This window comes from Eschscholzia californica, unplaced genomic scaffold, assembly GCF_041429995.1.
Source record: "Eschscholzia californica isolate CP2 unplaced genomic scaffold, dmEscCali1.0.p SCAF_1, whole genome shotgun sequence".
In the NCBI taxonomy this organism is placed as follows: Eukaryota; Viridiplantae; Streptophyta; class Magnoliopsida; order Ranunculales; family Papaveraceae; genus Eschscholzia; species Eschscholzia californica.
The window spans coordinates 56,255,742-56,399,920 of record NW_028238198.1 but is presented as its reverse complement, the minus strand read 5'-3'; the positions used below and the strand labels follow the sequence as shown (position 1 = coordinate 56,399,920).

Here is a 144,179-nt window from a genome sequence, read left to right as displayed (position 1 = left end):
TCAACTTACAAAGCATATTTGCTCCTATCTGAGCACCATTATAGCACCTGCCAATAAATTAAAAAGATTTTAGATAATTTTAGTTCCGAATATGAAATTTTCTTTGATAGTTACGAACTCATTAAACAAAACTTTTTTCGCACTTTAGAGTATACACTTCTACTTCGACTCATACCAAATTGGTGCAGGCTTTCTGCCTTTGTATGATAGATAACTGCGCAGTGAGCATGGCATGTTCTAAGGCCGCCATCACATGTACAAATGTTAAAATGAGAACCAAAATCAATCCCTCACAATTAACCTCAACCAATGCTTAAGTGATTGTAATAAGGTAGGTTTCAGAAGACATTTTTGTAGAGTTTAGATTTCAAAACATTTGGTAAAATCAACCTTAAATCAAAATTGACCGTATAAGAATGAATTTGCGATGACCTCAACATATGCTCCACTAAAGTTAGGTTCTACCTATTAGATATTAGAAGAGGGATATTAGGAGAGGGAACCAATTAGGTTTCAGAATATAGTAGATAAATCATACATTGTTGATATTAATACAATATTAGATAAGGATGGGAAATCAAAATTATAACATGTTAGCAACTGGACAACTAAAACCTCTTAAATTTTGAGTTACCTTTGGATGAATGAAGACTCAGATAATCAACCAAACATGTTGGATTTGAATAGGAGCAACATGACGATTTCTTATGAAGCAATGAAAGAGATTGAATGAAGAATAGAGAAAGAAGATGAGGGGATGAGAGAACTAAGGAATTCTCTGATAGAATCAGAAATGAAGGGTTTTGGGTGGATTAATTCTCATTAAAGGTGATAGAGTTTGACGGTCCAGATGATGTCATTAAAGCTGCTAGATTAATTCTTGGGAGGATTAAAATCTCATTTATTTTGTCCCAGTCAGCCTCATTTATTTTGTCCTAGTCAGCTTTAGACCACTCTGTTTTGTTATATAGATATTTACCTATATGTTTTTTTATCGGGTAGTGTTTTTTGTGCAACATTTCCATAAGAATCATCTAATCCAAGGGATGGTTTCAATCGACCATGTAAAGTTTCCAAACACAATTTTCATACACGCCTACATATTGAGAGGTCGTCAAGTGATTTACATGGATGCTACTAAGTACTTTCATGAAATAATAAGAGTCCATTTAAGGGTGAAACAAGAAGAAGATAGAGGGTGAAACAAGAACAAACGAGATAAATAAAAGAAAAGCCTTGTTTAAGGTGAGAAAAAACTAAACGCCCGTGAGGATATCACTAGGTTGTTCGGCGGATATGAGAGAAAAGAAATAGAAGTTTCTTATTAGGTGGATGATATATATATAAAAGCCTAGAGTATGGATTGAAAAAAGATCAGAGCATCCCCAATGGTTAGCACCAAATTATTCTCGAAAAAGGAATCTTCACCAAATTATTTGGTGTTTTCAAAATTTTGAACCCAAAGACAAAACACCAAAACTCCCACTAAATCACTACTCATCGCACCAAATCTCATTTTTATCGTTTTTAATACTCACTTTTTAAATAAAATGAGGTAACAACTAATCTATTAAAATAACAATTGAAAATATAACTTAAGTTATAAATTAAGATCACTACTACATTTTATAGTTTTACGGGGACCAAATAAAAATGTTTTATGAGGACTTAACACAAACACTAAAATGATTCAAGGGATGAAAACAGAAAAATAACTAAAAAGAGGATGAATAATGAATTAAGAAGTGAGGGACCCACCATCTCACCATTTTGGTGAGGAGGAACAGTAGCCGGTCGGCTACTGTTCACATCCCTGGGGATTAACGGTGATCTCCGGGGCTGTTGGGTTCCCCAACCCCACCATAACGCCAGATAATGACGTTAAGGAGGGCAGTTGGGGATGCTCTCAGGGGCTAGAGTAGTTTTAGGACCTTATCCCATTAGGGTTCTAACTTATAGATCTAGAACTGATTAGTAATGTACCTTTTAGACTTGAGTAGAATGTTAGTTTTGTGTGGATCTAGGCTAATTAGAGTTTCAATTTTTGGACTTAAACCCCAAATTTTCTACAAATAAAAATGAGGGCATGCTAATTATAGTTTTGGTCAAATATGTGACTAACTTACTAATTTGACTCCCATATTTTGATTAAAAAAAGTTTGGCGCTCCCATATAACCATTCTACCAGTTAACATTAACTCATTGTTTTTCTTTATATTTTACCCTTGCTTATTTTACAATTTCGCCTCTTCTTTTATCTCATCTTTAGCTTCTATTTCTGAAAACACTAACTGATAGAAAGAGGTTAACTTCTGCCAGCATACGTATTTTATCATGTCACTCTCTCACCCTCTTTATATATACATAATATCTCCATTCCTTCCTCCCCCTCATTGTCTCTTTCTCACTCTATCTCTTTTCAAATCTTGATCGATGGTTTTGTGGGGGTAAGAAATCGCGGGTCAAGAAGTTAGCTAGACCGGACCGTTGACCGGAAGTCGAACCTCCACCTGTTAATATTTTTGCGGGCACCGACGACGTCTTTGGGCTTAACCTGTGACAAAAGAGACAAGAACACACGTGACCGTAGGTCCCTTGGGACACCGAGATGGTGCTAGCCTAAGGGGGCTCTAACGGTCAAGTCTGTAAGCTTGCAAGAGAAATAAAGGGTAAGTGAACGATGTCCTTGGAATATTACCGTTGGTTGGATAATGGTCGGAGCTTAGGCACGGCTCGTAGAGTGGCCGGAGCTCGTTCTCTACGGATGACTGAATTGATTGGAGAATGATTATGACAGCCTATGAGGTCCGTCCTTGAGTAAGGCAACCCTGGTGAGGTATGTCTTGGTCGAGGGTATGAACCGTAAATAAAATGGTAGGTTTTAAGGTCTGCCCTTGTAAATATTCACGTGGGTGAAATGTGAAAGGCCTGGCCCCAAGGAGTAGCTTGCCTACGTTGATCGTTTGAAGAGATAATGGTAGGTCACCTTTCCCTGATAGTACGGTTGTCTGGTCGTCCAGGAGAGAGAAAGTAATGGTCGCCCTTCCTTGGTTGTCACGTCGCCCAGGAGAGAGAAAGTAATGATCACCTCCCTTGGTTGTTTGGTCGCCCAAGAGAGAGAAAGTAATTAAGCGATCACTGAGTATGCTCGTTGATGATTGGATGGTCGCTCTGTATGAGAGAGAAAAGTAGTGGGGTGTGTTTCGCGATAACCAGATGATATTAGAGTATTTGATAGTGATATCAGTGGAATATGGATAAGTTCGGCGATCACCAGATGATCGAGTGTTTAAGTTGGGAATTGGATGATGGTGTTCAGTCTGTACTCGGTGTGTTGTTAACCGTGATTGGATGCCCCTGTATCGTTTTCCTCTCGATCCTTTTATAGTGTTTGTGGTCGACCATCACCTGGTGTGAGCTGTCGTCTTCAATGGGGTAATGCTTGGAGCTTTCACCATTAATACGAATATTGTAATCCCCTAACGGGTATATTCGGGATCTTCAGTGATCGTAACGTCTCCCAACGGATATGCGAAGGGAGGTCTGCTGGTGAGAACGGATCCCTTCTTCTAGGGCTGGAAGCGGTCACATATTTCAGCCTGGTGAGGAGGCGAGGCCGGACCTCTTCCTTCAGGGTTGGAAGTGTTTTTTTGCTTTGGCTTTCCTCCGGGGTGCCTGAAGATAAATGGGTCGGCCCATTAGCCCTTAGTTCATGGGTTTGGTCACCGAGTAAGTCCATTAATCATGAATTTCTTGGGCACTCTTGGTGACGTATTTTGCCCCATACAGGTTTCATTTACTAATATTATTCTTTCTTGAGACTCTTGATCGAGTTGTTTTGTCCTCTAGGAGCTTTGGATCAAGGGTTTCATTGTTATTCAGAGACCGTTAGATTTTGAGTAATGGAGAATGAAACTATGTCTTAAAATACTTTATCGAGGGCTTAGTAGATAAAGAGAGTGACAAAAAAAAGGAGATAAATTAAGGGCCTGTTTGATACATGTGAAATCGATTTTCGTAAGAAAATCATTAGTTGGGTTAAAAGATGAGAAAATCGATTTCCGATGAGAAAAAAAAGTGTGAAAATAGGGTTAATTATTTTACCACTCTCCACATGGGAAAACCACTTTCTAACTTTCCCTCACAAATTTGCGCTCTCTCTCCTACTGGCATTGGCGCTCTCTATTCACTTTATTCCCAAATTTCACAACTCTCTATATCTTCATTGCTGAACCAATCTTCCTCTTCTCTCTGTTGCTTTCTCCCCCTCTTTCATGAGATTGAAGATGAGAATTATCTCATAGCTTGTTCCATTAAGAAGATGAAGTTGGAGATGAGTCAAATCATCTGAACTCAATTTTGATATCTACCCACTTGAATCCACCGGGAAATAAAGTTCTCGGTTGCTGTTGTTGGTTCCATAAACTTGAGTCAACTACATGTTTTCCTGCTAGGTTTATATAAATTCGTTTTCTAAGGCTAAAAAAGTTGAGTGATCGATCATATCTGAGTTGAATTTCCATGAACCTTTTTGATTCGTTATAGATCAACAAGAATCATAGACTATTCTTCTGATAACACAAATCAGATCAAACAATAAGAAGATGAATTTACATCTATTATATTAAAACAGATCAGTCGGTTATCCAGGGGATAAGTCTGGCCGTCCATTTTATTTTAGAGATTTAGTTGGGTACACATCCGACTGTTAATATAAAATCTTTTTATGTAAATACACTAAAAAAAGTAGGGTATCTATGTAAATCAGACAAAATTGGTTAGAATAACTACCGACATATTTCTCTCCCTATTTTATTCTCCCACGGATTACATCTAAATAACTAACCCACTCTCCCATATTTTCCTAATTTCTCTCCTAACTATTTCACTTAAAATTGAAATTAAATCTCCCAATTTTTTTTTTTATCAAATCTTTTCTGTTAGTGATATTTCTTCCATAAATACAGTTTTTCCTCTCTCCTCTTTAAACACACGGTTATCTCTCCTCTATTGATTTTGGAATATGATTTACAAATTAAAGGAAGTTAATGTAATATATTGTAATTTAAATGTATTTTTCTCTTCCTCAAAGGCGTTAGCCAAAAGGGATCTTCCCCGTCCGTAGGACGGGGAGGAAACCTAGTTTATAACAAAGGAAACTCTAGTTTCTATGAACACTAATTTAAGAAGAAGAAGAATTTAGGAAGAAATTGAAAAAGGAAACCCTCGCTTCTATGAACCCTAATTGATTGAAGAAGAAGAACATACATTTTACAATAGAATAAACGACTTGAGTGAGTATGAAGATCCACAAAATATCGATCCAAAACCCTAGTCCTGTTCATGCTTCGATTTTGTTCTTCACTTAAGAGACCGATCTAGAGAGAAGATGAGATTTGAAGAACAAGGCAGCAATACGAATTCTGGAGGCACCCCTTGAATCCCATTATATAGCAGTAAAACACTCCTTAAAAGAGCAACTTATAGATTAGTTTCTAAAGGCACCTCCGATTTTCCCACTCCTCATCAAACACCTTAAAACATCTTTTTACATGTTAAAATATCTTTTTCTTTCCCATCAGAAAAGCTCATTTTCACATCCACATATTTTCACACGAATCAAGCGGACCCTAAGAGAGAAAAAGGGAATGAATAACATTGACCGAGAAATAGATAACAACGAATGATAGGAGGACTCGTTGGTAGGAGGTGACTCCTCTATATTCATAACTGCTTTTAAGTTGAGAAATTCAAAATGAGAGGAAGAGAAGGCAAAGTATGAAGTAAAAAGGGGTAAAAGTTAACGATGGAATAGTAGGTTAGGGGGTCAAATTTACTCTTGGTCATGATATAGAGGCCAAATTGACAAGTAGGTTACAAATTAGGGCCAATTTAGAATTAACCCAAAATTAATTATACTTCCCGGTGACGGAGGTCAATTCAAGTACCAAACCGCAACCATGAGGATGAGCACGTGGTTTGCGTTTGCGTATCTAGTGAACGCGAACTCAACCCTTGTCCCAAAACCAGTGAAGAAAACCCTCTCAGCTTTTTTCCCTTTTCCTGATGGGAAGAAAGAGAGAGAAACCCTATTTCCCTCACAACGATTCTTCTTCTCTCTCTAAAAGACTTCGGTCAATGCCTTCAGTTTCAGAAGACCCAGATTTATCAGAATTAAACGAGCATTCCAACAAATCGACCCGTAATAGGAACTCAACTATGGTGGTCGTTACTGGTCTCTCTCATGGCTGCTCTGTTCTAAACCTCAAAACTCGTTTCGAAATGTACGGTTCAATTTCTCGCATTCGTATTGATCATGGCGTTGGTTACATCACTTACCGTTCCAACGATTCCGCTGAGGCTGCCATTGCTGCTGCCCTAGATCCTTTCCTGGAAGTTACTGTTGATTCCCAAAAGGTATCATTTTGTTTCTCTTTCTTTTAACTTTTGTCTTTTTTAAGCATCAATTTTAGGGTTTGATTTCGATTGGATATATTTTTCAGAAACATAGGCCACTATTCTATTACCTATGCCGAATTCATGTTGTTCCTATGAATATCTTTGGGGTTATTGTTCTTAAACCCTTTTTTGCTAAATTTAACTTCATTGAACAAGTTGGAAACTTCAAAATTAGGGTTTGTTGGATGGTCATGCATTTACTCTACTTGGAAGCACTTTATAGAGAAGAAACTATCTCTAGTGGGTTAGCTAGAAAGTGTTGAGTGTTCCGTGCAGGACGAAGTGATTAACGACATGCAGAGAGTGTGATGTCTTTGTTTGTGGGAGGCGATGCTGGTTACTTCCCATGTCTTTCAAGACCTTATGTGGTCGACTAAGATAATCTTCGAGGTTCCAATTTGTGAGCTAAGATTATTTAGCGTAATCTCACATTGGTCATGTCCTGTGGGAGGACCGAGGGGGTATAAGTGTGAGCGAAAGAACCTTAGCTCTTAAGCTAGCTCTTGAGGTGAAAGAGGCCTAAGACCACTGGGGCGCAAGGACGGCCCACTCCGACAAACACAACTAGGGGTGGGAAACGGGCCGAGCTCGGGCGCTCATGGGCACCAATGCTCCGGGCTCGGGCGTTTCGGGCTACTCAAGTCAATGACCAATTAGCTAATCGGGTGGACTCGGGCCGGGTAAAATCTTTACTCTCTTGCACAAAGCCTGCCATGTGCACAAGCCCATGGCAGGTACTTCGGGCGCCGGGTAAATCAGGCCGTGGGCTGATCTTAATAGATATAATGAAAAAGGACAAATTTTGAAGCAAAATAAATCCATTAAAAACCAACATCCAAACTTCCGAAGTACTTGTTAGAGTCAGACTGTTACACATTAAACAAAAGAAACCTTAAAATTTCAAACTCAAACAATATTCAGCTGTAACTTAACGAAAAGTTAAAAGCAAACTTCAATCTAGTTTGCACATTGCAGCCATGTCATCAATTGATCAACTTCTTCACATCTTGATTATCCTGAACTTCACAAAAGATTTTCACAAAAAATGGTGTATTTGCACATGAGTGCAAATTTGTATCTATGAACACCATAAGTCCCACCAAGATTGCAACAATGAGCATACCTAGGGATAGAAAGAGTTACAGAGAGAGTTAAGAGTAAGAAACATACACTATAATTTTTTTTTCAAATCAAGTAAAAGAGAGTGAAATTCGTTTTGAAAATATATTTAAACATACTCCAATAGTCCACTGCTCCACCATAAAAACATGGTATTGACCATTGAAGAAATAAAACTCCATATATTACTTGGTGCTGAAGACATAGCTTTGAAGATAATGGAGGAAGAAGATGAAGGATGGGCTAGAAGGGTTAGGACCGAGGGTTATTCTAGGGTGGTTATGGAGAGGTGAGGAAGTGGTAGAAGGTGGAGGAGATGAATACCAGACAAGAGTTGTCTTCTAAGGGCGGTGGGTTAGGGTAAGAGTGATGAAAGAAGGAATCCTTTTAATTTATAAGGATACCACCCTAGATCTAACGGTCAAAATGAGAATATTTCAATTTTGACCTTGAGATCTAGGGTATATTACCATTAGATTAAAAATGTGCTCTCCACGCAGGTGACACACATGGGCATCCCACACGGGTCTCATGTGCGGGCCTCTATAAAATCTTATGTAGTCAGGCCTACCAACCAGGCTTCAAATCTGGTCCTTGTATCCGGGCATATTGAACGGGTAGTGTTTTTTTGGACAGTGCCCAAGCCCGCCCATTATCTAAAGGTGGGCCGGGCATTTACTACCCATGTCGGGCTTCGGGCCGCTCGTTTTGGATCGGGTTTCGGGCTTACGGACAGAATTCCACCTTTAAACAACTTGGTTATCTGTCAAAGTCCGTTTGAGTTATTTCTTGTACTGCAACTATGTTCTCCAAAGAAAAATGAAGAATGTGTCTTATTTCTCTGACATTCAAAACAAAGCCTTACTCCAAACAGCAAATGGAATAACATTGGAACTGAAGAACATCTAGGGACATACTGTACCTAAATGTAACAAGTAATAACAAATAAAAGGAATTCCGAATTTACATATGAGAACTAGGTAGACAGACATTAAAGGAAAACGTACAAGTAGCATAATCATATTTTTTTCGCCATTCATGTTCGTAATATCATTACCATTTGTTTGGTTTTCTTTTGCCATGGGCAATGCAGGTAGAAGTATCTTGGCCTAGTGACCGTCTTCCTGGATGGAGGGAAGGAGTTGGAATTTCCGGCAAGATCTCACCCACATCAAAGCTTCTTCGTCCAGAAGTGCCTCTAAGAAAACATGGCAGAGATAATAAGCTTGATAGGTCTACGAAGAATCTTAGAAACTTAGCTTTCCTAGGTCGGGAAATCATCGCTTATGACGATCTTCTATGACTTAACAGAGTTGTTTGGCTGTTTCCTGCCATAATGGATCTTCTTCCATGTGGTATAACTAGTCCAAATTATGTCGGAAAACAGATGCTGCTTGAAGGGTCAAGAGGTCAAGACTGGAGCAGAAGTAGGAAACAAATTTCAGTCATGGCTAGATTGGGTTACCAGATGTTTTAAGGGGACGCCTTTTCCGAAAGCTTGAGTTTATTATGTAATATTATTTGAAGTACATGTTGTCTTATTTATCTATTATTAGATGTCATTTTTGTTGAGATATATTAAAGAACAATATTGTTACTTCTCTTTCAAGAGCTACTTTTTAAAATTGAGAACAAGATGAAGAAGAAAAAAAACTAAAAGATTTTGACCATCCAACATGTGGAGTCCAAACGAAGATGAAGAGAGAACTGAACAGAAAAATGAGAAAGCGAAGAGAAACAAAAGAGTGAGGGTTAAATTAGGACAGAGAGAGAAGTAGCAACCTTCCTGAATCGTAAAAAGTGGTGGCCCAAATTCGAGATTTGTGAAAGAAAAAAAGAAGCAGACACCGTTCAGAAATAGTATATGAGAAAAAGTGGTTTTCAAACATTCTCATATACCATCGTTGCTAGTGAGGAGATGGAGGGGAAATTCGCAAAGGCACTTAGACGCTCAAGTCACTTCAGTATTGCAAGTTGAAAGTCAAAGTAATTGAAAAGTCCAAGTAATTGAAGGGTCCTTCATAAAAAAAAAGAAAAAGTAATTGAAGGGCAAGAGTCATGAGAATTTTCGGGATCTCTATTTGAGGCAAAAAAAAAAAAAGTGTAGCGTTTCTAATTTGCTACTTAGGAAAGAGAATGTTAATTGACACTTAACCACTAGGTTTTTGAGTGTTTGATTTTTTAGCACGTATAAGTGCTACCACTTACTAAGTGATAAGTGATATCACTTGTAAGTGATGTGACATTTGTTTTCCATCACTTCTAAGTGTTTGATTTTTATTTTTATATAATTCTAAATGTCATAAAAATAAGAAATTGACTATTTTGACCTTGAAGTATTTATATTTTAGTATTTCATACTAATTCATTATGCTCGCGTGTTTGGATACAAGAAAATTACGGTTTATAAATACTTTGTGTTGAAAATATTAACCTCAAATAATTAAAAATTATGAAGGAGAAAGAACTTACGTTGCATCATGGAGCTTGAGTGGTTCTGTGATTAATGAAGGAAGATATATGGAAAAATTTAAGAGAAAAACTTAGATGAAGGATGAGTGAAGAAGGAAAAGAGTCATCGCTAAAATCATAAAAAGGATTTTTTACGTATCATATGTTTAAGATTTTCTTTTTCGTTATAATCATATTGGTAAAATTATCATATTCGGAGAAGGATAAATATGTCTTTTTAGCACTTAGAAAGTAAGTGCAAAAAAATAAGCTCCAAGTTGGAGCTTACTTTTTTGCACTTACTTTGACCCCACTTACAAGTGATATTCACTTATTAAGTGAAAATACAAACGGCCTAAAATTGCCGGCCCACACTTATTAAGTGAAAATCACTTAATAAGTGCAAAAATCAAACACCCTCTTAGTTTCCCATTGGAGATACTCTGAGGCAAATACGTTTAAAGATTCTCTGAAGTTGGGATTTTCTCCGATTTCAGCCTCACTCCCAGCTTTGTTATTTCTACTTCGTCTCGACTCCATTTGTGGATGGTCAAAATCTGTTCAGGTTTCGCATTTTTAGTAGTTTTTTTTCGCAAAACGCGACCACCATTTTCAACGATCCTGTAAAGTTAGGGCTATTCTTTCTCTTTTAATTTTACCCTCATTCTCCGCTTTGTCATTTCTCTATTCATCTTCGTCTCAACCCATCTGTGGATGGTCAAACTCTGCTTAGTTTCTCGCGCACCTATCATTTTTCTTTCACAAAACAAGAGTTTAAACCACCATTTTTAAAGATCCTATTACGTTAGGACTATTGTTTCTCTTCTAATTTGACCCTCACTCTCAGCTTTGTTATTTTTCCCTTCACCTTTGTCTCGACTCTACTGAGCAAATATTGGTTAGCCTTACGTGTTAAAAATGTCTGCCGATCGGCCTGAAATTGTGCATATGAGACCCGCTTTGGGGTTAATAGTTTCCAAAATGTTCTAGCCAAAAAGGAAAATAATCTGGTTTGACAAATATTGTCTAAAAGCAAACAACACAACAAACAAAACGACAAACAAAAATTCAAAAGCTAGATAAAAAAATCAAAGAAATTTCAGTTGAGAAGGAAATTCCAAACCATAAAAATCAAAGTGACGGTGCGTTAGAGATATATGTTCTTTTGTGTCTTTTAGGTTGATGATGATTAATGGTGATTTAGGGCTTTGATTTATTTTCAACCTGTTAAAATTTGCTACTTCATTTAGTTTCAATTGACCTTTGACTTTTAACTGATCATTGAATTGATGTTATATTTTTCATATGTCTGTATTAAGTTAAAGATTTTAAGTTAAGCCACTATTATCTTTAAGCCAACCTTACGTGACGTAGTTGATAGAACTGTCCGAATCCGAGGGACATGGGTTACACCCTCGTCTATATAATAAGGGAGGAGGGTATCTTTTCCCTCCTCCCAATGGATAGGATTTTGTCTCACAATTTTATCTCCTACGTCTAATTTTTCGAAGTTACATGGCTCAAATTTGAAATGCAAATCATTAAGGGTTGAGATGCTAGCAAATAACATCTTTGAACAATGCCCCTTTTCTTCTCATCTCATCTCCTTCCCGCCCAACCCTTCTTCTCGCTCAATCACCTTCTCGAGACCCTTCATCTCCCAAATTTCCCCCTTATCTTGTCTCAAAACTCTCTCAGAGTCTCATCTTACCACATCATCTCATCGCAGATATCCCTTTCTCTCTCTCTCTCTGTTTATTTCTCGGTCTCTCACTCACAGCCTCTCGATCTCTTTCCGCACGAGTCAACTCAAGGGTTTTCATCACTCTCGATTTAGGGGTTGTCTATGTTTGTCAGCTCAATGGTAGCATTCCAGGTACTTTCTTCTTAATAAATAAGATTCTAAAGCTGAAGTTATTTTTTTTTTTTTGCAAGGACTAATAACTTAATAAATAAAAGTATTATTATAATATAAGTGCAACAAAAAATGATGAATAACAGTAAATGTCCTATCACTCTTGTGATTTCTTGCCCATTTTGCAAATTGGTCTGCGGGAGCATTGCACTTTCATGGAATGTGGGTGAATTTGATGTTGTTTTCTAGCTCTTCTCAAGCTGACATCGTTGTTTCTAATATTTCCTCTAAAGTTCAATTTATTTGTAAAAGCTTGTAGATATTTCATGGAAAGATGGTGAAGGGTTGTTGTAATTTCGGTGATTTGAAAAGGGATTTGAGATTTTATTTCAATTGAAGAAATCGGGTTTTCTCTGAATGTTGTTTTGTATATATACTTCTTTTCTTGACGGGTGTTATAAAAATGACGATATTGAAGAAGCTAAAAGGCCATTCTTCAATATGGGGAAGTGGAGTTTAGTGGCTAATGAGTCCACTTATACAACTCTAATTAATGGGTATTTCAGAAAGAGACTTAAAAAATGATGGATTCAAGCTTTATCGAGAAATGAAAAAGTCATTGTTGGAAACATTTATACTTAATCGGTATTGTAAAGATGGTGATATGAGTAAATCCTTCATCTTGTTTGATGAAATGCTTGACAAAGAAGTTTCTTACAATGTTGTAACATATAATTCACTTATTAGCAAATTTTGTCGAGTGTTGGCAAAAAACCAACATAAATACCTTCTCACGTCACCTGGCTAAAAAAAGACAATATTAACTCTGAGACATGAAACTAAATTTGCTTTTTTTTATCGGTTTTGAAGCATCAACAACAATAATGGCCGATTCTATTTGAAGTTTTGAGTTATCCGACGATGATCGTGCATGTAGTAAAGTTTCTGATTCTGGGATTTAAGTTAAAGCCATGAAAAAAACAAGTAGAAACTGAATTAGGTGGTTGTGAAATAGAAGAACATGAAATTGTATAAGGTCCACAAGAACATAATAGTGATATGAACCCCCTGAAATTGCTAAAGAGACTCCTTTACAGAAAAATCTTATTGGGGTTGGTTGTATGAGAATGTGTGATGGGTCATGAAAATGTCCCACCTGGGTCGTTTAACTTAGGCAAATTAGTTCGTTTAGAGCCTTTATTATAATAAAATGATTGATTTGCTTGATTAGGTGTCTTTTGTGAAGTTAAGAGCGAAAAGCAACTAAAACTAAAAAAAGTTACTCGAAGGGCATTTCGATCATTTGAGCCAAGGGTATTCTGGTAAAATGGGTTAAGGTCATTATATGGGAGAAGATTAGAGTCCAAGGCAAACCCATGGCTTAAGGTCAGTATATGGGAGAAGATTAGAGTCCAAGGCAAACCCATAGGCGAAAATGGAAGTCAATTCGGAGTCTGTACGAGGGAATTATGTGAAGTCAAAGATGAATCAACTGCATTTGACTGAGTGGAACACATTTAAGTTCTCTTTGGGCACGCGGGATTCGTGTAAGCAAAGTTTCAAGGATCTATAACATGCCACACCATAGTTCAGTGATCCGCGAAACAGAGAATCGCGTCTAATGGGTGCTTTATCCAGTGTAACACGCAACAATCTTGTTGAGTAGTCGCGAAAGACGAAATACAGTTGTTAGGAAGATTTGTGTACCACTGCAGGGCTGGGCCAACGAGGCTTGAGTCGAATCTCTTATACATGCAGGCCTCTCTTAGATCTCTTGGTATAGCAGCTGTAAACATACGTTGCTTGTAAGAAGCAATATGGTCAGCCGGGTCAGATGTACCATCGTCCATCTTCATATTTGGGAAGCTAAACTTTTTGGGCATTTCAACGAGAGTTATGACATCTACAAATGGTGAGTTGGCATAACTTTGGGACAGACTAATGCACCCGAAAAGGTTGCACACCTAAGCGGAGGTATCAAGTACTAATCCGGCAAAGCCGGAGTCGATCCAAGGATAGGAAGGTAGTTTGGATATCGGAGGGTCTTATCCCTCGGTTTAGATATCAAATGCTAACTTAGACTAAAAAGGAAATGAACAAAGATAAACGGGGGTTTTGGATGGATTTAAGCGACAAAAGAAGAAAGCAAATAAAACAAACTAAGTTATCAATGCAAACGGGCGAGAGAGATTCGAGAGAAGTGTCGGAGGAACAAGAGTCGGGAAACAAGAGTCAGGAGACAAATAAGGGAGAGAGGTGTCGAAGTCCGGGAATTCATATTGATAAATCTACAACTATGTATGGTCCGATTTAATGTTCCAAAGTATAATCGATGCTCGACTCCTAAAGTAGATGTCTCTAAGTACTATTTATATCCGGAGATCATACTTACTCAAACAAACGTCTAAATCGGTTTATCCCGAGTCAACGAAAGTGTTGTCTAGTCGCCTAACTATGTGAAGTGCCTGACAAGACACATGAAATTATGGCTTAGACTACGATTGATATCGAATACTTCGTTTCGTCTATTAACTATGCGAAGTGCTTGACAAGATACATGAAAATACGATCAAAACGATAATCGAATTAAATGAACATCAATTTATAATCAAAACATCAAATCATATTAAACATAATCACGAATTCATCTCATATAATCGACACACTAAAGTTAGCTAAATATGGTGATTGAATAAGAAATGGAGAGAAAATGATGAGAGAATCCCCCTTTTTCGATGTGGTTCGAGGCTAAGATCGTCAGAAAATATGAGTCTTTAAGGTGCAGCCGATCTCCCCTTAGCAAATTCTGGGTTCCCCATAGCGACCATAATCATCTTCTTCATTTAGAACTCAACCTCCATTAAAGCTAAACCCTAGCTTTCTCTCTCTAAGATTTAAGCCCAAAAACGAAATCAAACACAAGGAGTAGCTAGACAATGGGATGGGGGAACGAAAGCCCTAAGGTTTCCGACCAAATAAGTGGTCGGAAAACCCTAGAAAAGTCCGCCCAAGTTGAAGAAGGTTGTTGTCCAAGGAATCCAGCCAACCCAAGAGCTAATTCCGGTCGGACCAGATGCTGTCCCGAGCTGTAAAGCTCCGTCTGGTGCGCGTCCCGTGAGACTTCCGAGCTGCTGCTAAGAATCCCAAGCTGGTGCGTGCTGTTCGTGCTTGCAGCTACTGTCAGAGTGCCTCCTTGTGCTGTCCCGTGCTGGATGCATAGGCTCCTGTTTCGACCGGAGCTTGCTGCTCCATGTCGCGGACGCTGCTGCTAGACCCGAGCTGCAGCTGTTCGTGTTGTTCCGGCATGGGAGCAGTAACTCGAACTCTTATGTGCCGGCCTTGCTTGGCCGGCCAAGCTAAGGCCGGCTACTCCTCCTTCTTCTCTTTCTTTCCCTCTCTTTCAAACTTCCAAACTCAAGAACTTTAAACCCTAGATGTTTTATCTAGAAACTCTAACCTTTTTTTTCTCTCTCTTGCTTGGTGAAGAAGAAGATGAATAGTAGCCTACTTCTTTTACTACTCAAACCTTAGGTCCATCTTGACTTTGACTCAGATTTGACTATTTTTACTTGGACCATAAAGAAGGGTGCCAATATATTTTCAACTCTTTTCTTCTTCTTTGGTTTTTGTGGGCTTTGGGCTTGGTTTTGGGCTTGATTTAGAAATCAAGAGGTGCTTCCATCTTGTCTCTACATTTAGAACCAAGGGGAGTGCCTTCAAGAAAAGACCTTGGCTTTTTTCTTTCCTAACTTCCCCGTCCGAACTCTGATTCGACTTCCGTTTTCATCAACTCCACTTTTAATTTGATTTGCTTGAAGTCATTTTTTCTCGTTTTGGGCACATGAAATGATAGTGATAATTCTCTCCTTTTATTCCGAATTTCATGTTTAACTCCAAACATCGTACCTAATAAGAAAAACACATAAAATATTATTGATAACACTCGAAAAGGACTAATTAGTCCAAGTTAGACGCTCCAAATGTGACATTTTCATGTCACATTAAAATCCAAAAACTTAAACTTTGTTAATGCTTGAGCAAACAAAACAAACTAAAAGCCTGACTCACTTCCGGAGGCATCCCGGTTGCATTTAGCTTATGCAACAAGCCTTTAAACCTCTAGATTACCACTAGAGGACAAGTGTTGTCTCGTGAGGGTTTCCATAGATGATACCCACAAACATCGGGTCTCATGAGATACAAGGGTCCAACATCCAAATCATAGATAAGCATGATTCATATAATAAAGGGTTTAAGCATGTCAACACTTAATGAATCAAGTAAATAAGCTCATGTAAAAGCTAAAGACCTCTTCACTAATGATCTTACCCTAAAATGCAAGTGTCATGCCATAATGAGCAACATCTTTGTTTCGAAGGCACACAACTTTGATCCCTAGTTTAGTACATTTCGCCTCGATTTCGGCCTCACGGACATACACTTCAAATATGAAATCGCTCAGGAATGGTTCGCTCGTATGTGTGAGTGTGATCACTAACATGGACTCAACACATAAAAAGGGGTGAGGACAACATTTTGGAACGAATGATCTTCGAAAAGGAATTAGCCACTAAATAGAGTGGGGAAGCTCACTCACCCTTCTCACCCATTCTACCCTCTAAGAATGCCTCCTAAAGGTTAGCGAATACAAGAGATGGATGAAATGGTGGATTCCCGAGAATGTCGACTTCTTCATGATAGAACCTCTTAAGCACTTCCACATTTGTTTCTTGCTTCGAATACTTATTCACTCATACATATGTACAAACACATTACTCACACAAAGGAGCTAACACATGCTTACTCATAAACTACTTTTATTTCATTCTTGCTTTCCTTTTTCTTTCTTTTCTTTCTTTTCTTTTTTTTCATTCATTTTTCTTTTTTTTTTCTTTTCATAACACAAATATAATCAACCAAAACAAAATACTACACACAACTCTATTCTTGCAATCAACTTTTCATTTCATACTTGCTTTTGACATTCTTCATTCTTTTGTCTCATGTCTTGATTCTCGGGATATAAGATGATGGATGGTGATGTAGTATCCGCCTCCCTCTAGTTAACATTCTCATCGGGTTTCATAAACTACAAGGGTAAGGTTAATTCGCTATCCTAATGTCACTCTTAGTGGCTAAGGAAGTTGAGCACACGAGAACAAATGAGCTCTTTTAATAGATTATGAGGTTGAGTAGCTCTTCATTCTACTCGGAGTTAGCGCAGAAGAGTACAATCGAAGGACAATTTAGGCTTTGAGCTCTCACATGGGTTAAGTCTCCACTAGTGACTACTCTAGGTCTCTTAGAGATGTTTCTTCTTCACTAAGATGTTACTCCCATAGTATAACACAAACACTCAAAGACTCGACTTTCATGCAAAGACCATTAGCAATCACAAAACTCATCAACTCGACACATATGCATCAACATCCTTAAAACTATCACTATAATCACATGCAAATCTACTCAAAATGTTCAAAAATTTTCAAATTTTGGCTAATTTGAACCCTTTTGTCTTCGAAACCCATGGTCATGCATTGGTTATGGTCAAATCCCCGCATCCCCAAACTTAAAACTAACATTTTTCTCAATGTTCAAAGCATACACTCACCAAAGGATTAAGAGGCATATCAATTTAAAGAGAAGAGTGGAGAGATATTACCATAACCGAAGGAGATAAAAGATGAACTACCAAGGATCATGTATAAAGAGTTCCAAGTTGACGCCAAGCTCACGCCATCCCCAAACTTGGAACAAACCACGCCTTAGAAGTAAAACACGTAAGAAATGCTCATAAAGTATCAACAAATATCATAAGAATGAAGCACATAGAAACATGACCATATAGAACTTTACCACTAACGCGGGTATACACGATTGCATCGAGCTATGCAATTAGCCTTTGATTCTCTTGTTTTCACACAAGAGCACGAGTTATGTCTCGCGGAGGGTTTTCAGAGATGATACCCACAAACATCAAGGCCCAACTTAGTCAGCCTAACGATCATAAAGCAAAAGGCGGAAGATTTAGGGGTTAATCCAAAGAAAGCTATATACAAAAGCTAAAAGTCTCACAATAATATCAAATCAAATAAGTGCACGTGAGACAAAAAGTGAAAAGAGGCCATCCCCAAACTTAGTGGATGCACAGTCCACTAAGTCAACATGAATGCTAGGGGCGACGATTAAGAAGTCGTCAAAAGGATCGACCTATAAGTGAAGTGAGAGAAGGTCAGTCGAAGGCAAAAAGTCATACGCGAGCTTAGTGGATAGAACATCCACTAAGTCCGTAGACATACTAGTGAAAACGTCTGAAGTGTCCCAAAAGGGGTCAACAACCGAGTCTGATAATGCAAATTGTTAGGGAGAGGAATCAAGGCAGAACTGATCATCTAAATCACAAAATTGAAGAGAGAGAAACACTCGGGCGGCGCGAAATTTTAGGTCTCTTTTTCACGTACATTTGGCGGCGGCTCAACTTTTCGGCGTGTGTTTTGCGTCGATTGGCCATTGATTTCTTGTTCGGTTTTTCTGTTTATCCATTGTTCTTCCTTTTCTTCTTACTGATTGTTTCCCTGATTGCTGGATCTTCTCATTTGGAGTAGATCTGGCGAAAAGGGAGGCAAATGTTCCTCTTCTTCCCCCTGGCGATGGGTCTACTAAACCTAGTTCTGGGGATCAATTAAAACAGGGGGTGAGTGAGGGGAAGTCAGTTCTTAGTGGATTTCCGCCTTTGGTAGCTTCGTTTGATGGAGCTGGTGGTCTTAGTAAGTTGCGAGGGCCTTTGAGAGTGGTGTCTACTACTGGTATGACCATGAATTCAGGCCAGGAAGGTTCTTCGTATCCCCCTCCTGGTAGTTCTAATTTAAGCTCTATGTTTCACTTTGGTGCTCGTAAGGTGGTTGACGAAAGTCCTCAGCCAGGTATCCCAGTTAATCAGAATAATATTGGAGCTGGAGGATCTTCTAATACTAATTGGGCAAGTTTGTTTGCGAGACATCATGTACCAGGTAGGAAACTGCTATCTTATGTTCCCCCTGTTGAGATTAATGGTGTGAGAGGTGTAAATTTTGCTACTCCTAATCTTCAGACTCGCATTAGTGAGTGTGAGAGGTGGATTTTGGGTAGTTTCATTGGTGGTCGTTTATCTTTTGAGGTTGTTAGAAGGAATTTGATGCAAGTTTGGAGGCCTAAGGGTGCTGTTTCTATTACCCTTCATAGGGACAGTGTATTTCTTATCAAACCAGCTCTTGAGGAAGATAGAATTCATATTTTGGAGCATGAGCCAATTACCATTGCCAATAGAATTTTCATTGTCAGGCCTTGGAGTCTTAACATTGAGAGGGAGATGACTAGTTTTAAAACTATTCCTATTTGGGTTAATATGAATAATGTGCCTATTGTGTGGTGGGATGAGGAGGGGTTGCAATCCTTGGCTAGTTGGATTGGGAAACCTTTATTTATTTATGGACCTACTGCTACCTAAGCTAGGATGGCCCATGCTAGGGTATGTGTTGAAGTAAGTCTTGATAAGGAACTACCTAAGGTTATTCCTGTTTTTCTTAATGGAGTAAAGGATGTGGATGTTGTAGTGGAGTACACCTGGAAACCTCTTTTTTGCTCTAAATGTGCTGTGTTAGGGCATTCTACAACCAAATGTCCTACTGCTCCTAAGCCAGTACAGCAGGTGTGGAGGCCCAAAGAGAATAAGGTTGGTCCTGTTGAGAAGATGGATGAGGGACCTGGTGAGTCTTCTAGCAGTAAGGTGAATGATGATGCTGTTATGGGGGATAAGGAGTGGACTGAGGTAAAAGGGAGGCATGCTGGCAAGAGAAAGACTATGACCAAGGGAGCTAGTCCACATAACTCGCCCCCCAAAAGGATCAATCAATATTCATTCTTTTACTGCAAAGAGCACCATGACTGTCTTGAGCGTCGGAGCGGGTTTCGAACCCTTTGCAGGTTTTCCCCCCTCGGGCACAGACGAACAGGAGCAAGGAATCAGGAGCTAGAGCAAGGAGTCAGGAGCTGAGCAAGGGGCAAGGAGCAGAGAAGCACAACTAAGGAGCGGAGCAGAGTAGAGAAGTAGAGATGAACAGAAGAATCTCACCTCTTTAAACAAAATATTCTATCATAATGGAGGCTGTCATGCATCAACTCCCTTTTTTATGCTGATTTAACCGGGAGCCAATTTTTGACATCAGCATTTGGCGCTAGAAGGAGTGGATCTCTCCAGCAAATCCTCACATTCGGTAACTCGAATCCTATTTAATACTTTTTTAGAACTAATTATTCCTCTGAGCTCTTCAGGCAAACATGTCTTCAGAAGAGCACACTCCACGTGGGACACCCGCAGATCTCGGAGCGCAGGCGAACTCGCGGCTGAACTTGAACAAGTAAAGACTGATTACCTCCGAAGGGACGAGGATGCAAGATGATTGGAGGAAAGCCTCCGCATAGCTGAAATAGCCAGGAGGGCTGTAACACCCAATGAAAGGAAAGAAGTGCTCAAGACGTTCGCGAGAAGACTCTTCTCGCCTGGCGACACTTACGCACCTGAGACCCCAACTCTGCAACCAGGAGACCAGATGCGTCTGGAGAGCATCTCAAGGGAACAAGGAGTGCAAAACCTAGACGAACTTTATACCCCCAAGAACGCTGGGATAGGCGAAGGATGAGTGGACGACCCCACCCTCTGTGAGTTGCTCATACATCAAATAGCGGAACTAACGAGAGAAAAAGAGAAGGACAAACTCCAGGGAAGAACGGTAATTCGGCAGCCAACTTCAAGTGCCGGGAAATACTGGAATCTGAGAAACCAGCGAACTTCAAGTGCCCCACGCTGGAACACTATCACGGCGTGGAAGACCCGGGAGGATTCATCAACAACTATGTTGCGAGGATGAATTTATGTACGACCAACCGAAATATATGGTGTGTGGTATTCGCCACCATCTTAAAAGGGCCAACTCAGGCATGGTACCAAGCGCTAGCCCCGGGATCAATAAAGTCTTTTGACCAACTCACCCAAGCTTTCTGCGATGCTTTCCGAGGAAGCACCAGCATCAAAAGAGGGACCGACGAGTTGTTCAATGTGGTACAAGGAAAGAGCGAAACTCTAGCAAGCTATTGGCAGAGATTTCGCAACCTTATGGTACAGGTTTCCGACCTGGAATCAAACGTCGCTTTTGTCGCCCTACAGAGAGGTCTCAGAAAGAATGGCGTAATCAAAGATATCTCGGAAAGAAAGCCAGGCAGCCTCGCAGATCTGATAAAAAGGTTGCAACAGTTTATCAGGACAGAGGAGAATTATTTACGGATGAAGGAGGTGGCCAATATTCCTTATGAAAGTGAACGCCACCGAAAAAGAGAGCGGGGGGAAGTCAGGTTACCCAGGGAACGAGAGCGAGGCAGGATGTCCAGGGCTGACTTCGCAACATACACCCCCTAATGAAAGGAAGGGAGGAAATCTTGCAGGTACTAATAGCGAAAGGAAAAGCTGAACTGCCCAAACCAAATGACGACTGAGGAGAGTTCGGATCCAAAGATATGACTGCGTGGTGTGCCTTTCACAGAGGCTACGGTCACAAGACCGACGACTGTCGGCACCTCAAGAATCTGATTGAGGAGATGGTAAGAAAAGGAGAACTGGATAAATACATCCATAAAGAACAGCGACCCTATGAATACCGAAACAAAAAGCCAGTAAATAGGACAGGAATCGGATCGGGATCTGACATCAACAGACATGGCCCTATTTCTAGAAAGGCAAACAAAGGTTCAAAGGGGTCCACCGGAGTAATGGGGAATATCAATACCATAGCAGGAGGACCTACACTCGGAGGAGCAACCAAAGGCGAGCAACGCAGATATGCGAACGAAGCAAAGAACCAGCCGGTCTTCCTAATCAAGCCTGCCGTGGAAACTCCACCCATTGTATTTACAGACGACGTTCTGGTCATGGTAATAACTCCACACGCAGATCCTCTGGTAATAACAGCTGTAGTTGTCAATTGGAGGATAGGACGCATTCTAGTCGATACGGGGAGCTCCACGGAGGTCATGAGTCGAACGTGCTTCCAGAAGCTCGGGGTAAGCGAACGCCATCTCAAATCTTATAAATCTTGCTTGACAGGATTCAGAGACAATCAGGTCGAAACAGACGGAATAGCGAACCTGCCAGTACTGATCGGCGAAGGAGAATCAGCAAAGACGATAATGCTAAACTTCGCAATCGTCGATAAGATGTACGCTTATAACATCATATTGGGCAGAAACTTCCTGAGGGAGTCGGGAGCAACAGTTTTCATGGACCACCTTATGATGAAGTTCCCAATTCCGGGAACGAATTTCATTGGAACGGTTAGGGGATACCAGAAAATAGCCCGGGAATGTTATCTCGTCTCTGCCCAGGGCTGCGACCAAGAAGAAGTGAATCCAGTCACCGTTGGAGGAGACAAAGTGTTCTACGATGACCCGACGGCAGATAGGCAGAGCTGAAAAACTAAGGTCATCACTACCCCTACTATCTTTCCTTTTTTGAATAATGCCATTAGTCAAAAGAAGTAGCATTACTAGCTACCTATTTTATCTAGCAAAATAAAATATTTTTAAACAAAAACACTATAAAAGGAGGAGTCCTAATTAAACTCATCTCGCTCTGAATCGAGCAGTTAGCCCTGACAGCGAAAGCCACGACCAGGGGACCTAAAGGCAGTCTTGGTAGGTGAAAGCCGCGACCAAGGGCCCTAATTTAAACAACCCTGCTAAGCGAAAGCCACGATCAGGGACAGGATAGCCTCCGTAGCTACAACGACAACCGAGGGCCCTAAGGAGCAGTCCTAGTTAAATTGAACTTTGCTCGAGTAAAAACCGACCCCTCACCAAGGTCCCAAGGAGAAGTCCTAGTTACACGGATCGGCTCAAGCCGGCAAAGGAGGTAGCTCCGGTAGCTACGGTTGCGCCCGAAGCCTCACAAGGAAGAGTCCTAGATAAACTTAACCCTTTACTCGAGTGAAACGTGGTCCCTGTGGATCCCCAAGGAGAAGTCCTAGATAAAACTACTGCCCCGATGAAGGTGACCAGGAGGTATAAGGAGAAGTCCTTGCGAAACTATTCATGCTTAAATGAGGAAGACAGCCCTGGTAGCTAAGGCCACGACCGGGGGCACGGGAGGAGTCCCGACAAAAACTAGTCGAGCTCAAGCCGACGAAAACAACCCTGCTAGCAAAAGCCACGACCAGGGACAGGACAGCTTCGATAGCTATGGCAACGACCGAGGGCCCTAAGGAGAAGTCCTAGTTAAACTAGCCAAGCTCAAGCTGGCGAAACCAGCTCTGGTAGCGAAAGCCACGATCAGAGGTTTAAGGAGAAGTCCTAGTTAAACTAGCCAAGCTCAAGCTGGCGAAACCAGCTCTGGTAGCGAAAGCCACGACCAGAGGTCTAAGGAGAAGTCCTAGCGAAACTAGTCAAGCTCAAGCTGGCGAAACCAGCTCTGGTAGCGAAAGCCACGACCAGAGGTATAAGGAGAAGTCTTAGTTAAACTAGCCGAGCTCAAGCGGGCAATACCGGCTCTGGTAGCGAAAGCCACAACCAGAGGTCTAAGGAGGAATCCTGGTGAAACTAGTTATGCGAAGACAGCTCTGGAATAGACAACCAGGGGCAGAGCTAAAAATTCTAACACTATTCAAAACTTTTTATACAGGGCTAACTCGGGTTCTATTTTGCAGAGGGAAATAGTAAGCTTAGGGAATGCTAGACTAGGTCTGTAATTGTTTCTTTTACAGGTGCAATCATTCGGAGCATATCAGAAACTCTGGCGGAGATATTCGCAAAGGCAAAAACGGAGTCTGAATCCGAGAGCGAAGAAAGTGTCAACGTCATAGCTGGGGGACCGACTCGGGTAGAGGACAAGAGCAATAAACGACAACGAAAGAACCACGAAGTGATGACGATACACGATGAGGTTTCACCTCTTGTGATTTTTACTGATGATGACCTGAGAGGGGTGATCACGCCCCATGCGGACCCCCTGGTGATAACAGCGTTGGTCGCTAACTGGAAAATAGGGCGTATTCTAGTCGACACCGGGAGTTCCACAGAGATCATAAGCCGGACATGCCTCCAGAAACTCCAGGTGAGATCGCATCACACCGAAACTTATGATCATTGTTTAACAGGTTTTCGCGAAGACCGAGTACGAGCTGGGGGAAAGGTTGCCTTACCCATACTCATCGGGGAAGGGGCGACCAGTAGAGCACTGATGTTAGAATTCGTGATCGTCGACGAGCTGCATGCATACAATATCATCCTAGGAAGGAATTTCTTGAGAGAATCACGCGCGGTGATCTCAATGAACCACCTAGCTATAAAATTCCCGATCCCGGGATCGAACCTTGTGCTAACAATCAAGGGAGACCAGGCGGCCGCAAGAGAGTGCTACGCTGTCTCGGCTCGGCACTGTTGACGACAAGCAGTGGTTCCCACCCTTGCGAGCACCAGAAAAGTCACCGACTCTAATCGCACCATGAACATGCAGGAGTAGCGTCGCTAAGGTCAGTATCGCTCCCAATCTCACGCAGATTATCTACATATATTATCTTAGCTGTTAGGCAAAAAAGGTAGCACTACTAGCTACGTATTTTATCTAAATATATACATAAATACTATCTTAACTGTTAGGCAAAAAACGTGGCACTACTAGCCACACATTTTATCTATATATATAGACTGTCTTAGCCGTTAGGCAACAAAAGTAGCGCTACCCGCTACATATTTTATCTAGTAAATTTTTTTTTTTAAACTATAAAAGTAGGAGTTCTGGTTAAACTCATCTCGCTCTGAATCGAGCAGGTAGCTCTGTTAGCGAAAGCCACGACAGGTCGGGGGACCTAAAGGTAGCCTTGGTAGCGAAAGCAACGACCAAGGGCCCTAATTTAAAAAACAACCCTCCTAGCGAGAGCCACGACCAGGGACAGGATAGCCTCTTTAGCTACGGCCACGACCAAGGGCCCTAAGGAGCAGTCCTAGCTAAACTGAACTTTGCTCGAGTAAAACTGACCCTTCACCTGAAGGAGTTGAAGGAGATGTCCTTCGTCCAAGGTGACAATGCGAACAATTTTGTCGGATAGGAAAATTGATGTGGAAGATCATCAAGTCCGATTGATTTAGGGATCGTAGAGTTGTAGCTAGCTCACCAACTACGATCGTCGAATTACGAAGTAATTCGCGGCTAACTTCGATCGGATCCTACAACGGGTTACACATAAGAGTTTCAAATTGATCTAGGATATGACTAGTGGGAGTGAGATATAACAATGGGAATGTCCCATAAACATATCTCATAGGCCTAAAAAGGAATCAGGCAAAGATAGTACAAAAAGGTCAAAAACAGGGTTATTGGGCCTTAGCCGATTCGAGCACTTCTAGAGCCCGGATTGGGCTGAAGTTTTGAGGGAAGATTTCTGACATACCCAGTAGTATGCATGCAAAATTTCGTGGTCTTTGGACACCTCCTCATTAGGGAATTGAGAAAATATCATTAGATGCTATTTTCGACTATTTCCTTAAATCTTATTCCAAAGGGTGTTTGTGGTGTACTCTCATTAGGGTTCTATATAAACACTTTTATGGCAGAGAATAAGGTGTGTAATTTCTCTCTAAGCTTTCTTACTCTACCATATCAAGTAGAGAGGAGAAAGTGAGCTAATTCCCATTAACTATCTATCTAGTCAAGAAGAAAGGAGTTCTTCTTCCAACCACCATTGGTGTGCTAGCCATTAGATGTCTTATTTCCGCTATAAACACTAGTAGAAGGGTGTAAAACCCAACAGTGGCGTCAGAGCCTCTTGCAATTAGCCTATCTTATCTAAGTTTTGGACCAATTCCATGCTTTTCTAGATAGATTATTGTGTTTAAAAGTGTTTTAAACACAAAATTTTGATTAATTTTGAATCAGATTCAAGTATTTGTCAAAAGGTTTCAAAATTTGTTCTTGAAAAGAGTTTCAAAACCTTAAATTTTGAGCCAAATTGGTTTGATTAAAAGAGTTGTTTTAAGTGTTTGGAAACTTGTGAAAAACAAAATTTGGAAATTTTAGAATTGTTTTAAAAAGAATTTGAGATATTTTAGAAGTTTTTCAAATTTTGGAAATAGCAATTTAGAATTGCAACACAAAAAAAAAAATATTGGAAACTATTGAGTTTTAGAAACTCAATAGCTCCGGCCAGGAAGCTTCCTGGTCGGACCAGCAGCTTGGAAGACGCGTCCAGCTACTGGGTGGACGTGTTTTCCAGACGCGTCCAGCTGCTCTAGGTCGCGTCTTCCAGACGCGACCAGTAGCTTATCCAGGACGCGTCTGGGACGCTTCCATCAGACACGACTAGACGCGTCCAAAAGACGCGTCCGGTAGCTCTCGACCAGACGCGTCTTGGAGACGCGTCTGGGAGGTCCTAGGTGTCTCGGACTGGGTCCGAGACACCTAGTGCTGGTCTGGTGTATGGACTAGCGTCTTGGCTCCGGCCCTTGTCCGAGCCCTTTTTGGGCTTGGGCTGGGACTTGTCTAGGACTTGTCCCGGGTTTTTCCAGGCTTTTTGGACCACGAAAAGGGACCATCATTCGAGTGGGAGTTTTATCCAAATTTTCTCCCGATTCAAATCCATATATTTCTGAAGTTAACCTGGGCCATTCAAGGCCCAAACGGATTTTCTCTTTAAAATCAGATTTTCAAATCAAACCAAGACGCACCATTAGTCTAATCCTTTGATGTAGACTTAAGGTCCGTACATGACATATGATGTCGACAAGAGTATCTCCCAGATATACATGCATATATAATTGTTAGCCTTGAAATATATTATATGATTGCATGTGATGTGAATGCGGAAACTAGTACGGCCATAGAATTTATTTCTTATTCTTGTTTTAAGCACAGATGGGTGCATAATTTGTAATAATTTTAATTTCAAGTTTACACAATCTGCGAATCGTTTGAGTCTTGTAATTAGAGTTTAGGGTTTATGGGTCCATTGAAGAAACTCAAGGAGGAAATCCAAAGGCGAGTGGGAGAAATAAATGGAGGTTCAAAGATGGAGATCTAGACGAACTAAAAGGCGAAACAAGAAGCAAACTGAAGGAGATTAGATCTTCCAGGTTAGGGGCCATACTAGGATCCATATATGCTTGATTTACTTTCTCGGCGCATTTACTTACTTTTTACGCTTTATGTCGTGGACGTTAGTTAGGCTAATTAGTTCACTAAAACAAACGCCAGGCTAGCGTAAAAGTCCCTAAAAGTAATTTTGAGTATAGTGCCTATCCAAATTAAGACACTCCTTGCGCCCTTGTTCGAGGAAGGTAGGTCGGCCTTCGTAGAGTACCTCCTCTACCCTGGGACATTGCGAGTAGGCCTATAGAAGAGGCCTACATGTCTAAATGGTTCTACTCAACGAGATCAGCAAGAGAGTCTTGGGTACTCGAGGCAAAAGGATGGATTTTACACTAAACATGTAATCCATCAACCAAGAATCATATGGTATGGGTATGATTAGTGAAAATTTTCACTCACCTAAATCAATGGGAATTAAGGGCAGGGCCCTATTCCGCTTAATCCTTGAGAGATGGGATCTCGGAATCGCATTATTCATCTAGGAACACGTTTTATCTTTAATAATGTGGCAAAAACTTAGGACTTTTTGCAAAAATTATCAAATGTAATACTTAGCAAAATCATTTTTCTGTTTCATGTAGTTTTACTATAGCGAAAATCAATCTTTTCAACCTATGTTCAATCCTCGATGAGGGCAAATTGAACATGGATAACTTCCTTGATTGGGAAAGGAGATTGAAAAGTGTTCTCAAGTCTAAAAACAAAGAAAGCGTACTGGATACCTCTATTCCAAGGATAACTGCGAACTCAAAGGTTGAGGAACAAAAGCAAGCCAAAAGTATCCGGATGAAATCAGTTTCAGTAACTTGCCTTATGTTGGCCACCATGGAGCCTAATCTTCAAAAGAGATTCAGGAAAATGGATGCGCACACAATCATCCGTCGATTAAGGGACATGTCCCGAAACAAATCACGGTTGAGGAAGTCCGGGACTTCCAAGGCAATCCGGAGTGGCATTGGAATGTCTGAATCAAAGAAAGAACTTCAACTGATTCAGAAGAACAAAGGGAAGAAGGAAGGAACTCACGGTTCCGACCAAGGTATCTATGTTATCGAAGTTAACTTAGCAAATACATTTGATTCTCAATCCTGGGTACTCGATACCGGATGTGGTGCTCATATCATTTCTAATGTGCCGGGCCTTAAGGGAATCAAGTATTTATCTGCAAGGGAGCTTGTCCTACGAGTAGCAAATAGAGCAACGGTTGCTGCGAAAGCTGTAGGAACATTCAGTCTACCTTTAGAAACTGGTCTAGTTTTAGAACTTCATAATTGCTATTATGTACCCTCTATTTCTAGAAACATTATCTCTGTCTCAGAGTTAGACAAAGAGGGATATTAATAAAAAACCAGCGTTGTTCTTTATATAAAAGTGAAATGTTTTATACCAGTGCTAAGTTATACAACGGTCTCTATATTACCAATATTGAGAACGAAGTCTTTAACATAGAAACCAAAAGGCTACAGTCAGATGATTCGAATCCAAGTTACTGCTGATAAATCTTTCTACATTTTATGAAGTCGGCGAATAGTTACTTTTTTGGTGGTTGATTTGTAAATTTACAAAATGTTTTGGAATTTCCCTTATTTTTTTTTGTTTAGGATGATGGTTGGGCATAGGAGAGGTGAGGTTGAGCGGTAGAGGGGATGATGGTGGTGGAGATGGGAACAGTAGATGAAGATGATGATGAAGAAGAGAGATAATGAAATTATTAATGTTCTGTAGAGGAGATAGAAAGACAAATAAAATAAAAAGAAAAATTCAGAAAAAATATTTACAAAAATGCCACAAGGACAAAATGGATAGTTTTGTTAAAAAATTGGGGCCAAAACGAACTGCCGGACACAATTGGGGGCCAAAACGAACTGCCGGACACAATTGGGGGCCAAAACGATGAGTTGGTCAGAAATTAGGAGCCAAAACGAAATTAACCCATATATTATGTTTATAAAATTCATCTAAACCTGACTCACTAACAGAAAGTGAGAAACTCACCGTCTGTTGGCGAGTCATTTTTTCTCTTATTGCTCTCTCTTCCATACTTCCTGTACTCCCTTCCTTGTGTCGTTCTCCTCTTCCCGTTTCTTTTCGTATAATAGAAAGGAAGAAGAGTACTTACAAAGAGAAAACACAAGTAGTTTTTTAATGTCATGTGCTGGCCCAAGACACCTGCACGACTCCCATAATATACTCAACAGATTGTCAAATGCAAAGCAATTATTATAAAAATTACATGGGGTAATTTCTAGAAAGGTCATAATAATATTGAAAATGAGTAGAAAAGCACAAAACATTTGAAAATTATTATTCAGGTCAAAAAGTGTGCAAATACTAAAATACCCCTTTTTGTCATTTTTGTATAACTAAATTCTTTTATTTTTATTTAAATTTTAAATTGAAATAACTTTTGTTTGAAATATTAGATTTCTATAAAATTTATATATTTAGAAATGATTTTCCATTAGCTTTCTAACAAGATCCACTTTCAATATTTTTTTTTCGAAAAAAAAAACCAGAAAAAAACGGCGTTTTTTCCTTTACGTTTTTCTGCAAACGTGTTTGCAAAAACCTGTTATGCAAACGTGTTTGCAAAAACCTGTTATGCAAACGTGTTTGCAAAAACCTGTTATGCAAACGTGTTTGCAAAAACCTGTTATGCAAACGTGTTTGTAACAACCTGTTATGCAAACGTGTTTGCAACAATTTGTTCTTCATCGACCGACTACTGATACCTTCGGCGATCCCATCGATTCACAGCCTCCCTGGTTCAAGAACACTAAGAGCTTCATGATAACTATTTTTCATCATTTTGAAGCCACGTATTGTTTTTTTTTTTTTTGCAATACAAAGCAAGATTATCAATACAAAGTTGAGTTATAACAAATGCTGATTCTTGGTAACAACAACTCTATCACTATATGAACAATGAAACAGGAAATTAAAAGTAGTCACATTTAAGCATCTGGCATTCAATTGATCTTTGAACCTTTATCACCTTCTGTCCAGCTTTCTCTATACCAGCTTACTCTTTCGCCTTGGGGAAGATTTTTGTTGTACAAAGGAAGCTCAAAGAGGAATACTGCCTTAAACCATGATGGTAGGTTCCCATAGACGATTGTGGGCAGTAGTTCTCTTATATTGTTTATATTCACCACATTTTACATACCCATTAATCATACAACTCCAAGAAATTTTGTTCAGGCACTTCATCAAACAGTTTCCTTGCCATTTCAAATAAACCTATTTTCACATCATAGATATGACTGAATTCCACAAAGGCAAATCCGGTTGAGGAATTTCATCAAACACCTGATGGGCAGAATCAAAACATACACAGGATGAATACATATTGATTCATCCAAAACTGTAGAACTTGAAGCCTTCTATTTCAAAGAAATCAAAACAAAAAAAATCATAATTCATTCACGAATAAGCTAAATTCGAAGCTTAATTGAATGAAAAAGGAAAAGTGAGGATTACCAAAATGTTTGAGTTTGATAGGATGAGAAGACTAGGAATACCACAAAAGTCGGATTGATTTGTTTATTAAAGAGATGGAGAGAGATAACTGCGATCCTGAAAAATTTCGCCATAGAATCACCATGATTCAGCAACAAAGAAGAAGAACAATGAGAAAATCCCTAAAAAAGATTCGAGATTTTTTGGGAGAGAAAATTAGTTTTAGTAGGAGGGTATTCTGGGAACAAAAAGAATAAGAAATGACCTGATTAGCAATTTCTCATATTATTTCAAACTTAACGTACCATGAACCATAATATTTTGGTAACTTCTACTTAATAGGAAAAGTTCTAAGTGTTTTTAGTTATTATGATAATATTGTAAACCTAAATAGTCATTTTCCCAAATTACATTGTATTTGGATTGTCATTTTTTATTATTAACTTAGATGAGATAAACTAACCAAACATTATGGCGCCATCTACATGTTTTAAGATGCTGACGACTCACCAGGAACAAATTCTAAATATTCGACCATAAATTTTTAGAAGACATCTTATAGAGAAACGCATCAAAGATGACATACTTAAATAGTTAAATGTATGACATATACATTTATCCGTATGTATATGGGGTGCCTTTAAATCTCAATTATTTTACAATAAGTTCTGGATTTCGCATCTACTCTCATTTGTTTAAAGAAGTAATCTCAAAATTTCCACAGAGATAAATGTTCGAAAGATAAATTTTTACAAGTTTAAAACATAATCTCAAGCAACAAAAATATAATATGTGGAAAGATCCCAATGAAGGTATATTTTAAACGTTATTTTTCTCGTTATAACTGTAACATATCAGGGAACGCTTTCAAATTTTTTTTATACGGTATGGAGTCAGGGCCGGTCTAGGCCTAAAGCCACCAAAGTGGTGGCTTTGGCCCCATCTTTTGATAGTTAGGATGAGGTCCCAAGTCTATGTATTTTAACTGAATATATATATATTAAGACTATAAGACCATGTTTGGCGTGCGGAAATGGACTCGGATGAGGTCCCGTAACGCGATTCCTGGGAATCAGATTATTTTAGTTTGATTTGACCAGCAATAGGAATTTCATTCTTGATAAATTCCTAACTTGGTGTTTGGTTCGTATATGAATAGGAATATAAATTTTATAAAAGTCCTTTTATATCCTTTTAATTAAACTACTACATAAGTTATAGGTCCACTTTGTAATGTATATTTTTATCAGTATTGTTTATTCAAATTTGTATATATGAAATAGTAATATGATACACCAATTTTAGTTGTATTTAAAGATTTATTTAAAATATATAAAGGACTCGGCTAAAAAAAATCTTTTTAAACGTTATAAAATCAATTTGAAAGAAAAAAAGAACGTGAGAGAAAGAAAAAAAACTAAATATAGGGATAGAGAGAGAGTTAAGTTCGAGCGAGAGAGAGTTGTTATTGTGGTGACTGAAACCTTAGGTTTTGTAATTTTTTTATTTAGTTCAAATATTATGTGAAAGACGATTCTAATATTAGTCATTCTCATATTTTATTAAGGATAATTTTGTCTATAAATATTAAACCAAATCATTCCTGGAATGAGAATCACCCCCCCCCCCCCCCCCCCCTCGCCCCACCACCTTGGGTTTGTTATTACTCCATTTAAAGGAAATCCTGGATTCCCACGAGCCAAATAGTAATTGGGATTGTCATTCCCAAGAATCACATTCTATTCCCAAGTGATTCCCGCACGCCAAAAATGACCTAAGTGAAATTAGCTCAATTGGTAACTTATTTTTGCTGATCTCGAGAACCAATTTTTTGTGTTTTATATTCATATCTTTTTAGTCTTTTTTTTTACTATTAGTTCATTCAAAAATCACCGACCAATTTATAGTGCTTTATATTCTTATCTTTTTAGTCTTGTTTTACTATTAGTTCATTCAAAAATCTCGGAATCTGGTAGCATAAAAACAATTGTTTTTCACTAAATAAATTTTGTTGTTCGATTTTTTTTTCATATGAAGTTAGTGTCCAAATTGATATGAGTTTCTTCTTGCTATGTGATGTTTTAAATGATCACGATGACATCGAAAATCTGTGATACGTAATATTACCTTGCACATATGGCTATCTTATAAAGTTTCATTGTGAAAGCTATATGGTTTTGTTCACTTATACCACTTAACCAAATTGATATCTTTCTATGTGATATTTTAAATGATCATGACATCAAAAATCTATGATACGTAATATTACTTTGCACATATAGCCATCTCATAAAGTTTCAGTTTGAAAGTGATATGGTTTCTTTCAACAAAAAAAACTAAAAGAATACTTTGCTTGCACATAGTTTCTCTAATATAACAGTATTTCTAATAAAATTTGTTGTTGCCTAAGCTAGCATAATCAAATAACATTATTTTTTAAATTAATGACAAGGCCTTCATTTTCAAATACGCTTGAGGCACATCCCAATCTTGGGCCGGCCCTGTATGGAGTTGAAGTTTTTTTTTTGCTATATACCTGAAGAATATTCCATGTATCAATGGGATAGTTGATTGTAGTGGGGGTTGTTACTAAGCCCCGAGTCTTCTTAACCAAGTGAGGGAGAAAATTGCGCTTCATTTGTGGTTGAAGTACATTTTAGAGATAAATAGAGAGTGTTAGAGAGAGTTTTGGAGAGAGAGAGAGAGAGTGGTTAGTGAGTCTAATCTTCTAACATTTGTGACTGCAATGGAGAATGTAATTACAGAGATATCACCTTCTTCATTGTTAGATCATCAACCTAATAACAACAAAATGGAGATCAACAATCAGAAGGATCAAAATTCTTCATCTATTAGTATTCCTCTTGGTAAAGATCAGGAGGGGACTTCAAAAGAAGAGGAGAATGAGGTAGATGAGGAAGAACCTAATACCACATCAAAAATGGTGAACAAAAGAGATGGTGATTCTCTTACTATTAGGAAAGGTGGTGGATGGAAAACTATGCCTTATATCATTGGTAAGTTTTTTTCTTCATACCCTCTTTTGTGAACAACACCAATATAATGTCAGGCCAAATCTCAATTGGCATATGTGGCGGGCTAAGATACATAGAGAGAAAGCACCACATACCGAGGCTGGGATTCAGTCGGGATAGTGGCCTGAAGTTCTCACATTTTCCTTTTGCTAAGGCCTATTGTCGTCACACATGAGTGACTAAACATCAACAACCCAATGCTAATGGGACTTGAATCTAGAGTCTAGTGACTAAACTATGTAACACGTGCTAAAAATAAACGTTCTTAATGTGTAAAAAGCCGGTTTTCAACTTCTAGAGGGGTGGTGTCATTAGAATTTGGATTTATAAAATATAATTTGTTGTACAGAAACTAAATTTCCTTTTCTTTTCTTTGGTTGGTTGCAGGAAACGAAACGTTTGAGAAATTAGCATCGATGAGTTTGATAGCAAATATGACAGTTTATTTACGTTCACAATATAATATGGATGGATTATCATCAGTCAGCTTGGTCAACATTTGGTCAGGGACTTGTAATATTGCACCATTATTAGGTGCATTCGTATCTGATGCCTATTTAGGAAGATTTTGGACCTTGATCTCTGCTTCTATAACTTATTTCCTAGTAAGTTCACATTTTCTTATCCATGAATCAATGAGCTTGATCTCCCGAACTAATCTCACGTAAATTTTCACGAAACATGGTATAATAATTACATACCTGCGACTATTAGTTCAGTTTCAGTTCGAGTTTATTTAATCTTTTAGCTATAAAAAGACATCGGAAATTTTGAATATTAATACTTGTTATTCTTCAACAGGGAATGGGTATTATAACCCTAACTGCAGCTATTCCACATCTAAGACCACCAAGTTGCAACGACAAGATAAGTCCATGTCAAGAACCAAAGAAATGGCAGTATGGGGTTCTATTTACAGGTCTTGGATTACTAGCAATTGGTGCAGGTGGAATTAGACCGTGTAATATCGCCTTTGGTGTTGATCAATTCGATACTACAACAGAGAAAGGTCGAAAAAATGTAGAAAGTTTCTACAATTGGTATTATTGGAGCTTCACTTTGGCTCTTTTAATAGCTCTAACTCTTGTTGTTTATATTCAGAGCAACATTAGTTGGGCTTGGGGGCTTGCTATTCCAACTGCCTTCATTTTTCTCTCAATTGTTGTGTTCATACTTGGGTGCAGAGTTTACATCTATATGAAACCAAAAGGAAGTGTCTTTAGTGGTATAACTAAGGTAATTATAGCTTCATTTCGGAAACGGAAACTCAAGATCAATCCGGGTTCCGGATACACACTTTATAACACGGAAGATTCTTCGACGGGACTTCAACTCACGGATCGGTTCACATTCTTAACCAAAGCTGCGGTTATTACCGAACGAGATCAATTTGACGACCGAGGTTTACCAATGAATGAATGGAGACTTTGTAGTGTACAACAAGTTGAACAATTGAAGTGTATTTTGAGTGTCTTACCAGTTTGGGCCTCAGGGATTACTTGTTTCATAGCCATGGATCAACAAACTACCCAAGGAATTCTTCAAGCTATTCAAATGGATAGAAGATTAACAAATAATTTTCGTGTACCACCCGGTTCAATGGGTGTTGTTTCGATGTTTGCTCTATCAGTATGGATACCTATATACGAGCATATTGTCCTTCCTTTGTCACGAAAATGGAGTAAAGATGGAGAAGGAATAACATTAAGGCATCGGTTAGGGTTAGGTATTTTAATGTCAATTCTTTGTATGTTAACAGGCGGAATCGTTGAAAGAGAGAGACGCGCACTCGCTTTAAAGAATGGAATGTTTATAGCACCAATGTCTTTCGCGTGGCTACTACCTCAGTATATCTTATCGGGTATGACAGAAGCTTTTATGGGTATCGGTGTTTTGGAGTTTTTAGGTAAACAATTCCCACCTAGTATGAGAACTCTAGCTACTTCTCTATTCTTTTTTAGTTTAGCAACTGCAAACTATCTAAGTTCAATCCTTATCAATTTGATTCACAAAATAACAGAACCATCTAGCAAGGATGGAAATCCTGGATGGTTAGGAGGTCATGATCTAAACAAGAACAAGTTAGATTACTATTATTTTTTTCTTGCAGGAATTTGTGTAGTTAATTTGTTTTATTTTCTTATATTCGCTTGCCGTTATGTACATAGTAACAAGGTGGCTGAAAGAAGAGCCACAGACATGGAAATGAATTAAATGGCAATTTAGTTTAATCTTTTTTTTGTTTGTGTATTTGTTTATATGATCTTTTGGATGCCATTAATTATTTGATTGTGCTATAAATCTCTATTATCTATCACATTTTTATTTTACGACAAGACAAGAACACTGGTACCTCAGGGGAACTTTGGGTAAGAATCAAATGCTAGAACTCAAGTTCTCTAAAATAACGGTGCAAGAGAAGGTCGAACTTAAGCACACCAAACAAACTTCGGAGTGGTAAGATCGAACAACAGAAACTCAACTCCTCAACATAACCGGTGCAAGACACCATAGACAAACTTTTGAGAGTCAAAATCGAAAGATTGAACTCAACTTCGTGAACATAACTAGTGTAGTGACATTAAGTTAGACACCGTAGACAAACTTCAGAGAGGTAAGAATCAAACCACAAAACTCAACTACCTTAACAAGTTAACATGAACCAGTGCTGAACACCAACTTAGGCACTCTAGATGGAGTCCAGGGCAGCACGTAAAAGTCGAAATACAAAGCTCAATTATCTTCACATACAAGCCAACAACGTCCTAGTTGGGACATAAGTCAGTTTCTCAATAAAAAAAAACTTATAATTAACCAAAACAAAAAGTTCCGACCATTCGAACCAGCGACCTAAGGATGATCTGTTAATAAAACAACTACAGTCCTCCGCTCTACCAACTGAGCTAAGGTCGGTTTTGTTCTTTTGTTCGAAATATTAGGTTATATTCTTTTTCTTTTTCAACTCTACATTTGGCCTTATATCAATCAACACGTGAATTTGGGTCATCCCATTTCTGTCTTACTCCTCATTTCCTCCTTTTCATTTCCAAGCAAATTTAATGAAACCCCCAATAATAACTCCAAATTTTGGACTATCTCAAAACCTCAACCTGAACTGTGGTGGATTACTTGGACAGTAAGAAAATGTGTTCCGTAATAATATCTTTCCTCTTAGTACATGTTTTTTTTTTTGAAACTGTTGATTCCATTAATCACAAAGTTCATTACAAAAGTAACGAGAAATTAACAACAAAATAATATTAAGGACCCGGGACCAAGAGTCCATATGCCAATTCATGAGGGGCATTATTGGCATTCCGCGGGCAATAAGTGAAGCTTATCCTGTACTCTCTTGCTTTAGCCCTAATTAGCTCGACCTCATACTTCAATCTCCATGGGATAGCTGGTGAAGCTTCAGTTAGTAGGGAAATCATAACCCTAGAATCGCCTTCAATCTCTGCCTCATATATCGACAACTCCTCCACCATTTGTAACCCCAAGCCAAAAGCTTTCATCTCGCTATGTAACGCCGAAATGGGGGGAAATGTCACTGCTCTTGTTCTCCATGTTACTCCATTCGAATCCCTAACTACAGCTGCCGCCGAGGCTCCTTGAGATCTGAAAGCTCCATCTACATTCACTTTATATCTCCCATGCAATGGTGGAATCCAAGTTTGATCCTGTTGTGAAGGTTCGGGTTGCATCTGAATCAAAGTATTAGGGTTTCGATTTAACTCTAATTTTGTCAAAAGCCAAACCCTATTCAACTCGATTGGTTTGTTCCTGAAATGCAACTCGTTACGATGCTTCCACCATATTTAATAATCCTAGATTTTAAATGAGTGAAAATTTTTACTCAAAGCGAAATTTTTTAGAGAAATGTTGTTTACAAATAAGTTTCTAGTTGAAACACAAATTTTCTAATCTGATTTTTCAACAGTAATTTATTTCTATTTCAACTACAGACTTTTAAATCTCAACAAAAAAAAAGACGGACCGAGGTTTTTTTAGGAGAGAGAAAGAGTCGTGACGTCAGCAGGCGATTCTCTTCTCCTTTCTACCTTCGAATCCCAATTTACAAACCCTAAGAACTACATCTTCAATCTCTCTTCATCACTCTCTCTTAATCTAACAATACAACAACAATTAATGGTCTTACCTACATCCTCCAATTTCCTCCACTAAGGACAAATTAAATCATCACGTTGAGCCGCGCGAAGATCAATTTCCCAGGATCACAAACCCTAGCAATTGGGTGAAACCTGGTTACGTTATTCAAGGGCAGAATAATCACATCTAACTCAGATAACCAAAGACAATAATCAACACGTTTCAGCCAATCCCGAGAATAAGTGCTGCGCAAACCAACACGTAAAGGTAAACCCTAACTCTTCCTCTTCCATTCGCTTGGTTTTCTTTACTTCCGCCGGTTTCTAGTTCTTCTCTCTGGTTTTGGGTCTGTTGTCTTTCTCTCTCTTTATTATGTCGTCAGCCACTACTACTCTATCTGAGTGACGGATTTGAGGTGTAGCAAATTCCCGAGGCTTCTGCATGCGAAGCAATGATTCTAATTTGGTTGGATGTGTTCGTCCTCACCCTCCTTCTTCTCTACTATTTATACTCGCCTCTCATTGAAGGAGTTATCAACCATTTCTCCCTCTTATTCACTTCTCTTCTTTCCTCTATGGCTTCACAGTACTCTCTGGCCACCCATGGCAAACTTACTCTGAAATTCTCTAAGCCTTCTTCCAAGCAAGAGCTTCAGCCAATCAATCAAGGATTTATAGGTAGGTGGGTGTGTCCGTATGATGTGGGTCTGTCTTTTATCAAGAAGATGCTCTTTCCTCAGTCCAGATTCTTCAGGGACTGTGATTATTATCCTTCTGATGGTCCTGTCAACACATTCATCATCAAGCCTAAAAGCCAATTTGTAATGGATGCTTTGAACTTTGGTCGACCCTGGATTCTTAGAGGGATGCTACTGGTTCTCAAAGTAGTAGAATTTCCTCTCACTGAGCCCACTGATGATCTCGTCTTCGAACCCATGCACTGTACTCTCTACAAAGTTCCGCAAGCCCTGCAAAATCGTGAGGATTTCGACTTTATTTTCAGTTGCATGGGTAAGATTATTAGCATTAAGCCTCGTAACTTTGGTCGAGTTAATAACAATACTGTTCGTGTTCACTTTCTCTATGATATTAGAACTCCTCTTCTAGCAGTTATTAATCCCATCTTCTCTGATGGAGAGAAGGAAATCAAAATTAGTTATCAAAAATTCCCAGGGGCGATTTGCCAGCTTTGTCGTATCATTGAACATCACATTAGCAACTGTCCCTTATTTGATAACTCCTCTGCTGATGAGACTAGTTCCAACAATGATCATATGGAAGATATCTTAGTGGACCTTAATGTAGAGCTCCTGAACCTCCTCTGTTGTTAGCCCCTCCTCCATCTCCAGTACAGGGAGTGATTCCACCTCACCTTCTCTTTCCTTCTTCTGGAAAGAGAATTCGTGATCATCCCAGACCCTCTTCAGATGGAAATTCTATATTGTCAGATGATAACTCCTTTGAAGACACTCCAATGATAGAGAATTTGGAAGTGAGGAGGTTGCTACAAGAATCATTGCTTCTGGATCAAAGCTTGAATATCATTACTAATGCAGGAGATAGGGATGATGCTGCACTCTCAATCTCGTCCTCTCACTGATTTGGTCTCTCTGGTGCTTGGGGTGGAGTGGTAGTTGTTAGTTTGATTGTTTGTTTTAGTAGTTCTGTCTCTGTGTTTGTAGTTGATGGTTAGAGTCTCAGTCTGTTTTCATTCTTCATAGACTTGTGGTCCTTACTGGATCTTTTTTTTGGTATTTCAGTTGTAGTAGTCTGAGCTGGAGTGGTACTAGACACTCCAGTCTTAGTCACTTTCTTTTGCGTAGTCTGGTTTTAGAATGATAGCAGACTTTGTGGTATTACTATGTTAATCTTAATCTATTTCTATTTTCTTTTATCTTCTTAATTCCTTTTCACTTGTTGTATTTCCTTCATTCCGTTTTATAGTCTTTACTGTATTTTGTTTTGTGCCTCTTGTTTTGCTTGGAGTGACTCACGGGAGACCTTTTAGTTGAAGTGATTAGTTCATGCTTGTACTTTGCTCGAACCCTAGCTTATGTGGCTTACAATTAGGAGCACCTTTAGATCTTGGCCTATTTTGACTTGTCTTTAGCTGTTTAGCACTTTTATTATCTGTGTGTAGTTGCTTTTATTTTCTTAGGTTTTTTAGTCTTTGGTGTGTGCTTTGTTGGGTTTCATTTCTTTTCCTTTCTTTAGTGAGTGCCTTCATTTTCAGAGTGTTGGTTTAGTCGTTGGGGGTGCTAGGTTTGGTAACAGGTTGCCTGTATTTTTCAGATTTGTCGTGAGTGGTTTAGTATTAGGCTGAGGGCAGGACTGGTATAGGGACCATCCGAGGGTGCCTTTAGAGTGGTGTTTAGTTTTCCTCTTAGGGAGGATTAGAATTAGGTTGAGTGCAGGTCAGGTTTAGGGACCATCCGAGGGTGCCGTTAGAGTGGTGTTTTATTCCTTTTAGATAGCCTTTATTTACTTGACTGGACTCCCTTGTGCTTCTAGGATTGTGCCTGTTCTTCGGAGGTGGTCTTGAGTTTTCGGTTCCTGCCTTTAGTGGGTTCTGTTTAGGTGGAGTGAGGGCTTGTTTAGTGTCTGGTTTGGGGTACCTCTAGGGTTGGTGCCTCTAAGTTTACTTCTTGCCTCTGCCTTATGGATTTCACTATTTTGGCCTGGAATGTTCGTGGTTGTAACAATTTTGCTAATCGCAAACATCTCCTCAGACTTATTAAAGAAAACAACCCGGACATTATCTTTCTGTCTGAAACCAAATGCATGAATGTAAACATAGATAAAATGTGAATCTCACTAATATTTGCAACAAACATGTCATTGAACCAGCTAATAAAGCCGGAGGCCTTGCCCTTTTCTGGGCTCCCAACTATGACATTGATATTCTCCATGCTGATAATAATATGATTAATGTCAAAAGTACCCAGATTGTCTCTGGTAGTCAGATTTATCTCACGGGTTTTTATGGTTGCCCATATAAAAACAATAAAATGAAACCTTGGGAAACGTTAGCTCACCTTGTCCCTAACAACAATGCCCCGTGGCTAGTGATAGGCGATCTCAACTGCATTCTTGATCAATCGGAAAAGTCGGGAGGTAAACCGGCTCATCTTCCTACTATTTAGCAGCACAAGAATATTATTAATAACTTGGGCCTGCATGATTTAGGTTTTATTGGGTATCCGTATACTTGGACTAATAGACAATTTGCAGGAAATCTTATTGAAGAGCGACTGGATAGAGCAGTGGCTAATTATGATTGGCTCATCAGTTACCCTCATTCCAAGATTAATCATCTAGCCACTATTGGTTCTGATCATAATCCTATTTTTCTCTCTACCAAGAATCCATCGTCTCTTGGCCGCAAACCCTTCAAATTTATTCGTACTTGGATGTCTCACCCCAATTGCGCCAGCTTCATTAAATCCAATTGGCTCACTATCCTCAATCCAATTCAAGCCAAACTTAATTCCTTGCTATTAAACTCTCTAAATGGAACAAAGAGGTTTTAAGTAATCTGGAAACTAATTTTAAGCAGCTCACCCAAAATCTTCAGCTGATTAAAAACGCAGAGGTGTTCAAAAATACATATTCCCAGATCGAAAATCTCCTTCTTCAGCAAGAGAGTCTATGGAAGGAAAAATCCAGATAGCCAATATCAACTTGGGAGATAGAAACACCCAATATTTTCATGCCAAGGCCACCACTAGACTTCGTAAGAATAAGATTCTGGCCATTAAGAGGGATGATAATACTTGGGCTAATGATGAAGTGGAAATATCGATGATTTTTGCTAATCATATTCAGCAGATATCCGCCACAGCTGGATCTACGATGTCCTCGAATATTGAGGATTGTTTCTACCCTCAAATCTTGGCTGCCCAGAATGAGTCTCTCACAGCGCTTCCTCAGTATGATGAGATTCGGATGCCCACTTTCTCTCTCAAGCCTGGCGCGGCTCCTGGCCCGGATGGCTTTCCTCCGTATTTCTACCAATCTAATTGGGAGACTGTCAAGGAAGATATTCAGCTTATGACTTCCTCCTTCTTTCAGAACTTTTCCTTGCCATCTATGTCTAACCACACACACATCTGCCTTCTTCTCAAAACTAAAACATCCCAATCGCCGGCAGATTATCGTCCTATAGCTTGCTGAACACCACCTATAAAATCATTACCAAAATTCTTGCTAATAGACTGAAACCCATTTTGGCTGATATTATCTCTCCTTTTCAAGGAGCCTATGTTCCTGGTAGACAAATCACCGATAATATTATCATTAGCCAAGAACTCATTCATTCTTTCAAAAAGGTTAAGGGTGCCAAAAGCTACTTTGGTCTCAAGTTAGACATGTCTAAAGCTTTTGACAGAATTGAATGGAGTTATCTGGAGAATGTTATGGATTTGATGGGGGTTTCGAGCATTTGGATCAATCTCATCAAAACATGCATCTCTACCAGTTCTATGGCAGTTCTCATCAATGGGCGTCCGGGCAGTACTTTTAATGTTAGTAGAGGCATTAGGCAGGGTGATCCTCTCTCTCCTTTTCTTTTTGCCATTGCCATGGAAGGTCTTAGTCTTTTAGAGAAAAATCGCAATGATTCCTCTTTCATAGGTTTTCCCATTCCTCACTCGAACCTCTCTATCAAACATCTCCTCTTCGCTGATGACTGTATCATTTTCGGGCAAAACTCTCTTGAGAATATTTTCAATCTTAAACAAATTCTTAAGGAGTTCAGCGAGGCATCTGGCCAGATGATTAATTATGCTAAATCGAACATCTTTTTCTCTAAAAACTCGCACCCTAAATTCAAACGCATGATTATCAGAGAACTTAAGGTTCATCAGTCGTCTTCTGGTGATAAATACCTGGGCACTAAACTTTTTATCGATCGCAACAAGAAACAAGCCTTTAATTCCCTCATTACTCAAATAAAAAATAAACTTGCCAAATGGCAAACTCATCTCCTCTCGCAAGCTGGCCGCTTGGTAGTTCTCTCCACTATCGCGGCGGCTGTTCCCCGATACCAAATGCAGTGCTTTGCCCTTCCTAAAGGCATCAGTGACAGCATTGAGTCTATTCAAAGGACTTATTGGTGGGGAAAATCCAAAACCTTCCATACTATCAACTGGAATTCTATTCGCAAACCTCGCAAACATGGTGGACTGGGTCTTCGTCTACCCCAACTTGATAATCAAGCTTTTCTGCTCAAACTTAACTGGCGCATAATCAACAACCCGGATGCTATATGGGTTCAAGTGCTTAAAGGAAAGTACTTTCCTAACTCTCACAAGCCCAAGCAACACAAGAATCATCATTCTTGGGCTTGGAAATCTATATCTAAAGACTACCATCAGAGTGAGTCTTATTTTTTGGAATATTAACAAAAGTGAACAAATCAATATTTGGACTGACTATTGGATACCTAATCATCCACCACCTATCACGAATGATAGAGGTTGTACGTTGGATAAGGTTTCTCAACTTATTACGAATGGTATGTGGAACTTAAACGTCATAAATATGTGTTTTAATAATGATATTTGCAGTGCCATTCTCAGCATCAATCTTAATCCGAACGATGAGGATAAAGCCATCTGGACATTGACTAAATCAGGTAATTTCTCTCACAAATCCATGTATAACTTCTTACGGAATAATACTATTTACACTACACAAGATCAGATGGATTGGTTCTTTATATGGAATATGAACACAATTCCTCGGATTAAACTATTTCTATGGAAATGTTGCACTAATAGCTTACCGGTAAAAGCTAAAATTGGCAAATTTATTAGCAATAATTACTCCTGTGTTAACTGTAATGAGGATGAGACGCTTGATCATGTTATGCTGCATTGCTCTTTCGCGAAAGCAATTTGGTTTCATTTCCAGGTTAGAACGGATCATATCACTACCACAATTCAGTGGACTCAACAATGGAAACCTCTTGGGGAAGAAACTATAAATCTATATGCTAAAATACTATGGTTTCTTTGGAAAGCAAGATGTGAAAACTGCTTTACGACGAATAAACAAAATCCATTACAGATGATAGAGAGGATTACCAATACCACGACCACTCCACTCAGAACTGAGTCTAGTATTACCACTAAAGGTAAAGAAAAAACGAATATCCAAACATGGAGACCTCCATCGACACCATATCATGTAAAGATCAATATCGACGCCTCCTTCATTAGTATAAAGGAACCGGCTGGAATCGGTTACATTATCCGAGATGCAGAGGCTAACTATATCATAGCGGTAGCGGATACTGTTCGAGGGCAACATGCGGAAGAATGTGAAAGCTTAGCGATATTATCTAGTCTCTTAGGTGCAATGCAACTTCACCTCTCTTATGTGCATTTAGAAAGTGACAATCAAGCAATAATCCTAGCTCTCAATGGCAATGGAGGAAGTCTTCACTGGCAATCACAAAGAATCATCCAACAGATTAAAGACATCAAGGACAAATTCACAGGAATTATATTCACCCATTATTCTAGAAATTGTAATACTCATGCAGATGTTTTAGCTAAATGGGGTCGTACCCACGGTCATAAGAAAATTTGGAATGATGTTTTATCCTTTATTTCTGAACTTTAGTTGGTTTGTGATAGACTCTTTTATTTAATGGTATTTCTCTTCATAAAAAAAAACAAAAAAAAATCTTATTTTTCGACAGTAATTTATTTTTACTTCAACTACGGAATTTTAAATCTGATTCTTGAAAGGAACTTTTCCCATGGAACTTTAAATCTGAATTTTCTACAACAATTGTAATGTCAATTTCTGAGCTAATCTTTGCCTTTATTGCGTTGGCTACAAAAGAGATAGTCCAATGAATATGTTTTACTGGCTAGTTTGACTGGAATAAATTCAGAATTTAATTTATTCCTTTCATTGCTAACCTTTAGATCATCAGTTTGAAACGATTGAGAATCGTTGGATTTTTTGGCATTTAGATTTTGAGCTTTTAAATATGACTCTTATTCTCATAAGAAAGACACAGAAAAATATTTTTCTTTCTACTTCTCTTCTCCACTCTCTCCATCACTTTGTCAAGATCAGTAGATCAAGAACGAAGTTTGCTTCTTCAGTTCCCAATATAGAAATGTTGAATCCTAGGGTACTCCGATACTGCAAAGTAAGACCTAATTTACCGGTAGCAGGGGTGTTTTAAGTGTTCAGGACAACGAGTGATACTCGTCCCTCTGCTCCACCATCTTTGTCTCTTCATCTATTACAGGTTCATTGTCTCTAGTGGTGGTCTTGCTGGTTCATAATAAAGTCCTAAGAAAGATAAGTTCTTCACTTTATTATCAGTTCATTGCACAATTTAACGTTACCTTTTACTTTGTTGTTTTTTTATTACTATTTTGTTAACCCATGTAAGAAATTTGACAAATTTGAAGAAGACAATCCGGTTGAGATTAAGAATTTTGTATTAAATGGCAATAAGGATTTCCACATTTAATAATTTCCACCAATGCATGAAGTAATAGACATTTCAAATTTCCACATATGTTTGTGCCAGCCAAGGCATTTCAAATATCTATTAATATTAGGAGATTGATTTGAGACATGAGACCTTGCACTCTTGGAGATATTTTGTTTCACCAATATTTGAAAACATTTCAATGTATTTTGGAGTAAATTTGGAGAGCAAATGTCCACCAATATTGAAGACTTTTGGAGAGAGAAAATTCATCATAATACTTACTAAATGTCCCCCGCCGTTCCATTTAGATATTTTGATAATAACAAATAGAGGAAATAGTCCACCAGCCTTTGGTGCGGTGGTTGGACACCTCTCTTAAGTCCATGAGGTCGTGGGATCGAGTCTCGGTCGAAGCAGTTTGCCATCAAGATTTATCTCATGTAGTTTAAGCTATAAATAAAGTAAATATTGTAATAATTTGTCTTCCATGTTGTTGGAAAGACCTCTCTCATTCATGGTTTAAATTAGGCGGTTATCGTGCTGATCACATCTTATCACATCTTCATGATGTATCAATGCCTTGTCACGACTAACGTAGATCGTAGTGTTCTAAGCGGAATCTCAGTCATCTCATGTCTAACACTAGTATGATCCCAAGATCATCATGCATAAGCTAATAATCAACTAAGAGTTTATGATTACCTTAATCCCTAGTTTTTCCCTCGAACCTTTCCAATTGATTGCGAAGATCAAGAACCCCACGTGTTGCCCCTCTACTCAAGACACCTGAATGATCAACTTGATCTCCCACCTTGTATCTAGCTAGAACTCCAATGGTGGTTTAATATGAAGAACACCTTCTTCTTTATTGACTAGTTAGATGGCTTGGGAATTAGCTCATTTTCTCTTCTCTACTTGATGTTGTAGAGTAAGAAAGCGTCTTAAGAAATTCCACACCTTATCCAAATCCCTAAGAGAATTTATATAGAACCCTAGTTAGAGTCTCACCCTAATTAGGTTTCTCAAAAAGTCCCTTTTGAATAAGATTAAGGAAATAGTCGAAAATAGAAACTAATTTCTATTTTCCTATTTCCCTTAGTTGTGGCCGCCCCATGCTAAGAATCATTTCCAGATCTGGGCGGCCCCTTATGGACAGCCTATTAAGCATGGTCGGCCCTCCTCTTGGGCCCAAATCACCCTTTTGGTGTCCCGGCCCAAAATTCCTTCTTTCGGGCCTTTTGTGCTATCTTTGCCTAAACTTTTTTTAGGCCTATGAGACATGTTTATGGGACTCTCCCATGATTATGTGTCTCATTCCACTAGTCATATCATCCAATCAAATAGACATTCTTATGTGTAACCCGATGTAGGATACGTCAAAGTTAGCCGCGAATTACTTCGTAATTCGACTATCGTAGTTGGCTTCCAGCTAAACATTATGACCCCTAAATCGTCCGGACTTGATAATCTTCTTCATCAACTATCCTATCCGAAAAATTGCTCACGTTGCATCTTTGGTCGAAGGACATCTCCTTCAGATATCGTGCTTATCACATCTTTATAATGTATCAATGTGCCTCTCTCATTCATGGTTTAAATTAGGCGGTTATCGTGCTTATCACATCTTCATGATGTATCAATGCCTTGTAACAACTAACGTAGATCGTAGTCGAATTCTCAAAAAAAAAGATAGAGGAAACAACTTTTTAGGTAAGAAACGATTACATGTTGAAGAAAAACTACAGACAATATATTGTATACTGCAGTATAGCCTGTGCCCCCCGACACAATAAATATATTATAGTAATTATGCGGTTGCATATTTTGCTGTAAACAAATTTCTTTGGCTAAGTATAGCACGTGCCTCCCGACACAATAAAATTGCTATAGTAATAATGCGATTGCATATTTTGCAGTAAATAAATTTCTTCTATATAGATCGTCTTGTTCTACTCTTTTCGTACTCCAACTCTAAAAGAACTAATGCTCAAATTTAGAAAGCTATGATTACTAAGAGAAACAATAAGAGGGTTCCGAAGGTGATCGAATATAATTGAGATTAATAGAGAAGAATTGAGAGATTTCTTGAGAAAAGTTAGAGTTAAAGAAAATGGATAAGACAAATTAGAGGAGAAGAAATCCCTACTCTACACTTGCAATGCGCCAGATTTCTAAAATCATCATTAAGAACATTGACAGCCTTCAAAGTTCAAAAGTTCAGGACTCGAGAGTAAAGGAGCAAAAGTGATTGTTTCCCTAGCTTGCGGCTGACTTTCACTACCAAAGTACCTCTAAATAAGGGAAGCTTTAAATGTGTCTTCTATAAGTGTTAAACGCGCATCTTTCCTCCATAAATTACTTGTTAGATTTGTTTTGGAGGAGACACTTTTAAACAGACAGAGGGTGCCTTAATAATTTTTTTTTTTTTTGCATTACAATAATTTTCCAACAAATAATTACGAGAATAGTGAAATTAAGGAAGAGCTAAAATGATAATAAAAAAATTCCCCAAACCATCTAATAAATCAGGTTTTTGTATCTTGATTCCCTACACTGAATAGGTATTAGGAGTTATTTTTTAGATATGAAATTGAATAGTGAGATATAGAGGAAAAAACAATCGCAAACGGTAAATTTTTTTCGTTCTCTTCTTCCTTAAACTCTAAATATTTCACCAACAATACCTCTTTATTCTTCTCCATGATCAAATAAAATAACGACCATTACCAATAAAGAACTACTTTATTTATTCTCAATTTCTTCTTCTTTTGGATACTTATATTTATTATGTCTCAAGATACTCAGATGTTGTTTTAATGGAGGAAGAAGGTATTTTTCAATCGAACCAACAACCACCAACTCTATCAAACAATGTTATTATAAATGAAGATTTCTCTTAAGATGTAGGGAACACTATACAAATATTTTCGGTTAAATTTTGTTTCTCTTTCTTCTTTATTCAAAATTTGTCCAAAAAGAGGCAAAACTTTTTAGGATCCGATCAAAAATTTCCTCCCAGGTTACTGAGAAAAAGTGAAATATGACAAAAAAAGGTGGGAACAATAAGTTTCCCCTCAGCAACTGCATATATTTTATTTTCTTTAACAAATTCCCCCCATAGGAAGGAAATATGGTGACAAAAAGTGAAAACAATATGTTTTCCCTAGGGAACAATATACTTGTTTATTTTCTTCAACAAATTTACCCAATTTTCACAGAATTTCAAATCTCCCCTAAACGAATAAAACATGGTGACAAAACTAGGCATATTAGTAAAGTTTTTTTCCGTTTTTGAAATTTGGTGAAAAAGTGTGATTACATTGAGATATAACATATCCATTCTCTTCACAAAAAAATCACAAAATAGTCAAAAAAAGATTCACCAAAATATTCTTTTGTCAATGTTACTTGGTAAAAAATCACCTCCCTCTGCCACCTCACGTCTTCATCGGCAAAGGTCGCCGATCAGTCAATTTTCCTCTCATCTTTTCTTCTCCTCTCTCTTGTTCCCTTTCAATCTAACTAATATCTCTCTCTTTCTCTCCTCTCTCCCTCACTAATCTCTCTCTCTCTCTCTCTCTTCAATCTCTCTCTTTAACCAATTCTTCTCTTTCTCCAATCTTTATAACTCCGGCGAAGGGGATGAGCCCCTTCGCTAGAAAAACCAGACCTTCAAGGTCTGGTTTGAACCAGCCAGACCGAGATCTGGTTGTTGAAGCTAGATCCCAGTCTGGTTTGAAACCAGCCCGAGTCAGGTATCAAACCAGACCTTGAAGGTCTGGTTTTTCCGACGAAGGGGCTCCTCCCCTTCGCCAGAGTCATAGAGAGAGATAGAGATTAGTTAGACAGAGAGAGAACATGAGAGAGAAGAGAGAAAAGCATGTTTTTCTTTTTATGTTTTGAAGGTCGTCGACCGGAAAATTGGTCGACCGATGACCTTCACCGTTGAAGACAATGAGGTAACAGCGAGAGGTGATGATCTGGAGGAAAGATAGGTGATGAGATGGAGGAGAGAGAGGTGATGACTAGTTAACAGACATATAACAGTAACTGAAAAACAGGATCATCTGGATATTTTTGATAAAGTAGGGGGCTAAGCAGGAAGCTTGTCGTAAAGTTGGGGGCTATTTGGGAAATAACCCTTAAAATAATAATTAAAAACTCTTATATATTTTTACCAACCATAATAGCTCCCCAACTATAATAGCTCCCCCAACAACAATCTCTAGCTCCACTTACAACACTTATAGCACATGTTAAAGAGAACCAGGGCCGACCCCAACCCAAAGCCACGAACGCCCACCTCTTGATGAAGAATTTAAGGTTATTTTATTACTTATGTTCAATATTCAATACAAAAGTGTAATTGGTAACTTGGTCCATATACTTGTTTACAACCAAACTGATCAGGGTTTATGTCGTCACAAGTTCATTTTTTTAGTAATTTTTCATAAAGCGGTTAAAACAACTTACATTGAGGGCCCCAAAATTGTAAATGGCTTTGGGCCCATTAGCGGTAGGGCCGACCCTGAAGAGAACCCCTAAATCTACCGTTGTGAGAATCTTAAAGGCTAAGAGCATCTCCAATGGGACACTCAATCTCTAACACTTAGAGTGCCACATATGATTTTTTGGAGTTTTTGTTAAAAAACCATCTCCAATGGAACACTTTGTTAAACACTCTATTATGAAGTGGACACATTTATTATAGAGTGTCTAGAGAGAGAAACTCTAAAATGAGAGTGTCTACTTAAGACTCTTGTTACTTTATAATTCCAACCAATAGAAAACCTTAATTTTCAGCTATTTTTTTCATATTCAATTTAAGAGTGACATGTCTATTAAGTAAGAGACTTTAGAGATCTCAATTGGAGACCAAACAAATTTAGAGTGTCTTTATATTGACATTAGGAAAGAGAATTTTTATTTGACACTTGACAACTAGATTTTTAGAGTGTTTGTTAGAGTGACCCATTGGAGATGCTCTAAGCTGTGTTCTAAAGCTTTAGAAAACCCCAAAGGGCACGCAGAATGTTACTAGAGGTTGATCATAAACCACCACTATAACCCCACTCAATCATTGTATTTATAACCTTATTCTTTTTGTTATACTAACGATCTTCATCTTCTTTGAGGAATTTTTACAATTCTCTGAAGTCTATCTACATGTTATGAAATCTTCAAGAAACTCCGTCGAGAAAAAACGTAGTAGCAATTGGTGGAAAGATATTGATCAGTCGGTTCATTGCCACCAAAAAAACGAGGGTATTCCTCAAGTTCTAAAATCTTCATGGGTTCGTCGTTTGAATTCGAAACTCATTTCTCCAGTTGAGACAATCAATGATGAAGAACAAGCTTCATTTGTACCATTAATTCCTGTTAATTCATCTTCCACGACTGGTTTTGGTGCTACCCAAGTGTGCAACCGGACTACCATCCAAACTGATAAACCCCAAACCCTAACTTCCATTACTAATGGCCATACAACTTATTTTCTTAATCAACTTCTTAAAACCCATAATGAAAATCATAGTTCGAAAACAGATCCTGTTAATTGTACCTTTCCTGGGTTTGGGTCGTTTCAGCTTAAGAATGATTGTTCAGAGATTCAAGGGAGAAAAGGAGATCTGGGTCAAGTAGTGAAGGAGAAAAGAGAACAGCAGAAAATGAAGAAAAACCCTTTCTTGCAACGAGGTAGGTTTTCTAAAAGCCACAACAAGACTCTAGTAACTGATGATCAGAACAGAATTCCCCTATCACCATCTTCTTCTACAATTTTGTCTGGTCCAAAGAAGTCATTGGATCAGAAAACTACAGTAAGTGAATACATTTCTGGTTCCTTGGAAGAAGATAATGATAAGAAATTGATAAACCTGAACTCGAAAGCTCTGATCAATGGGGAAGATCAAAGGCAACATTTCTCTGTGGATCAATGGCCTATGTATAGAGTCTTTCATGGCAGAAGTTCTCTTTCTAGAACCAGAAGTAATTTTCTCGACAAACCATAAATCCTAATCTTTCATATATCTCACTCAAGAGTTAACTGAAATTGCTTGTTTTGTAATATGCCAGGTACCACTTCCCATGAAAGTCGCTGGGGTGATGATGATGATGCTAGTAGAATTTGTGAGGTATGAACTTTTTTCTTTTAAAAGGTAATGCTAGATTTATTCACTCTATTAAGAAGACCAGACCAGAGGCAAAGAATAAACAAATAACCTAGCCTGACTACCAACACAAACCGGGTAAATCTGGAGCCTTATACAACAAAGACATAATGTTATAATCCAATCCAATTCGACAGAAGGAATAACCTTTTATTGAATGAAAAATCTTACCCATTATCATGCTCTTTGTTGTTCTTATTAGGTCAAAACAATCAAAGACTAGAAATACATCCTTTGGTTTTGCTGACAAATGTGAATCCACATCTTTATATGTGTTTAAGCATCTTAGATCAACAAACTTCGTTAAAATGTGAGAAACTTCATATCTACATAGATAGTGGAATACAAGTTCAAAATACAAGGTGAAAAGCAAGAAGTTAAGTTTCGACATATTTTGGCCGAAATGATATAAATATTTTCATTTCCATACCTACTGAATTTTCCATCGAACTTTCTCTTCACAATGCCTGATCAAGGAAATAAACTTTTGAAATATTTCGGCCGAAATGACCAAAATATTTACATTTCCGTGGTTACCGAAATTTCCACCGAAACCGAAATTTTATTCCCCGGTGTCAAGATCTCCTTGTTTTTAAGAACAAATATCTCATCAAAGCTAATGTTATGAAGTTTCAGATACATCACCCTAAACTATACTAATTTAGACAACTGAAATCTCAGCTTATGCATGTTGGGGAGGGCTACCCACCCAACAGCACACACAAAATGCTGTGATTTGCAACTTCGAGCTCAATTAAGAGTTTCATCTTAATTTCATCCCTGCATACGTCAAAACTTATATCATTGTTAACTTATTTCTTTGCCGGAGCAATAGTATACTCTAATTTTAGTTTTCAGTAGTAATTGCTTACTGATAGATAATCTTGTGGGGCTGCTAACTGTACAAGTTTTCGTAATATTGTAGTTTATAGGTATTAAATAAAGATACAGTTGTTTCATGACCCGTTTTGGGCCATTTATTGTTGTTTATTTAGGGTTCTACTTTTCGTCCTTTAAGGTTTAAAATGCGGGTCAGGACGGATAAAATTGTCACAAAGAAAATAAGACATTTCTGGATAAGGTTATAACTGTAATGGATATACCGATGCTGTTGGAATCTCTTCAATCTTAAATTGTTTTGTTCTTTCGTCACTAGTGCTTATCATGCGTTCTCTTTGTATTTTCAGGATTCTCGTTTAACTCATGGTAATGTTGTACTAAACCAAGATGAGATAGAAACTCCTTCACCTGCTTGTCGAAATGAAATCCTAGAACCAACTAGTGTCTCTTCTTTCTGGGAAATGAACAGCTTTCAAAGAGCTGACATGGTGTCGTCCACCTTTCGAGCCTGTAAAACTAACAATAGAAAAAGGACTCTTGGCTTGGAAGAGTTTGTTTCGTTGAAGTCCAAGAAGCCTGATCTTCAAGACAAGTAAGAACTATCAGATGGGTTTCTTCCCATTCCGTCTTCATCTATATAATTCTAGTGGAGCAATTTGTCTTTTAGGAGGCAATTTTGATATTGGTAGATCTTCATTCTTCTCTAGAAAATAATTTCATCTGAAATGATTCTCAACTAGAGTGTTCACATTAATCTAGTGTGGAAGAGACATTATTTTCACTATTAACATTGGTATATTAATGGGTAAGCTTACATTTACTTACTGTGCTAAGCTCAATGCTTATTTCGTGTACATCTTTTGCCATCTTGTACATTTCTTGGCAGTCGACGATATTGCTTGTTCCTGCACAGGGCACTGGGCACAGTAAGTCCGGTTATGACATATTTCATCAGTTACAAATCCTTCTAGTGACCAAGATTTGGTCCCCAAAAAGTATCACCAATTTGTCTCCAGTCCTTCTAAGCGCCTGCCACCTGGCATGTCGACTGCTAATTTAGATTAGGGTGCTCCTAAAGGAGCCGCATTTTGGCTATTAGGTAGGGGCCCCTGATATTTGCAAAATTGCTCCTGGCGCCGCCCTGTTTTACGAACTCACCACCCCTTTCTTCTTGGTCCATTTTCATTTTGAATTTCTCTTCCAAGATCTCCACGGAAACCCCTAGATATCTTTTTGTTTTTTGTAGGTTACTCTTTGTTCATTCTCTGAAGAAAAAGACAGCAAAAAAAGGTTTTAAATACCGCAAAAGCTCTAACTTGTGTTTATCTTCTGCTCCTGTTTGGAAGGTTTTCGGAAGGGATTGAATCTTCGAAAAATGTTTCTCATGGGGTTGACTCTCGAGTAGTTTTATAGTGATTTTGTGAGTAGTAATAGACTAAAACAAGTCCCTTTAATTTCTGAATGAGTTCCTTATTTCGTACAAAAAACCTTGCTACTCTATCTATATAGTACATCAAGCTTAGTTGAGTACTTGAGACTTCTAAGCTATAGATGAAATTAGAGGAGGTATTCAACCAAATAGAAAATCAAGAACAGATTCTTTCTGAAAACATCTGATTAATAATACATGCCAAATTTTGGTGTTTGGTATAGGAAGAGTGGTATCTGGTATAGGCAGTGCGTTAGAAAGATCAATTTATGTATTTGCTCTTCCTTTACCAAATTAGATTAAGGAGAACGTTTTGAGGATCACTTAATAAATAATACAAAAATATAAGGACTTGAATAAAAATTAACGATAGATCTAATATTCTATTCACTTATAGTTTTGTCTCACATAAACAACCCAACCCTAATATCGATCACTACTATCAATATCACCGTTAGCATAAGTTTATTGTCTTAGTTTACAAGCTTTTAATGATGCCTCAAGATCTCACGGATGAGTAACCACCATTAATGAAGGAGGCAACCTACATCAAGAAAGAAGAGTCCTTCGACTTAAACGAAGACATCAACTTAAATGAGGACATCGACTTAAACGAGGACATCGACTTAACACAAGGACACCGACTTAAAGGAAGATATCGACTTAAAGGAAGATATCGACTTAAAGGAAGATATATATAATGAAGATAATATTCAGGCAAAGAAAAATCTTTTCTTGTCTTACTCTATGGTTGTACAAACATTTTTAGGGTTTTAGGTCGTTTTTGTTTTAGTAAAGGATTTTCGGTTGGGTCGAATGAAAAAGACAACAAATTTCGCGCAGCTCGACTGAATTAGTCTGTTTTTTCACCCGCTCTGGACGAAATTTGTTGAACTTTTCAGTGGTTCTAGTATGAAAATTTTCACTATTTTCATTCATGAATTTTTGTTTATGCTAAGCGAAACTTCATGTATGTAAATGTCGCTTATATATTTTCGAGTTACATCATGTCTAATTAATTGAATTATTTAGTCTTTCTAGGCCAAGGTTCTAGGGTTAGGGTTTCCATCTCTATCCCTCTCTCATCCAAACGAACAAATTCAAGGGTTTCTATCTCTTTTGGTCGAACAGGTAAAAAAATAGATGGAAATAAATTGAGTCCAATAGGATTTGAACCTATACCAAAGGTTTAGAAGACCTCTGTCCTATCCATTAGTTTCAAGGGTTTCTCTCTTTTGACCAGACATAGTTTTAAGAAGGGACTAATGTTTAATTTTGGGATATTTTTGAAAATAGTATTTATCTCTCCCTAACCTAAAAAGCTTGCTCTCCCTATCTAATGCACTGTCTTTGTTAAACATCGCTCTTCTTATATCAAAGACCCAAATTTTTAAAAAGGATGCTACTATACGAAACATGTCTTAAGTTGCTAATAACACCTATGGAGAAACACCAAAAAGGTAAATAGAAAAAAATGTAAACCGCTTGAGAGAAGGAAAGACCCATTTTTCCTAGAATGAGAAAAAAAGAATTTATCTCTTGTTTGTCAAGAAAAGATAGAATTTATATTTACCGTAAAAATAAACTTTTATTAAAAAGATATTTCATGTAAAAAAAATTCTTATCATTTATAAAGAAAAACTTATTATAATTTTATAAAAAATATATGTTCTTTAACTGTCAAGTGAATAGTTATTATCTTCAACAAAAAAAAAGTGAATAGTTATTTTAATATTAGGTTGATTAGCTTGATTAGCTTGATTAGCAACAATGTAAATAATTTGTTTAAAACTATTGCACAGTTTTGTTTAGCATTTGTCTCTCAAAGAAATATAGGAACAAGACTTTGTTTGGAAATCTTAAAGTCATCCACAAGATTGTGGCATAAAATCAACTACGACATAGTTTTGTGGTGCAACTAGGGTAAAACAGTACATGATTCACCTTTAACAAAATGTACGAAATCACAATTTTTTTTGTAAACTAGGGAAAACAATACATGACTCAGTCGCTAAGATTTTCGAGCAAATTTTACGAAAATATTTATGAATTTCGAACAAGCTCCACTCATCGAGATCAAGAAATATTTTCATTATTGTGTTCGCCTCTTCGAGGTTTTATATTTAGGATCCGTGGGCGATCCGCCTAAAGTAAGAAAAAGAATGTATTGGGATAAGGTTTAAACTTAATATAAAATAGGTAAAAAGTTCATTTTTTTTAATAGTTGTTTTGCCTCGTACAAATACACAAATGTAACAGTAATGTATTGATTGTTTAGTGAATGTGTAGATATATGTAAAAATAAATTTGTTTTGTACGGAACACAAACTAAATTGCGTGAAGTTCAACACTAAAATGTATAAGGTTATTTACATTTTGTTTAATGCAATAAGATAACGATGTTATGCAAAAGTGATTTATTTGGGAAATTCTATAAAATAGTGTATGCAAAAATGATTTGTTCGGTGTATTTCAAAATTTGTATATTTCTGAACTTTTGACCTATTTTGTGTTAATAGTAAACTTATTATGTTATTAAGGTTCATGTTCTGGGCTTCCACCAAAAAAATAAAAAAATATAATAAAAACAACCAAGTGTTTGTTTTAGACTGACAAGTGTCTCTTTTACACAGAAGAGTATATATTTTACCTTAGAAAAAAGAAAGGCAATGAATAGACAAGTATATATATATAAAAAAAAACATCTACTTGTTTCAGACAAACAGTAGTATGTCTGAATCTAAACATGTAAGTATTTACATATATTACTTTCTTTTTTGTTGAAAATTTACATATATTACTTGAGAAAAATAAAGAAACATTTAAAAAAAAAAATAGAATTGTATGATAGAAACTGGTGTGGATGACGTATTGCACTTCGTAACACCTTAGGAAAAAAGTGTTCCAAGATATTGTATCATATTTTTAGAAAAAAATATAGTATCTATCGGGCATAAACTAGAGGCCGGTGACCAAGGATGTTCTACAACAAAACACATTATTTTTTTTAAAAACTAATGAATCACTACGAATATCCTATAGGAAAACAAACACAATCAAGCTGACTCCACCAAGTAACCTAAACAAAATCTAGCAACATGTTGATTAGACTTAGATTTAGTGAATGGGTTAGTCAGATGCACCTAAAAGTCTAGACATCTCCTACTTCGTAACGAAGCTTGAACTATGATTATTAGAAGGGTTACTCGGTCACAGTACAACGGTCAAACAATTCTCCAGGAGACAGACGACTATGAAAGTTGGATAACCAACCTACCTTTGGCAACGTTTCCTCTTCTCAAGGGGGCCTTTGAAAAGAATTGAATGCTCGAACGTGAAGGATATGTCATTTCAGTCTGAAGGAGATGTCCTTCTACCAAGATGAAAATGCGCTCAATTTGTTAGATAGAATAACGATGACCTTATCCGAAAGATCATCTAGTCCGGTCAATTTAGGGGTCGTAATGCTTAGCTAGAAGCCAACTACGATCGTCGGGTCACTTCGGTGATTCGCGGCTAACATAGACTGGATCCTACAATGGGTTACACCAAAGAGTGGTGGCTTGATCGGAGAGAGTTGACTATTAAAAACTTGGCAAATAGATGTTGGTAAAATACGGTAAAAATAAAATTATTCTACTATGCAGCGGAAAAAGAATGTTTAGCATGTTCTATAAACATGAAGCAATCAAAAAGATAATATTAGATCATACCTGAGAGTTGTAGATGGAATAAATAAGAAATAAAACCAATCCGCAACCTCTCTGATTTATGCTTAATCTGTACTGTTGTAGTATTTCAGCTACAACTCTCCGGATATAACTCTGAATGCTCTGACACTTTCAGGATCGACTGGAAATCGTAGCTGAACAACTTTGTCAGAAATAGCTCTAGGCCAATTCGGCTCCGAAGGTGCTCTAATCTGCATGTTTCTGTTACGAAGTAAAACTGCAGTTTTTCTGAATTGAAGTAGGGTTTCAACTAGAAGATAATGCTTCCCCTTAGTTTCTTAATCTTAATGAACTCCTCCAATTATGATGCTAGACCTCAGTGGAGAAGTCAACCTGAAAGAGTATAAGCAAAAGAAGAAGAAACTGAAAGGAGGTTCTAATCTATTTTAGAAAATGAGAATGTGTGTGTTTTTAGAGAATGGAGAGGGGGGTTTTTATAGGTCAGGGGAGTTGATTTAGGCGCCTAGGGTTTTACCCCTAGGTGTGCCGCCTCCCCCATGTGGGCCCCACCTCCAATGCTTTCTCTAAACCCTAATCCTTATCTTTAGTTTTATCTCTTCTTCTTTCCTGAAATACCCTTAACGTGCATCAACGGTTTAGAGCTTTAAGATTAGGATCCAAAGCCTATTATTGAATCGACCAAGTGGGTCCATCAACCCACAGGACTTATCTACGTCCACCATAGGATATCGTCTTGACTCCCGTTTCAATAAAGAAAGCTAGAACACTTCGTTCCATCGGACATTAAGTATATTGCATGTTGAGCATCCGTGAATGTCTCTCCGGAAATGGTTTGTCACCACGGAGGATCATTTACATCTTGTTAGTCCATTAGTAACCAGCATATAACTACTTAGATCTTATCTCGTGAAGAGACACATGCGTTTTCCCAGCCTGGGGTTGATCACTTAAGTTAATGCTGCCTAAAGAGACACTCCCAGTCCATACTAGACTATAATAGTCCTGTCATTATTCACCTAGTGACAATGTACTCATATCTGGAATCGATGTAATGAACCATACATTTATGTGACCATTTACGACGTATTTCATTACGGTGATCCAGTTGGACCCATCTAACTGTGCCAACACCGCATACCAGAGACTCCCACTCGGATGGCTAAGATAAGCCACTCCTTTTGGATCGGAGTATGTGATGCTACAGTTTCCATATCGACGATTCCAAAGTCGATAAAACCGTCACTATTCACCTTGTGACAGTGTACTCATATCTGGAATCGATGTAATGAACCATACGTTTATGTGACCATTTACGACGTATTTCATTACGGTGATCCAGTTCGACCCACCTAAGTGTGGCAACACCGTATACCAGAGACTCCCACTCCGATGGTTGAGATAAGCCACTCCTTTTGTAGCGGAGTATGTGATGCTACAGTTTCCATATCGACGATTCTCAAAGTCGATAAAATTGCGAACTCATTTATATCGATGTCATATCAAGAAGTATTCCATCTCCCTCGTATCAATCCTAGATACCGATGAATACTATGGACTTCGATAATGGATACATATAACCTGCAAACAATATGAAACATACAAATGCAAATACTAAATGCTCATAAGTCTCATGAATATGTATAAGTTGATATTAAATTTCAGAATTCTAAATGTCTTATCACAAATTTTCTTTCAATCTCCCACTTGCACTTATAGTTGTGGTATACAACTACAAGGGCACCAATCAAACGAGTCTGTCCGAATTCAAACCCAAACTCTCCATGTGAGGTAAGAATACTCTCTCTAGCAATGCTTTTGTAAACGGATCCGCTAGATTGTTTACAGTAGCGATCTTGGTAACTGATACGTCACCACGCTTTGCAATACTCCTTAGTAGGTAGTACTTGCGTTCTATGTGCCTACTCTTTCCGTGGTCCCTAGGGTCTTTAGATTGAGCTATAGCTCCTGTATTGTCACAATTAAGAATCATTGGACCATCTGCATTGAGAACTACTCTCAAACCCATCAAAAAGTTTTTCAACCAAACCGCTTCCTTTGCTGCTTCGCATGCAGCAATGTATTCTGCCTCCATCGTTGAATCTGCAATACACGACTGTCTCTTGCTTCTCTAACTGACGGCTCCTTCACCTAAAGTGAAGACATACCCGGATGTAGATTTTCTCCTGCTTTCGTCCGCTTGCCAGTCAGAATCAGTATACCCATTCGAGCATAACTCCTCATTGCCAAAGCACAACCCATAATCTTTCGTTCTCCGAAGATACTTGAATATGTGCTTAATCGCTAGTCATACATGGGTTAGATTGAAATCTACTAACACCAACCGCGAAGCAGATATCTGGCTATGTACACAGCATAGCATACATCAAACTTCCTACTGCCGAAGCATAAGGAACTTCGCTCATTCGCATTTTTTCCACATCAGTCTGAGGTGACTGCTTTTTAGAAAGACTAGTCCCATGCCTGAAAGGTAATAAACCTTTTTTGGAATCCTCCAGTGAAAATCTCGCCAGAATTTTCTCTACATATCTCACTTGTGATAACCCCAATATTATTCTCTGACGATCCCTTAATAATTTGATCCCAAGGATATAGCTGGCCTGACCAAAATCCTTCATTTCAAAATTACTTGCAAGCCAAATTGTGGTGGCTGTCATACCCCCAATATCAATCCCGATAAGCAATATGTCATCCACATATAAAACCAAGAATACCACCATGCTTCCTTCATACCTCATGTAAACACATGGATCATCATTGAAGGAGTTGAAGGAGATGTCCTTCGACAAAGGATGCAATGCGAGCAATTTTTCGGCTAGGACAATTGATGAAGAAGATCATCAAGTCCGGTTGATTTTGGGGTCGTGGAGTTTAAGCTAGAAACCAACCACGATCGTCGAATTACGAAGTAATTCGCGGCTAACTTCGACCGGATCCTACAATGGGTTACACATAAGAGTGTAAATTTGATCTAGGATATGACTGGTGGGAGTGAGATATAATAATGTGAATGTCCCATAAATATATCTCATGGGCCTAAAGAGAAATTAGGCAAAGATAGTACAAAAAGCCCAAAAATGGGGTTTTGGGCCTAAACCGATTCGGGTACTTTTAGGGCTCGGATTGGGCTGATTTTTTGAGGGACGTTTCCTTATGTTATGAACATTAAATCTGCCAATTTTGGCCGGGTTTGGACGCCATATCCTTAGGGAATTGAGAAAATATCAACTAGTTGCTATTTTCGATAATTTCCCTAAATCTTATTCTAAAGGGTGTTTTAGGAAACCTAAAAGGAGGTGGATTCTTATTAAGGTTCTATATAAACACTCTTAGGGCATAGAATAAGGTGTGGAATTTGTCTCTAAGCTTTCTTACTCTACCACATCAAGTAGAGAGGAGAAAGTGAGCTAATTCCCATTACTATCTATCTAGTCAAAGAAGAAAGGTGTTCTTCTTCCAACCACCATTGGTGTGCTAGCTAACAACAAGGTGGGATATCAAGTTGATTGCTCGTGTCCCAATTAGAGGAGCTACATTTTGAAGCTCTTGGTCTTCTCAAAAGCAATTGGAAAGGTTCGAGGGAAAACTAGCGAATAAGGTATTCATCTTCTAGTTTTGCTTAATATTATTATGGGCTTATGCATGTGATCCCGGGAACACTAATGTAGACATTGAATGTCTTATTTCCGCCATTGACATTAGTATAAGGGTGTAAAACCCAACAATCATCATTTTGAATGAAGTCATAAGAACTGACTGCTTCATCAAAATGATGATTCCAACTCCTAGATGCTTGCTTAAGTCCATAAATGGACCTTTGCAACTTACACACTAGGTCTTCTTGTCCTTTAGCAATAAAACCATCTGGTTCCCTCATGTAGATGTCTTCCTCCAAATGTCTATATAAAAAGGTTGTCTTCACATCCATCTGTCAAATCTCATAATCATGGTAAGCATCAATCGCCAAGAGTACTATGATAGACTTCAGTCTAACTACTAGAGAAAAAGTCTCCTCATAGTCAACTCCTTCCTTTTGTATGAACCCCTTGGTCACTAGTCTTGCCTTGTAGGTCTCCACCTTTCCATCCTGTCCTCTTTTTCTCTTGTAAACCCGTTTGCACCCGATTGGAATAATATGTGCCGGTAGTTTCACAAGTTGTCACACTTCATTCAATTTCCCGTTTCATTGCCTCTTTCCAATGTTGAGCGTCTACATCCTCTGTAGCTTCTTTGTAATATAATGGATCTGCCTCAGATTCCTCTAGAATCTTCTGAATACACTCCCCAAGGTATACTAATTTGTCTGGAGATCTTATGATTCTCCCACTACGACAAAGCACATGCTCACTGACCGGGTTAGGTAAAATTATTTCTTCTGGTTCATCGGTAACGTTTGTGCGATTGGAATCACATACCATCTGTGACTTATCTACTAGTAACTCATGAAGGATTAATTGGCTCCTTGGCATGTAATCTATCATATATTCCTTCTCAAGAAAGACAACACTTGTGAAAACAAGAACTTTCTCATCAGCTGGACTATAGAATAAACCACCCTTGGTCCCTTTTGGATATCCCACAAAAATGCAGACCTCTGACCTTGGTTCTATCTTACTAGGCTTTCCAACTCGCACGTGTGCTGGACACCCCCATATATGCAAGTGTCTCAAACTAGGTTTTCTACCTGTCCACAACTCATGGGTTGTCTTTTGGACTGCCTTAGATGGAACCAAATTCAGTATATAAACTGCACTTTCCAGGGCATATCCCCAAAACGACATTGGTAAAGAAGAATAACTCATCATCGACCTAATCATGTCAAGTAAGGTTCGGTTTCTCCTTTCAGCTACTCCATTCTGCTGAGGGCATCCTGGTGCTGAAAGTTGTGAAACAATACCTTCCCTTGATAGGTAATCAGAGAACTCGTCAGATAGATACCCACCACCTCGATCAGATCGAAGTGTCCTTAAGAGCTTACCCAATTGCTTTTCACACTCAGCCTTAAACTCAAGGAATTTCCCAAAAGTCTCAGACTTATGATGCATTAGGTAAATGTATACGTACCTAGAATAGTCATCTGTAAAGGTAAGGAAATACAAATGTCCTCCTCTGGCGGCTATGTTCATTGGACCACAAACATCGGTGTGAATCAACTCAAGTGGCTCGGAAGCCCAATACCCCCTGGCATTAAATGGTTTCATGGTCAATTTTCCTTCGATGCAAGACTCGCATGTTGGCGTGGGATCATTAGACAATGAGTCCAACAATCCACTGACTGTCAGTCTACGAATCCTGTCTTGCCCGATATGACCCAACCTCAAATGCCATAGGTAAATAGAGTCTGAATCTATCTTTCCCTTCTTAGATGATGAAGATGACATATCATTATTAAACATTTCGCATGGAGATGGATTAGCCAAATATAAACCGTTATTTCAAAACCAGAACATATGATCTGACCATTCTTCTTTATTAAAACATCATCCTCAAATAAAACCGAGTATCCTGCTTGTCTTAACTTAAAAACAGAAATAAGTTTCCTTCTCATGAAAGGGACAAAATAAACGTTTTCCAATATTTGAGATGAAGGACCCATTTGGTTCGGGAGTGTTGCTGGAAAATTATTTTTCTTCAGGGATACGTTTGGCTGCCGGAGGGAAAATAATTTTCAATGAGAAAAGTCACGTTCTTTTTCCATTTTTTCCTCTTGTTGTTTCATACTTACTAGGTTCAAATATCCCAATAGCAAAATAGCTTATGTGAAGTTACTCCTATCGATTGGATTGAGATTTTCAGTATTTCAAATCATGTAAGTTTATTTTCATTTAACTTTGAATCTCAAGTTTTGTTCGAACATGAGTAGCTAATAATCTAATCTAGGGTTGGGATGAAACCTTAGCTTTGCATCAATATTTTGCCTTCTTTTCACAATGAATATCTTCGAGATGGTTTGATATCATAAATTTGATTTCTTCTCACTTATTTCATGATATCTCTCTCTCAATAGTTATGCTTATGTTTTGATGTTTTATATTTTGACTTGTTGTCTTTGATGTCATGCTTAGGTTTTGATAGCTCATCATATTTTGAGTATCTTTTTGAATGTGTGTTTTGAAATTAAAAGATTAGGTGTATTTGTTCTAAAAAATTATGATTTTCTAAGGGTTTGTATAATTGGTTACCTTCCCTTAAAAAAGAAGAAGATTTGAGTTGTCATTCATTAAGTCAAGATGTATACATGTTAAGGTGGATTCCGAAACCTTAAGTTTTCTCCTCGTAAGTTTCTCTATTAATTATCTTTTCGTTGTTTTATTATGTTTGTTACTTTATCGTCTCATCACAAAGCCAATTTCGAAGAAAAACTGTGTTAGTTATAAGTTTTACAATAAGTTGGACTAGTCCCTGCGGATTGGCCCTGGTCTTACCGGATTTTATTATTTAATGCCCGTAAACTTGCGGGTGTATCCTTTTTGGGCACATCAATGATGGGCCTAAAAAGTTTCTTAAATAGGTCTACACCCGTAAGTGCACGGGTGTCAAGTTGTAATAGATTCCGTTAAGACCGGTTCGTTCCTCAGAGACTTAGTCAAACTCAAATTCTGACCTTAATTCTAACTTAGATTTCAACTTGGTTTTGATGATATAATTCAAATAAAGATAACAAATAAACTTAAATGATATAAAATTCAAGAAATGGGAGAACCTAGGGTTTTCGAATCCGTCCTCTTAACAATTCTAACGACAATTTATTTAGATTTAATTAGCGAATTCCTTATATAACTCAGATTCTAGTCCATGAACGGTCTAAAAATCCGGAAGATTTTATCATTAAAAACAATTAAAACTTGTTTGTAAAGTGTATCGAGAAAATAGTTATGATGCACTTCATTTAAAACCCTAGATAAAAGAGTTAGTTACTCATGGACATTATAAAAAAAATTGGAAAATAAAGTAAAGAGAGAGAGGAGAAAACAGACTTTTTTTCCTTGCTGGAAACGATTTCCTTCTGATTTTTCACTGACACAAACGCACCCCTGATGGAAAACGATTTTCTCGTCTTCTCCAACTCTTTTTCTCTCTCTAACTTTCTGTTTCTTCCTCACTCTCTTTGTTTCTCTTTCTCACTAACAGGAACAGTAAAGCAAGAACAAGATAAATAACAAAGTAAATCCGAATGTCTTCTTCTTTTTCTGTAATTTCTCTCTTTCTCTTTCTACAATCTCTCTCTCTCTCTCACAAAGAAAGTGAATACAAAAAATGGGAAAAGAAAAATAAAAGAAAACGAGTGATGATGATAGATGACTCTCTGTTTTTGTTTCTTTAGTCGTCTCTCAAAACCGTGATACCCTTTAGGTCTCTGTTCCTGTTATTTATATAGAAGAGACAAGCCTAGTTTCTTTCTCATTTGGAAATATCCTCTTCAATAACTCACTGATCTCAATCAAATACCGTGTTATCTTCAATTACATAAATATCGACTGAATCTACCTATTAACGCCCATCTTTCCTTCTCTGTTTCAATCTTCCAGCCGAGAGCTTTATCTAACTTTCTCATACTTCCCATTCTTGGTTTGTATGAAAGAAGGAAATAACAACTTTCTTTTCTCTCTCTAAAATCAGAGAAGAGAAAAAGATAACTTTCCAAATTAAAGGGAGAGTGTCAATCCCGTGTTGCTGGCTGGAGATCGAGGCGGCTAAGGTGTTTCGCGGCTCAGCGTAGCAAAACGAGGTAGGCGTCGAATTGTGTAACTGAAGACGTGTCGCCACAGGGTTCGCTGGATCAGTTGGGGATCACCGATATCTTGCTCACCGCGTTACACTAAATCAGAGCCTTATGTTGTCCCGAAAATCACCCAAGTGCCCTTCTGAACGTCCTGACATTATCCCACATGTGCCGATGATCGTCCGATCTTCCATTCTGTCGTCAACACGTGGCCTACTCTGTTCTGGTCAACTGGTTATGAATACAACTTTGACTTAGTCTAACTCTCTCATTCGGGCTCCGATTTGACTTCCGTTTTCGTCCACCAGTTCGTCTTGAACTCTAGTTTCATCCCAGTATCTATATTGGCCAAAATTACCAGAATCAACCAATGACCAGGGTGTCCCCAACATCTATTTCTCCCGATTTCATCTGTTTTTCACACAGAACTCCGTAAAGATACCTGAGAAAGAAAATAAAACAAATCATCAGAGTAACCGCTCGAATTGGACTAACTGACCTAAGTTAAGAGATTCAGATGGGACATTTTCATGTCTCATCAATCAACCATATATTGTTGTTGTAATCAAGAAAGGAAAGGACATCTGATTTATGTTAGTTGAAGGTTTAATGAGTTTATTATGTTCCCATGAACATAAGATGATCTAGGGAGCTGCTGAAAGGCATATAGAAGAACTTTTTCAAAGCAAAGTGACTGTTTGAAAATGGTGGTTCTAGTGGTGGAGCACCTACCGACAAAAAGGAAGAACCCATTGTAAGGAATCCAAAAAAAAAAGTATGAAAAATTTAAAGTTCGATGTTTCGTTTCAGAAAATTTGGTCATCATATATTAGAATGTAGAGTTAAACTTTGCAAGAAACTTTCTGAGCATGCTAACTTTGTTCAAGATGATGTAGAAGAGGGACAAACTCTTTTATTAACTTGAGGAATTCATGAAGATTATTCTTTGGTAGAAGAAAGGGAATATTTTTATTAGCTTGTAGTGTTAATGAAGATGATAATTCAGACAAATGGTACTTGGGTACATGATGCAATAACCATATGTGTGGTAAGAAATAATTATTTTACTAGTTGGATGAATCAAAATGTGGATATATAAAATTTGAAAACAAATTAAAAGTGTCAATTATGGGTAAAGGTAATATTGTTATATGTTTAAAAGATGGTTGGGAAGACAAGGTACACTCATATTGATCAACCTCCTGGTTATGTTAAAAGATGTTAGGAGACAAGGTACGTGTTAAGGATTAAAAGTATTCTTTATGGATTGAAACAGGGATCGAAGGTTTGGTACACTCATGTTTTTTTTTTAATGAAATATTGGTACACTCATGTTGATACATATTTTTTAGAAAGTGGTTTTGGAAAATGTCCTTATGAGTCTACTAGGTATATCAAATTCAATTCTCATAGAAATATCATCATTGTATGTTTACATGTAGATGGTTCGATATTCACAAGGAGTGTTATAATAATATTTGGAGATTTGAATGAGACAATGACTAACAAATTTGATAAGACAGAATTGTCGCTTATGTCATATTTTCTCATTCTCAAAGTCTTGCAAGCAGGAAAATAAATTTTTGAATCATAGAAAAAAAATGCTATAGATATCTTGAAACAATTCAAATAGAAAATTATAATGCAATCAAGACTACAATTGAATCAAGACAATCTTTAGACTATAGTAGTAAGGGCGAATTTGTAAATCCAATTTATCATAGAAGTCTAGTTGGTAGTTTTCGTTATTTGATTTACTCCCTGATATTATATTTGGAGCAAGTTTAGTAGTTTCATGGATAATTCCTGTCAAACACATTTATAGGCAAAAGAACTTTGAGGCACATCATAGGTACGCAAACTGATGGAATTTTGTATTCACATACTGATAATTTTAATACACTTTTAATTTTCTTATTTCACTTTGGCTCAGGTGTATTTTCTTGGTTATCAAAGAGACGACAGATAAAAGCATTCTCAATTGCAGAACCTGAATGTATAGCTGATAGGCCCAAAATGGGTTTATTCCCGCAAGTATAATGGATCAAGTTATAGTTAGTCTGGAAGTCCGGATATCGATTCAAGGCATAAGTAAATTCGCTTCAAGTCTTAAATAAACACCCCTTCATTAATTCGATTTGGTTTTGGAAAATGATTTTAAAAAATAAACATAATAAACTAAAACGAAGGAGATCAAGATGGGAAAGAAATCTAGGGTTTTTTTATTCCACCAATTAAATTGACTTCCTAATGCATGAAATTAATTAACTAACCCTTTTTTCAATATAACTCAAAATCTAACATAATGAACTATTTAGATTTCAGAAGATATTCTTCATTAACACATTTAAAAATACACTATCATATAAAGACTATACTCCTTAACTATCATTCATCATCTAACAAGCATATCCTATCTAATAACTTAACAAAAGCATGAAATATCTAATTATGAAGCATGAACAATGAAAAGATCATAAAATCTATATGAAATGACAATTAATAGACATTAAAGCTCAATAGTAGGATTTATTAATCAATAACATATATCTAGAAAGATCAAATATGGTTTCCTCTAAAATCCTAGATACAAGATTAACTACTCATTACATTTAAAGACATATATTGATAAAACAAAATACATGAAAATAAATGAGACAAAAAAAAAAAATCACCCAAATCCTTGCTCCAAAATATTCTCCAAGTATGATCCAAATTATGCTCCAAATTCTAAGTGCTAGATCTTTGGTTGACGAGGGAAACTGGATTTTAGAAAAGAAAATGAAGAAAGAAAGAAATTGTGTGAAGAGAAGAAAAAGATTTACAAAGATAGGTAGATTAGAAAGGAATTGAGAAGAAATTAGAATAGTATGAGTAATAAAAAAGAATGATGGAGGCTAAGATTTATGTTGTTAGAACTAAAATAAAAGGTAGAGAGAGAAAGAGGAAATAGATTAGAAAAAGAAATAGAGAAGGAATTGAGAGGGATTTTAGTCTACCCAATAATGAGAAGAAAATAGTTATTTATATTGGTCGGTGGCTAGGGTTTTAGAGGATAAGGTCGAAAAGGGTAAAAATGGAAAGATGTAGTTACTTTATTTCCAAGAAATAGGCAAATATTGACTAAGAATCAATGAGTACAATTGGGGTCAAATATGGAATTTCTAGTGGGAGTTGCGGTGAAAAGATTGTCACTTGTCAATTAGTTATAGGTTGAAAATAAAGTTAAACAAGAAAAGAGGGGCATAAAGGTAATTTCGGGAGGGACTTGTAAGGAATAGATGGACACTTGTCGGCTTTAGGTAATTAGAGAGAGAATCACGTGCTTTGTCTGTTAGGGCCTCAAATCTTATGATTCGGTGTGATGCGGAGCATTGAACTAAAGAGCAACAAAGACAGAAGTCGTCAGATTAGGACAGCACGGATCTTGATGATCCAACGGGTTTGGGACTACACATTTAACTTGCCGCGATCAAAGCCCATGCGGATCTGGTACTTCGCGTCCCACGGAATTAAGTTGAAACTCCCTCCTAGATTGCGCATTTCCAACTTCTTCAAATGGATCCCGAACTTGTCCCGATGGTCAACGTTATTTGACTCAACCTCTGACTTCACATATCTTACCCATCCGGACTCCGATTTGATTTCTATTTTCTCCCACGTGTTCGTCTTTGACTCTGCTTTTAACCCTTGTACTGATCTTGACCAAATTTACCAGACTATCCTTGACCCCAAATGACCAAACTGCCCTTTGTGTACATCTCGCCCGTTTTTATCAGTTTTTCGCTCTTAACTCCATACAATACACCTAATCAACCAAATGAATCATTTTATTATAATAAAGACTTGAAATGCACTAACTCGCCTAAGTTAAACGACTGAGATGGTACATTTTCATGATCCATCAATAGTTACAATTTCATGTGCAAGTCAAGCTGTTTGTTTACGACGCCTACTTGATAAATTGAATCAGATTTAAGAATCCCCTACAACTATTTTTCTGACAACAAATTAGTCAACCATTGCTTTAACAAACAATCTAGTATTTCACAGAAGAAATAAACACATTGATATAAAAAAACATTACATGTGTGAGCTTGTGAAGAGCAAAGACATTGATGTGAAGTCTTGCAAGTCAGAAGAACAAATGACTGATATTTTCACTAAATCACTAAAGTTTGATTCATTTTTCGAGTTGAAGATCATGATGGGCGTTATAAAGTTTGAGTTTAAGGGAGAGTGTTACATTTATGTAAATGCAAATGTATGAGTAGTTTAATTAAGTAATTATTGGGTCAATTTAGTGATAAGTTATTTTCTTTAGTAGAGTTAATTGATAAGTTAGTGGTGATCATATTAGTAGTGCTTATAGTTAGTAGGTTAAAATTTTGGTCTATAAATAGATCAGCCTTGGTAGTTTAATTTCAACAAGTCAAGTGGAAGTAATTAAATTCATGTATTGGTCTTCTTCATTCTCTTTTGTCTGTGCAAATTATGTTCTTTCATCATTCGGAAATTGAATAATTTTAATTTCCAGTATGTCTTGCCTCAAGACACGGTAAGGCGAATTCGAGTTACAGTTTACCCAACCTAATACCTGACCTAATCTGTGATCTAGTAAAGAGAAAATAACGATCAACTAAACAAACAAGGTCCGTCCAAACTTTAAGGAAAGCTTGATTCAAGCTAGGTGACGTGAATGGTTAAAACATGTCAGAATCAATATATACAATTCGCCATTCGCGGGAAAAGATCCAACAAATCCGAAAGATATAGAATCAAGGAAAATTATTCTTTTGACGACCATCAAAGCGTGGTTTCATCTAAGTTGGTGCTTCATCGCCGTAACATCTCAACTGATCATCATAGTCAATCAACCGAGTCTATATGACCGTACCAGGTTTGCCCTAAGCCCTTACTGAATCATCGAAGATTCAACTTTTAAACTCCGACTCTGAATTTAATTTTTTAACTACAAAAATACCCTATTAAGTTGAGCATCATAGAGGTTTCTATGTTTTTTGCAGGCTCTGCCCCTCGAAAATACGAGGAAAAGTTCATTATTTGGTTCGCTGATTCTTCATTATCTGTGTAATAACCTAAAATCATTTTTAGACATCATTAGTAATAACGTTTATTTGTAAGCTATTTTGACTCATTTTGAATCCGAAAATTGGTCCACTTTAGGACGTTTAACGACTTTCGACTTAATTTTATGATAAAACTAAAGATATCCCCATCTCACTTCTGATTTAAAATATTATTCGCACAATTTAATTGTATGAAGCAATATTATGGAATTTTTCTACTAGCAATTGGGTATCTCAGGTAAATACTGACTAGCAGAATCAAGCGGGATGCCAATACCACTTGCCCCGTTTTTGTAGTAGAGTCAGTCGAGCTTTAAATTTCTTGGTTTCATAGACCATTCTTATACTTTACAACCGAGATACTATGTCCGATCATTCTCTAGGGTGAATCTCAATCATATGACCTGACCACTGTCCAAACGAGATTTGGGAGAAAAAGTTTTCACTTTTTTAGTCTAAATCTTGCTAGCCACATCACCCGCTCGAGACACTTTCTCCCTTTCGCCGACCACGTCATCCGCCAAGACGCTTTCTCTCTCTAAATCTTGTCGGTCACGTCACCCGCCAAGATCCGCCCTCGAAAGTGCCCTCGCATAGCATCATTTTTCTACTTCACTACCCCCCCCCCCCCCCCCCCCCACCCCACCATATGCCACGTCAGCCTGTTGTGGTATGGGGTTGGGGGTGGGTTGTGGACTTGTGGACTTGTGGAGAGTATCATTGCGTCACTTTATCGGAGCGCCGCAAACTGACAGATTCCCCGTTGGAAAATGTACAAACGTGGCAATGAAAATCAATCTCAGCCGTCTATATTAGCCCTCAGTATCCCAACTTTCTTAGGTGTTCACTGTTTATAATTAACCGTCAAAAGGGTTTTCTTTGTTCAGTTCTTCAAAATTAAAACAAGAACGAACGCGATGGATTCATCTCGTTCATCACCATCGTCTCTGCAACTAGCTGTGGCTGCTCTTGTTGGAGCTTCATTTATGGCTATCTCCGCTTTTTACATCCACAAGCGAAGCGTTAATCAGATACTTGAACGTCTAATTGAGCTTCGTAACTCTCCTGTTAAGAAGAGTAAGAGAAACCTATCCAAGTTTATCAGTGACGATTATGATGAGGAAGTTGTTGTGTATGACGGTGAAGACGTAGTGGAGGAAGATAAAGATGTTGATTCAGATGAAGATATTGATGATGGAAGTTTATGGAATCAGACTTTTTCTAGGTCATTAGATAAACATGGCTTACTTCGTTACAGAATGTCGTCTTCTTTGCCTAATGTGGCGTTATTGGCTAACCGTTTCGTCAATGAGAATCATCCAGTGCGATTGTCTCAATGTTCTTCTTTCAGCAATCTCAATTCTATTCCCGATGGACTTCCGCCTCTGCAAACTGCAAAAAAGGATGGTATGAGTTCTTGATTCCTTGAAAAAGTTCATCTCTTTAGCTTATCTTACTGAGGAAATTGTTTGGGTTTTCAGATTTTTTGTAATCCCCTTTATTTGGTAAATTAAAAAGTATCCAAGCAGCGTCAAAGTTCTCTACTTCTAGTCATGCTACTTCATCCGTGCATATTATACTCGTGTCTTTTGTAGTTTTTATGACTTTATGCTGATACTCTAAAAACCCAAAACATCATTTTTGATTTTGCATTTGCAGGCGGTGATCAGTCGCTTATGCGATCTGGTTCAACAACAAGGTTGACATCTATTGGGTTACCATCTACTCCAAAATCTGCAGCTGGTACTGGATTTGAAAGTTTAGAGGACTCTGATGATGAAGACGAGTTACCATCAAATGATGAGGATCAAGTTCTCAATTATGATAATGTAGGTTCTCCTCCCGTTAGTGATGCTAAATTTCAGCTTTTGCCCTTACTTTTAATTCAATGCCTTTCAGATGGTATCTAATACATATGCAGGGTGAATACCATGTATTGGATTACATGTTCACAGATTATAGATATGTTACAGGATACTTACATGGGTAATTGGGTATTGTTCACAGATTATAGATGTGTTACAGGACACAGATTATAGTTGTTTGACACTGGTACAATATGTTGGACGCGGTGATTGGAGAAGTACAAAATGGGAACATGGCTTTAACACACAGACACATATATGTATAGTCTGCTATCTTAGTTATTTAGGCATCTATTCTTACTTCCAATTTCTTACTTTTTGATGAATCATTTTTATATTACACATAATCTAGAGTGGTATTTTATGGTCCTGGTCGTACAAACTACAAAGATATAGACACAAAATCTCACTTATACCCAATAAAGTGGAGTTGAGTTTTGAGGGGAATGTCCAAGTATTAGAATATCAGACATCTAAAAATAGGGTCATCCATGTTACAAATGACCTTTATTTTGTAACTATAAGACGGTTATGAAGAATTTTCTGCATATCATTAGTACTTGTTTAGTTTAAATAAGTTAGGAGTTTTAGAACTGAAGTGTTCCTGATGGTGTATGTGATATTTCGATTTGAGAAGAATCACAGTTTCTGATGTGTTGGTGGTTGTATGCAGCCTGCGTTTTTCTCTTTGTAAAGGGTATTATCTGAAGACATGATGAGTTGATAACGTAACAGTACTCGAAAAGAGTTGTAAATACTTCTTGTAGCTCGCTTCTTGATACTTAATGTGTCTAAAAAATCTTGCTTGCACTATTTGTTGGCTACAAGTCTACAACATCCAACAGAACAATATTTGAAACTAGTTTTTAAATATGAAGAATTGAAGATGCAAAATGAGTGAGTTCATTTAGTTTTTGATGTAGCAGGATTCAAGATCCAATGTTCAAGATTCAATAGTTGTTTCATCCGGAGTTGCAACTGCTGGTCTTTATCAGGAGCCTGAAGTGGTTCCTACAATGAGTGAATCAGTCGGTAAAACAAATCCTTATGAACATCAAAAAGTTGTGGTTGCTCCAGCGCACATTGTAAGGACAGATGCTACAGATGTCTATGTTCCTCCGTATAATACAATAAATGGTATTTCGACTTCCTTAACTTGGTGTTCTCATTAATGCATTTTCCTGTGGTAGTTCTATTTTATGTTAAATGTCTGACAACTGATGAATAAGGTTTCTCTTGCTGATAGTATGCATTACTGTGGATAAATTATACAGGCCTGTTGCAATTGAATCACTGAGTTGTCACTCTCACTGAACTATTGATATCCCATGTTAATCTATACCCCCTTGATACAGGACTTATTACCTATAAGATAATATCATACACTTGACATTCTTTTGCAGTATCTTTAGGACTAGGCCAATGACATAAATCCAAGTGGATCAAGTAAGAACCAGTAAAGCATTCAAATATGGTAAATAATACTTTATCTCTTCTAAGAATTATTGGATTAATATGTTAGTGTCAGGATATTGAAATTTAAAATCTACATGAGAATTTAATCCATCTTTGTTCTTGAAAAGACTTTCTTGACTATATATAGCTACAACTGAAGATGCAAGTCACCTTATCTTTTCTCCTTTTTTTGGGTTTGAATTTGGACTGGTGTCACCGACTTCTTGTTGGTTTTGTTTCCTTTCATTTATTTTGCTCTGGGATTAAATTTATCTTATAGGTTATGCAGACAGTATTTTGGAGACAAGAAAATATTTTTGTCACTATTCTAGTTTATCACTTTGGTTATCATCTTGGTGTTGCTGAAACAATTTCCTCTCCATGTTATTTTTTCTTATTAGAAGCACCAAAAGGAGAAGATGAAGAAGTATGTATGATGATCCGTGAGTGTTTAGAATTGCGGGAGAAATATGTATTTAGGGAAAGCGTTCCATGGCTGAAAGAATCAAATATGAAATCTAGTGTTCCACCTCCTAACAGTGATCCTTTTCATTTTGAACCTGCTGAACCAACTGAGGTATGTTCATAGTTCTTCCCGAGTGCAGTTTTCTGAAGTACGAATTCATGGTTCATACCTGAAATCTTAGTCACTCTTTTCTTAATCCAGTCATTTCTCGTGCTCTAGCACTTAATAATGTTATACTTTCTTCTCTGAACACCAGCATTATTTCAAGATGGAGGATGGGGTTGTCCATGTTTATGCAAACAAAGATGGTAAGGGTTTTTATAATTTGTTTTCTTAGTTCAGTCATTTTTATAATTTGTTCCTGTGAAAATTGTTTGGCTTCTTTGAATGTTTCTTTAGCAAGTGAAGAGCTGTATCCAGTTGCAAGTTCAACACAATTTTTCACTGACATGCATCACATACTAAGAGTTATATCGCTTGGAACTGTCCGCACGGCATGTCATCATCGCTTACGTCTTCTCGAGGAGGTATAGAATTCTAACAAAATTTTATATTACTTTTTGTGAAAAATGTTGCAAATAATTTAACGTTCTCCCTCTGTGCTCTGCAGAAGTTTCGTCTGCATATACTAGTCAATGCAGATCGAGAATTTTTGGCTCAAAAGAGTGCACCCCATCGTGACTTTTATAATGTTCGAAAGGTTGATACCCATGTGCATCATTCTGCTTGCATGAATCAGAAGCATCTTCTACGCTTCATAAAGTCAAAATTAAGAAAAGAACCTGATGAGGTAAAACGTCCTTTCCGACTTTTTCTTTTCTCCCCGAGAGCAATTGCCAGCTTTGATTACTCTACTTGCCCTGTCATAAATAGTTAATGTCCCATTAAAATTAAAAATAAAACGTATCATTTTCAAAGATGGATTATATCATTTTTATCTTCTTTTTTAAACTGATGATATTTATCTATTTCTTCTTTGATTTATGATAATTATTAAATTTAATATGCAGGTTGTCATTTTCCGCGATGGAAAATATCTTACTCTAAAAGAAGTATTTGAAAGTTTGGATCTGACAGGGTATAAGTTTCAATTCTTCAATTGAAAATGGTTCCAATAATTATTATTTACTCATCGCTTTAATACTTTCAAATGGCATTTGCAGATATGACCTCAATGTTGATTTGTTGGATGTGCATGCTGATAAAAATACATTTCATCGTTTCGACAAATTTAATCTCAAATATAATCCTTGTGGACAGAGCAGACTCAGAGAGATTTTCCTCAAACAGGATAATCTTATACAAGGTTTGGGGAGTATACAATAGAAGTAAAATAGTTTTGAAGCTTATCGCTAAAGGATAATTGTCAAATAGTAGTTTTAGCGATCTGATGTCCTTCCTATGTCAGGTCCTTTAATTTTGTTACTCTTTGTGGTGGGGCAAATATTTTTGAGGCAGCAATCCATTTCTGTGAAATGGGGCATGGGGATCATATTAGAATTGGGAACCCAATGAAACCTGGGCATTTATTACTTGGACTATATTTGCTATTTACTTACATACCAGTACAAATCCAAATTTATGGACGATTCGCAATTTTCCCGTTAGATAAAATTGGTCATTGACGCCTTGACAGAGGAACGTTTCCCTATAAAATTTTCAGCATGTGAATAACTAAAATTTCTAGGAAAACTATTATCCTTACAAAAAGGCCAAACAGAGTATGAAACACAACCTAAGTCTCTTGATTAGTAAGTACTGAAGTGATAATCCAATTTTTATGCTAACAATTATTTCAGGGTATCTCAGTTGATGCATGGAAACAACTAGTTCTTGAACCTTGATTCATGTTGTCTGTTAGTAAATGCTTAAAACTTTAGTGTTTTAATTAATTTATCATCAATTCCTTTTAACATACACCGAGTGAATCAGATGATAGATTATCTGATTCACTCCACGACTCATGACTATCTGAGTGCATTTATACATTTCATTTTTTAGACACAGGTTTACTATATTATTATATAGTTCATATGTTTTTGTTTTCTTTGTCTCTTTTACTCCAGAGAACTTAGGCTCCGGGTAACAGTAACAAAGATGATAGAATATAAAATAGATTGACGTTATCTGAGGACAAAGCATGTAATATACATCAAGATATGGTTGACAGATTGTTTCATCTAAAATTAAGTTTATACTGGATTTTACTTTCGCACGACTACGATGTGATTGTGTTTTTCAAACAAACATTTCAGGGCGCTTTCTGGCTGAAGTCACTAAGGAAGTTTTATCTGATCTTGAAGCAAGCAAATACCAGGTTTTTTCAACTACATTTTTACCATTTCTAATACTGGAAAATCTCATTTTATTTAGAGAGTAAAATTATACTCCTAGTAGGATAGGATAAGTGTACCAAGATTACCTTGGAAAAAACAGGGGACCAGAGAGAACTTTATAGTTTGCCTCTTTTTACAATAGACAGGATAACAAGAAGATTTGTAAAGTAAGGTAACTAAATGCTCCTGAATAAAGAACATCCTTTCCACCTTGTACACCTTTTAGATTTTTTTCTGCTCGCACTCCTATTCTGCAAATTAAACAAATTCAAGGATATGTTTATCGCGTTGAAATAGATACTACTTTTAAAAAGAGCGTGTTAAAATCAATAGAAAAAGAGTTTGTTAATAAGTATTTATCTAATTCCAGCAACTCTCTGAATATTAGATGGCTGAGTATCGGGTATCCATCTACGGAAGGAAACAAAGTGAGTGGGATCAGTTGGCTAGTTGGTTCATTAACAATGAGCTTCACAGTGAAAACGCGGTTTGGTTAATTCAGGTTTGTCACCCATCTGCTTAAAAAAGTTTCCCATTCAAGCAAAACGTGTTTTCCTTGAAGCAGTAGATAAAAAGTGAGTAAATCAGCTGGAATGTAGAATTTTGTAGTTACTGGGACTTTAGAGACAACTTCTTGCTTGCTTTCCGTAGAATTTTGAAGATTATTGGTTTGTTGCACATTGTTTCAAGAGTTTTTATTCTCTTAAAACCTGTAACTTAATTTCTTAGCTTAGGGATTTTGCTCTTGTTTTTTTTTTCAGCTACCTCGCTTGTACAATATTTACCGGAACATGGGAACTGCTACATCCTTCCAGAATATTTTAGATAATGTCTTCATTCCTCTTTTTGAAGTCACAGTCGATCCAAATTCTCATCCTCAGCTACATGTGTTCCTAAAGCAGGTATATTTTTTTCAAATTTTCTATGTTAATTCTAGTTTTCCTTCAGCATCTAAAATATTTTCTGAAGATGCTTAGCTTTGTTACTTTCTATTTTATAGTTGACCTTTGTTATGTATTAAACTCGAGCAATATTGATTCTAGAATGAACACAAGTCAACAAGAATGAAAGATCCGTGACTAACTTGGGGAAACCTCACATACTGAAGTAGAGGCTAGGCTTACAGGATTTACTCTCACAAATGAGAATCTTCGATCTTGACTTTTGACTTCTATATGTTGTTAGGTTAGAACAAATAATAGAAATTCAGTTTTTTGCACTAAAACCATTTCAACACATACCTCAGAGGTCGTGTCTGTAAGGACTGAGATAATTTCACTATTCCTTCTTGGGAAGGTAAAAAGTATAGGGTGCGATTTTGTGGAAATTAAAAAATTTGTTATGAATGGTGGTGGTTTTTGGATACTTTATTTTCATTTGATTAGATGCAAATATAGGTATTAAGTTTAGTTGGTGGCGTCTTGCCATGCTCCTTTTCTATTATGTAGATACTGAAGGAGAAGATTGGATTCTATATCTTCTGGTGCAATATCTTTACATGATAAGAAGTTTATCATTAACTCTATTTGTATTTCTAACAAGTATTAATCCATTCTTAATTTTTCGATGCAGGTCGTGGGGTTTGACCTTGTAGACGATGAAAGTAAACCTGAGAGACGTCCAACTAAGCACATGCCTAAGCCAGCTGAATGGACGAATGAATTCAATCCTGCATACGCATATTACACATATTATTGCTATGCAAATCTTTATACACTTAATAAGGTTTGCCTTCTCCTTTTACCAGTTCATAGCAAATGTCTACGTATCTCCACTAATTGTGTTCTCAATACTTGTATAATATTCCATCCAGCATGAGTAAATGCTAGAGTATATGACAAGGCCATATTCATTGAAATCACAAGGACCGATGAAGGATGACATAACATGATAGTGAGTAAATATCTACGTAGACTCTATTGTCACCAAACCAGTCACTACATCCATCATCCGAAGCCACTGTGGAATTTTTATCACCTTTCTGCAATCTGCATATAAGTGTGTAAATTTGGAGTGTGTGCTGGTTAACATAGGAGGTGACAATTTATCTCTCCTGTTTGCAGCTCCGTGCAGCTAAGGGAATGCAAATAATCAAACTCCGGCCTCATTGCGGAGAGGTTCTTTCTGGTCTTTTCTGTTTTTCAGCGGGATTCACCCACAAACTCACCATTCATATATCTTTTTCTATTTCTTTTATCAATGTTAGCAGGCAGGAGATACTGATCATCTGGCTGCTGCTTTCCTGTTATGCCATAATATTGCACATGGAATAAATCTTAGGAAATCTCCCGTCCTGCAATACTTGTATTACCTGGCTCAGGTACATTATTTTGTACTTCTAATATCTTATAATTCTAGGGAGCACTTGTTAGATACCTTTTTAAGAATACCATTCAATAATCAATATATGTTGGAACTAGGAAGTGTAGGTTAGTGCAATCTATCATATAGGACCAAATTAGTTGAGTTCCTTGATCAAAAGACTGATGTGGCATTGATCATACGATAGCATGTATCTTCTATTAAAAAGTTCTCAGTTGGTGAACTGGTATGTGGTATGACATTCCTCGGCAACAGTTATCTGATGCTCTCGGTATATTATCTCTGTTGCTAGAATAGATCACTTCATGTTCATTTTTTTCAACTGTTGTACACTTCTACTCATTATTTTTCAGGTCGGATTGGCTATGTCACCATTGAGCAACAACTCACTTTTCCTGGACTATCACAGAAACCCATTTCCCATGTTCTTCCAGCGTGGCTTAAATGTTTCACTGTCAAGTGACGATCCTCTGCAAATTCAGTTGACCAAAGAACCACTTGTAGAGGAATATAGTGTTGCAGCACAGGTTCGATTAATCTAAAACTCTTACTTACTTTACAAGATTCGGACCCTTCTCTCTCAGTGGATAGACACAAGCGCTTGGATCCAAACCAAAGTGGGTTTCACTTAGGCTTCGATAACTCTTACCAGATCCACATTTTTCAGGTATGGAAGCTCACTGCTTGTGATATATGCGAGATAGCAAGAAATTCAGTTTATCAATCTGGGTTTTCTCATGCGGCCAAGGTACAGAAGTAGAAAAATATTTATGATCATTGGACGTTTTAACTTGTCTGGTTTAGTTATGAACTTCTTTTGTTTTTTCTTAGTTGCACTGGCTCGGAGACAAATACTTCAAAAGAGGTCCAGAGGGAAATGATATTCATAAAACAAACGTGCCACATATGAGGATTGCTTTTCGACATGAGGTAACGTTTTAGAGTTTTCACTTCATGTTGAGTAGTACAAGAACAGTTCGTTGCAAAAAAATGACCAAGGATTAGAACATATTTTGGTTTCAGTTGATCATCTTTTTTTTGCAGGATACATAGTATCCATACATCATAAGGATGGTAAAAGTACATAGCTTCCATGGACAGCATGAAATATTGATAGCTGCCCTAAAGGATAAAACAAAGAACCCTAATAGGCCATGAAAAAGAACCCTAAAGAGGCTATCGGAAATAAAGTTACAAAGCACCTATCCTTTATTATATACCTAAAACATACCTTTTGATAATGCAAGGGTAAACCATTGAGCTAAAACCTCATCTGTGATTAATTGTTTTCTTAGACGTTCCATGTGATGACTGCTCAACTTCAAGATCTTTGTTTTCATTGTGCAAATCATACTCCAGCTGGGGAACATTCTTCTCCATTTATTGTCATATGGGGATTTTGCGTTAAGAATGGTTACTAAACCAAATTATTATTTTATTGATGATAGATGAAGAAATTGAAAAAAATGACGTAATGGGTTTTACATATTGAGGTCATAATGGGTCTTGTTTTTGTTTATAAGGGATCTCTCATATCAGGAAGTAGTAAGATTCTCTTTTTTTTTGGTGAGAAAAGAGCTTTTGTTTTAGAATGAGAATTTGCTACATCCAAGAGATTTGAAAAAAGGAAGAAGAAAAGTAGCTAACTTGAATATTTAGTTTGTTAAGTGAGAAGAAACATTGTTTGGTTAAAAACTACATGTTAATATGTTTATGTGAATGGTATCTATGGAAAAATTTGTTGAATGTGTTATGTTGATTTTCTTATTGTGGTTTTGTTCTCAATCTCCACCAATTTGCAGACATGGAAGGAAGAAATGCAGTTTGTGTATTGTGGAAGAGCCACCTTTCCTGAAGAAGTAGAACCTTGAAAACAATTATTTGATAGAATTTCATCTCGACTTGAATTTATTCTGAGGCCTAATGTGGTTCTCGCATACAAAATTCAGCATCATGGTTCACAAGCTGCAGGATTGGCACGAGCACTATACAGGCAAGATCATGAGAGGTAAGATGTGATTTTGTAGGCGGGTTTCACATAAGTATTATTTGTTTAGTTACTCAGGTGAACAATGAATTTACAAATACAGAAATCGCTTTTCACATATTAAGATTATTTATTTTGTAGTTATAGAGAAATTTATCCTACCCTGTCAGTTATAGAGAAATTTATTTTGTGGTGGGCAACTATACTACTATTTTTATGTCAAATTTTTAACACTAAACAGCTTTTTAGTGAAGTAGATGTATTTAATCTAGAGAATCTTTTTAGTTTGGCTTCAAAAAAATAAAAATAAAAAGTAATAATTTAGAGAATCTTCTTAAAAGAGTTGTCAGAGAAGATATTTTTATGTATTTAATTCTATGTTAAGAGTACAATTTGCAGTTACACTTCAATCGTGAATTGAACCCTGGATCATAACTTCTTACAAGGAAGAATTATAGTTTCATTTGGTAAATTGAATAATCTTGAAGATATTTCTGTTTAGTCATAATCAAATTAATGGAACAATATTGGAGGAACTTGTTGGCGAATTATTGACGCTCCAAAGGTTGAATTTATTTAACAACGACAATAATGCAAGCACACCTTTAGGTATTATTAAATTACCCAATCTCAATTCCTTTATGGCGTCTGCTTGACTATCAAAAATTCTAGGACTTGAATGCTAAGGAGTCTTTAGTCCAACCTTTTTATTGGACCAAAATCCCACCTTAGTCCCTAAGAGTTGATAGAATGTTGGGTTATTAAGACCAAATTTCAAACTTAAAATCAACTAAAGAAAATATTTCCCCTCAAAAAATCCTTTATTTAAAAATCATTTTTTGAGAAATTTTTTCGCAAAAATCTATTTTTCTCCAACTGTTTTTTTGGGAAGTCGTTTTATCAAAAACTTTTTTTTTCTGAACTTTTTTTCAAAAAGCCGTTTTTCAGGTACAAAATTATTTTTTTGGAAACTCAGAACTCTTTCTTTTCTAGAAAACTGTTTTCTTTTCAAAAATCATTTTTCCAAGAAACTGTTTTTTTCTTTCTAAAGCCATTTTTTTTCAAGAACCATTCTTTCCAGAAACAGTCGTTTTTTCTTTCAGAAATCGTTTTTTAAATCATTTTTTTCGGTAACAGTTTTTCTTTTTCATGAATCGTTTTTTTTAACAGTTATTTGCAAACTAGTTTTTTTTTTTAAAATCCGTTTTCGTGAAAAAATTGTTTTTATGAACAAAAATGTTTTTTCGTGGGAAAAAATGGTTTCGGGAAAAGAAACGGTTTTCAACGGTAAAAACCAGTTTGTGAGGGAAAAATAGGTCGCGTGAAAAAAAACACAGTTTTGTGTGGAAAACGATTTCGTGAAAAAAGTTCCGAAAAAGACAATAGTTTTCGGAGAAAAAACTGAATTTTTCAATTAGGGACAATTTTATTGAATAATGTGGTAAAACTAAATTTTTCTAAATGATAACAATTTTAACTTTGCAAGTCTGCCGTATATTTATAATATGAAAAAAAATCTTCACCATTTGTTCACTCCTTGAGAAGGAGAAGCTGAGTGAGAACAACTTCCTTCAATGAGAAAGGAATCAGGGAATTATTCTTAGATCAGAAAACAAGCTGAACGTTCTAGACACTACAATTTTGATATTGGATGCTACTTCGACTGCTGAGCAAAAGGAGCATGAAAAAGGATGTTCGGAAGAAGGCAGAACCAGTAACGTGCCTGATGCTAGCAACCACGGAACTTACTCTTCAAAAGCAGTTCATTGACATAGATGCCTACTCTTCAGGAGCAGTTTTGGATAATCACGACAAAAGGATGGATTCAGTATTTATTAATTCAATCCATCAACCAAGAGTCATAGGAGTATGATCAGTGAAGAAGTTCACTCACCTAGGACAACGGGGTTAACGGCAGGGCCCTAGTCCGCTTAACCTCGAAGAAATGAGATCTTAGAATCACGTTATTTAATCAGGGATGGTTTTTATTGAATAATGTAGGAAAATTGTAGTTATAATATGACAAAAGAGAACACGTTCAACATTCGTTCACTCTGTTGGAAGTGACTCGAATATGGGTTGATATGGCACCCGGTTTACGACTCGCCAACCCTTCGATTTCGGCAGGCGAATTTTGGACCCGTTAGCGGAGCTGATTACTGAGACAGGGCTGGTATGCGAAGCAGGGCGCTGAGGCAAAGCTGATCTCCGAGATAGAGCTGGAATGCGAAGCTAGGCTTATGTGGGTTATTAGTGTTAGCGTATCCATGTGTAATTCGGATTTAGAAAGAGAGAGTCGGTAAGACGGTGAGATTAGGATTTTAATGGCTATATAAACTAAAATCCTAAGGAGATATCAGCAGCACAATCTCACGTAATATCTTGTGTAACTTGTTTTCTTATCATAGTGGAAATCATCGCGCCGTTGTCGCCGTGGAGTAGGTCTCACCAACCAAACCACGTAAATCTCTATGTTCTGTTCTTGATTGTTTCATTACTATTTTCTATTGCTTTTCTTGGATTGCTTGTATTGATCACATTAAACCCCAATTGGTATAACACACTCCTTGAGAAAGAGAAGCTGAATGAGAACAAATTCCTTGAATGTAAAGGAATCTAGAAATCGTTCTCAGATCAGAAAACAAGTTGAACGTCCTAAGCATTCTACTTCCGATATTGGATGTTGTGAGCGTATGAAATCGCGGGTCGAGAAGTCAGCAGGACCGGGCTGTTGATCGAAAATCAGACCTTCGCCTATTAATATTTTTACGGGCACCGACGACGTCTTTGGGCTTAACCTATGCCAAGAAATGAAACACACCTGACCGTAAGATCCTTGGGCCACCAGAATGGTGCCGGCCTAAGGGGCACCAACGGGCAAGTAAGTAAACTTGGTAAACATTGAATACAATTTGTGAACCAGAGTTTGAGATATTCCTTTGATCGTTAATTAGGATTGAGAAAGGTCCTTGGGCCACCAGAATGGTGCCGGCCTAAGGGGCACCAGAGTTTGAGATATTCTTTCACATATGAAATCGCGGGTCAAGAAGTCAAGGGGACTGGGCCGTTGGCCGGAAGTCAGACCTTCACCTGTTAATATTTTTACGGACACCGACAACGTCTTTGGGCTTAACCTGTCACAAGAGACAAATTACGTAACCGGAAGATCCTTGGGACACCAGGATGGTTCCGGCCTAAGAGGGCTTTGACGGTCAAGTTAGTGAACTTGACATATATTAAATACAAATTGTAAACCAGAGTTTGAGCTATCGAGTTAAATATGTCATCTGAGTAAGACGATCGTTGGGAGAAAAGGTGATACAATCGAGTGTATGCTTGCCTAATTCTCTAGTCACCGAGTGAGAAAAAGTGCTTGCACCCTTTGTTCATTAGGAGTGAGAAAGGTCAGTCGTCTGCCTTGATAAACTAGTTTCCAGGAGAGAGAAAGATTGGTCGCTCTTCCTTGATCAGGTGGTGGTCTAGAGAGAGAAAGATCAGTCGTCTTCTTTGATCAGGTGATCGTCTGGAGAGAGAAAGATCAGTCACCTTCCCTTATCAGATGATCATCTGGAGAGAGAAAGATCGGTCGCCTTCCTTTAGCAGGTGATCGTCTCGAGAGAGAAAGATCAGTCGTGATCCTTTATCAGGTGACCCTCTAGAGAGAAAAATCAGTCGCCTTCCTTTATCAGGTGATCTTCTGGAGAGAGAAAGATAGTACCAGTTGTCAGTTACTTTCCAGTGGTTTAGATGATCGATGTGAGAAAAAGTAATCGATTGATTGCAGGAGAGTTGGATGTCTTAGTTGATAACCAGATGCCTCTATCATCTTCTTCTTGGTCATTTTATAGCGTCTGTCGTCGACTGTCGCCTGACGTCGAGTTGTATATTTAATGTGGTAATGCCAGGAGACAATAAATATATGTGAAAGATCCACTTAGGAAATGACGACAAACCCTCTTGTGCAGGGCTGACTTCTTCATCCAGGGCCGACTCTCTTGTTTAATGCAAGTGTATCTTCTCGTTGTTCTAGGTACCTGAAGATGAATAGGTCAGGCCCATTTATTATTTGGTTCATGGGCTTGGTCCTCCTGTTGCCCCATAAATCATGGATTTCTAGGGGTGTTTTTTATGACAGATTTTGGCCCATACAAATGCTACTTTGACTGCTGAGCAAAAGGAGTATGAAAAGGCTGTTCGGAGAGTAGTAACGTGCTTGATGTTGGCAACCATGGAACCTACTCTCCTGGAGCAGTTCATTGACATGGATGCCTACACCAGGATTAAACAACTTAGGGAATTGTTCCAAAAGAAGTCGAGATTGGAGAAGTTTGAGACTTCCAGGACATTAATGAGTTTGCGCCTCGAGAAAGGAAAACTAGTAGGGCATCATGTTCAGCAAATGATTAGAATCTTTGCGAAATTGGCAAAGCTGGGTTGTCTATATTGCCAAGATTCGGCTACCGACGTTGTCCTTCACTTCCTTCATAGTGGTTTCAATCAATTCAAGATGAACTACAACATGAATGGATGGGATAAAACCTTGGATGAGTTGCATGTGATGCTTCAGATAGCCGAACAGAATGTAACAGTTGTGGAACAACGGAAGGAGGTTTTTTTGGTCCAGAAGGGCAAATGGTTCAAAGAGGCTGACAGACAGAAGAAGAAGAAACCAATATACAAATGAAAAGGCAAACAAGTTGCCAAGATCAAGAATAAAGGTTCTTCTCCTGATGCTAAGTGTTTCTGCTGCGATCCCAAAGGCCATTGGAAGAGAAACTGCTCCAAGTTCTTGGAGGACAAGAAGAACGAAATAGTGGATTTTCGGTGGAGGTGTACACATTGATTGTTAATTTAACAAATACTGAAAATTCCCATTCCGGTGTGAGATACCTAGTGCTCTTATCATTATGAATGTACAGAAGCAGCTGGAAACAGAGTATTTGGCTGAAGGAGAAAAGATCTAAGAGGGAGCAGAAGCAAGAGTTTGCTAAGGATGCTGAAACGGATCGAAGTCTTCTTTACGCACTAGTCTAGATTGATTCTTATTTTCTAGTAACATCATCTCTGTAATAAGTTTATCAGTAAATCGATAAAGAAGTTTATTCTGTATTGAGATGTTAGAATAGTGCAAAATTAACAAGTCAATAACACCAAATGATTCCAACTCTGGTTAATCCTGCAAGATTAGACACATAAAATGATTTGGAATCATGATATACATGTGGCTCATGAAAGGATCATCCCCATAGGTAGGGATGAGGACAAGGTGTCTAGAATAACCAAGGTAGCTTCACAGATGAAAATGGTTGAACAACCATGTTTCGAAACGGAAGTAGAGAATCATCTTGATAAGAAAGTGGAATCATTCGAAAGGGTTGATGACACTTGAGTCAAATACAGAAGTTGATCATCATAAAATTTGGTAACTGTATTTCAGACTTATCCAGTTGGAATCGTACAATAGGATAAAATTGAAGTCTATTAAGAAAAAAATTTAACTTGATGCATCATACCCTGCCCTCCAAAAGATGTCTAGACACGTTTTTTGATGAAACATGAAAATGTCCCTTTTGACTCTCTTAACTTGGGCTAGTTAGTCAATTTCAATCAATTACTCTGATAAATTATTTATTTCTCTTGTCCAGGTGTCTTGTACTAAAATGAGCGCGAAAAATAGATAAAAGCGGGAGACAGACAAACGAGGGGCATTTTGGTCATTTGGTGATGAGGATATCAGGGAATTGTGGCTAGTTTTGATGCTCGGATGAAAGTAGAGTCCTAGATGAACCCAACGGCGAAAACAAAAGACAAACTGGGATCCGAACAAGCAAATTAAACAAAGTCAAATGTTTGGTCAAAGATCGAGTCAACCTAGGGCTTGCAAGGACACGTGGCGAGCAGTCTGACGACGAGGGTTAAGTTCTGGGTACACTGGCGGGACGCGAGAGTTAAGCTTGGGGATACAGATGAAGACTGATCCGCTACCTTGCACGAAATCAATCTACGGTACTCCCACACGATCCAACGAATCTGGATGTGACACGTTTACGACAACTCCATCTTACCTACAGGTATCCTTCATTTTAACTAGCCGCGAAGCACATTATCAAATTCATTATAGCTTGCAAACATTGATTGGGTTAATTCCCAAATTTATTCTCTTTCCCTTTCTCCCATCTCTATTAACAACAAAGAATTTTGAAAAAAATAGAGAATGAGAGAGATCGTGAGTTAGACCGTTGGAGAGAGAAAAATAATGGAGATAAGATCAGAGAGATATCTAGAGAGATAGAAAGTGAGATTTGTAAAATCTATACAGAGAAATCTGGAAGATGATTGCTGGGTTTAATTAGAGAGATTTGACTGGAGCTGGATTGATTTTCTTAACAGAAATCTTGGCTGGCGATTGGATATTTTATAGAGTTGGAAAGAGAGAGATCGACTGAGAGAGACGACAAAAACCTAAAGAGGGAAAGTGGGATTCCATTGATACCTTTAGAGAGAGAAAAGCTCGAGTGAGAGCTTTCGGTTGGCCGATCTTGTTATAGAAAGAGAAGAGTTGTGATGGAGATTTTTGAATGATTCAAAGAGATTAGAGCAGTGAAAGGGAAAGAAGATCTTCTGAGATAAAAATTTACAGCAAATGACAGTAAAGAGAGATAACTGATTTTGTTTTTCTATCTTCTCTTTGGGACAAAAGCATAGTGCTCTGTTGTTCTTTTCTTATTTAATCTTTTAAGAAAAACCATGCTAGTTCTAGATTAAGAGTGAGTTTGACTAGTCTCTGTGGACGGACCTGGTCTTACCGAAATTATTACTTGACGCCCGTATATTTGCGGGCTTCACCTTTTAGAGTAACCTTTTAGGCCCATCAAGTTGTTGGCGCCGTTGCTGGGGACTAGTTTTAAATTTGTTCTAAGCTTAGAAAGTTTTAAATTTTGGTAACTTTTGAATTTTTGAATACTTTGACTTGCTTCTCTCTTTTGGGTGTGCAGAACGTCGAGAAGAAGAAATTTAAAATTTTTATTTATTTATTTTGGTGAGAGAGAGACTATGAACTTTCTAGTACTTCTTTTGTTTTAAGTTTTGACCCTTAAAAGGGCATAATTGTAATCGAAACCAAAGAAGCCTCGGGTTCAAACACTTCAGGGAAGAGTGGCCCAAGTTGTCTGCAAAGGTCGTCGTCCGTCTTGAACGGGAGGTAACTTTTCTTGATCACCCACGAATCCCCTGTCAGTGGGTCCTTGTGATGGTTTTGTGGGTCCTTGTGATGGTTTTGTTTAGTCTAACCCTATGACAAGATAAGAGTCGGATTTCATCATCGATCTCTTGTCCATTTGTGAAACAACGATGCGAATCCTAAACCTCACTTAAATTAAAATTGTTTTATACATTTTCCCTAGGGTTACGAGTTCATAGGACCTTTGCCATAATTCTTAAGGATATATCTGTTCGGTCTGAAGGAGATGTCCTTTCGAAGGAGTGCCCTTCGACCAAGATGGCAATGCGATCGATTTGTCAGCTAGGATAACGATGACCATAGTATAAAGATCATCCAGTCCGGTCCAATTAGGGGTCATAACATTTTGCTAGAAGCCAACTACGATCGTCGGATCACTTCCGTGATTCGCGGCTAACATAGACCGGATCCTACAACGGGTTACACATAAGAGTGGTAACTTGATCGGAGAGATTTGACTAGACGGGGATAGGCTTAAGATGGATTAGATCCAACTAAATAGGTCGAAAAGGTTCGAATAGAGATTCGTAACAAGATATAAAGAACCGGGCTCAAAAGGGGTGCCCGGAGCAAGGCTCTAAGGGCCGCCCATATGATGGCCAACCAAGATATGTGGGTCGGCCAGATAAAGCCCATAGTGGGCTGCCCTGGCCGGCCACACTAAAGGGAATAGGTATTTTGGTAATTATCTTTTCTGACCAGGAAAATAGAAAGACCTAATTTGAATATGATTCTAATTAGGGTTTCTCTATATATGGGTTATTAGAGAACATAAAAGGTGTGGATTTTTCTCAGGAAGAAAAATTATACAGCTCTCTCTCTCTTAATATACAGCTAGTGGAGAGAGAGGATTGTGGAGAAAAAGCGCTCGTTCTATCAATCTTGTCAAGAAGAAGGGTTCTTCTCAACCTTCTATTAAGTTCTAGCAAACTGAAAGGAAGGGAGATCAAGTCAACTTACTCGGTGTCTCAAGTAGACGAGCGACACTTGGAGCTCTCGATCTTTACACGCGATTGGAAAGGTTCGTGGGAAAAACGGGATAGAGGTATTTATTCCCTTCTAGTTCATTGATTAGTTCATGCTATATGATCCTGGTAATCTAGTGTTAAACATATAGATGTTTGAGATTCCGCTTAGAACACTAGTAATAGTATGTATTAGATACCTACAAAACCCAACAGTGGCATCAAGAGCCGGTTGCATGAAACTATCTCTAACTAGACGAATTAGATTCGAACTTAATTGATTAGATAATTTTATGTTTAGATAAAGATTTAGACATGAAATTGATTAGTTTAAATTAGATTTAGACAAAATCTGATAGACATTGAAAGGGTTTCAATGTATAAAACTTTAAAATTTCGAGTTTTTGAAAAGTGTTTTCGAAAAGAAGTTTTGAAAGTTAATAGTTTTTGAAAATAAGTTTCAAAATCTGCTATGTTTGATGAATTTTCATCAAAAACAACAGCTAAAGTTGGTTGGATCAGAAAAACAGGAAGGGAGAAGCTGCTGCCCAAGACCCGGACTGACCAGGACGCGTCTGGCCAGTCGCGGGCGTCTCGGACGCGTCTGGCCAGTCGCGGGCGTCTCGGACGAGTCTCAGTCCCTCTCGGACTGGGAGTCCGAGATTTTTCTCGGACAGAGACACGTCCCAGAATGTCTCGGACAGAGACGCGTCCGAGTTTGTCTCGGACTGGGAGTCTGAGACTGTCTCGGACAGGGATCCCGAGAGATCCGCGTCCCAGCACCTGAGGTCGCGTCAGCAGACGCGACCAGCGTAGTCCGAGCACGTCTCGGATTTGGAATCCGAGACGCGACCGACACTGTCCCTTCCAGACGCGTCTAGGACGCGTCTGGGGAAACCTAAGCCATCTCGGACTTGGAGTCCGAGATGACCTAGGATGCGTCCTAGGTCAGATGCATCCCAGGACTCGTCTGGCACATCCCGACATCTCGGACTTTCTGTCCGAGATGTGTATAGTTGGTCAGACGCGTCCTGGATAAGGGACGCGTCTGGCCTAGGGCCAGGAGGCGTCCACCCAATGGACTTGGCACGTTCTGGCACGTGGGGACCCGGGTCCGACCATGGCTCGGACCTTGACCTGTCTTGGTCTTACCGAGACTAGTCAATGGGTCCCTTGACCAAGATTGACTTAAGTCTTTAGGGTTTGACTTGGGTCTTTTGGGGCTTGACTTGAAGTGGGAGGTTTCGACTTTTCTTCTTCCGACTTTAACCATATATTTTCCGAAAGTGAACCGGGCTATTCGAAGGCCCAAAACGGAGTTTTTCCAAAATAATTTCAAAATCTTTTAGGAGAAATCCAAAACGAGCCATCAGTCCGAATTTTACGAAAACTAGACTTCTGGCACGTTTGACTTAGAGATGTCAGTAGTATCTCCCAAATTGCTACTCAGATTATAACAAACCTAGATTCGACCTTAGGAAGCGAATCTCATACATACTTGGGTGTTTTATAAACGTCATATTATTATGTATGTATGAATGTGAATGCGGGTTCTAGTATGGCCATAGAAGTGTTCTATTTTTGTTTTTAAGCACAAATGTGTGCCCTATGTATTAATTAATTTAATTTCAAGTTTATACGATCTGCGAATCGTTAAGTCTTGTAATTAGAGTTAAGGGTCCAATAAAGTCCATTGAAGAGCCAAAGGATGAGATCGTGGTTCGAGTAGGAGAATTCAATTGAGGTTCGGGGATGGAGATCCAGGCGAACAAAGGCGAAACAAGCAAAAAACCTAAGAAGATGAGATCTTTTAAGTTAGGGGTCATACTAGGATCATGTCTGCTTGATTTATTTTCTAGCGCGTTTTCTGTCGTGGATGATTATGTTAGAGTTCACAGTAATGCATGCATGATAAAAACGTAAAAGTCCCCAAAAAGAATTTTGAGTAATGCCTACCCAGATTAAGACACATGTTGCGCCCTTGTTCATCGATGGCTATCGCGTGACACACTGTCAGATACGCTTAGTGTTAAGCAGGTATGGACCCGGTGATCAGACTAGCGACTCGGGCCGTTACCGAGCCTTCTTATCGAGCTTCGCAGATTTTATCCTTACGAAGCGGTTGTTCCTAAATTCTACGGCCACCTCGCGGGGCGGATTTTTGCCCATACAGTTTCAAAAGATTCAATTTTGATTGATTTCTGTATTGAAAAGTGTTATCAAAAGAAGTGTTCTTCATTGATTTTTGAAATTGTTGAAAAACAAGTTTTTGGTGTTTTTAGAAGTTACTAAAAAGGTTGGACAACATCTTTAGAAGCAAAAAACAAAAACAAGTTTTAGAAGTTTCTAAAAATCTGGTCGGATGCATGGGATGCATCCCGGCCAGACGCGTCTCGGGCTGGGACGAGACGGTAGCGTCTCTCGTGCCATGGGCGCGTCTAGGACGCGCCCTGTGCACCACAAGAGCGTCTCAGACTTAATGTCCGAGACAGATGCGTTTCTGGTCCAGGAGGTGCTAGGACGCGTCCAAGGAACCCGAGTGCATCTCAGATTAGTCTGAGATGCGTAAGAAGCTTCCAGACGCGTCTAGGACGCATCTGGAAGGACCGAGATGGCCTATGTGCTTCGGCATAGGCCAGACGCATCTGGGACGGCCTAGGGAGTCTCAGACCCGGTCTGAGACATCCCAAAGGCTCGCCCTTAGGCCAGGGTCTTGACCGAGTGCAGGACGCGTCCTTAGCCTGGGTCGAGACCGAGATGCATCTAGACACGTTTGGTGTCGGCCAAAACGTGCTGGGAATGGCCCAATTCGCTCGGTCTTTAATCGAACCGTGCATGGGACGGACCCATGCATGACCCGAGTCACTTTTGGGTCGGACCACCATATTGGGCCTGATCTTAGAGTCTTGGGCCTTGACCCATGGTTGTCCCGGGCTATTCCAAATTTGACTTAGGTCCATGGGCCGAAGCTTTACGAGTCTTGACCCGAGTGGGATTTTTTTCCGACGAAATTCTAAACTTTTCTCCCGATCCCACCCAAATATTACCGAAATTATTTTGGCCACCCGAAGGCCAGAAACAGGTTTTTTCTTAAAATTGATTTGGGAAATCATTATGAGTCAAACCATATTTTTCTGAAATTGACCCAGGATCTTCAAAAGACCAAACGGAGTTTTTCTTGAACTTGATTTTAGAAATCATAAAAGATGTCTCATAGAAGACGATGGGGGGCCCTTTTGTAAGTGATATGTGATAGTCTCACATTGCTCACAAGAGTGTCCGAAGTCTGGGCTATAGGTGTATGCTCAAGCTTGGTAAGTGTCGAGGCCTCTTGGGAGGGTCGTGGTGCCTTCGTCAAAATAAAACATCACACCACGCTGAGTGGTGGCTAAGTGGGGACAAAATCGTGCTTGTGGGGGGTCCACGATGTCGCTGCGTACTCTGATAGGTCGGGCGAATCGCGTGTCTTTGCCCAATGACGAGGCCTTTTGGGGTAGCTGGGAGTGTTCTCGCCACGAACAAAACCTCCTAGCATCTGTGCGAGGGTGGTGGCGAAAGGGGGAATAATATAGGTAACTGCTGGGCTTGGGCGTCACAAGTGGTATCAAGTTTGGTAAGTGATGAGGCCTGTTGGGAGGGTCGTGGTACCTTCTCCAAGACAAAATCTCACACCACATTGAGTGGTGGCTAAGTGGGGACAAAATCGTGTGTGTGGGGGGTCCACGATGTCGTTGCGTGCTTAGATAGGTCGGGCGAATCGCGTGTCTTCGCCCAATGTTGAGGCCTTTTGGGGGAGCTGAGAGTGCTCTCGCCACGAACAAAACCTCTTACCATTTGTGCGAGGGTGGTGGAGGAAGGGTGGACAATATCGGTAACTGCTGAGGTTGGGGCGTCACACGATAGGTCGTCTGTGATTAGTGGCACGGGTGAGGCGGTGGGCGTCAAACCGTTTAGGGAAGTTACCCTTCAAGGATATTCCTTTAGAAAACATATGTCCTTGAAAGACATGTCCTTCGACCAATAATGCAATGCGAGCAATTTGTTGAATAGGATCATTGATGAAGAAGATCATCATGTCCGGTTGATTTAGGGGTCGTAGTGTTTAACTAGAAACCAACTACGATCGTCGAATTACGAAGTAATTTGCGGCTAACTTCGACCAGATCCTACATCGGGTTACACATAATAATGGCTATTTAATCGGATGATATGACTAGTGAGAATGAGATATATATAATCATGGGAGAGTCCCATAAATATGTCTCATAGGCCTATAAGAAGTTTAGGCAACGATAGCACAAAAGGCCTGAAAAGCGGGATTTTGGGCAGGGGGACGGAAGGTTGTTTTGTAAATAAAAGGGTGGCCGACCATGATCATTTGGGTGCCCGAAGGGGACCGCCCAGATCTGGAGTTTCCCCCAGATAGGGGACGGCCACAACTTAAGGGAATAAAGAAAATAACAACTAGTTTATATTTTCGACTATTTCCTTAATCTTATTCAAAAGGGTTTTTCAGGAATCTAATTAGGGTTGGACTCTAACTTAGAACTCTATATAAGGACCCTTAGGGTATTGAATAAGGTGTGGAATTTCTCTAAGAGCCTTCTTACTCTACAACATCAAGTAGAGATGAGAAAGTGAGCTAATTACCAAAAGTTATCAACTAGTCAAACAAAGAAGAAGAAGTTCTTTTTAGTAAACCACAATTGTTGTTCTAACTAATAAACAAGGTGGGAGAATAAGTAGACCATTAAGTGTCCTAAGTAGAGGAGCTACGATTGGAACTCTTGGTCTTCTTAAAAGCAATGGGAAAGGTTCGAGGGAAAAATAACTATTAAGGTAACCTCTAACTCTTAGTTGATTATTAGATTATGCATGATGATCCTGGGAATACTAGTGTTTGACATTGGATGTCAAAGTAATCTGCATACAACACTAGTAGGTGACTTCATAACCCAACAACCCTTTAGTCGTATCTAGGGTTTCCCTTAGAGTCTATCTCATATCTAAGATAACAGGAAGTTCCTATGTTCAAGGATACTTCGTAGATATCCTGGCGAGGTGATAGATCTTTGGGGAGATACTTTCTCTTTGGAGACTCTTGAAGTCCAAACTTGCTTAAACACTTAAAATCTGTAACCGACTGGGATCCTTTAAAGAGATTCCGGGATTGAGTCGGTAAGCTTGCAGCGCTGTCCTGCCTCCCTAGTTTAGGGTGTGAGATAGAGGCTTAGCTTACTTGGACCCCCCCTCATTCCTTTAGAGATTCAAGGGCTGATTTGTCTGTGTCGAGGGCGAAATAGAGCTGTTACCCCCTAGCTTATCCCGACCACCTCCCAGTTAGGGGTGTAGGTGGCAGAGCATTGAGGGCTTTAGCTTTTCTGCTGCCTTAAGCCGGGTTGACCCGTTGGACTTCAGGACAGTTCTTGACTTCTAGACGTCAGTCAACATCTGGACAATTTATGCATCGTAATGAGTCCCGTCACTCCTTAGTCGAAAGTATTAAGACTGAGGAGTAGAAGTGACTCTCAAGTTAAGATAAATTAAATGACTCTGAAGACAATGGGTATGCCTGGACCAGAGTTGTTTCGTGAAGCTTGGTCAGTTCCTTTAAATTTTCTGAGCTCCGCGTCCCAGGGTTGTTTTCAGCTGAGTTGTTTGGAGAGCTTTTTCTTTAACTGTGCTGACGAAGTTTCGTTTGTCGGAGCTGTTAGAGTTTTGTAGAAGTGTTCAGGCGCTCCCCTTCTTGTTTGACACCTTCAGATTTTCGCTTCCATACTTGATTCTGTGATGTCACATATTTTGTTATCTGATCACGCGCTTTCAGCGTTGATCTTTTGGGTAACCTCCCACGTTACCTTTGTTGCCATGCGTGGGCACGTGGCGTCTTATAAATGGGGGAATGGGCGAGTTTTGTTGGGCCCATTAATTCCTCCTCTGAACTAGTCAGTCTTGAATCGCACCGATCTCCTGCTCATTATGACCACGCACGTTACCGGGGCACTTTTATTCTTCTCCTTTAATGCCTCGAATATGGATTGGTAGCGAACCCAGTTTACGATCCGTCAACCCGTTTACAAGGCTGTGAGGCAGAGTTGTACTCCGAGACAGAGCTGGAATGCGAAGCTAGGCTTGAGGTATGCCTACTTTCGTCCTGGTTGACTGCTCTAGAGCTGTCGAGCGAAGTATTGGGTTGTTCGCCATGCCCCCTACTTCGGTGGTCCTTTCAGCCCGTTCTTCAGGGGTTTAGCTCTGTCTTCCTAGGAGCAACTGGTCTTCGAAGCGGTACGGCTACAGACAACTCTGTGATTTTTTCCTGCAATAATTGATTTTTGGCTCTGACCAGGATGTTCTCCTCTTCTAAGGTTTTGTATCGTCGCGTGTTCTCATGCATTTGAGCTGTTAGCATTGCAAGTTGGGATGCTAGGTCGAGTGGAGTGTTGGTCATCTCTTGTGCCATAAGGATAAACTCAGTAATTAATTGTCGAGCCCCTCCTTCTAGCGCCAAACTGTGAGGGTAAGAAATCGTGGGTCAAGAAGTCAGCTGGACCGAGTCGTTGATCGGAAGTCGAACCTCCACCTGTTAATAATTTATCGGGCACTGACGACGTCTTTGGGCTTAACCTGTGACAAAAGAGACAAAACACACGTGACCGTAAGGTCTTAGGGGACACAGGGATGGTGCCCGCCTAAGGGGGCTCCGACGTTCAGGTCAGTAAACATGTCAAAGAGTAAATAAGAACTGTAAACCAGAGTTTGAGCTATGGAGTAAAATATGTGCTTGAGCGAGTCGGTCGTTGGGAGAAAAGGTGATACAGTCAAGTGTATGCATGCCTTAGTTCTCTGGTCGTCGAGTGAAGTAAAGTGCTTGCACCCCTTAGTCATGTGGAGAGAGAAATGACCAGTCGCCTTCCTTGAGCAGGTGATCGTTAGGAGAGAGAATAATCACTCGTCTTCCTTGAGCAGTTGATCATCAGGAGAGAGAATGATCACTTGTCTTCCTTGAGCAGGTGATCGTCAGGAGAGAGAATGATCACTCGACCTCCTTGAGCAGGTGGTAGTTGACTACCAGTGGTTTCGATGATCGATATTAGAAAATAGGTGGTTAGCTGATTGCAAGTGAGTTTGGATGTCGGGTGTTGTTATCCGTGGTTCCATGTTTTAGCCGATTACCAGTTGATCCTTATATAGAGTTTTGTGGTCAACTGTCCGTTTTGGTCAACCGTCACCTCGTGGTGAGCTGTTGCCTTGAATGTGGTAACGCATGGAGCTATTACCATTAATATGGATTTTATAACCCCTTAACGGATATATTCGGGATGTTGTCATCTTATATGCCGGTAACGCCTCCCCAATGGATATACGAAGGGAGGTCAGCTGAGGAAGAGAGGGCGTACCTCTTCTATCCAGAGCTGGATGTACTTCCGTATTTTGGTTCGCCTAGGGGGTGAGGACGGACCTCTTTATCCAGAGTTGGATGTACTTCAGCACTTTGGTCTACTGGTGAGGACGGACCTCTTTATCAAGAACTAGACGTACTTCCTTACTTTAATGTTGCTTCGGGGTGCCTGAAGATAAATAGGTCGGGCCCATTGGCCATTAATTCATGGGTTTGGTCACCGCGTAAGCCCACCAATCGTGGATTCCTGAGGGCGTTCCTAGTGACATAGTTTGGCCCATACACAGGTATAATCAAATTTAGAATCTTTTGGGTATAAATCGTTAATTCAACACTTTTATAACATCTCACTATAGAAATAAACTTCTTTATTGATCCTCCATAAAACTTAGTACAGAAATATGTTAAACTAGAAAAACAAAATTCTAGACAAGTACCTAAAGAAGACTCCGATCCCTTTCAGCATCCTTAGCAATCCAGGCTTTTACTCCCACTTAGATTTTGTCTCCTGTAGCCAAATACTCAGTTCCCAGCTGCTCCTGTACATTCATTTGTGTCATGTGTGCTTGACGAAATTGCCCCAACTCAATTGACGACTTTGACTGGTCGTATCTCATCTAGAGTACTGACTTCGCTATGAAAACGTGTCCTAACCATATGCCTTATGTGGCTGTCATGTTGAAACAGGATCAAAATAACATAACATTTAAACATAATATGTCAGCCCATTTGATTTTAGCAAAAAAGAGTTTCGTGTCTGACCTTTGATATACATTCGGTAGAACGAAACCTCTTATAATGTCGGGAACCCGAGTTCAAGTCCGACTTCGTCAACTAACACCCGGAAAGTACAAACTTCCTGTTACGCCAAAGGAGGCAGAACCCGACAAGAAATAAAGAACAAACTATTTAAAAGAGTCTATTGAGAAAAGAAAAGCAACCACATTGGTCCGCATAAGATACTATCCCATCATTCATTTTTGAACGGTCACATGTTACGTGTCCAAGAAAATAAACGACGGACGCTCAGCACCCAAAATATACCACTCAGAAAGATCGTTCATTTAAACGATCCCATGACAAGTGAAACAAGGCCCATGGCAGAGAAATCTCAAATACCAAATGTATGAAATTTTTTTTTTTGAAAAATACGTCGAAAGGCATTGCCATGTGGCAATCTGCACATGCAGACCGCCACATGGCGGTATGCTGTTACATATTTCCACTACCATAGGCAGTACGGTACTGACAAGGCAGCATGAGCATACTGTCGTTGGCAATAGGCGGTATGGTACTCCCAATGGCAGTAAGGTGCTGCCGCCAGCTGGCTACTGTACCCAAGGGAGAACCAGCTCGATCCACTCGCGATCTCTTCCCGACGACTTGTGCATCCGAAATATTTATCTAAACACAAATATCTTCAGGTCTCATTGCTTAATTTTTCCAGTCTCTAAAATTATCTTCGGATTATAAATATCTTACAACAATGTTATCATTTCACTGAAATAATTTATTAAAATGTGTTAATTATTGCAATGTTTCTCTGAAAGCCAACGAAGGCTACAATACTTGTATTGCAACCCAAAAATCGATAATCTCTATCGGTCAAAGCGTCAATTAACAAACCGTCAATCGATAATCCAAAGAATAAACGACGCTTGAAATTTTTTCGGATCACTCCGATATGCCTCCCAGTCTAGGTTGATTCGATAAACGCGACACTCCTCGCGGACAAGTCTCCGCGGACACAAACTGGGCTACAAATGCAACATAATCGAACTACGAATCAGCCATACGGCTTCAATTTACTCTTTAAGTTTCCACACTCCGTCAACTTAGAGAGTGAGGGACAAATTGTACGGGCCAAAATACGTCACCAGGAGAGCCTCCAGAAATCCATGATTAACGGGCTTACACGATGACCAAGCCGATGAATTAATGGCTAATGGGCCCAATCCATTTACCTTCAGGCATCCCGAAGCAACGATAAAATACGCAAGGATATCCAGCCCTGGATAAAGAGGTCAGTTCTCACCTCCTCAGCGGACCTGCCACCATGTATCAGTTGGGGAGACGTTACAGTCATTCAAGATGACAATATCCTGGATATACCCGTTAAGGGGTTACGATATTCATATTTACCACCATTGAAGACGACAGCTCATCACTGGGTAGTAGCCGACCCCAGACACTATAAATTAACTTAACCAAGAATGATACAGATCATCTGGTCATTGGCAAACACATCGAGTACAAACTTAACACCATCATCGAGCTTCCGACTAAACATCCGAGCATTTGATCGTTGGCAAGTACATCTGGTTATCATCCAATACTTATCTGACATCACTGTCAAGCATTACAATACCAACTCACAACTTACTTTTTCTCTCTAGTAGTCTTGCTCTTTGATAGAGTCCCGCTCTATCACGACGTCGTGCTTCCTTTTTCTCATTGAAGTATTGTTCCGTGATACAAGCATTACAATAGCAACTCAGAACTTACTTTCTCTCTCTAGTAGTCCTGCTTCCTTTTTCTCATCGAAGTCCTGCTTCCTTTTTCTCATTGAAGTATTCTTTGATAGAATCCCGCTCTATCACGAAGTCCTGCTTCCTTTTTCTCATCTGATCATGACAATTGTATGTTTATGTGTTTGTTGATTTCAACTATTTTGTTAGACAAAATACCAATCAACTTGGATGATTATTGTTTAAGTTATTAATATTTGGTTGATTATTTATTTGTTCATCGTTAGTGTTTGTATATATTTTGTATTTTACAAGTTTAGACCATCTTTCACTCATAGTTATGAAGGTCCATTGCGATTGAAGGGATCTTCAAATATTATTGAACCTCAATATCCGATTAGATTCCATAACAGGTCCATGCTTTTACATTTTGTTGTTGTTGGATTTTTGCATATTGTTATTTATTGCAAAGATGACGAGAGATAGTTTGTTAGAACCTCAGTATCCCGTTATTAAGAAAGGTTTTGGAGCTGCACAATCTAATAATCATTCTATACAGAGTTGAATGGAATAGTACTTGATGTGTCATTGACCTCCTGAGTACCATATCTCACAGGTATAGTTTGCTTGCTAGATTCATTGAATGAGTGATTAATTTCTATCATTGTTCACCTGTCTAAATTTTTTGTTGTTGTTCTAATGTGTAGTAGTATCTTATTTATGTTCATGTAACATTGAATGTTGTTTTTATACTTCAATGTTCTAATTAAATCCTACATCAATGCGGTTCAGGAATATCAAAGAAATTTATGACATTTTGAAGTTTCTAAAAAGCCTATAATGTGCAATCGGAGTAGGGAAAGAATAATCTGCAGAAATATCTAACAGTATGCACAACAAGAAGTTACCTTAATCATGGCATCTAACCGGGTTAACAAAAACTATGTAACGGAGAATACAACTGATATTTAGCACCAAGGAAAACTTACGGCTCGACACTTATTCACCTTCTGTAAATATGAAAAAGACAAAGAAAAGACCGAATTTGAATTTAAAACACCGAATGAAATTTGAATTGGCGACCAATTCAGATTTCAGATATAAATTAACAAAAAGACAAACACCACCGAAGTCTAAAATTCCGCAGCCTATAAAACACCAACATATTTAAGAAGTTAACCGAAAAATTAGAAGTTTAGTATTAACTAAAATGACACCTCACTGATGAAATCAATAATACAATTGATCAAGTAAAAAAAACTTTTTTATCTGTACACGAAAGTAATTTGTTCACAAGATCTTTAGACTAGTCAATGCAACAATAACCAATAGATTTTGTATTTAAAGAGTTAATCCAGTAAAAGATTTGTGGTAAAATTGTGGTATCATAAAGATTACTTGATATTCCAATGGAGTTAATTTCAGTGAAAGATTTGTTGTGAAATTGTAGTACCCTGTGCAGTAAAATCGGCGACTAGTCAGGAGTAGGCGCTATTAAATCGGTAGGCGCCACTCTACCGATGCGACTAGCAAAAGGGCCCTTACTCGGTTTAGAAAACGAGTTAGCCGGCGACTAGCTAGCCGACTCAGCAGAGTTGCCCTAGTCGCTAGTCGCCGACTAACTCGGGCCAGCAAACATATTTTTTTTTTATTCAGCCCGTGTTTCTATCTAGGGTTTTATCCCTTTTCACCCATCTTCAAACAGCAGCTACGACAAAGAGGGAAAGGAAGGAGCTTTGCCGCCATTGAAGCCTTGAAGGTCACTCAACTCGATTTTCTCTCACTAGATCATCTCACCTTCTCGGGTTTCTCTCTCTAAAACTTCTAAGTTACAACACAGTTGGTAATATTTCTTCCTCTTCTTCATCTCTACTGGATTTTATCTCTCTACTCTCTAGTATTTCTTTATTTCTTACTTTCTTAGTCAGTTAGTTGTTAAGTTTATGTTTATTAGTTTATACTTCACTGATTTTTTTTCATGTTCTTCATAGTTCATACTTCATAAATAGAAATTTTAAGTTCAAATCAATACTGTTATTCTGTTAATGATTGAGTTAATGAAATAATGAGTTTATAAATGGAAAGTTTATGATTGTTTATTTGTTTGTCAATGTTTATTACTTGTTTAGTTTGTTTGTCATGGCTTCTTCAGATGCTGCAAGTGGAGCTATTTTGAAAAGAAATTCAGGTGATATAGCATGGGAATGGGGAGAATGTAGAAATCCCAATGATTTGAATTCCATGTGGTGTAAGTTATGTGGAAAGAAGATGTCCGAGGGAATTTACAGGTTGAAGGAACATCTTGCTCACCGAAAGGGAAATGTGAAAGGATGTGGTAAAGTTACTCTAGAGATAACAGCTAAAATCATTGAAGCATTGAACGAGGCAACTAAGAAAAAAGCTGAGAAATCTAGGATTAGTAATATAATTCAGAACCATGATATCTTGATGACTGGTAATATTGAAGATGAAGATGTTGACATGGTTGAAGGTCAAGGGCTTACCAAAAGTACCAATACTATTGGTACAAGCAGTAGTCTAAAACCTCTAAAGCGATCAAGCGATGTTAGAGGTCCGATGGATACTATTTTTAAGCCTGACTTTAAGAAGATGAAACAAGATACGTTAGACAAGAATAACCCTATCAAGATTGCTTTGATGGAAGAGGCTTGGGATAAATATGCCATTTGGGCATTTGAAATCGGATTGCCCTTTAATGCAGTAGAACCTGAAAGCTTTCAAGTTTTTCTAAATGCAGTTGGAGAATATGGAAGAGGGTTGCCAGCACCAACTACCTACCATGTGAAAACAACTTTATTTAGGAAGCAATTGCATTAGATGAAGGGGTTTGTTGAGTCTTTTAGGCCACATTGGAAGGAATTCGAATATTCTATTATGTCTGATTTCTGGACTGATGGGAAAGGACGATCTTTGATTAACTTCTTAGTGAATTGTCCACAAGGAACCGTGTTTCTGAAATCTATTGATGCATCTGAGTACATTAAGGATGCAAATCTAATTGTAGGAATGATTAATGAAGTGATCGAAGATGTAGGGTCGGAAAATATTCTCCAGGTATACCTTTTAAACTACATCGAGTTATTTATTTAGATTTTTAATTATTAATTACTGATCTAATTACTTTATCTTTCTTTTGTAGTTTATCATAGATAATGGTTCTAATTGCAAGGCTGCAGGCAAGATTTTGATGGAACAACATCCTCATATGTTCTGGACTCCGTGTGCTGCACATTGCGTCAACTTGATGCTACAAGATATTGGTGACAAATTGCCTAAGATTAAGAGTGCTTTGTCCGAGTCTAAAGCTATTGTTGTATACATCTATAATCATGGCAGAGTATTGAACATGATGAGGAAGTTAACGGGTGGAAGAGAGTTGCACAGATCTTGTGTAACCAGGTTTGCTACTTCTTTTTACACACTTAAGAGTATTCATGAGAATAGGGGTCATTTGCAAATGTTGTTTGTGTCTGATCAATGGACAAAATCAGACTATGCTAAAAAGAACGATGGAAAGAGAGTTGCAAAGATAGTAGCAAAAAACACTTTTTGGGATAATGTGCATTTTGCCTGTCGGGTGTTGTCACCACTCGTTGATGTTGTGAGGTTGGTAGATACTGAGCAGAAACCTAGTATGGGGTACATATATGAAGCAATGTTAAGGGCAAAAGAGCAAATCAAGAAAAACCTTGAAAATGAGCATGTTGCTCGAGCAAAAGTTTGGGAAATTATTGATGGAAGATGGACTGATCAACTCCATCATCCTTTGAATGCAGCTGGTTTTTACTTGAATCCCGCTTTGTATGATTTATATGGTCCTGAAGTGGTTGAGACCGATAGTATCACAAATAGCATTTTTCTTGCAATGAGTAAGCTTATTGATGATGATCAAATTGACCAAGTACAAGTTGAATTACTACATTATAGAGATGCAAATGCATCACTGGGGCATCCATATGCTATGAGATCAAGAACAACAATGCAACCACGTAAGTTTTTTTTTTCATAATGTCACATTTTACTTAAATATGTGATTATCTTGATATAAAAATTTACTTTTTGTGAATAAATAATAAATATAGATCAATGGTGGAGGCTACATGGTAAAGGACTGCCTCACCTCCAAAAGTTTGCTATTAAAATTTTGAGTCAAACATGTAGTGCCTCACCATGTGAGCGCAACTGGAGCGCCTTTGACCATGTAAGTTATATATCAATTTCTAATTTTTATTTATAACATTAAATTACACACTTTCTTGATGCTTTTGTACATTTTTATTCTCCAGGTACACTCAAAGAAGAGGAACTGCTTGTTGCAAGCGAAATTGAACGATGTTGTGTATATTCAATACAATAGGAAGCTGGAAGTTCGATACCTGAGGAAGAAGAATGCTTGTGGCAGCAATAGAGATGATGGTCTTGATCCAATTGTTCTGAAGGAGGTTGAAGAAAATGATGAATGGGTTATTCCAAATGATGAAGAACTTCAAGATTTCGTCAACATGGGTGATTCTCTGACATGGCAACAAGTTCGGCAAACTCAAGGAGTGACTAATCTAAGAGGACCAAGAACGAGGAGCCAAGGGGTTTCTAGTTCAAACACATGTCCGTCTTATACACTCGTTGATGAGGAGGATGCCGAAGAAGTTGAACTTGAAGTTGAACTTGAAGTTGAAGGATCACGATTTTTAGATTTTAATGAGTGATAACGTGTTTTAGTAGTGGAATATGCTTTGGGATTTGGGAACTGTGTGTTTTAGTTTGTTTTGCTTTGGTTTAAGACATGTTAAGACTGGAAGTATTGCTTTTGTTAGACATGTTAAGGCTAAGAGTTTTTGTTATTTGTTACATTTTAAGATTTAAGAATGATATTTCTTTACTGTTGGTTGCACTCAACTTTTGGAACTTAAATCATAAGTTATAACTAGCTTGTTTCTTTTAATATGTATATTATTTTAACATGTTATAGTTTGATTCTGTAGGTACATACTAACATACATAACAATGAGCATTCAACACTAAAAGAAAGTTGGAAAGCATATTGTCAAAGGATGAAATGTAACTATCATCTCCAATTTATTGTTTTCAACACTAAAATTGAATGTTATGCACTTATACATGTGTATATACAAGATATATTATATAATTTTATATTCCGATGAAATCCGACTGGTTCCGATGAAATCCGACTGGTTGCTAGTCCCCAGTTGACCGCTTAGGCCCATTTTTCGATTTTTCTAGCATAGGTAGTACCATAAAGATTACTTCGTATCCAAACTAGATTTAATTTTGATGAAAGATTATGATTAAGATATCAAGAATACTTTATAACTCAGTATAAAAGAAAATGTTGGAGACTTCAATCTTATCACATCCTAAGCAACAAAGAGAAGTAATATTGCATCTAAAAATGACTCCCAAGACGATTTCCAATGCAATCGACCTGCTACTTTTCTTCTCAGGTAAGTCTCAAGTCAATTAATACTACTCTGTATTTCTTTCCAATGCAATCTACCTGCTTTGATTATATCTGGGTAGTCGCCTGAGCATCATGAAACATTTTTTAGGTGGATAGTAGTTGTAGTATTCAGGTCCATATGCTACTTGGGACAAACTATCGTATGAATACATTTGTCCGACCATTATCATCTCTACACCTACATACACCTACAAGGAACCAAATAACATATTATATCTAAAACATATTTCAAAAGAGCAGAGGAAAATGGTGGGGGGGGGGGGGGGGTTCAGTAATTCACCCATTTTTGGGTGAATTACTGAAACCCCCACCTTTTCATAATGCACTTTACTGAAACCACCACCTTTTACTAGTAATTACTGAAACGCCCGACTTCCGTCAGATTTAACGGAATTACGTCGTTAGGGAGAGTTTATTTACTGAAAAGCCCATTTGTTAAACAACCCCCCGTTTTCTAGGACCAAATGGTTGGGGCGCCTTCGAGCAAATACGCTGGGGCGCTTATAACGCCCACCCTCTTTACTCAATTCGACCAGCAGCTTGAAATCGATAGGAAACCAGGTAGTTCAAAATCGAAACCCTACCAGTACTCTATCTCTCTCTCCATTCGGTTTGTGTGAAACCCCATGAAAGCATCTCTATATCTCTAATAGGGTTGTGAGAAACCCCTACAAGGTACTACTCTCTCTCTCTCTCTCCCTCTCCCTCTCTCCCTCTCTCTCGGTTTTGGGCTTGTTAGGATAAGCTAGGGTTTTAATATATAGGATAAGCTGGTTCGTTTTTCTCTTTCGCTCCATTCGAACTCGAACTATGGTTGTTTTAATGGAGTAATTTCTTGTTTAGAAATTACTAGGGTACTTCATTGAATCAGTGAATAGGAAATTTCTTGATAAGCTAGGGTAATTTACTTGATTTATCTTGAAATTGGAACTCCATTGAACAAGTTTTTTTTATTTTCTTGATTTGCCTAAAATGTAATGATTTGTTTGAATTTCTTTAGAACTCCATTGAATCAATAAATTGAAGCTTGATTTTGGTGAAATTTGCTTGATTTGCCAAAAATGTATTGATTTGTTTGAATTATCTCTGTTTAGAACTCCATTGAATGAGTAAATTGATGCTTCATTTACAATGTTAATATGTAGTTTTAGGGCACCAAAGTCATATAAGATACTTAAATGAAACCCTGTACTTGAGACCCTTATGTTTTTCCCCGTGAGCTTTCAGCACTTCGCCCTACTTCGAAAACACGAGAGAGAGAACATCAGAGAGATCGAAAGATCGAAGAGAGAGAGAGAGAGAGAGAGAGAGAGAGAGAGAGAGAGAGAGAGAGAGAGAGAGAGAGAGAGAGAGAGAGGGAGAGGGAGAGGGAGAGGGAGAGGAAGTTGCCGACGTATAAACCTTAAAAAACGCGAGATGAAGCCTGAGGTTAGTGTTCTTCGACCTTTTTTGCTGGTTTACTTAATCGATCTTCATATTACATCTTCTAAGTTTACTTTCTCGATTACAATTCTGTTTGTACATATTAGGGATTTTCTAGAGTTTAGGGTTTTAGTAGTAAATAATAGTTTATTGATTTATAATCACTTGAGAATGATATGCGGAATTCGAATATCAACTACACTGTTTTTCTATATTATCCTTTATGAATTGTGTTGTTTGTATTATCTTTTCCCATTGCGGTAGTTGTATTATCTTTTGTATCCTGCCTTACCTTTGCAGTGGCCCCATTTCTGAATTGTTCCCCATTTCTAAATTCGAATTTAGAAATGGGGAAAAATTGGATAGCATACTCTGCACTTTTGGATAGCATAATCGTTTAACTTACTCTACGAAATTCAAAATTGGGCTCTGAAGCAATTATCAAATTACAGGTTCTGGCGTTTTAATTGACTCCTGCTTTTCATCTAACATTGGCTAGGTTACAGCGAAGGAGGCCAACTAAAATCGTTTGATTCTAAGGTCTAGTGAGCTTTTCTTTATGCATTCATTACCACTATTATACCCATTAACATACTCCTGTATAAGACGATGCACCGACTGCTCTAGTGCTCTCCTAGGATTTGCTCAAATATCAAGATAGACATGATTATGTCAAAGTAGATCAAAATCAGTTTCAAGTTAAGTTTTGATTCGAGATTTGTTATAGAGGACTCTTATCAGCAGAAAGTAGATGGACTATGTGAACTTGTGAAGTTGAGCGAGAAATTGTTTCTCTTCAATCACCATAATCTTCAAGTAAACTCCGATATGTTTTGATTGAAAAATGGTATGCTCTGATTTTTAACTTCTACACAGGGCTGGTTTATGAAATTTGGGCAAAGATTATTGAATATATGAACACTGAAACGTGCCTTTCTTGAATCAATCGCTTTGCTTCTCTTCTGTTTTTTTTTTCAAGGATCATAACCGAATCATTTCTGGAATAACCTGTTCAATTCTTAAATCTCAGTTTTTTCCTTGATTTGTTTTACTAAATTGCATAAAAACCTAAACATTGACCATCATAGTTTCTTTTACTTGGAAGAACAAGATCTTCTAATTGATTTTCTTGATAGTACCGATGAATTCAAAGTCTTGACTCACTTTTTCTGTATAAAGCTGTTGTTGTCTTCTTTCTTGCAACTAATTAAGCGTAGCTATCATTACTATTTACTAGAAGACATGTTGCTTTCTTGTCCTATCACTTACTTGTTATATCATTATATTAAAGAAGTTTCGATATTACCTTATGCAAGTACATATGTTCTATTTGTCCACCAATAATTAAGGGAAGGATTCCACAATCTTGGGGATTGATGCTTAAGTCATGGTACCCAATAATTGATTTTTTCTTATTTACACTACTGCACCTGCTTCATAATAGTGATGCTTAAGAAACTTCAATGTGCTATGTAGTACATTGTTCCATCAATATTCGAGGGAGAATTATACATTTGTCCATTGTGATGCTTAAGAATTGAAACTTTAATTTGGTATACCACATTGTTCCATCAACATTCGAGAGAAAGATTATACATTTGCCGGTTGTGATGCTTGAGAAATGGAACCTCAATGTGGTATACCACATTGTTTCGTCGATATTCGAGAGAAAGATTTTACATTTGCTGGTTGTGATGCTTGAGAAATGGAACCTTAATGTGGTATACCACATTGTTCCATCGATATTTTCGGGAAAGATTATATATTTGTCGGTTGTGATGCCTAAGAAATGGAACTTTAATGTGGTATACCACATTGTTCCATCGATATTTTCGGGATGGATTTAAATTTGTTGGCTGTGATGCTTAAGAAATGGAACTTTAATGTGGTAAGCCACATTGTTCCATCAATATTTTCGGGAAGGAATATACATTTGTCCACTGTGATGCCTAAGAAATGGAACTATTATGTGGTATACCACATTGTTCAATCAATATTTTCGAGAAGGATTATACATTTGTCGGTCGTGATGCCTAAGAAACAGATCCTAAATGTGGTATATCACATTGTTCTATCAATATTTTCAAGAAGGATTACAGATTTGCCGGTTGTGATGCCTAAATAATGGAACTTTAATGTGGTATACCACATTGTTCCATGAATAATTTCGAGAAGGATTATACATTTGTCGGTTGTGATGCCTAAGAAATGGAACTTCAATGAGGTATACCACATTGTTCCATGTGTATTTTTGGGAAGAAATAAATATTTGTCGGTTGTGATGCCTAAGAAATGGAAGTACAATGTGGGTCACCATATTTTTCCATCAATATTCTTGGGATGGATTATACATTTGTCGGTTTTGTCTGAATTGCTTGATTTTTGTAACAAACTTACTTTGTATGACCCTGCACCTCTTTATACGGATGTAAATTAGATTCCTTTTATTAGGAGGTGAATTTAAGGGGCCACGATCCGTTTGTTCCGGTCCATTTGTGGGTCTCGGACACCGAAAGCTTTACGAGGACTCAGGTGTAAAAGTAAACCTAAGTTGTAGCATCTGTCGCAGTTATTCATTGGTTAACTGCTTCAATCGGAATTGGCAATTTAGTTTGCACTTGAAAGATTTAGGAGAAATTTCATGACATCTTTGTAGATTTTCTTCTCGACTTTTGCTGCAAAGTTTCAAAATTCGGATCTGTGTTTTCAAGTTTTATAGTTGGAATGTTTTGTATCGTGATTGATTAGTTACTTTTTATGAGAACCCAAATGCTTTTCTGATATCTGCATAGCTCAATCAGATTTGCAGCTGAGAACACTAGTGTAATGCTATATTTTAACCTGTAATTCAAATAGTTCTACCAGTGGGTATTGATGCTTACTATTATGATCATCTACAAGTTTTTTAGTTGGTACTAACAATGCTGTGGTGGTTTGAATGATCTTACTACTATGATCATGGACAATACCCTACCATCAATAATTGTGGAATGCCTAATAGCCGTAAAGATTACACATTTGTCTTCTTCAGTTAAAAAACATTTGTGAAATCTGAAGAGAATCAGTTTGTACAATAGTTTTACAAGAGCATCTGTGAGGGGTTTGCATCATAAGTTCGGAATTAGAACTGGAGATTGGTTCTTTGCTAAGCCAATCTGATTCGTAAGCACAATTAATGCTTCGATCATTTACAATGATCATTCCAGACAAGAACAAGCTTAGCGTCTAATATCTCTTCTATAATGGAGAGTCAGTGAGCTTATACATATTTTTTTTTTGTATTAGTCTTCAAAAAGGATTCACTGAATTAAGTTCTCTCAGGCCTGGGAAATTAGATTTTGGTATTCATGGAGCAATTAATCTCTCTTAGATTAGAGAATAAATTAGACTGTAGTATAAAAGGCTTCATGAATAAACTCCATATTTATTGATTTCAACTCTATTGTTGTCTCATGTTTCAACTTTCAACATTGAGATTTGACATCGAAATCAGATTTTGACTTGAGATGTAAAATTGATTTATCTTAAGGTAATCAAGCAAAAATCTGTTTTTCCTAATGGCGAAAATCATGGCGGCCTAGTGTTTACTTTCTTTTTCTATTTCGAACAAAAAAGCAGTGAAGGAGAAAGAAGGCTAGTCAAGTTCCTCCAGATTGCTTGATTTACATTACAATTTAGAAGTACTTTTAGTTTTTGATTGACTTTTCCTCAATAGTCTATTTGGCAGTTGCACTTGAAAATTTGTAGAGAATTGTCCAGGCTGCAAAGATGCAAATACTGGAATCAGTTTGTTTTTCAGTTTTCATAGCTGGAATTTTCAAGAAAACCAGCGAGTTCAGCTTGCATTTGTCAACGAGAACTACGAAGATTATTTTTCTTATTTGATCGCCAAGATGTTGAAGATGATTATTGAGGTGAAAGAGGGAGAGAGGAAGGCTAGAAAGGTGAGTTCTCTTTCTACTTGAATCATATTACCTAAATAAGGTCATATTAATGGTATAGTATCTGCAGCTTGTTTATCACGTCACTACTAGTTAAATAATATCCATAGTGCATGTTGTATCGAAGAACTAATGTTTTCCAGTTTTTTTTTTCAATTGCTTGCGGTTGCCGGTTAGGATACATGCCTTGGGATATTGGTAATTCATCACTCATAAAATAAATGGTCTGGCCTATAAGTTTCTCCTCAGGAAACTCCACTACGAGGTTTGCTCGTAAGTTTGGAAGTTTGAATTGAAATATATTTCGTCACCAAGCCATTCTGATTTCTAAATAGAAGAACTAATTGCTCGAGACGGGTAATGATCTATTTAGATCGTGAATATAAGAATTATACTAGCTCTAAGCCTCTAGCTGCTTAACAATAATATCTTACATTGCGATAGCTGTCCCCTTATACTGAGACTACCCTAACTAAATATTTTTTCTGTAAATGACATGCTTCAATCACTTGCGGTAATCCTTCCAAACAAGCACAAGCTCTCTTTAATTACATGTCACAAAGCTTATCCAGGTGTATGCAATCACGTTAGTTGATGAAGTCTGCTTCTTCTTTTTAAATTCTACTTTTAGTGATAATTATCGCAAAATCCATTTTGATTATTTGCTGTTTTGTGTTTCTCAAAATTTATTAACCCTACTTTATTGTTTCAACTAGACTTATAGTGAGAGGGCAGGGTTTCAGCCTTAACCAGGTTGTTTGTCCGAATCCTTCGCAGTCGCGGTCACCGAGAAGCCTTATCGAAACTGTATCTGCATAGATCGGCAAATAAAATCAGTGAGGCTTGGGTGTAAAAGTTCACCCAAATTGTAGTCAACACAAATAACTTGAAATATTGACCAGACATCTAATGCCTACTTGCAGTTATTCATCAATTAACCGCTTGAACAAGAATGCCCGATCTCAGTTTGCTCTTGAAAGATTGAGTGAAATTGATAGAGCATCTTCGTGGAATTGGCCGAGCATCCAATTTATTAACTCTACTCTTATTTATTAGTTTTTCAATTTTATAGTTGGATATCTTATGACGTAATGGATTAGTTATTTCTAAAGAAAAAGTGAAGAGTTCATATAACATTTCACAAAATATGATACTTTTCTAATATTGAATTGCAGGATAACATGATTATTGAGGTGAAGGAGGGAATAAATTGGATGGTTAAAAAGGAGAGCTTCGTTTAAAAATTGCAGGTAGTTCTCTTTCTAATTAAACATATCAGTCGTATAGTATCTGCAGTTGCTCTCTCATCGCTTATCACTATTAGTTACATAATGTCTATAGTCGTCAATGACACATAAAAAACTCTGCCCGCGTATATTGAAACCTTGGCGGTTATTTTGTTTTGTATTTCATGGTATTGTCTGAGACCGTCATAAACATATTAATGTGCCATGACATTAGTATGAAAGATGCAAACGACCTGTCAAAGCTAAAACACCTTTTAGGAAAATTGAGGAACCGTACATGATAGTCTAACAGACTGTCGACACAAAATTGAACTGACACTAAGGCACACAATCATTTTTCCTATGCACAATGGATGCAATACAGACTTGCTGATTTAGTAACCGTGGAAGTATTTTTTAAGCTATCATTATATTAATTAATAAATTATAGAAGTAGCGCGGAGGTGAAATTATCTTCATATTTTTCGGTAGTAAAATTTATTTTTATGACTCGGAGTCTATAGGCCTCCATCAAACAAAAATCCTACTTATATTCCTGCTTGGTAGTGTGTGACTGTATGTGTGGTGAAAATGGTGGGCGTGTGTTTGGTGGTTTGGCGATGGAGGAAGTGGTGGAGGCAGCGACGGAACTATGATTCCGAGGAGGCTGATATATATATATATATATATATATATATATATACATATATACAAGACTGTTTACTTAAGTAGTTTTTTAAGCTCTATTTAAACTCATTTTTTTCTGGAATACAAACAACAACATAAATATTAAATATAATCGCAATAATTGCAATCACATACTATCTCTATAAAGTATAAGCTTTTAAGAATATTAGACTATAAGGATCAAGATCCGAAGATCTCAAATATCAACCTACCACTATATATGAAGATTTAAAATATATTATTTAGTTATCTTGTACATCATCTTGTCCTTTTACGGTAGGTTTAGCACAAGATTTCATTTAGTCGTGATTTTGCAGATGAAGAACATCTTCTTCCTCGTCAAATCCTCCTGTTTCTTCATCTGTTGTTAACAAAAAAACCCTAAATATTACAGAAAAACAGGAGGGGAAGAATGAAAATGATCAAGTTGATCAAGTTTCTGGAAAGGATTTGGTTTTAGTGATTTGAGTTTAGGTTGGCAAAAGATCCAGTTAAAATGCTTCCAAGTGATGTTACTCTGATGGAAAGTTAGTTACTCTTCAACTCAGTAATGTCCCTACAAATTTAAATTCATCATCTTCTTCAATATACTCATCATAGTCCTCATTATTATTAGTTTCTAATCTAGAAGAACAATCAAGATTTTCATTAGATTCAAAAATCCAAAATTAATGAGTCAAATTAACCTAAACCGAAATCCACCAAGAGCAAGATTAGCAATATCAAGACGAGGAGGATCACACAAAAATGTCAGAGTTGAACGTAGTTCAATGCACAGAGTTCCTGAATAAAATCAAATTCCAGCCATCGGATTAACAGTGGACAGCCCAAGAATGAATTCTTCTACTAAAATTGTGTTCTAAAGCTTTAGAATGAAGTTCCAGTAGCCCAAACTTGAGTAGGTTACATCACTTTCATACTTTGCCAATCTCCAAAACCGAAGAAATTTCTTATTTGGTTTTTTCAAACTATTTGCGGTCTTCTATCACTTGTATGCACCTTTAATAATCGGTGAGGCTCCATAGAATTCCCAATTCCATCCACATTATATGTTTTGACATCAGCAGTGTATGTGTCACGTTTAATCCATTAATTGATATTTTTTTCTTATTTAAACTATTGGGGTTTGACATTAGCAGTGTATGTCATATTTGATCCAATAATTGATATTTTTTCATATTTAAACTATTACACCTGCTTCATAATAGTGGGAAGGATTATACGTTTATCGATAGTGAGGCTTAAGAAAAGAAACTTTAAATTCGTATATAGTATATTGTTCCATCAATATTCGAGGAAAAATTATACATTTGTCCGTTGTGATGCTTAATAACAGAAACTTTAATGTGGTATATCACATTGTTTCATCAATATTCGAGGGAAAGATTATACATTTGTTGGTTGTGGTGCAATAAGAAATAGAACTTTAATATGACATACCATATATTTCTGTCAATAATCGAGGGAAGGACTACATATTTGTTAGTTGTGATGCCTAAAAAATGGAACTTTAAGGTGGTATACCACATTGTTCAATCGATATTTTCGGGAAGGATTATACATTTGTCGGCTGTGATGCCTAAGAACTGGGTCTTTAATGTGCATACCACATTGTTCCGATCAATATTTTCGGGAAAGATTATACATTTGTCGTCTGTGATGCCTAGGAAATGGAACTTTAATGTGGTATACCACATTGTTCCACAATATTTTTGGGAAGGATTATACATTTGTCGGTTGTAATGCCTAAGAAATAAAACTTTAATGTGGTATACATTCACATTATTTTCGAGAAGGATTATACATTTGTCGGTTGTAAGCCTAAGAATGGAACTTCAATTTGGTATACCACATTGTTCCATCAATATTTTTGTGAAGGATTATACATTTGCCCAAGAAATGGAACTTTAATGTGGTATACCACATTATTGCATCAAAATTTTCAAGAAAGATTTTACATTAGTCGGTTGTGATGCCTTAGGAATGGAACTTCAATGTGGTATAACACATTGTTCCATCAATATTCAAGAGAAGGATTATACATTTGTTGGTTGTGATGCTTGAAAAATGGAACATTAATGTGGTAGATTTCCATCAACATTGAAGGAAAGGTTTAAACATTTGTCTGTTGTGCTGCTTGAGAAATGGAATTTTAATGTAGTATACCATATATTTCTATCAACAGTGGAGGACAGAATTATCCGTTTGTCGGTTGTGATGCCTAAGAAATGAAACTTAATGTGGTATACCACATTGTCCCATCAATGTTTACGGGAAGGATTATACATTCGTTGGCTATAATGCTTAATAAATGGAACTTTAATGTGTTGTACCATATATTTCAATCAATAACCGTGGGAAGGATTACACACTTGAGGGTAGTGATGCTTAAGATATGAGAGTTGTATATACCATAGTGTTCCATGAATAATCGAGGGAAAGATTATACGTATGTCGGTAGCGATGCTTGAGAAATGGAACTATAATATGGTATACCATATTTAACCATCAATAATAGATGAAGGATTATACCTTTGTCGATAGTGATGCTTAAGAAATGAATATATATATATCCCATATATACATATCTCATATTTTGTTTGTTATTCATTATCTCAAAGTAGTATCTTCAATTATCCCATAACCACCCAGCTGTAAGGGGTGTGCATCTTAAGTTTGGAATTAGAACTGGAGATTAGTTTGTCGCTGAGCCAATCTGAATCGTAAATAGAATAATTGAATTTGTGATTCTATTATTGTAGCTTTTAGTGTTAAAGAATGTTCTTATCTTGCGTTACAATACCAGGATTCTTATACAGGAACTCTACTAGCTCGTCAAGACATGCTTCGATCATTATTTACAATGATCATTCCAGACAAGTCCAAGCTTAGCTCCTAATATCTCTTTTATAATGGAGAGCCAGCGCCATATTTCGTCTTCGAGAAGGTTTCACTGAATCAAGTTATCTCAGGCCTGAAATTAGATTGGACTACAAAAGTTTTCATGAATAACTGCTATATTGTCTATTTCAATTTGTAGTGTTATCTCATGTTTGACAGTAAGATAATGACATCGAAATCAGATTTCGACCATGAAATGTAAATTGATTTCTCTTTGAGGTAATCAAATCTGTTTTTTTATGGCTAGAAAAAATCATGCCAGCCAAGTGTTCGCTTTCTTTTTCGATTTCGAAGAAAAAGACAGTGAAGGAGAAATAAGGCTAGTCAATTCCTCCAGATTTCTTGATTTACATTACAATTTAGAAGTACTTTTATAATTTTTGATTAACTTTTACTCAATACCATTAATTAGAAAATTGGGACTAGAAATCTGGTAGTCTATTTGCAGTTATTAATAGTTTGCACGGAAAATTGGTAGAGAAATGTGAAGGTTGCAAAGATGCGTAAACTGGAATCAGTTTGTTCATCTCGCATTTGCCAACTAGAACTACAAAGATTAATTTTCTGATTTGTTTCCAAGATGTTGAAGATGATTATTGAGGTGAAAGAGGGAGAGAGGAAGGCTAGAAAGGTGAGTTCTCTGTCTAGTTGAATTATATTACCTAGTAAGCTAATATTAATGGTATAGTATCTACCATTTACTCTAGTTTTGCTTTTCAACTGCTGAAGGTTAAAGATACATGCCTGGGGATATTGGGATCCATCACTCATAAAATAGTGTGGCCCATAAGTTTTCCACTGCGGAACTCCACTACGAGGTTTGCTCATTAGTTTGGAAGTTGGAACTGAAATTTATTTCGTTACCAATCCTTTCTGATTACTAACTAGAAGAATAAATTGCTAGAGACGGGTAGTGGTCTATTGAGGTCGTGAATATTCCAATTATATCAACTCTAAGCCTTGAGCTGCTCAACAATACTATGTTACATTACGGTAGCTGGCTCCTCATACTGGGACTAACCTAACCAAATATTTGTTTTTTTACTGTAAACGACATGCTTCAATCATTTGCTGTAACCCTTCCATAGAACAAGCTTATCGCCTAATGTCTCTTTGGTTACAAGTCACGTAGCTTATCCAGGTAGATGCATTCACAATAATTGATGAAGTTGGATTCTTCTTGCAAAATTCTACTTTTATTGATAATTATCCCAAATTCCATTTTTGTTATTTGCTCTTTTGTGTTTCTAGAAATTTGTTTACTCGACTTTATGGTTTCAAATAAAATTATAGTTAGAGGGCGTGGGGGGTTTCAGCCTGAACCAGATTGTGCCAAATCCTTCACAGTCGCGGTAACCGGAAGCCTTATCTAGACTGTACCTGCACAGGTCGGCAAATAAAATCAATGGCGCTCGGGTGTAAAAGTTCATCCAAGTTGTAGTCAACACTAATAACTTGAAATATTGACTAGACACCTAAGACCTGCCTGCAGTTGTTCATCAATTAACCGCTTGAACAAGAATATCCGATCTCAGTTTGCTCTTGAAAGATTGAGTGGAATTGACAGAGCATCTTTATAGATTTTTCTTCTTGAGTTTTGACTACTCCTATATTTTTCAATTTTATGGTTGGATTTCTTATGACATAATAGATTAGTTATTTCTAAAGAAAAAGTAAAGAGTTCATATAACATCTGACAAAATATGATGCTTTTCTAATATTAAATTGCAGGATAACATGATTATTGAGGTGAAGGGGGGGAGAAATTGGATGGTCAAAAAGGCGAGCTTCGTTTAAAAATGTGCAGGTAATTCTCTTTCTAGTTAAACATATCAGTTGTATAGTATCTGCAGTTTCTCTCTCATCGCTTATCACTATTAGTTACATAGTGTCTATAGTCGTCAATCACGCATAAAAAACTCTGGCCGAGTATATTGTAACCTTGCCGCTATTTTGTTTTCTATTTCATGGGATTGTTTGAGACCGTCATAAACATATTAATGTGTCGAGACATTAGTATAAAAGATGCAAACGACCTGTCAAAGTTAAAACGCATTTTAGGAAAATTTAGGAACCGTACATGATAGTGTGGTTGACCGTCGGCACAAAATTGAACTGACTGTAAGGCACACAATCATTTTTCTTATGCATAATGGATGCACTTCAGACTCGCTGTCTCAATAGGAACTAGCAACCTTTGAAGTATTTTTTAAGCTATCATTAAATTAATGAATAAATTATAGAAGTAGGGCGGGGGTACAATTATTTTCATATTTTTTGGTAGTAAAATTTATTTTTGTGACTCAAAGTCTATCGGCCTCCATTAACAAAAATCCTACTCATGCCCCGGGTTGGTGGTGTGTGACTGTGTGTGGTGAAAATGGTGGGCGTGTGTGTGGTGGTGGCAATGAAGTGGTGGAGGTGTTGTGGTGGTGGTGGAGGCAAAGACGGAACTACTATTCTGTGGAGGCCGATATATATATATGTGTGTGTGTGTGTGTGTGTGTGTGTGTGTGTGTGTGTGTGTGTGTGTGTAGTGGTGGTAGAGGCAGAGACTATGTACTTCAAATATTTATTTAAGCCCTATTTTTTTTCTGGACTACAAACAACATAAACATTAGATATAATCGCAATAATTGCAATCACAGACTATCATTATAAAGTATAAGCTTTTGCATAAGGGTAAACGTGTCATTTTGGCAACATAAGGGTAACAATTTCATTTGGTAGCGTAAGAGTAAAAATGTCGTTATATTAATGAAAAAATTATAGAAGTAGCGTAAGAGTAAAAATGTGGTATGCCCCATTGTGGCATAAAATTTTTCAAGAAAGATTTTACATTTGTCGGTTGTGATCCCTAAGGAATGGACTTCAATGTGGTATAACACATTGTTCCATCAATATTCGAGGGAAGGATTATACGTTTGTCGGTTGTGATGCTTGAAAAATGGAACATTAATGTGGTAGATTTCCATCAATATTCAAAGGAAGGATTAAACATTTGTCGGTTGTGATGCTTGAGAAATGGAATTTTGATGTAGTATACCATATATTTCTATCAACAATGGAGGAAAGAATTATCAATTTGTCGGTTGTGATACCAAAGAAATGAAACTTTAATGTGGTATACCACATTGTCCCATCAATGTTTACGGGAAGGATTATACATTTGTTGGCTATAATGCTTAATAAATGGAACTTTAATGTGTTATACCATATATTTAAATCAATAATCGTGGGAAGGATTACACACTTGAGGGTAGTGAGAAATATTATACATATGTGGATAGTGATGCTTAAGAAATAAAGTATTAATAACCGAGTGAAGATTATACATCTGTGGGTCGTATGCTTAAGAATGAAACTTCGATGTGGTATACAATATTGTTCTTACATTAACCGAGGGAAGGATTAGAAATTTGTCGATTGTGATGCTTACGAAATGGAATTTTAATAACTGAGGGAAGGATAGTACATCTTTGGGTAGTGATCCTTAAGAAATAGAACTTGTTGAGTTTGATCATTGATACACTAACAAATATAGTGGTGATTTAAGTGGTGCACGATTTTGCCTACTGAATTCAACTATATTATAATATAGTTATAATATAATAGTTTTCAGTTTTTGTTGCTTGATTTATGCTTTTTTGGTTTGTTGATGCACACGAACATGAACGATAGTTTACGACAGGATACGGAGATTAAGAGATACGTTACTGAACAACCATTGGGATTACACAATTTGTACAATAACATCTGGATTTGTTCCTTGTGTTACCAAATGCCAAAACAAGCGAGAAAATCAAAACATTTTTTTCGCCTATTGACCCATTTGGTTGAGATGCTGCATCTTCCATTATAATGTATTAATTGAGCTTGGTGGCAGCTAGTCAGGGGTTGAAAGGTAGTCTTTCTTGTATAACTTGGTTCTTGTAATGTTTGTTATCAGTTGCATATTCATTTGCAATAGGTCATCTTACGAATGACTTAACAGTAACGTCTAGGAGGATGAGGAAAGATCATATTTAGACTATATGGATATAGTTATTAGAAAAAGAAGTTATCATAGGATGGTAACAATTGATAGAAAACTTCTGTAGGAACAAAAGAGATCGTTAAGGCTCATATTATGTATGTTGTATCAAGGAGACCATGCCATGTAGGTTGGTCACTGGTTCTTAGCCCATCATACATTTTAGAAATATATAATACGGGGATGTTGGTCTTTCATCATCCTAATGGATTTTCTTTTTTGTCGCTTAAGTCAGTTTTCAAAAAAAGAATAAACTGAATTTGTAATTGTTCTGTAAAGCAGCTCTTCTTTATGAAGAAAGTATGCTGCATTGTGGTACCTAATTCTTCATACGGGAGCATCGGTGGCTGATATTTTAGTTACGATGAACAAACTTATTGCATTATGTCATTTAGGGGGCATTGAATCAACATTCTTAAGGGCTGGGAATTTAGCTTATTGGTGTAAAAAGCAATTTTCTCCTTCAGTATAGAACGTATTAAACTATAAAAGTTTAATAGATAACCAGATAATTATCTGTTTTTAGAGTAAAATCATGGCCTCGAAAGCAGTTTTGGGCCTAGGAATGTAAATTGATTCCTCTAATAGGTAACCAAATAATTTTTTGTTTCGGTAACAAGAGAAAATGATGCATTGTGACCTTGTGCTTATCTTCTCTCTTGATGTTGACAAAGACATCTCAGGAGGAAAAGAGGTTAGTTAACTTTGCCAGATTGCATGATTTACGCTACAACTTGAGCATACTTTTAGGGTTTTTGATCGACTTGTCTTAATACAATTAATATAAACTGTGACTCGAAACCGGACAGTGTATTTTTAGTTATTGTTGATGGCTTAAATATGAGTAAGCAATTTAGTCTGCACGTGAAAAGTTAAAGAGAATTTACAAGGCGGCAGAGATGTCAACACTAGAACAATCTGTTTTCAGCTTTCCTCGATTAAAGTTTTAATAAATCAAAGAGTTCATCTCGCATTTGACAAAGAGAACTCCATATGCTCTACGTTTGCATGCCCAGAAAGGTGAGGCTTCATGTGCAGGTATTTTTGGGTATACTACATTTGTCTGTTGTGATGTTTGAGAAATGCAACCTTAATGTGGTATACTACATTGTTCCATCGATATTTTCGGGAAGGATTATACATTTGTCGGTTGTGGCGCCTAAGAAATAGAACTTTAATGTGGTATACCACATTGTTCCATCGATACTTTCGGGAAATATTTATATTTGTCGGTTGTGATGCCTAAGAAATGGCACTTTAATGTGTAAACCACATTGTTCCTTCAATATTTTCGGGAAGGAATATACATTTGTCCGCTTTGATGCCTAAAAAATGGAATTTTAATGTGGTATACCACATTGTTCAATCAATATTTTCGAGAAGGTTTACGCATTTGTCGGATGTGATGTCTAAGAAATGGATCTTATATGTAGTAGATCACATTGTTCAATCAATATTTCGGAGAAGGATTACACATTTGTCAGTTGTGATGCCTAAATATTGAACTTTAATTCGGTATACCACATTGTTCCATGAATAATTTCGAGAAGGATTATACGTTTGTTGGTTGTAATGCCTAAGAAATCGAACTTTAATGTGGTATACGACATTGTTCGATGTGTATTTTTGAGAAGAAATAAATATTTGTCGGTTGTGATGCCTAAGAAATGGAAGTATAATGTGGTATACTACATTGTATCATAAAATTCTCGGGAAGAATTATACATTTGTCGGTATATTCTCGAGAAGAATTATACATATGTCGGTTGTGGTGCCTAGGAGATGGAACTTTAATGTGGTATACCGCATTGTTGCATCAATATTTTCAGAAGGCTTATACATTTGTCTGTTGTGATGCGTAGGAAATCGAACTTTTATGTGGTATACCACCTTATGTCATCAATATTTTGTGGAAAGGAATATACATTTATCTGTTGTGATGCCTAAGAAATGGAAATTTAATGTGGTATATACCACATTGTTCCATCAATATTTTTGGGAAGAATTATACTTTTGTTGGCTGTGATACGTAAGAAATGAAACTTTAACATGGCATACGCATACCCCATTGTTCCATCAATATTCTTGAGAAAGGTTATGACTTATAAATTTTGTCGGTTGTGATGCTTAAGATATTGAACTCTAATTTGTATACCACTTTGTTCTATCAATAATCGAGGGAAGGACTATACATTTGTCAGTTATGTTGGTTAAGAATGGAACTTCAATGTAGTATACCATATGTTTTCATAAATAATTTAGTGAAGGATTATACATTTGTCGAGGGAAGGATTATACATTTGTTGGTATTGATGCTTGAAATGGTACTTTAATGTGGTATACTATATATTTCCTTCAATATTCGAGGAAATGATTATACATTTGTCGGTTGTGATGCTTGAGAAAAGGAACTTTAATGTGGTATACTATATATATATATATATATACTAGGTGTCCACCGCGTCCTACGGATGCGGTAGATCCCTTTTGGCTAACGCCTTCGAGGTAGAATTTTGCTGTCAACTACGTCTTTGGGGTGCACGTATATCGGGACGGCATATCCCGAGACGTTTATGCGTCGCGAAATTCATTTATAGACCAATCCAACATTATACAGGGACCTGTAATTCGCATTTGTTATGCGAATCACAGTCCCTGTCTAATCCTAAATGGTCTAGAACTGAATTTCGCGACGCATAAACGTCTCGGGAGATGCCGTCCCGATATACGTGCACCCCAAAGACGTAGTTGACAGCAAAATTCTACCTCGAAGGCGTTAGCCAAAAGGGATCTACCGCGTCCTACGGACGCGGTGGACACCTAGTTGAAGAAAGAACATAGACTCTTGTCTATTTGTTTACTTTCTCAAACCCCCTTCAACAATTTGTAAGACAATTAATGTATATAAGATTATTGACACAAAAAATTATTCGTAAAAGCCTCACAAAAGACTCGTCATTCTAACAAAAAGTAACTTTATTTTGATGAATTATTATGGTATATGGGAACAACCCAAATAGGAGGTAGCACACAGAGAAGGGTTGTGAAAATATTAATAATTATGATAATCCATCGAAACAACTCGAATATGGGACGACAAAATTAGAAACACAGTTAAAGAGAGTTCGAGATAAAGAAAGATTAGGACAAATTTGATCACCCATAATTTACATATATCCCCTTCTCAACCAATATATCCCCTTATCAACCATCAAAAGATATGAAGAGTTTATAGATAAATACAAAATTGTTAATGTGATAAGGTAATTTTTTTCTTTTTGCAACATCTTAACAAAAGATAATAACAATTGGTTAAATTACTAATATATAAATTAAAGAGTGGATAATTACAATGCAATTAAGGAAACGATTCATGAAAAAATATCATTATCTCTGAAAAATGTGCAACTCAAATCAAATAACCGGAAATCTTAAGATGTATGTCTGAAGAAAACATATACAAATTTCAATCAAACCTAAGATCTTAGGAGAACAATTGAAGTCTAGAGGCCGTGATAGAGATATCTAAATGTATAATAATCTGGTTGATTCCTTTATCATCTTTCTTTCTCTACAAAAAAAAAGAAATTAATAGATTGAACATAAGAAATACACAAACAGTCTGAGAGAGATGGATTGAATTTTGAATAAAATGAAAATGACAGAAAGACAAATGAAAAGTATATGTAACTTATAAGAGCAATCAAAAACTTTTTTACTACTGAGTGATTATACATTGAAGACTATGAGCAAGAAATCATAATGTCTAAACAATAACCAAGGAAAAAACACAATACAATGAGATTCAACATTAGAGATGTAAAAAATAAAAATACATCTATTATGAAATCAGAGATAACATGACTAAAGAACCTACACAAATACAATTTAAGAATGTTGGAATACTAAATTATTGTTTGCTCCATCTTCCACTTCACCAAATGGTTAGCAACATCCTGCAATGACTACAGCATTCATGAAACCATCATCTCCATCTTCTAACTCATTGTTCAACTCACAATCTAATTTTATCCATGATGCCCACTCCTTAAATTAAAGAATACAAAAAAATCTGTACAATAAAAAATATCAAACAGAAAAATTCGAAGAAGAAGAGATACCTCAATCAAAGAAAAGGAGAAGAAGTCATGTTTGCCCATTAATCCATCTAAACAATTCAAAATAATTCAATGGAGAAGTAAAAAAAAAAGATATAAATCGACCAAGAAGATAGAGACTTTTTTGTTGAAAGAAGAAGATAAAAAATTATGACCGACATATATAGAGTGAGAGAAATTTATTTGGTGGAATAAATAAGGAAAGAAAATATATTATGGGTGGTTACACAAATTTCCTCTCCACTAATTTTGCTCACTCCCATGATCTTCTCCATGTTGTAAGGTATTATTTGTGTAAATTTCCATAATAGTCTTTCAGTTAATTACATTGAAGTTGACTTAGCCCGTAATTTCTCAAACAAATAAGGGTATGAAAATCCATAGGTAGTTTTGGAAGTTAAAGATTTGAGTTTAAACGTATTCGAGGGAAGGGTCATATATTTGTCGGTTGTGAGCCTAACAAATGAAACTTTAATGTGGAATACGACATTGCTCCATCAATATTTTTCGGGAAGGCTTATACATTTGTTGGTTGTGATGCCTAAGGAATGAAACTTTAATATGGTATACCACATTGTTTCATCAATAGTTTTAGGAAAGAATATACATTTGTCAGTTGTGATGATTAAGAAATTGAACTTTAATGTGGTTTACCATATATTTCCATCAATAATCGAGGGAAAGATTTTACATACCTGTGGATGACAACTTCAATAATTATGGATGATCCCCTAGATCCTTAATTATTGAACTTTAATGTAGTTTTAGGAAAGAATATTGAACTTTAATGTATAATCCTGGGGATGTTGGTCATTCATCATCCTAATGGACTTTATTGTTTGTCGTGAAGTCAATATGATTTAGAAAAAGAATAAATTGAATTTGTTCAATAATGTCAGCTCTTCCTTTGAAGAAAGTATGCTGCATTGTAGTACTTGATTCTTTATACATGAGTTTCGTTGGCTGATATTTATTTACGATGAACAAACTGATTATGTCTTTTGGGAGGCGCTAAATCAACATTCTTAAAGGTTGGTAATTCAGCTTATTGGTGTAATAACAAATCAGTTTTCTCCTCTAGTATATAGAATGTATTGGACTATAAAAGGTTTAAGGGATTACCAAATAATTGTCTGTTTTTAGAGTAAGATCATGGCTTCGAAAATAGGTTTAGATCTAAAAATGTAAATTGATTCCTATAATAGGTAACCAAATAAATTTTTGTTTTGGTGACTAGAGAAGCATCACTTCGAAAATAGTTTTAGATCTTCTCTCTTGATGTTGACGAAAAACAACGTAGGAGAAAAACGGATAGTTAATTTGACCAGATTGTTCGATTTACGTTACAACATGAGCATAATTTTATTGTTTTTGATTGGCCTTTCCGTAGTACTAATAATATAGACATGTATTTTTAGTTATTAATCGGCTGATGGCTTAAACAGGAGTAAGCAATTTAGTTTGCACTCGAAAAGTTCAAAAGAATTGACAAGGCTGCATTGATACCAGTACTAGAATCAGTTTGTTTTAGCTTTTGTAGATGGAAATTTAATAAAATCGAAGAGTTCAATCTAACATCTGACAAGGAGTGCTGCAAAGCCTCTGCTTTGCATCGCCAGAAAGGTGAGGCTTCTTGTACAGGTAGTTTGGGTATGTTTGTCATATCTTGACTGCATTTCCTAGTTAAAAATATAGGGCATGTTATATCTTCAGATATCTACTATGGACTCTATTTGAAGGTTTCATCAAAAGTTCGAAAGTTAGAATTAGAAATTATTTTGTCACCCTATTTCGTATGAGAAGAACAAACTGGTCGAGATGGGTTTGACAAATGTATATTCTTTCCTAAAACTACATTAAAGTTGCACTCTCGCAGTTATACATTTCCTAAAACTCTATTTGAAGCTTTCGTATGTTGCGTTATAATACCTAGATCCTTATAAAAGGATGATTCTAACTAATATATTGGTAGTGTGGATGACAACTTCAATAATTATGGATGATCCCCTCAGACAAACACAAGATTCTCGCACAATGTCTACTTTATTACCGAGACCCCTAAGTCACGAAGCTTATCAAGTATCTGCATTCATATTAAGGAGCTGCTAAATATGCTAACCCAAAGTTGGGAGGTCACTTATTGGTTTTTAGAGAGCAATTCTCTTCTACAGAAGAGAATGTAATGAACTACAAAAAGTTCCATGGGCGACCAGTTTACGATCCATTTTATTGTTTAACATAAAATCAAATTTTGAACTCTGTCGTATGTAAATGGGTCTGTCGTAAGAGTATCAACTAAAAAATTATCTTGATGGAAAGAAATAACCGTGCAATTTTGACTTGTAAATGTCTTGTCTATTGATGTGGAAGGAAAAAGTAGTGATAAAGAAATAAGGTCTGTAACCGTGTACCTTTTTATATGGATATAAAATTGATTCCTTTTATTAGGAGTTGAAGTTTAAGGGGTCACGATCCGTTTGTCTTGGTCCATTTGTCGGTCTCGGACACCGAAAGCTTTACGAGGACTCAGGTTTAAGTATTCACCTATGTTGCACTCTCGCAGTTATACATTGGTTAACTGCTTCAATTAGAATTGACATTTTAGTTTGCACTTGAAAGATTTAGGAAATTTTTTATGACATCTTTGTAGATTTTCTTCTCGACTTTTGCTGCGAAGTTTCAAAATTCGGATCTGTCTTTTGAAGTTTCATAGTTGGAATGTCTTGTATCGTGATTGATTAGTTACTTTTTATGTGTATTAACTTTCTAAGGGAGGAGAGAGAAGCTCTGACACAGAGGAAATTTGCGATCATCGTCCAACAAAACAACAACCTTACAGATCGTAGAGCACCATTTCCATCGCTAAAGCCACTGCACAGAACCGTAGATTCCGGTATAGCATCGACTGGTGATCTGAGTGCATGGATAGGGGACCGTTTTGTAGTTCTTTAGTCGGAAAAAGGTAGCATTCCGGTTACTCGACGGGAGCACCTCTTCCCTAGAGATGGTAGTAATCTAGCCCCTCTTTACCGCCAATTCACAGAACTTAGTTTCTGGTATAGTGCCGGTCGGAGAACTGAGTTGTATCAATAGGGGGTACCGCCTCACCGGAGTTTCATCCGGAGTCTCCCAGGGGGAACAATCAAAGGATTACAGAGCTTGCTCTAGTTTCAACTATAGTGTCTCTACCTAGTAGAAACTCGCATCCCTAGGCGAAAATTGAAGGAGATGTCAAGATTGCAATGCGAACAATTTGTCGGCTACGACAATTGATGAAGAAGAACATAAAGTCCGATTGATTTAGGGGGTCATCGTGTTTAACTAGAAACCAACTACGATCTAACTTCGATCGGATCCTACCACGGGTTACACATAAGAATGAGTGTTTGATCGGATGATATGATTAGTGGGAAGGAGATATAACCATGGGAGTGTACTAAATCTGCCAATTTTGGCTGGGTTTGGACGTCAACTCCTCAAGGGATTGAGAAAATATCAACTAGTTGCTGTATTCGGCAATTTTCTTAAATCTTATTCTAAAGGGTCTTTTAGGAAACCTAATTGGACGTGAATTCTTATTAGGGTTCTATATAAAGAATCTTTGGGAAAAGAATAAGGTGTGGAATTTGTGTCGAAGCTTTCTTACTCTACCACATTAAGTAGAGAGGAGAAAGTGAGCTAACTCTCAAGCTATCAACTAGTCAAACAAGAAGAAAGAGTTCTTCTTATCAAACCATCATTGAAGCGCTAGCGAGCTTTCAAGGAGGGAGATTAAATACGCCGTTCGGTGTCCTAAGTAGAGGAGCGACAATTGGAGCTTTTGGTCTTCCTAATCGATTGGAAAGATTCGAGGGAAAATATCGATTAAGGTAATCATCTATTTTCTACATAGTTTAATTGTTAGTTTATGCATGATGATCTTGGGACGTACTAATGTCAAGACATGAGATGTCTGAGGTTCCGCTTATACGACATTAGTAGACACCACCATATCCCAACAGTGGCGTCAGAGCCTCATGAACATAACTAATTTTGCTAAGAATCGAACTAATCCATATTTGATTAGCTTGATAGTTGAGTTTAATAGTGTTTTAAACTTACAATTTGATTATATTGAATGGGATTCAATGAGTTTTCAAATTGAAAATCAAAATTGATGATTGAAAGTGTTTCAAAAGACTCAATTTGATTAATTTTTGGTTTTGAAAAGTGTTTTCAAAAGGTTTTGTTCTTCTTGAATTATGAATTCTCTGAAGAACAAATGATTTGGCTTTTAGAAGTTTCTAAAATCGGAATTTTAAAGCTTTAGAAGCAACTCAAAAAAAAAACATGGAAGTTGCTAAAAATTGGGCTGCATATGCATGCTGGCCAGGACCCGTCCTGAAGGCGCGTCTCGGCCAACAGCACCAATAGACGCGTCTCGGACTGCATGTCCGAGTCGGTTGCATCTGCTGGCCCGGGATGAAGGTGCGTCTGGGACGCGCCCCAGACATCCCGGGTATGTCTCGGCTAGGCGAGACATATGCGACCAGTAAGACCGGGATGAGGGCGCGTCTAGGACCGAGACACATGCGACCACAAGGACGCGTCCGCGACGCCTTAAAGTATCCCTAGAGCGTCTCGGCTGGGCCGAGATGCTCGAGACAGCACCAGATGCGTCTAGACGCGTATGGTGGCTCGGGAAGCCCGAGCACGCCTCAGATTTGATCCGAGACGTCTGGTGCATCCTTGGTGTCTCGGTACAGGACCGAGACACCAGGAGCCACGGGCAAGGATCAGGATGCATCGGGTATGCATCCGGACGACCTAGGGTGTCCTGGGCACCACCCGAGACACCCATAAAGGCTCAGTCTGAAGTCTGGACTCATTTAGACGCGTCCGGACCTAGGCCAAACGTCCTAGCTGCGGCCATGACGCGTTTTAAAGACCTCGGCCGAGCTCGAGACGCATCTTGATGCGTCTGGCTCGACCATACTTCGTGTGGGCCGGTATTGGGCTGTGCCTACACTTGACCCGACCATCTTTGGGCCGGACCAAACTAGTGGGCCTTGATTTCCGGGTCGTGGGCCTTGACTAAAAGTTGGTCTTGGGCTATTCCGAAGGTGACTAAGTGTCTAAAGGCTTATACGAGTCTCGACTCGAGTGGGAGTTTTTTACGAAAATCTTAACTTTTTCTCCCAGTCCCACCAAAATATAACCAAAATCAAATCGGGTCAACCGAAGACTCAAAAAGTTTTTTCTTAAAAACGGATTTCAAAATCGTTAAAAGTCAAACCAATTTTTCCGAAGTTGACCCGGGCTTTCAATACCCAAAAACGGAGTTTTTCTTGAGATTGATTTTACGATCATAAAAGATAAAACCGGAACGCGCCATTAGTCGAATTCTTGGAGAATTGACTTAAGACCCGTAATCTGACATGTGATGTCGACAAAAGTATCTTCCGTATTATCATGCATATATAATTCTTAGCTTTGATATATTATATGAATGCATGTGATGTGAATTCGGGAAACTAGTACGGCCATAGATTTGTTTATTTATTCTTGTTTCAAGCACGAATGGTTGCATATTTGTAATTAATTTTAATTTCAAATTTATACGATCTGCGAATCATAGTCTTGTAATTAGAGTTTAGGGTCTAATGAGTCCATTGAAGAAACTCGAGGATGAAATCCAAATGATGGGAGAAATCAATGGAGGTTCAATGATGACGATCTAAGACGGACCAAAAGGCGAAACAAGAAGAAAAAAATCAAAGGAGATTAGATCTTTTAGGTTAGGGGCCATACCAGGATCCAAGTCTGCTTGATTTACTTTTTCGCGTGCATATACTTACTTAGTTACGCTTTATGTCGTGGATGTTAGTTACGCTAAATAGTTCACTATAACAAATGCCAGACTAACCTAAAAGTCCCTAAAAGTAATTTTGGGTAAAGTGCCTATCCAAATTAAGACACTCTTTTCGCCCTTGTTCGAGGAAGGTGGGTCGGCCTTAGCAGAGTACCTCCTCTACATTGGGACAATGCGGGTAGGCCTATAGAAGAGGCCTAGATGTCTAAATGGTTCTACTCAACGAGATCAGCAAAAGAGTTTTGGATACTTGAGGCAAAAGGGTAGATTAGTCATTCATCAATGAAATCTATCAACCAAGAGTCATAAGGGTTTGATCAGTGAAGTAGTTCACTCACCCGGAACGACGGAGTCAAAGGGTAGGGCCATAGTCCACTTTACTCCGAAAATTTGAGGTCTTGGAATCACTTATTCAATCAGGGACGTTTTTATATTGAATAATGTGGGAAAACTAATGTTTTTTAAAAACGCTAACGTTAAAATTTTGCTATTCTTTTATGCAGTATTAAAGATGACACAAGAAAACGAGTTCAACATTGAATCACACCTAAGGGAGGTACTGATCAACTTCCTAGAATGGAAGAATGAATACGAGAATAGTTCTCAGATTCAAAAGGAAAGCGTACTAGAATACCCAATCCCAATGTGATTGACTCATACCGGAGAAGGTCAAAAGCCTTTTTGCAAGCAATCATATAACATTCTCTTTGAAAGAGTAATGGATGCTAGCTAGACCATCAAGACAATATGAGGAAGAGGTTCCTACAGAAGTCATAAATGGAGAGGTGCGAGACCTCCAAGGCAATCTGAAAGTCATCCTAATGGAAGACAACAGAATTTATCTATCATCTAATTCGATGTCGATTGAACAAAGATAGATAAGACCTTAGATGAGTCACTCAGATTGTTACGAACAACTGAGCAGAACACACGGAAATATCAAATCTAAGTAAGGTTCTTGAGATTTGGTAAAAGGAATCTAGGAAAGTGTTTCTTGAGATTCAAAGGGGCAAAGGGTCAGTCAAGTGAGAAAAACATTTGATCAAAGAAAAGGCAAGCAGTTGCCGAGTACATGATCCAGAGTATTCCTCATTACTGTGAATGTTTGCAAACAATGGCTAGACCATTTAAGAGGAAACTACCCTTAGTACTTGGAGGACAAAAGGAATGAAATTATGAATCCTGGTTCCAATATCCTTGTTAACAAAGTTAAAAACAAGTATCGTAAAATTCCTTCATCGGGTATTTTAAAACCGGATGTGCGGCTCGGTAAAGCTCAAGGGAATCATATACTTGACTAAAAGAAGTAAAAATCCAAGAGGGAGCAGAAGCAGTAAAACTAAGGATGCTGAAAGAGATCGAAGTCTTCTTTTAGACACTGATCTAGATTAGAATTTAATAATAGTTATTTTGTTCTTCTAGAAACCAGTAGTAAAATTAACTGAAGGTTAACATTGATAATGGCTGATATCAAGAGATTCAAACTCATTAACTTCATAATTGTCAATTGGGTCTTAAGGACTAATTGACAAAGTCACCCTTTTCAAAAGGGCATAGAGACTAGTAATCTATTAGGACTCATACGGTGTTATGCAGACCTATAACTTTACTTGTAGATGCTAACGAGAAAAACTTCAATACGTACTCTGACAACTTCATGAAGTATGAAAACATACAAATCATAAAGTGTAAGTCGGAATGTTTGAAAGGTTCAAACAAAGTACAAACTGAAGTAAAGAATCACTTTGACAAGAGAGTTTAAGCCATCCGATCAGATTGGAGTGGTGAAAACTTGAGTCAAACACTTGATAACCATCAAAGGATTTGAGAAAGCGTTTCACAACTCGCTCCATGAAACACATCTGAGGAATGGTGGATTCAGTGGGAGTAATCGAACACTCCTATGCATGATTCAATCAATGATGGGTTTAAGCCAAGTCGTCCGAATATTTTGGGATACATTCTAGAAACGATTGTTTTTAACACTTAACCTACACCGTCTAAAGCTAAGCTTGTGTAAAAGTGTTTTACAAGGATACAAAAATTAGCTAAAGTCTGACGATATTTCTTTAGAAGAAATTTGAGCTTCTTCCACCATAAACGATCAAGAGAACAAAGTGTTTGTTGCTCATGATAATATTCTTATAGTAATTAGCGTCTCCAGGAGAAAAGTAGAAATTATTACAAGAATAAGTGGGAGAAAAGTACAAGTCGAATTAATTCCACTATGAGAAAAATCATGAAGAGTAATGAAGAACAATCGTGAAAATTGTACAGGCCGATTAAATTCGACCAAGAGTAACAAAACTGTTGAAAGACAGTAAACCGCGGTTCCTCGGAAAAGGAAGAGGTAAAGATGCGATCTTAAAAACCTACCGCACTAAAGCGAATATCAATTCGCAAGAGAACTCTCTAGCGACTGAGAGTATTCCAATTGTTGTTCAAAAGCCCTTAAGGTCAAAAGTAATCTCAAAGATTCAGAGGATAAAGGTTATTTCTGAATAGTTAAAAGACCTGCGCAAGGACAGAAATTGACTCTAGCCAAAATCATCATGGAATCCATATCTCGTCAAGACATGTAGCTTGATAATTTAAGTCAACGGAAGACCTAAATTAGTTTTCCAGAGTAGAAAACTGAGAAGGATGGAAACATTCGAGTTTCCCGAAACTAGACAAGAGGAATGAAATTCTTCCAGTCCAGTTATGTCCATGCACATGCTTCAGGAATCCATCGATAGATTATAGTACGCAAGAGTCGGAATCTTCGATTCATAGAGGTAATCAAAGTAGTTTTGATTCCTGAGGAATGAAGAAATTCTTGAATCACGAAATTTCAAGAAGGTAAGTGGGAGTAACAAACCTTCCGGGTCCGTATGCAAAGTACATACAAACGATTGAGTACAACATAAAATGTTGTATAACAGTAACGAACTGACTCAATAAAAGGACCACACACAAGGATAAAATGCCATTTTGGGCATCTAAGATCTATAAGCATAGATCAAAAGATGATAGGATTAGAAAGACTCAGTACGCTGAGACGCTTGAGATCCAAAACCAAAAATCTGAGACTCGGATAAATCTAAAAGAATTTCGACCCAAAAACTTATGACAGAGAGCGTTGCAAGACTTGGAGTCTAAGAGACACCGATGAGCAAACATGCATGAGAGAGACATTTATGTTCGAAAACATAAAGTCAATCATGTTGGACATGATTAGCATTTAAACATCCAAATTTAGATTGGAAAAACCGAAACACTACTTATAACATCCTGGAAGGCTAAAGGATGAAGTAAGTACAAAAAGTTAAAAAAGTCATAGTAGCAAACTTCCAGACATGGAAGGAAAGTAAGCTGAAAGTGTTTAAGCCGGAAACTGTTGCAAATACTACATAAAGACCAAAAGCCTTAACTCTAGTAAAGGTTACTAGAAATTATCAAGGTTGAAGAAAGCAATCTTCAAATTAATTGATAATTATCAAGGTTGAAGAAAGAAATTATCAAGGTATGAGACTCATACACAAGTCTAAAGGCATGAGGTATATTTTGAATAAACCTCGACAAGTAAAACTGAGCGGGTAAAAGGAGTTTTACGAAAGAGGCTCAGATTTACAAACTCTCGTTATCGGAAATAAGTTGATTATTTCACAGTCGTCTAAATTTGGTTTAGTATTTAAACGACAGTCCACAGATAATAAAACATTCCGAATAGGTTTGTCAGATACGTGATCTGATGAATGAAAACCTATTAAGTGAACTTGGAATATTTATTATCATCTCCCTTGTCCAGTTCGTTGCTTAGACAACAACGACCAAGGAAGACTAACACGTGAGGTCGACAATATAGCGCAGTTTTATGGGCTATTGAATAGAAGTATTCGAGTCAACTACGTGGGTGTGTAAAAGGTTTACACACTGGATAACCCTCTAATGAGAAGTACATCACTCGTGATGAACGTCAAACGCTTCTCATTAAGACAAAATTTAAGAGATTCCTCAAAACATGAGTGTTCCACTCATCTTATGTAAGGAATGTCCGACTTTGGTTCCGTTAAACGGCGCGCCGTAAAAGGAGGTTATAAAGGTGGATACTGGGAAGGTAATGATAGACATGAAGTTAAGTGGGAGCGCAAGAATGGATTTTGTCATCCTAATCACATTAGGTACAAAGTGTCTCAAGGCCACTTGATGATTTGACAACTGAAAATGCGTGGCCACGCTCAAACGGATTAGGAGTTAATCTTTTGTGTTTTACAGTTGTACTTGGATATCAAGAAGTTCTGAATGACGTGACGTATCAGATGGGATACCAATTGGCACGGGAATCGAGCATTGAACTTGTTCTAAGTCCAAGTGGGAGTCTGAAGGAGATGTCCTTCGACCAAGGTTGCGATGCGAGCAATTTGTTGGCTAGGACAGTTGTTGAAGAAGATCATCAAGTCCGATTGATTTAGGGGTCGTAGTGTTTTAGCTAGATACCAACTACCATCGTCGAATTACGAAGTAATTCGCGGCTAACTTCCATCGGATCCTACAACAGGTTACACATAAGAATGAGTGTTTAATCGGATGATATGATTAGTGGGAGTGAGATATAACCATGGGATTGTCCCATAAACATATCTCATAGGCCTAAAGGGAATTTAGGCAAAAGATAGCAAAAAGGCCCGAAAACGGGGTTTTGGGCCTAAACCGATTCGGGCACTTTTAGGGCTCGGATTAGGTTGATTTTTGGAGGGTCGGTTCCTTATGTTAGGAAGATTAAATCTGCCAATTTTGGCTGGGTTTGGACGTCATCTTCTCAAGGAATTGAGAAAATATCAACTAGTTGCTATTTTCGGCAATTTCCTTAAATCTTATTCTAAAGGGTCTTTTAGGAAACCTAATTGGAAATTGATTCTTATTAGGGTTCTATATAAAGACTCTTACGGCAGAGAATAAGGTGTGAAATTTCTCTCTAAGTTTTCTTACTCTACCACATCAAGTAGAGAGGAGAAAGTGAGCTAATTCCCAAGCTATCAACTAGTCAAACAAGAAGAAAGAGTTCTTTTTATCAAACCACCATTGGAGTGCTAGCGAGCTTTCAAGGAGGGAGATTAAATATATCGTTCGGTGTCCCAAGTAGAGGAGCGACAATTGGAGCTCTTGGTCTTCTTAATCGATTGGAGAGGTTCGAGGGAAAATAGCGGTTAAGGTAATCATCTATTTTTTGTACATAGTTTAATTGTTAGTTTATGCATGATGATCTTGGGACGTACTAATGTCAAGACATGAGATGTCTGAGATTCTGCTTATACGGCATTAGTAGACACTACCATTGAAGGAGTTGAAGGAGATTTCCTTCGACCAAGGATGTAATGCGAACAATTTGTCGGCTAGGACAATTGATGAAGAAGATCATCAAGTCCAGTTGATTTAGGGGTCGTGGAGTTTAAGATAAGATATAAACCAACCACGATCGTCGAAGTAATTCGCGGCTAACTTCGACCGGATCCCACAACGGGTTACACATAAGAGTGTCAATTTCATCTAGGATATGACTAGTGGGAGTGAGATATAATAATGAGAATGTCCCATAAATATATCTTATAGGCCTAAAGAGAAATTAGGCAAAGATAGTACAAAAGGGCAAAAATCGTACAAAAGGCCAAAAACAGGGTTTTTGGGCCTACGCCGATTCGGGCACTTTTGGGGCTCGGATTGGGCTGATTTTTGGAGGGACTTTTCCTTCTGTTTTGAAAATTAAATCTGCCAATTTTGGCTAGGTTTGGACGTCATTTCCTTAGGGAATTGAGAAAATATCAATAGTTGCTATTTTCGATAATTTCCTTAAATCTTATTCTAAAGGGTGTTTTAGGAAACCTAAAATGAGGTGGATTCTTATTAGGGTTCTATATAAACACTCTTAGGGCAGAGAATAAGGTGTGGAATTTCTTTATAAGCTTTCTTACTCTACCACATCAAGTAGAGAGGAGAAAGTGAGCTAATTCCCATTACTATCTATCTAGTCAAAGAAGAAAGGTGTTCTTCTTCCAACCACCATTGGTGTGTTATAAGGTATTCATCTTCTAGTTTTGCTTAGTATTATTATGGGCTTATGCATGTGATCCTGGGAATACTAATGTAGACATTAGATGTCCTATTTCCGCCATTGACATTAGTATATGGGTGTAAAACCCAACAGTGTATCAGAGCCTCTTGCAATTAGCCTATCTTATCTAAGTTTTGGACCAATTCCATGCTTTTCTAGATAGATTATTGTGTTTAAAAGTGTTTTGAACACAAAATTTTGATTAAATTTGAATGGGATTCAAGATTTTCAAAAGATTTCAAAATTTGTTCTTGATAGTTTTTCAAAAACCTAAGATTTTGATCCAAATTGGTTTGATTAAAGAGTTGTTTTTGAGTTTCAGGAAACTCTTAAAAACAAAAATTTGGAATTTTAGAAGTATTCGAAAAGGAGTTGTTTTGAGTTTTAGGAAACTAACATAAACAAAATTTGGAATATTTTAAAAGTTTCTAAAAGTTTTGAAAATTTTAGAAGTGTTCTAAAAGGATTTCAAAATTTAGAAAGAGTTTTAAAAATTTGGAAAATAGCAAATAGAGATTTGCAAAAAAAAAAAAAAAATTTTGGAAAACCCTAGTGAGCTTCCTGGCCGGACCAGAAGCTCCTGGACGCGTCCTGCAGCTGCAACCAGGAAGCTTCTGGACGTGTCTTGGAGACGCGACCAGCAGGTGCGATAGAAGTTTCAAGACACGTCTTGGAGACGCGTCCAGAGCAGCTGCTGGGACGCGTCTTAGAGACACGTCTAGGTCGCGACCAGCAGCTGCGAGGGAGCTTCCTGGACGCGTCTAGGACACGACCAGCAGCTGCGATAGAAGTTTACGGTCAATTAGTCCATTGAAGAAGCTCGAGGAAGGAATCCAAAGGCGAGTTGGAGAAATAAATGGAGGTTCAAAGATGGCGATCTAAGATGAACCAAAAGGCGGAACAAGAAGAAAACCAAAGGAGATTAGATCTTCTAGGTTAGGGGCTATATTAGGATCCATGTCTGCTTGATTTACTTTCTCGCGCGCATTTACTTACGTATTTACGCTTTATGTCGTGGATGTTAGTTAGGCTAAATAGTTCACTATAACAAACGTCAGACTAGCGTAAAAGTCCCTAAAAGTAATTTTGAGTAAAGTGCCTACCCAAACTAAGACACTCGTTGCGCCCTTGTTCGAGGAAGGTGGGTCGGCCTTCCCAGAGTACCTCCTCTACATTGGGACAATGCGGGTAGGTCTATACAAGAGGCCTACATGTCTAAATGGTTCTACTCAACGAGATCAGCAAGAGAGTCTTAGATACTCGAGGCAAAAGGATAGATTAGTCATTCATCAATGAAATCTATCAACCAAGAGTCATAAGGTATGATCAGTGAAATAGTTCGCTCACCCGGAAAGATGGAGTTAAAGGGTAGGGCCCTAGTCCGCTTTACCCCGAGGAACTGGGGTCTTGGAATCACTTATTCAATTAGGGACGATTTTATATTGAATAATGTGGGAAAACTAATGTTTTTCAAAAATGATAACGAGTTTTAAAACTTTGCCATTTCTTTATGTAGAATTAAGATGACAAAAGTGAATTTCAATTTCCGTTCACTTCTCGAGAAGGAGAAGCTGAATGAGCACAACTTCCTCGACTGGGAGAGGAACCTGGGAATAGTTCTCAGGATGGAAGGCAAGCAACATGTACTAGAAACTCCAATTCCTATATTGGATGCTACTTCGACCCAAGTAGAGAAAGATAATGAAAAGAGTATCCGGAAGAAGGCAGAGCCAGTAACGTGCTTGATGCTAGCAACCATGGAACCAACTCTTCAAGAGCAGTTCATAGACATGGATGTTTGCTCCATTATTTGACAACTTCGGGAAATGTTCCAGAAACAATCGAGATTGGAGAGGTTTGAAACCTCTAAAGCACTTATGGACATGCGCCTCGAGAAAGGAAAACCAGTAGGGCCTCATGTTCGTCACATGATCAGGCTCATTAGCAAGCTGGCCAAACTGGGTTTTCTTTATAGCCAATAGACGGCTACCGATACTATCCTCCATTCCCTCCAGAGTGGTTTCAACCAGTTTAAGATGAACTACAACATGAATGGATTGGACAAGACATTGGAGGAACTTCATATCATGCTTCTAACGGTCGAAAAGGATGTAGCAGTAGTGGAGAATAAGAAAGATGTTCTTATGGTACAAAAGGACAAGGGTGTCAAGAAAGGTGGGAAACATAAGAAGAAAACTGCGTCAAAAGGAAAAGGCAAACGAGTTGCCAAACCTCAAGACAAAGGTCCTCTTTCTGACACCAAATGTTTCTACTGTGATGGCAAGGGCCACCGAAAGAGAAACTGCCCTAAGTTCCCAATATGGTATTGGATACCTAAAATGCCCTATCATTGTGAATGTACAGGTGCAGCTGGGAACTGAGTATTTGGCTAAAGGAGACAAGATCCAAGAGGGAGCAGAAACCTAGACTGCTAAGGATGCTGAAAGGGATCGGAGACTACTTTAGGCACTAATCCAGATTAAGTGCTTTTCTAGTTTTTAACATCATCTCTGTACCAAGTATTATGGAGAATCAATAAAGAAGTTTATTTCTATATTGAGATGTTATAAAGTGCTAATTTAACAATACATACCAAAAGATTCTAAACTTGGTTAAACCTGCAAAGAGACTTATGACTCTCATAAACAGGTTCATCCAAATCACAACAGGATGAGGACGGTATGTCCAAAATAACCAAGAATGCTTAAAGAAGCAATGAATCGACTGACAAGAAAGAAGGTCTTGAGTCAGAAAAAGATGGCTGATCGTCGGTGTATTTCTAATCTATCCAAATTTGTAATGTCCAAAAGGGATAAAGATAAAATAACACGAATCAAACCCTATCCTCCAAAATCCACTAAGTCTTGACATAGCTTCCCACAAATTTACCGAAAATCCGTCTAACAGCTAAGCTTGTAAAAGCGTTACACCCATCAGGAAGTCATGACGTCAGAACACGACATCATCACTAATCCCGAGGAAAAATTTCCCTCCCCAGAAAATCGAGAACCAGAATCCGAAGAATTGAGGAGAGAAGAATTCCAGAAGATAGAGGAAAGGACAGCAGACCTCACCGTACTAGTGCAGATCGGGGAAAAGGCCAGTGACGTAACCTACGTTGGGAGCACCTTGAACGAAGTCGAGAAAGATGAACTGTGATCCTTTCTAAAGGCACATCGTCATATTTTCGCTTTCAGTACCGATGAAGTACCCGGAATAGATCCTGGGATCATTACTCACAAACTCAACGTGATGGAAGGGAGCCGACCCGTGAAAAAGAAAAAGAGAAACTTCGTGCCTGATAAACAAGCTGAGACAGCCAGACAGGTAGAAAAGCTCTTAGCATCAGGGGCTATACGAGAAGCACGATATCCAGAATGGCTGGCCAACGTGGTACTAGTAAAAAAGAAGAACGACACATGGAGAATGTGCATAGATTTTACCAATCTCAACAAAGCATGCCCGAAGGACAGTTTCCCGCTACCATATATAGACCAGCAGGTGGACTCCACAGCCGGCCATGAACTACTCAACTTTATGGACGCTTTTGCATGATACCATCAGATTGCTATGCATTGGACACACCAAGAACACACCTCGTTCCTAACTGACCGAGGACAATATTGCTACCAGCAGATGCCCTTCTTTCAAAACCGTCGGAGCTACATATCAACGTCTTGTGAATGAGATTGCCGGAGACCAGCTTGGAAAAACGGTCGAATGTTACGTGGACGACATGATCGTGAAAAGCAAGGTTCGGAGGGACTTGATACCTAGCCTCAAAATCGCCTTCGACAGACTTCAGGCATATAACATGAAGCTAAACCCCGAGAAATGTGCATTAGGAGTAACTTTGGGAAAATCTTAGGCTTCATGGTAAGCCACAGAGGGATAGAAGCTAACCCAGCCAAAATTACAGCACTGAGAGACATGCCCAGCCAGAAAAGCCGAAAAGATGTTCAGCGACAACCAGGAAGGTTGGCATCTCTCTAGATTCCTTAGCAAAATGGGGACAAGTCCCTACCCTTCTTCAAAACTCGCCGCAAGATATCGGATTTCACATGGACGGACGAAGCGGAAAAGCGTTCCAAGCACTGAAGACACATATGATGGGGCTACCATTGCTAGTTAGCCCCAGCCTTGGGGACGAGCTAACCGTCTACCTCGCAACTTCAAGAGAGGCAGTCTCAGCGGTAGTAATCAAAATAGTAGAAAGAATAATGTATCCGATATATTTCGTCCGCAAAGTATTAGGTGGAGCAGAGCTGAATTACACAACTGTGGAAAAACTAGCGTTCGTGCTCATCCTAACAGCTAGAAACCTCTGCCCCTACTTCCAGGCTCACGCAATAATTGTACAGACAGATCAACCACTCAGAAACATACTCCAGAAGATGGATCTTTCAGGACGGTTAACCAAGTGGGCAGTAGAATTAAGTGAATTCGACTTCAAATACGAACCCCGGACTGCGATAAAAAGGCAAGCATTAGCAGACCTTTTAAGATTGTGTATGGTCTTAATCCACTTACTCCTATTGATCTGATTTTAATACCTTTGGGGTTTAAGGCAGATTTTGAAGCAAAGGCACGGGTAACCACAATGAAGAAGCTACATGAGAGTGTCCGGGCAGAAATTGAAAGAGCCAATGAGAAGTACAAGAAAAAGGCCATAAAAAACAGACGAGCTAAGTCTTTTGAACCAGGTAATCTGGTCTGGTTACACCTAAGAAAGGAGATGTTTCCAAACAAACGCAAGTCGAAGCTGATGCCAAGGGCAGAGGGTCCTTTTAAGATACTTGAGAAGTTTGGTGATAACGCTTACAAACTAGAGCTTCCCGGTGACTATGGTGTTTCAGCTACTTTCAATGTGGGTGATCTTTCTCCTTATATTGAAGACGAGGAGCTATCAGATTTGAGGACAAATCCTTTCCAACCCGGCGAGTCTGATGCGGGAGCAACAGTGCTGGATCAGACAGGGCTGGAACAACCAGAGCTGAAACAATCAGGAATGGAGCAAACAGAGCTGGAATACGCAAACACGCTTACCAATGGGCTAAGCGTTACTTTATTGAAGTTGGGCCACTCAAATTAATAAATATGGTATTAAAGAAGGTTCTCGAAGACTTGAAGAGTCATTTTCGATTTTTAGTAATCTGCATTAAATTTAGTCGAGTATTTCTACATTCATGCATTCAAACTAATGTTCCCAATGTATCTAGTTTCTATGCATGTAGACTAGCTTTTATTTCTCTTTTAATGTATTTTCCTCTATATAAAGAGGCTTATTATCAATGAAAATGGAGGAAATAAATTTGAGAAATTGTAGAGACTTTTGTGACTTTGGATCCGTTTAGATCATTTCCTTTATCCTCTGGTTTTTTGGAAGAGCCATTGGTGGTGTATTTCGAGCGTCTTTATCATCTGGTGGTGGAAACTTTATCCAGGTGTGGTGTTAGCGCACCCACTTTCTTTATTACTTTGTGGTGGCAACTTTATCAAAGTGTGGTGATCCGGATCTTCCTAGTTACTTGTTACGATTTTACCTTCACTCAGTATTCACGCTTCCGGCGAAACGCATCAACTTCTAGGGCGAGGTATTATGTTTTTTCTGGCTTGATTTGCGCCACTTGTTTGTTTTTCAGGTATCAATTGCTTATCTCTCTTCTTTCTTTGTTCTAGAGCTTCCACGCCAGCCAGGATATTGCATCTTACTTGAGCAAAATCGAGCATCTCGAGCCCCATCTCCCACGAGCCGAAAGAGAAGCTCTGTCTTATAGGGTTGACGCCGAAATTCTGGCTAATGATCTGAAAATCGTTACTGTTGATCGAGACTCCTGGAAGTTGCCGGCAGAGCAGTCTCGGGCTAGCGCTGAACGTCTATCTTCCCAATCTGATGCCCGCGTCTCTGCTCTTGAAAACCTGCTTGAAGCCCTCAAAGAGAAGGAGGCTGCCCTGATCCTCTGGAAGGAGAAGGACAAGGCTGCCCTTAAATATTCTCGTCGTAATACTTTCGAACTTGTCAAATTGAACCGGGCAAAAGTGGTGGAAACTTTCAAATGTGGAGACGAATTTTCGGCCATCATGAGGAAGCAACGCAAGTTGGGATTCCAAGTTGCCTGGGAGGCAGCTCGCCGCTTCTATGCTTCCAAAGATTCTTCCCCCTTGCACCATATTGACAAAGACCGGGTGGCCATGTTTGTTAACGTTTGCTGACCTGGGCTCCAAACAAGACTTTCCCTTTAGTGATAATGAGTGGATGGTGAGGCTGCTATTTCCGTGGTTCCGATGGACGATTATTCTGATGAAGGCTCTATTTTCTCTGTCCCTCAGCCCAGTCCTGGCGATCATCCGGACCCTTCTCCTTCTGATGAGGAGCCATAGCTTATCTTGTTCACTACCTTTCCTTCAATACTTTGTTAAGGATTTTTTGGTCTCTATGTTCGGATTTTTCTTATCATACCCTTTGTTCGGTTGGATTTAGCCTTTTTTGTTTGTTACTGCACAAGAAAACTCACATACCAGATACTTGTTATAGTTAGTATATCCTAGGCTTACTAATGCGATTCTCTTAACTTATTGTGCACGCTCCAAATGATCGCTCCTGCATGACGAATACTAGTAAGTCTTATTCTAGTATGACCTAGTCTTACTAATTCGCTCTGCAAAATAAAACCCAAATTAGCCCATTATAAATGTTTTTGAATAATTCCTTAGTCTGGGTTTTGCCCCTGGTCGTGGCTTTCGCTGTCAGGGCTATCTTTAGAACCCTTGGTCGTTGCCTTAGCTACTAGAGCTACTTGTTTTGTCGGAGCAAAGTAAGTTTAATTAGGACTTTTCCTTGGGATCCCTGACGGGGGATCGCATTTTACTTGAATAAAGTGAGGTTAATTAGGACTCCTCCTTGAAGCCTCTGGTCCTCGCCTTTAGCTACCAGAGCTACCCGTTTTGCCGGAGCAAAGTGAGTTTAGCTAGTGATAATGCAAAAAATGTCCAGACGTTGACTAACGTCTGAAGAGTCAAGATCAGACCTGAAGTCCACTGGGTCAACCCGGCTTAAGGCAGCAGGTCAGTTGAACCCTTTATGATCCGTCACATACTCCCCTAACTGGGAGGTCGGCCAGAGAAACCGGCTCTGTAAAGCCCTTCTCCTGAACGGATTGTAGGATTTTGTGTGTATCTAATACACTATCTAGTGTTCTAAGCGGAATCTCAAACATCATATGTTAACACTAGAATACCCAGAATCATACACATGAACTAGAAGAGGGATAAATACCTTTATCGCGTTTTCCCTCGAACCTTTCCAATCGCGTGTGAAGATCGAGAGCTCCAAGTGTAGCTCCTCTACTTGAGACACCGAGTGTATAGACATGATTTTCCTTCCTTTCAGACTGCTAGGACTTACTAGAAGGTTGAGAAGAACTCTTCTTCTTGACTAGATTGATAGAACCGGAGCTTTTTCTCTATATTCCTCTCTCTCCACTACATGTATATTGAGAGAGAGAGAGAGAGCTGTATATTTTTCTTCTAGAGAAAAATCCACACCTTTTCTGTTCTCTACTGACCCTATATATAGAGAAACCCTAATTAGAATCTCATTCAGATTAGGTCTTTCTATTTTCGGGTCACAGAAAAGATAATTACCAAAATACCCTTTTGGGTATTTTGACTAACCCTTTAAGTGTGGCCGGCCAGGTCAGCCCACCATGGGCTTTATATGGCCGGCCCACTTACCTTGGTCGGCCATCACATGGCCGGCCTAATAAGCCTTCCTCCGGGCACCCCTTTTTAGGCACGGTTCTTTCTATCTTGTTCTGAATCTCCATTCGAACCTTTTCGGCCTTTCCAGTTGGATCCAATCCATCTTTAGCCTGTTCCCATTTAGTCAAGTCTCTCCGATCAAGTTACCACTCTTACGTGTAACCCGTTGTAGGATCTGATCTATGTTAGCCGCGAATCAACGACTTGATCCGACCATCGTAGTTGGCTTCTAGCAAAGCATTACGACCCCTAGTCTGACCGGATTGGATGATCTTCACATTGTGGTCATCGTTATCCTAGCTGACAAATTGATCGCATTGCCATTTTGGTCGAAGGACACTCCTTCGGAAGGACATCTCCTTCAGACCGAACAGATATATCCTTCAGTCTCCCACTTGTACTTTGAACAAGTGCAATGCTCGATTCCCATGTCTCTTCGTATCTCATCTGATACGTCATATCTTTTCAGACTTTCTTGATCTGGAGAACAACTGTCAAAGCCAATGATTAACCATTAATCCATTTGAGTGTGGCCACACATTTTCCAGTTGCTTCTCCTCAAGTGGCCCAGAGATACTTATCCTAACTCAATAGGAGGACATTATTCAGTCTTGTACTCCCACTTAACTTCATGTCTATCCTGTCTCCCCCAGTAATCCGCCTTTATAACCTCCTTTTACGGCACGACGTTTGACGGTACCAAAGTTCAACATTCCTTACATAAGATGAGTGGAGTACTCATGTTTAAGGAATCTCTCCAATCTTGCCTATGAGAGTTCATGACGTTTTTCAACTCTTGAAGAACTCTCATGTTTGGGTTATCCAGTGTATATTCCCCAATCATACACCCATGTAATTGACTTAAATACCATATTCCTATAGCTCATGAAATTGCGCTATCAGTCAATCTCCCATGCTAGTCTTCATGAGGCATTGTTGTCCATGTAATGACCTGGACTAGGGACTTAATAATGAATCTATTCCATGTTCACTTAGTAGGGTTCCATTTACCAGATCACGTATCTGATAAACCTACTTGGAATGCTTCATTATTTTGGGACTGTCAATTAAACACTAAACCATTATTTAATGACAGAAATAACTTATTGATTTCTTTTATTGAATGTAGCTAATTGATTACATGAAACTCCTTTCATTAATCCAATTACACAAGCTAAAGCCATTCATCGATGCGCTTTATACCTATGCCCCTTCTATGACTCTCATACTTGGGTTGAGGCAGTGTTTTAGTTAACGGATCGACAACGTTGTCGTTCGTATCGACTTTGCAAATGACCACATCTTTTCGCTCAGTGATTTCCCTAATCACGTGGTACTTCCTTAGGATATGTTTGGACTTCTAGTGTTCTCTTGGTTCCTTAGCCTGGGCAATAGCTCCATTGTTGTCACAATATAGAGTAATCCCATTTTCTATGCTAGGAACGACACCAAGTTCGGAGATAAACTTCTTTATCCAAACTTCTTTCCTTGGCTGCTTTCGAAGCCGCTAGGTATTCTGCTTCTGTGGTAGAGTCTGCTACAGTAGTCTGCTTTGAGCTTTTCCAGCTTACTGCTCCTCCGTTTAGACAAAAGACGTAACCCGACTGCGACCGGAAATCATCTCTATCCGTTTGGAAGCTCGCATCCACATGTCCTTCCACGATTAGTTCATCTTTCCCGCCATAAACCAAGAAGTAATCCTCTGTCCTTCTCAAGTACTTCAGGATATTCTTGGCTGCGGTCCAGTGTTTCTCACCTGGATTAGATTGGAAACGACGACACATGCTTAGAGCATATGAGACGTCTGGGCGAGTGCAGACCATGGCATACATGATTGATCCTATTGCCGAAGCATAAGGCACCTTCTTCATGTATGCTAGCTCATCAGGATCTCGGGGACACTGAGTCTTGCTTAGCGTCGTGCCATGTGTCATGGGTAGAAATCCTCTCTTAGAGTCTTCCATCTTGAGTCTCCCAAGAATCTTATCGATATAAGTTTCTTGACTGAGTCCAATCATCTTCCTCGATCTATCTTTGTAGATCTTGATGCCCAATATATATTCTGCATCTC

At 38.0% G+C, this 144,179-nt stretch overlaps 6 protein-coding genes and 2 long non-coding RNA genes across 16 annotated transcripts; 7 read left to right on the top strand and 1 right to left on the bottom strand.

Moving 5' to 3' along the window:
• Positions 1 to 5,942: 5,942 nt before the first annotated feature.
• LOC147567747 (homeobox leucine zipper protein) lies at positions 5,943 to 9,187 on the top strand. Its single transcript, XM_086654335.1, has 2 exons — positions 5,943 to 6,417; positions 8,672 to 9,187. Exons 1-2 carry the CDS (start codon positions 6,067 to 6,069, stop codon positions 8,879 to 8,881), a joined length of 561 nt encoding a protein of 186 aa, XP_086510461.1. The 5' UTR covers positions 5,943 to 6,066; the 3' UTR covers positions 8,882 to 9,187.
• A 20,756-nt stretch (positions 9,188 to 29,943) lies between these two features.
• Positions 29,944 to 30,778, bottom strand: LOC147567746 (uncharacterized). Its single transcript, XR_015237877.1, has 2 exons — positions 30,531 to 30,778; positions 29,944 to 30,430 (listed from the first exon to the last, which is right to left on the bottom strand). It is a non-coding gene; the product is annotated as an uncharacterized LOC147567746 (long non-coding RNA).
• A 2,131-nt stretch (positions 30,779 to 32,909) lies between these two features.
• LOC147567745 (Major facilitator superfamily protein) lies at positions 32,910 to 35,777 on the top strand. Its single transcript, XM_086654334.1, has 3 exons — positions 32,910 to 33,526; positions 33,932 to 34,149; positions 34,346 to 35,777. The coding sequence occupies exons 1-3, from the start codon at positions 33,256 to 33,258 to the stop codon at positions 35,756 to 35,758; spliced, it is 1,902 nt and encodes a 633-aa protein (XP_086510460.1). The 5' UTR covers positions 32,910 to 33,255; the 3' UTR covers positions 35,759 to 35,777.
• A 5,524-nt stretch (positions 35,778 to 41,301) lies between these two features.
• On the top strand, positions 41,302 to 41,826 carry LOC147567744 (uncharacterized). Its single transcript, XM_086657841.1, has one exon. The coding sequence runs from the start codon at positions 41,302 to 41,304 to the stop codon at positions 41,824 to 41,826; it is 525 nt and encodes a 174-aa protein (XP_086513967.1).
• Positions 41,827 to 49,966: 8,140 nt separating this feature from the next.
• On the top strand, positions 49,967 to 52,946 carry LOC147567743 (uncharacterized). Its single transcript, XM_086654333.1, has 3 exons — positions 49,967 to 51,100; positions 51,188 to 51,246; positions 52,470 to 52,946. The coding sequence occupies exons 1-3, from the start codon at positions 50,287 to 50,289 to the stop codon at positions 52,716 to 52,718; spliced, it is 1,122 nt and encodes a 373-aa protein (XP_086510459.1). The 5' UTR covers positions 49,967 to 50,286; the 3' UTR covers positions 52,719 to 52,946.
• A 17,803-nt stretch (positions 52,947 to 70,749) lies between these two features.
• LOC147567742 (putative AMP deaminase) lies at positions 70,750 to 80,743 on the top strand. Of its 4 annotated transcripts, none has more exons than XM_086654330.1 (19): positions 70,750 to 71,481; positions 71,734 to 71,903; positions 72,866 to 73,076; positions 73,796 to 73,971; positions 74,117 to 74,168; positions 74,260 to 74,387; positions 74,471 to 74,650; positions 74,871 to 74,938; positions 75,024 to 75,166; positions 76,116 to 76,177; positions 76,585 to 76,698; positions 76,958 to 77,098; positions 77,769 to 77,921; positions 78,260 to 78,313; positions 78,406 to 78,516; positions 78,872 to 79,045; positions 79,186 to 79,266; positions 79,350 to 79,448; positions 80,321 to 80,743. In XM_086654330.1, the coding sequence occupies exons 1-19, from the start codon at positions 70,992 to 70,994 to the stop codon at positions 80,387 to 80,389; spliced, it is 2,676 nt and encodes an 891-aa protein (XP_086510456.1). In that variant the 5' UTR covers positions 70,750 to 70,991; the 3' UTR covers positions 80,390 to 80,743. The 4 variants fall into 4 exon arrangements, with proteins under 4 accessions (XP_086510456.1, XP_086510458.1, XP_086510457.1 ...); XM_086654332.1 differs by having other exon boundaries at positions 70,913 to 71,481; positions 73,799 to 73,971; XM_086654331.1 differs by having other exon boundaries at positions 70,913 to 71,481; positions 72,863 to 73,076; positions 73,799 to 73,971.
• Positions 80,744 to 100,716: 19,973 nt separating this feature from the next.
• LOC147567741 (uncharacterized) lies at positions 100,717 to 103,304 on the top strand. Its single transcript, XM_086657808.1, has 5 exons — positions 100,717 to 101,354; positions 101,442 to 101,652; positions 101,738 to 102,587; positions 102,681 to 102,799; positions 102,885 to 103,304. The coding sequence occupies exons 1-5, from the start codon at positions 100,717 to 100,719 to the stop codon at positions 103,302 to 103,304; spliced, it is 2,238 nt and encodes a 745-aa protein (XP_086513934.1).
• A 1,328-nt stretch (positions 103,305 to 104,632) lies between these two features.
• LOC147567740 (uncharacterized) lies at positions 104,633 to 119,928 on the top strand. 6 transcript variants are annotated; one of them, XR_015230843.1, is made up of 7 exons: positions 104,633 to 104,752; positions 105,952 to 106,039; positions 109,215 to 109,443; positions 110,616 to 110,690; positions 114,835 to 114,885; positions 114,984 to 115,072; positions 115,986 to 119,928. It is a non-coding gene; the product is annotated as an uncharacterized LOC147567740 (long non-coding RNA). The 6 variants fall into 6 exon arrangements; XR_015230841.1 differs by having other exon boundaries at positions 114,835 to 115,072; XR_015230839.1 differs by lacking the exons at positions 114,835 to 114,885; positions 114,984 to 115,072; positions 115,986 to 119,928 and having other exon boundaries at positions 109,227 to 109,443; positions 110,616 to 110,935.
• Positions 119,929 to 144,179: the final 24,251 nt, after the last annotated feature.

Bases quoted from the DNA above. Each gene is read 5' to 3' on its own strand.
- LOC147567744 (XM_086657841.1), top strand. From the start codon at position 41,302: ATGGAAGGAAAAATCCAGATAGCCAATATCAACTTGGGAGATAGAAAC.
- LOC147567745 (XM_086654334.1), top strand. From the start codon at position 33,256: ATGGAGAATGTAATTACAGAGATATCACCTTCTTCATTGTTAGATCAT. The intron at 33,527-33,931 runs GTAAGTTTTTTT...GGTTGGTTGCAG, and splicing joins AACTATGCCTTATATCATTG to GAAACGAAACGTTTGAGAAA. The intron at 34,150-34,345 runs GTAAGTTCACAT...ATTCTTCAACAG, and splicing joins CTTCTATAACTTATTTCCTA to GGAATGGGTATTATAACCCT.
- LOC147567742 (XM_086654329.1), top strand. From the start codon at position 70,992: ATGGATTCATCTCGTTCATCACCATCGTCTCTGCAACTAGCTGTGGCT. The intron at 77,922-78,259 runs GTTTGCCTTCTC...TCCTGTTTGCAG, and splicing joins ATCTTTATACACTTAATAAG to CTCCGTGCAGCTAAGGGAAT. The intron at 79,267-79,349 runs GTACAGAAGTAG...GTTTTTTCTTAG, and splicing joins GGTTTTCTCATGCGGCCAAG to TTGCACTGGCTCGGAGACAA.
- LOC147567747 (XM_086654335.1), top strand. From the start codon at position 6,067: ATGGGAAGAAAGAGAGAGAAACCCTATTTCCCTCACAACGATTCTTCT. The intron at 6,418-8,671 runs GTATCATTTTGT...TGGGCAATGCAG, and splicing joins TTACTGTTGATTCCCAAAAG to GTAGAAGTATCTTGGCCTAG.
- LOC147567741 (XM_086657808.1), top strand. From the start codon at position 100,717: ATGGCTTCTTCAGATGCTGCAAGTGGAGCTATTTTGAAAAGAAATTCA. The intron at 102,588-102,680 runs GTAAGTTTTTTT...TAATAAATATAG, and splicing joins AAGAACAACAATGCAACCAC to ATCAATGGTGGAGGCTACAT. The intron at 102,800-102,884 runs GTAAGTTATATA...TTTATTCTCCAG, and splicing joins ACTGGAGCGCCTTTGACCAT to GTACACTCAAAGAAGAGGAA.
- LOC147567743 (XM_086654333.1), top strand. From the start codon at position 50,287: ATGAAATCTTCAAGAAACTCCGTCGAGAAAAAACGTAGTAGCAATTGG. The intron at 51,101-51,187 runs GTAATTTTCTCG...GTAATATGCCAG, and splicing joins TTCTCTTTCTAGAACCAGAA to GTACCACTTCCCATGAAAGT. The intron at 51,247-52,469 runs GTATGAACTTTT...TTGTATTTTCAG, and splicing joins ATGCTAGTAGAATTTGTGAG to GATTCTCGTTTAACTCATGG.